The sequence below is a fragment of the Denticeps clupeoides genome, chromosome 16 (assembly GCF_900700375.1).
Source record: "Denticeps clupeoides chromosome 16, fDenClu1.1, whole genome shotgun sequence".
Lineage (NCBI taxonomy): Eukaryota > Metazoa > Chordata > Actinopteri > Clupeiformes > Denticipitidae > Denticeps > Denticeps clupeoides.
Window position 1 is genome coordinate 17861710 of NC_041722.1, and position 143525 is coordinate 18005234.

General features: G+C 47.1%; 1 protein-coding gene across 2 annotated transcripts; it reads left to right on the plus strand.

Moving 5' to 3' along the window:
• Positions 1-6518: 6518 nt before the first annotated feature.
• ntrk3b (neurotrophic tyrosine kinase, receptor, type 3b) lies at positions 6519-92907 on the plus strand. Of its 2 annotated transcripts, none has more exons than XM_028956255.1 (17): positions 6519-7091; positions 18928-19002; positions 20447-20518; positions 33619-33687; positions 38562-38716; positions 38809-38951; positions 39036-39177; positions 44328-44633; positions 44711-44722; positions 45390-45445; positions 45966-46068; positions 70024-70212; positions 79675-79805; positions 82526-82698; positions 85289-85532; positions 91002-91160; positions 91893-92907. In XM_028956255.1, exons 1-17 carry the CDS (start codon positions 6844-6846, stop codon positions 92076-92078), a joined length of 2463 nt encoding a protein of 820 aa, XP_028812088.1. In that variant the 5' UTR covers positions 6519-6843; the 3' UTR covers positions 92079-92907. The 2 variants fall into 2 exon arrangements, with proteins under 2 accessions (XP_028812088.1, XP_028812089.1); XM_028956256.1 differs by lacking the exon at positions 6519-7091 and adding an exon at positions 18676-18698.
• The last annotated feature ends 50618 nt before the right edge of the window (positions 92908-143525 follow it).

Sequence of the window (143525 nt, forward strand, 5' to 3'; positions counted from 1 at the left end):
AGGCTACTACCACCCACATTCGTACCTCCCACCCGTTCAGAGTTCAGGACGGGTTGCAGTTACATTGCAGAACGGTGGTTGACACGGACGGCTTCAAGTTCACATTGAGGTCACGCGCTGGACTTTTTTGTTCTAAATTCTTCGCCATTCAGGCCCACTTGAATCAATTTAGTGTAATCAGTGCACCGTCCCTCCGATTGGTCCCGAGTCTCCACGCAGCAGGATGGATGTTTACTCGTCCTTGTTGTCTGAGCCCAGAGACAAGTTAAATAAAGACAAAGTAAATGCGAACGCCGCATCACCTGCAGCCTGCGAGGGAGCGGCGGAGTGGCATCCGGAGAGATGCGGCCGGCGGCTCGGGATGGTAATGCATCCTCAGCCTCCAGCCTCTGACTCATCTGCGTTACGCAACGCCGGCTCGGCTGTGCGGAGGAGGCAGGTAAGAGTTTACCGGTGCCAGCGACTGCGCTCCCGTCTGATCACAACTACAGAAGGAGGAGATTAACCGCAGCGTCGTCATGAAAAACGCGGCCCAGGATCCCGGCTCTACTGGCGGCCGCTGCCAGGAGAGGTTTTCCTGCTGGCTGGAATCCACACCCGTCCGAGACGGCAGGAAAACAATTAAGCCAGCGAGTGGCACGCCCCAAAATCTAGATGTAAATAAAACCTGATTTCCGAGATCCTCTCTGCCAATCAGGATGGAGTTCTGATTATTACTTGAAATAACCACATCCCGCAATGTAAACTTTTTTTTTGTTCCTCCTTTCATGGACTTGCATTCATATAAGTGAAGTGATTGTCACATGTGATACACAGCAGCACAGCACACAGTGCACACAGTGAAATTTGTCCTCTGCATTTAACCCGTCACGCTGAGTGAGCAGTGGGCAGCCATGACAGGCGCCCGGGGAGCAGTGTGGGGGGACGGTGCTTTGCTCAGTGGCACCTCAGTGGCACCTTGGCAGATCGGGATTCGGGGTAATTAGAAGGTCGCTGGTTCGAATCCCGATCCGCCACTGAGCAAAGCATCGTCCCCACACGCTGCTCCCCGGGCGCCTGTCATGGCTGCCCACTGCTCACCAAGATTGATGGGTTAAATGCGGAGGACGTGCTGTGCTGCAGTGTCTCAAAAAGACAATCACCTCACTTTCACTTTCTTTTTTTTATATTGTCTGAGATCTATTTGTGACATAAAATGAACTTATGCTCTATTAAAGGGATTTCATGGCATGCTCTGTAGTTTGCGTTGCCCATTCGTAGATTCATTCTACCTTTTATGAAAAGAAAAAAAAAATCCCTGTCCACTTTCCCAGAGCCTGAACAAAGCAGGAAGAAGAGCGAAGGAGTCAAGCCCCATCCGGCCTCTCCGGGGGGACTCTGCTCTCCTCTTTGTGAGTCTTCAGGAAGCTCGGAGGGAGAGCAAATTAGGTCCGACTCTTTCAATCCGGAGGGGTCCTGTGGGTGACCTTTTGTCAGCAGTAAATGGAACTGGGTCCTGATCCCGTACCTTCTTCTCCTGCCTCCCCGCGATAGCTTCATTTTTACCTAATAGCTAAACTGTGGCGGCCAGATTATGGCAAACAATCCACTTCCTGTGGTCTCTGCAGACGACCCGTCTTGTTAAAATGATAAATATGGCCTGAGCATGTGGCTATTATTAAAGCGTGTGTCGTGTCATATTTACCAGGGCAATCCAATAAAAGCTACTTAGCTAATAGCCTCTAAACAACACAGACCGGGGCCCATAGCATGACTCCGCAGACCACTAGGTTGGACATAATTTGACTTATTCTGCCTCCTCAGAACAATCCTTCGGCCCCAGTCGAAAGAAACACTGATCATCTAATTTAGCTTCGGTACAGTAAATCGTCCCGTGGCTCATGTCATACCCCGTCTCCCCTCCTCAAGGCTCGGCTCTGCTAACCCCGCTGAGCTACTGCGGGAGCTACACGTGTACTAAATTACGGAGGAGTCCGTTCCTCGACTCCTCCACCTGCCCCGAGATTCTGGACAAAAGGGAAGCAGGTCGTTAATAATCTCGGACGTCCTCGCATTTGTCTGTGTTGCGCTTCATCTGTCGGTTACCAGCAGAGGTCCCGTAGAAGCTCTGGTGCTGAACACTGGTGAGAAGGGCGTTGAAAGACAGTGTAAATTTTTTTACTTTTAGATGCCTTTTACACAGCTGCATTAGCATTGGCGTTATTCAGCTTCGGCTCCAGCCAAAGGTCTGATAAATCCCATTTTAATTAAAGGTCAGAGACGAGGCCTCGGCTTTCCATTAACCCTAAACTGATGAAAAGGACTTCACCCCCCGTCCCACCCTCTCCAGACACAGGGGTGCAGCAGCAGTTGGGGTCAGGCGGAGGGCGGAGAGTTCACCGGAGAGGAGTGAGCTCACTTAAGAAGGAACTTCCCAGAGACTCTACCTCCAAAAAAACGAACCAGTCATGAACAGGCCCCAGCTCCTGAACTATGTATTCATCTATGTTAGCCAGGACAGGTGGTCACATGTGAACCGGTTGTGTGCTGAGCGTTGGTTCAGCCCAGTTGTTGGAGGATATTGGATAGATAAGTGCATCTCGGGGAGGAAATGAGCCATTTCTTGTCATTCATCTCAAGGATTGGCTTGGAAATTGGCTGTCATGCTTGTATTGATTATGTGGGTTTTGAATGCAACATGCTCCTCCAATCAGCCAGAGAAAAAAAACTGTAGACCCCCCCCCCCCCCCCCCCCTTCCCCCACGGGACCCTTTATCCTCCTCCGCCGAGCGATGCCTTTCACGGCAAACGTGCTGTCAGAGGATTCAAAGCGGCTGATGAAAGACTGATGATGTCAAATCAGCGCAGGCCTCCGTGTTGTCTTTCTGCCACATCTGTCAGATTCTCAGGCTCGCCCCTCGCAGCGTGCTCTGAAATTGAAATGTCAATGTGACTAATCACGGCTAAGCCAAGGAATGGTCCGGGTTTGCAATGGCACCGGAGAAAAGAAAAAACTGCATAAGATCCAGTAAATATGAATACTTAGAGACGAGTTAGTGGATGAGCGCCGATGAAGAAGTGAGTCTTGAAACTGAGGGGGAAACAGACCCAGAGACGGGCTTCAGATAAATGATTAAGGGACAAACGAGGAAGAAGGAGACGTGGGACAGTTCTGACTGTTCAGACCAAAAGTGCCCTGGCTTCTTCAAGGCCACCGACGACTGTTCTTCCAAATGGACTGAGATTAGCGCCGAGGCTCGCCTGCTCATTTGAGCTCAGATGGGCACAGACGGAGCTGTGTGATGTGGTTTGATAAATTCATATCAGTTTTCCCATCGGGCCTTTAAAAAAAAAAAAAAAACAGTCTGAGTTTAACTTGAGACTTATCAGGCCATGACCTTACATCTGAGGAGCTGATCCCCGACCGATGCATTTTCTCTGAAAAATTATACAAAAGAATGTCTGCGTTAGAACCGAGGTCCGGGTGCAGAAAAACCAGGAGCATCAGTTTAATAAACTGGCTCAAGCACTCTGGGACAGAAATCCAGGGAATTTGTTAAAGTGCAATATTTTCCCCTTACTTTCGGGACATCTCTACTCAAATTGCCACTGCCATTAAAAAATAAATAAAATAAAACTAGTCCAGTCCAAAATCATTATTCAGTAAAAATGAACAGCGAACAGCACGGAATTCATTCTTTTTTTTTGCAGCTTAGTTTTAAATTAGATATTTTTCTTTTTACGGCTCCTCAACTGTCTTGACAATTGCAATGAAAAGGCAAAATTATTTCTTTAATATCTTAAAACGCACATTCCGATGAAGGTTGTCACAACATTTCCAGGATCAAAGCTGGTCTAATTTATAGTGACATTTAAAAAAAAAAAAAAAAGTAAAAAGGAACAGACTGGGGCTTTAATTTCATTGTAATCTGCCAGTGGTGAAGACGCGTGGCAGAACGTGGCCAGCGGCATTCGTATGCGGTTTATTAACGCCGCTGCGATGAAACTCTAATCGTCGCCCCTCAAATCTAATCTCGACTCCCCATCAGGTGGCTTGTGGTGGACGCTCGCCCCTGTCACCAGTAAATCAGTAAAATCCACGGCACTGTGCAGCGGCGAACGGCGCCCATGGGAGACGTGATGCCGGCCTCTCGGGGCCGAAGGTGGAGCAGGACGTGCTGCGGCCCCTGGACTCTTGCCCGGAGCCGTTCTTTTGTCGTCTTCATCCTCTTCCGCCTCGTTGTCCCTCCTGGAAAAGCGCCATCGACGCTGGGCTCAGCGGATTCCCAGGATTCCCAGTCGCTGAGATGAAGGAACTGCCTGGCGTCCGTGTAGATTCCCCACAGAGAGGAAGAGTGTGAACATCTGAACGCGCCGCGCCGCTGTGGAAATCTGTTGTTCTTTTCAACCCGGCATCAACGTTCTTTGCTGGAAAATTGAAAGTGATTATTTGTCATATGTGACACACAGCACCCATCGCTCGCGGGGACATTACCTTGATCAAGGGGACCACAGTTGGTGGATTCAAACCTTCGGCCTTCAGACCATTAGGCCACCATAGTTTGTGTGGTAGGTGTGGTCCGTGCTGTTGGTTAGAAGCTCAGTCATGTCTTCGTGTCCAGCTGACTTGACAGAACCCAGCTCTGAAATTAATTTCCTCCCGAGCTCTTGATCGGATCGGATATTGATCAATGAAGGCAATGAGATCGCTTATTCAGAAGAAACTGACGACACTGACCTTGAGTTGCCAGATTAAGAGGTTATTTAACCTTTCATAATATATGCCTTTTAGTTGTGGCATGATGACCATCGACACCAGGTTCTTGCTCTCTTTCCTCCCCAAACTGGCAGCATCAGAATGAAAAGAAAATGATTATAATAATCAATAACGGTCAACAGATTGCGATCGTTTTTGTTTGCCATATCGCCCAGTCGCATCTGGAGTCTTACTGTACACACAGAGAAATGAAGGTGCACACGGGGTACAATATTAAACCTCCAGGTACAAAACTGTCCTATTCAGTTCGGTACAGGACAGGTCCCTTGTGATCCCATGCTGTACCTTTATAGGTACATGATTTGTGAAAGTACACAGTTGTACCCATGAACCTGCACCACGTGGAAATGATCCCTATTAACCCCAATGTATCAAATTGCCAGATTTCCGCTGCACAATAGTGACGGAATGGCAAGTGGATCTGACCAATTTTTCAAAAAGAATCTGATGTCCACAGAAAAACACAGCAGCTCAGTGGACTAAGACTCGAGCCACATCTCTGGCTCCTTACGCAAGGCCTTTAACCCCCCCCAATCCTTTGCAGATCGCCTACGTGACACTTATATGCCTGGGCAGTGGTGGCCGGTTCGAATAGGCGCTACCGAGGTGCCACTGAGCAAACTACTGTCCCCGCACACGCCTGTCATGGCTGCCCACTGCTCACCAAGGGTGAAGGTTAACAGCAGAGGACACAATTTGCTGTGTCACCGTGTGCTGTGCTGCTGTGTATCACAATGACAATCACTTCACTTTCGTTTTATATGTAAATAAATGTTTAAATTCCAGTCATAAATGGTACAGGTGACTAAGGTACCTGCGAGGACGGGTACATTATTGTTCTTCAGAAGGTGTACTGCCCCAGCGACAAGCATTTGTACCCATTTAGGTACACAGTATGTGTGCAGTTGCTGTACAGTGCCACCATGGCCTCACCAGCACGGGCGTCAACGTAGACGAGTGTTGAGGGTGAAGTGCGACTCGGTTTTAATCGTTTAGTCGTTCAGCTCATTCAGATTCTGCCTCAGGAGCTGCTGATTTGATGCTTTTTGATTTGAATTTGGGGATTACTGTAAGCTTATTTGCGACGAGATGCTAGAATATTTTCTATTATTGCTGGTTGTGTTACTTAAAAAAGGTTTTATTCGTCTGGTTGGTTTAATGACAGCCATTCAGTCATAAGGGATTACAAATTATTATTATGAATCATGAATTAATACATGTTTTTATTGAACATAAACTTGGTTACAAATAAAACTTTCCCTGTTTCTCAAATCCCGTTCTGTCATGCACAATTTTCTGCTTATAATCCTTTTAATATTGGAATATATTGAAATTGGTTAATTAAGCAGCAGTCCTGTTAGCTTGGGTGCTTTGTGCGCTTCTTTTTATGTGACGCTGTGGCACTTGGTTATATTTAATTGGCGGAGATCGCTCGGTTTGCTGAGGCGCATTAATTGTTAAAAAAAAAAAACGACAGCGGTGTCATTCCGAGTCGTTTACCAAAATGAAGTTGGCGTCACGTGCCGTGGATCGACGCGGGATCGATACCCGCAGCGCGTCCCGTCCGGAATGTCAACGTTGGCCGTCGACGTCATCCTTGGCACGGCGGGCTCGGGCTCCGCGTCCTTGCGTCACGGTCCGCGCGTGTCGCTCCGGAGTCCGTCCGGTAGGTGGGACCTGATGCTCGACGCGCGAACTTGTTCCTCCGGTCTCTCTCTCTCTCTCTCTCTCTCTCTCTCTCTCTCCCTCTCTCTCCGCCGGGCACGCGCGCGCGCGCGCCCCCGTCATCGCGAGTCCGGAGACGCGGGAGCGCAGCTGCGCGCTGGAGACTCCGTGTGCGCGCCGGGAGAACCATGGGCTGCACCGCGCCGGATATTTTCCGTCTGATTTAGGATTCCGCTCGTCTTTCCCGGGAGAAATTGAGGGATTTCAGAAATCTCGCCGACTCCGGACTCATGGTGACGAGCGGGCGCGCTAACGTATAAACGCATCGCGCGCGCACACACACACACACACACACACACACACACACTTTCCACCTCCTTTTCTCTTTTGGAAAACCCGACTCGTTTTCTCCGCGGTCGGCAATGATGGATGTACGGATGCTCGCAGCCCGGATCTGCTGGAGGCTCCTGGTGCTCTCCAGCCTCCTCCTGCAGCGCGCCCGCGGCTCCATGCTCGACTGTCCGCCGACCTGCAGCTGCTCGCCCACCGAGATCCACTGCACGAAGTCCGACAGCGGGAATTTCTTCCCGCTGCTGGCGCTGCAGGACACCGGCAGCAGCGGCAACAGCAGCAACGACATTGAGGAGCTGTTCAAGAACATCTCCACCATGTAAGTGCGCGCGCACTCTGTTCGAATGTCGCTTTGTGCATGTCAGGAAAAACGAAAAAAGGTCATAAAAATAATCAAAAGGAGAATTCCTCCGTCCGCCTGATGCGGCACTCAGACCAACAGGCGAAACTGCGCCGCTTCTCGTCCACGCCACGGAGCAGACACCCACACCCGAGTTGTTCATAAACGACGCGAATAACTCTGTATTTATGACGCGGCGGCTGGAAAGAACTGCTGGAGACGGTGTGTTGATTTTTTATGCCCGTCGTTTCATCGCCGCTGGTCAAAGTGAAGCGAGAAAAATGGCAAAATCCCAAAAAGAAAAAAAAAAAAAAAAAAGTGAAACATGTAATGTATGTACATGTGTGTGTATGTATATGCATACAGGCTGCTATAGATAGATATGCAAATGAAGGCGCCGTGGCTGCGCGGTGGGGGCGGCTGGGCTGGAACACCTGCAGTTCGTCCTGCCTGTCAGCACCCTTGTCCGCTGGACAGCTCCCCGCGGGGCTCTCCCCTCTCCCCTCTTCCCTTTTATTAGCGGAGCCCCCATTCCCATCGATCCGTGCTTAAATAAGGAGGGACGCGTCCCGATTCGCGCCGCAACATTCATCACGCCGCTATCCTTGTTTTTATGGGCCCTAAAGTGAATGGCTCCCTTTTGTGTCCCCGGGTCTGCATTAGTGGCAGCACAATGGAGGAGCGTTTAATCGAGGCTGACTTTCCCTGAAAGGCCGCAGTCCTTATCAGAAGTTAGGAAGTGATGTTAAAAGGTTTTCCACCTGCTTTAAATCCCATCATTTAACACCCCGTCATCGCGCCATCTTCTTTCTTCTCAAACATTTGCAAACAAGCTTCTTTATAAATATTGAATGTCCTCGGGGTATTTTGACCTGATTGATCCTCGAAAGTGGCCCTTGCGGCTGGTGACGAGGGTGATTTACTTTTCCCTATGGCCACACGTAAAAACCATCAAGTTTGCATGAGGCTGTGGTTGTGTTAAGTAGGTCAACGCCACCATCCGAGAATTGGACAGCGCGCGCTCGGATCCTCGGCTTTTCCGAGCTGCATCGGAAATGTGGCCCGCGTGGCTGACCCTTCCTCGCCCACACACCCTCTTCCTCCTCGCAGGCCTATAATATGGGGGAATTTAAAGCAGGCATCTTCCTCTTAACAATCAGAGGACGCATTCACATCCGCCAGGGCTTTCATTTCCTTTTGTAAGAGACCACTACTGTCATCACTACTATTACTTTTGCTACTACTACTGTAATAATAGTAATATTGAACATTTCTAATGTTCATATGATGACATACTTTACATTCTGCTGCTTATAATACATTTTATGATGCCTTAAACATTGTATGATTGACCTTTTTGGTAAAAAAATAGGTTTAATCTGAATATATATACACACATGTACATACACATATACATATATATACACACACACACATATGGAGATTATATATATACACACACATACACATATATATATATATGGTAAAAAAAAGAATGTAATGTAGCAGAATGTAATGTATGTTATCATATGAACATTACAAATGCAGTGAGATTTAATTATTCCTGTATTCCCCGCTGGAATACTACCTTGCGGTTGGCGTATGCACCAGCAACAAGCTGCCAGTCCAGACTCCCGAACCTGACAAAACTTGTAGCATGTACTGTGCCAACCACAGAGAAATGGACCAACAACTGTTCCCTGTGGGACAGTTACCCAGAAAAACCCGAACATTCTGGGATCTTCCAGGCCGATTGGTCACTCAAGACCATTCCGGGTTCCTCTATCCGTCTTTTATCTTCATAATAATAACGGCGTTGCTGTAGTGGCAGTGATTGCATTTCTCATAAGTTTGAACTGTAGTCATCTTCTGGCAATGTTTTGGGAACGGACCGGTTCTTTCATTTCCACATGAGCTCCAATTATGCAAAATATTCTGTCCTGTATCAGCTCATTTTACAACGGTGGAGATTATTTTCATGGCTGCCTCCCTAATCACTTTGGTTTTCTCTTGCCTCGTTCAATTTTGGTTTATTTATTTGTTGCTGTGTGAGTGTGTGTGTGTGAGTGTGTAAGCACCTCATTACTCTCTGCTGACACCCACCCATCAGCGGCTGTGGCAGCTGCGCTATAGATAAAGCAAAGCAGGAGCTATCGCTGCAGTATTTTACAGTAGGCACTTATCTGCGTGGCATCGGGGCTCCTCCATCCGGAGGACGAGGAAGAAGCGGCTCTCGTTTTTTTCCACGGCGTGGCCAGGCCGTCGTGTGACGCTTCGCGTTCAATGCTCCACGCTGACGAGCTGTAACGGTGACGAATGCATGGCGGCGCTGAGCGGGGTGGCACACGCGGGGCCCATCACAGTCAAGGTTAAGGACCCGCAAAAATAGGACTTCGTTTTCATTTGGCTTCTTAGAGGAGGAACGGTGAAGTGAGTCCGCGGAGGGAATAAAGCCAGTCGTGCGCGGCAGCCTTCTCATCCGGTCCCTCCGTCTCCCTCCTCTCATTGTGTGTGCACAGGACTGATCACCCAATTAAAGCAACCTTTGATTAATGAGACGCCGTCCCAGCATGCCTCAGCCCGGCCTTTGCCTGGGTGAGGGGGACGCAGGCAGGTGAGGGCCGCGGAAGACGGCACAGTTGGCATTAATAATGCATCCCGCCCCTAATAACTTTAACCTGGGCCGCCGCTCCCATCGTCGCTGCCATGTCCGAATTATAGATCGGCCTCATGAAAGAGCAGGAAGTGGATTAGGGGAGGTGATGGGGTGTCACGGAATACATTGAAGTCTCGGGCCGCGCGCTCCCCGCGGTAATTAGGCGGCAGCTCCATTTTGTGCGAGGCCCCGCGCGCATTGACCGCGCTGGCGGGTGACTCTGAAATGCGTTTTCCAGTAACGGCGCGGTTGCGTCGGGCCCGAAATCAGATAAACAATTCCGGCTGCGATTAGACAAACGGCCGAGGAGCTTTTTTGTAATGGCGCATTTCTTCCCCCCTTCTCCTCTCAGATGCGATGCTTTATTTCTGAGGCTTGAAAAGATGTTAAAATAATTGTAAACGCCGCTTCCGCACGATCAAAGCAGGCCCTCCATCATCACAGGGCGCAGATCTGTGCCCCCCAGGAGACCCTTTCATTGTCCCCAGCTGCCAACTGCCACCTCCTCTTCGATGGCCTGAGTGATGAGGGGACGGGACCTCGAGTCAAATCTACTCATTACGCAAAATAAATCATGAATAGTCATAAATAACCGCGGGTAAACAGGCATGATCACAGAGGCTGTGTGTGTGTGTGTCTTTGTTACCCTCCCAGACTGGTAAATGTCCATCTATCAAATCATTAGTTACTTCTGAGATTTTCTTTTCCCACTTCCCATTTATCTCTAATGGTTTCTCTTAAATGTGTGCTTTATTTTTAGCCGTGGCATCTGGGACTTGATGTGACACATATATGAGAGACACATTTTTTTTATAAGTGTCCTTCCAACGTTCAGATGCAGCGTAGAGTAATTATGCTTTTTTTCCCCTTCTTTTTCCCGTCCCCTCATTGCTGTTAATGTACGCGTGTCGCCGACGCAGCGACTGGAGTCTCAATTCATTACTTACTTGTGAATTTTAATCTCGTCTCATAACTCGGAAGCCCTCACGCTGCTCACACATCTTGGAATGAACCTCCAGTGTGAATCATGGCCAGTGTGAATATGATGCCATACTGTTATTATTATTATTATGTATCAGAAAGCGCCTATTGTTACACATTTTCAATAAATGCAAGAGTAGAGAACGAGTGAATTCCCTTCCATTGCCTCCAAACCCCTTTCCCACCACAAAGAGTAATAATAGAACATTATAGCCATAGTGATATAATTGGGTAAACTACTTTTACAATCACGGGAAAAAAAAATAAAGTGAAGTGATCGTCACATTTGATACACAGCGGCACAGCACACGGTGCACACAGTGAAATGTGTCCTCTGCATTTAACCCATCACCCTGAGTGAGCAGTGGGCGGCCATGACAGGCGCCCGGGGAGCAGTGTGTGGGGACGGTGCTTTGCTCAGTGGCACCTCGGCAGATCGGGATTTGAACCAGCGACCTTCTGATTACGGGGCCACTTAACCGCTAGGCCATCACTGCCCCTTAGGAAGAACTACCAGCCGTGGCTTTGTCCTGCCTTGGGCGGGGCCGCCGTTTCGTGACGTGGAGCCGCCAGGTAATTGCGGTTTTCCTCGTTTTGCGTGTGGTTGCACAACTGTGAGGCACAGTTAGGGTCCAAAATTGATTTCCAGGCCTGCTGGGCATGAGTGAGTTCCGCAGACGAGCTCATTAACTACGAATTTAACTGCTATTATTACCGCACTATACTACCTTTCCTCCAATTACCTGAAACCGGCGGGCCGAGGTACAAAGGGACCGAAGGGACGCTGTGTCTTATAATGGCCGGCCCTGCTGCTCAGTATTCTGCTGGGAAGGTTATCGCCTATTGGCCTTTGCGGAGAAGATCAGCCTCGCCGTGCTTGTTTTCGTGTTTTATTAATAATGTGCTTAGCTTCGCTCCACAGCCTGCGCTGCTGGCTCGGATCGGTTTGCTCCTCTCTGGTTGGCCGGAGCCAGACCGACCCGCGCTGAGATAAATCACCGTGCGGGTAGCTGCTTGTAGAGTTTGGAGTTTTTACAATTACACCGAAAAAAAAAAAAAAAAAAAAACAGGACAGAGAAAAATGGCGGCGTTTGCGGCGAATGTGGGATTCTACACTATTTCTAGGTCACTAATCAATCACTTGTCAAGTGCAGGCAGAAAAGGGGGCCACACCAAGTCCCAAGAAATTCTGACATTCGTGCGCGATTTTCAGCGCACGAAATCTAACCGCTCGGCTGATATGTAATTTTATTTAGTTTATGGAAATGTAGAAACTTACACCACTCTCCCATGTCGAGGAAGAGTAATAATATGATATTATAATAATATTGGGTTTCGCCTCAGTAAACTTAATAGGAGAAATTCAAACTCAGGGGGCAAAATGTCAACTTCTATTTTTTTCCCCCCTTCTTTTTATGGGATTGAAATGATTGGGTATCAACACGCATTTTGTGTTTCATGATTTTAAAAACAAAAAGCCCATAAGGTTACATAAGGGCACATCGAGGACATAATTCATGTAAAAACGGGCGTCCAAGCAGAACATCACTTATGCTAATTACAATTATGCTAATACACCCATTGTGCAATATTTTAATACAACAGCACACTGAAAGCCACACCAGTCATTTCACCGATTCCAGACATTCGTCCCACCACGACACTGCGTCTGCTGCCACAGCAACCCCCCCAAACCCCCCGCTTTTATACCGTCATAAAATATTGAAGGCTCAGATTCCATATACAAAATTCCTTTGATCTATCTTTTCTAGGTCAGGTAAAAGCTTCTCTGGCACAAATTCCTTACCGCAACACATTTATAATTAGACCCAGATTAATTATTATTTTTAATTTCCAGGCCTAATTTGTGTTTCATTATTCCGAGCCGGTCATGAATTATGTTTAAAAGTTAATAACTCAAAGAGGCTGGCTGTACTATTCGATTCATTAGGCTGTCCATCACGGAGCCCCGAGCACGCCGGAACGTATCCGGCTGTTGGGGAGCATTTTACATGGTCATCAGAACCAGAAAAAGGGGATCTTTTCACTGAAGATGGCGGCCGGGTGCCATCTGTTGGGCTAAATTTACACACACACACACACACACACACACACACACACACACACACACACACACACACACGTAGCATGATACTGAACATTAATAAGGCGAGGAGCGCGGGTGATTAGGGACGCGCTGTCGCCTCGCCATCGTGCCGCCGTTGTGTGTTGCTGTTGTTCGCGGCGCGCCCGCAATGACAGTGCGGCCCTTTTAGCTGAGATGTGGGCGAAGTCTCCCGAGTGGAGGAGAGTGTCCCCTGCACGACGTGAAAGGGATTTCAATTACACTGAGACAAGAAGCAGCCTTTGAAATCACGCCGAGCTCATCCCTCATACTCCTGAAAGAGGGAGGCAGGCGGGCGGGGGGGTTCGGGGGGGGCCTTGTTCGCGCTGATGGAGATGTCAGGTAGAGACGAAGCTCATCTGCGGGCCACATTTCACCTTTTGTCGGCGGCAAACCGCCAGTGTCACATTGTGCGGCGTGCATCGGGGAGGCTAATTTGTTGTTGCGTTTGATCACGGGATGTCATTTCGCTTGTTGCCGCGCTGCTGCAAATCATGTCCTGTATCATTCTGGTTTCCCCCCCCCCCCCCGCCTGTGTTTTTCTGTCCCCGGAGGGTGAAATATGGCGGGTGTCACCGCGCTCAGTGACTGTGCAACGTACAGAAATTCATACGAAGTTGTGTTAAATGTGGCACGCGGACACCAAAAACCAATACCGCCGCGGTGTTACAGCAGCGAGTGTTTTATGTAATTAAGTTAAAAGCATAAGGAATGATCCGGGCCCTTCCTCCCGTCGTCGGCGCGGAAAACGCTGCCTTAATGAAATTGCCGCCGCGTTGCAAATTGCGAGCCGCGATGGTGTTTCACACGAATTGCATTTGAATAACTGGTTTCATGTTAATTGCCTTTATTTGGGGTGTTTTATTTAGCATGGCTTTCCAGTTACCGCATTCTGTATCAGTCAATTAAGGTTTATTGTAATATATATTTTTTTTAAATTTATGTATAATTCAGAATTTTTTTTCTGGTTTTTAATTTGTAGATATTTATAACTGGACCAGTGGAGGTAATTAAGGAGACTGGAGCTGTTGATTGTCTCTGTTGTGTGTTGGGGAGGTTTGAGGCCTGGAGGATCGTGGTGAGCAGGATGCATCCTGGGAAAGCCCACGGGCCACGTGATCGTCTTCCTGAAAGGCCTCCGCCGGCATCCGTTGGCGGGCCGGCAGGCGAACTTGTTTACTCGCGCTTTCCCCCCAGACGCTCCCGGTGGACACCGGCTCCTTTAAACGAGCCTCGTCCCCCCCGGGCCGGGCCGTCTCAGATCTGCATGCGCTCGTGGCGCGCCGCGGCCCCAGAGCGCTGTGATCTCTTATTTCATTAACACTCACAGAGCTGCACGTCTTCGCCATGTGGCAAAGCGTAAAAAAATAGAAAAGCGGCTCGTTTTTTAAACACACCAATCCGGTGCCGGGAGGGCGGCTGGGAGGCCGAAAGAGAAAAATGAAACAAAAACCCCCATCCCCACATGGGCCATGGTGGCAGAGACACTGCATCATATTGTATATCAAGTGGCACGCTTGATCCAAAGGCGTCGTTCATCTGCCAAGCCTCTATATACAACCCCGAAAAAACGCCCAGCGCCCCGCTGCTGCTCGCCAAAAGAACATCAGATCGGCCCGTTCCGTCCCCGATTTGGATCTGAGGCGCACACAGAAATATTGATACGTTCTGAAGAGGGCTTTAATGGCGCTGGGTTGCCCGCCGCGGCAGCGCGCTTCTCGTCTTTGCCCCGCAGAGCCTGCGGCAATTAGGCCGGCGGAACCCACTCAGGTGCTGGAGAACCCGGATAAAACGCATTATTTTTCAGCCTCCCCGGTTCAAATGGTGTTAATGGTTTATTTTGCCAATTAGTGTCTGTTGACTGCCTGCTGGGGGAAAAAAACACAAATCATTTTCAAAAAAGGCACAAATGGTGGCGCATAATATTAGACCATAAACATTTTTTAATTGGGAGGATTTGTCCCCGGACTTGAAAGGGACTCAGACTGTAGTGGGTAGATATGTGCCACCACGGTTGGTGTCTGTATCTGAATTCGAATAAAAGTGTTAATAGGTGTGACAATCGAATTTTTGCTCGTTTTCTTTGTGATTTTGGCACATCAAAAGCCATCTTCTGTTTCTACACATCTTTATATCATATATTATATCTTTATTACATATATTAAATGTATTGTATCGACTGTTTAGGCTGCACTGTTGTCTCCAGTCTCAGTGTTGCCATTTACATTTACAGTATTTACCAGACGCCCTTATCCAGAGTGACTTATAATCAGTAGTTACAGGGACAGTCCCCCCCTGGAGACACTCAGGGTGTCTTGCTCAGGGACACAATGGTAGTAAGTGGGGTTTGAACCTGGGTCTTCTGGTCCATAGGCGAGTGTGTTACCCACTAGGCTACTACCACCCATTTCGGATGGTGATGAATTTTGCAAAAATGTGAATATGTGGTATCAAGGAACCCATTTCTCAAATAAGGATAAAACCATAAGCAGCTGTGGCACTTTAACACATTGGCGTAATTTGGCGATTTTGGTGTTCAAAAATTATTGATCTGCAACAACGCATCTCATTCTCTCACCACGTGCAGGTCATAAAAACGTATCTGAAATGAAGAAATCTATTATTTGTGGATTTGTCTCCACCCCCCCATTTAGCCATCTTAAACACTCAGCCATCTTCTACACTTCGGCGCACAACCACCGCCACCGGGCTTATCACGTAACCTGAGCGAACAGAAGTCATGTAGGGCCCGGCACGGAGTGGCGCTACATTTAAGATGGCTGATTAAAGTGTCATTCACGTTGCCCTGGCAACCGGGCCGTTTGCTCCGCTGCGGATCCGCCGTCTGGCAGTGGTTTTAATAAAGGCCCCTCCCTCCGGCGGCGGCTTGTGATCTCTTGCTTAAAATGCGCGGCGCTGCCCCGGCCCGACGTCGGCACAGCGCCCCCCCCCCCAGTCCTCTGCCTGCTCGGCTGAGTCGCTGTCTAATGGTCTCTGGCTCGTGGGAGCTAATTATACTCATTGTCATTTTGGAGAGTGGGCACGGCTGCCGGTGGGGGCGTGCGGAGAGGAGATATACGGCACGAAAGAACGCCGCGCCGCCGCCCCTGTTCTTAGAAAGGGCAGATTCTGTGCCCCCCCCTCCCTGCGGTCGCATTGGTTGGTCATTTCTGGGAAAGTTTGGATGATTAGACGCATTCTTTGGACGGAAGATCTGCACCGGGGGGGCTGAACCCAATGACGCGTAAGAGATCGGTCCAGATCTTGGGCTCGGTAGGGAAAAAAATGGACGTCTACCACATCCCCCTTGGGCTGAAGGGGTCCTACTGTGCAGCGGACGTCGCATTAACATTGCAAAAACTGGCCGAGGCGCAGAACACAGCACGCCGTTGTGTGGGTGACCATCAAAGGTCCCTGTCATTAGCACGGCCACCCTTTTGTCTGCATGGAGAGGAAGATAATAAAGGGGGGGGACACACTGGTTTTGTCTTTGCTCCTGTTTGAGCGCCAGCCATTACACGCAATTAAAATGACCGATTGATCACAGCGTCCATTAGTCAATAATCAGCGTTCAGGGAGAAATGAGCGTCGTGCGCGGTGGAGGACTCGTCCACGTCCCCGCTCGGCGTGCGGGAGGCGCGGCACGTGGGTGTGGAGTGTTGACAGGAGCGGCAACGTCTCCTGGTTTCTGCACAACACCCAGATTAAAGTTTAGGCCGGAGCCGTCGCTGCTGAGAGCGCTCATTAGCGCTTGTTAACGGTCGCCCTCGAGCCGCCGCCGGTGCGGTTCGGCTTCATTTTGAGCGCTTTATCGTGCTGACAGTCACCGGATGCTGGAGGTGGGTGTGTAAGAGAATGTCCTCAGATTTGTAGATTTATTTAAAGAGCCTAAGGCAACAGCAGAAAAAAAATATATATAAAGACACACCCGGAGAAGCAAAGAGTTAAAGTGGGACCCCACATCCCGTCTAAATCAGCCTGAAAGGCGGCGGGGGCCTCTGCAGGTGTCGGCTTGAAGGGTCGTATTTTTCCCAGCTTCAAAAAAATCATCGTAACACCGGAATGAAAGCACCGGTGATGCATGTGCTGGTGTTGGTAGTGGGCGTGGTCACGTTTGTGGTCACAAGGGGTATAGGGTGTGTAGAGAATAGAGGGAAACGGAGGAGAAAGGGAGGAGACGGACGCTGCCATACACTAGGATGCGTGATATGTTGACAGAAGGGGGTGTCAGTCGTTCAGAATCTGCAACTCAATTTGCACATCTCTGCACATCTCTGTTCTTTTTGCACATTCCTGCACATGTTTGTCTGGTCTTGTGTGTCCTGTTTGAAAGATCCAACATATCCACTTACAAGCATCCTACATGATGTTGTGCAGTTCATTGTACAGAAAAGCTCTACTTTTCTCCTATAGAGATAACCTGTACAGTATTTAATCTTTAGTTTTAGTTAGTATACAGGGTGGGCCATTTATATGGATCCACCTTAATAAAATGGGAATGGTTGGTGACATTAACGTCCTGTTTGTGGCACATTAGTATATGTGAGGGGGCAAACCTTTCAAGATGGGTGGTGACCATAGCGGCTATTTTGAAATCGGTCATCTTGGATCCAACTTTTGTTTTTTCAATAGGAAGAGGGTCATGTGATCAAATTCATTGGTAATTTCAAAAGAGAAACAATGGTTTTAACGTAACTTTATTCTTTCATGAGTTATTTACAAGTTTCTGACCACTTATAAAATGTGTTCAATGTCACCAACCATTCCCATTTTATTAAGGTGTATCCATATAAATGGCCCACCCTGTAGTTTAGTTTAGTGTGTATATACGTATATATTTTTTTCTTTTATGATTGCACTGTCCTCCCTTTTGTAAACTTTGCTAAAATTGTTGGAGAGCGTTTGTGATTCTCAGAAGCATTCAATTTAATATTGGGTATTACAAATATTAAGGGTCCATTTTTTCTGTGTTCACGGCTCCATCTTGATGAGACATGTGGCTGATATCACAGAGCTTCTGCCATAGACGGACATTATAGATGGAGCCATAGACGCTCACTGTTGCAGCTCGCGCCTGACCTCCTGCGTACACACCGACGATGATTTGAAGCCGCCACTGAATTTCACTCCATTCATTTTTTGTCATTGCCCTGTCATTTTGTCATTGCCCTGTTTTTCTACCTGAAGAATGGGCCGTCTGCCTGGACTGTAAGTGTTCATGCACGGACGTCCACTTATTTAGTATTTAATTGGAAGGTTGCTGGGGTAAAAGGGGTGAAAATATTAACTAATGGCCCGTAGCTGCAAAAAAAAAAAAAAAAAAGTTGAAGAAATTGGATTAATTGAGATGATTAATATTGCTTTTAGGCTACAGAGTGACATCGCTCAGTTGCTTCTGAACAAATTGGACAAATGCACGAGTTTAACGTAAATGACTTTTAAATGTGTATTTTCATATGAAAAGTAGACGCCTGAATGCGGCTTCCTGAGGCCCTTGCCGTGAATCACCGTCTCTCCCGGAGAAGAAGGAGGGAGACAACAGCACGAGGCGAAGCATCTGACGGCATGCGTGTGTTTCTCGATCGCCATGGCGACGGCCGTGGAGCCAGTGGCACTTGTTTGCTTTGGCCCGCGGCGGTGGGATGCCTCTCCCATCTGTCCTCCGCCGCTCCGTTGTACCTGGCCGACAGCGGGCCGCTCTGAATAGACAATCAGCCGCGGTTGCGTGGCCATGGCATTTGCAGGGCGTGAATTGCGTCGGGTTAAAGAGCCTGATTTGGACCGAGCGTGTTTTCTGGGGGTTGGCAGTGTTCCGCTCGTGACGGTACGTCGGCACAGAACAATCGGAACGTGCTGTGGCGTTCGAGCGCTCCCCCGGAATTAATCAGTGGCAGGCGTGATGCCGCGAGCTCAGGCACGGACATGAAGCTCTGCAGCCTTGTACCGAGCTGATAGTCACACATTATACACCCCCCATCCCCCCCCAAAAAAAAACATCTCCTCCTCTCCTCACGTGGAACCTTAATGCCTGTTTGCATTCCTGTCTTTTCCAGACACATAGAGAACTGGACGGGGCTGCAGGTCCTGAGGGACGTGGACATGGAGCTGTACACCGGGCTGGAGCGACTGTGAGTATCTCTCATGCAGTCAGTAAATCACTACCGCGCATAATAAAGGCTTCAGTTTGACGCGGTTCTCCGTGCCGAATGACACGGCGTCTAGATCCGCGTGCCTCGTCCGATTATATTTAGTGAAGGCAACAGATTGTGTCACTCCGGGCAAATTTTTCCAAGTCGAGCGTGCCTTCGCGCCCTGCCCAGATATCTGCGGCATGGGGAAAAAGTGGCCGCCCCCCCCCCCCCCCCCCCCCCCCCCACCCCTGCCGCGCTTCTCCCAGCACCCCCAAGACAGAGCTGCCCATTCGCCACTTGATCCCTCATCAGAAAGGCCAAGTCTAATATCCCCGGCTGCTAAATTAGCATTTTTCTCATTACCGTCCCTCTCACCTGGCCGTTTGAGTTGCGGCAGCGCTCCCCACGCCTCCTCGCTGAGCCCTTATCTGCCTGCGAGGCCGCTGAGGGGCGGGGGGCTCTGCACGCGTCCGTAACCCCACTCGGAGGGAAGTCGGCGGGTAACGTTTGATGGAAATACGGCCCTCGCGCGTGGTCTCCGCACTTACAGGCCTCTCTCGCTCGGGAGACGGAGCTTAAAAGCCGAAACGGGGCATTGGTTTTATTAACTATGTCTCTTCCCTCGGCCGCCGCTCGGTGCATAATCACTTTTTTTCTTCCTATCGGTGGCATTCGGTGATGAAAATGCAGATTTTGCTGCCAATTAACACAGCGGCGACGTAAACAATGTCTTCATCAGCTGTAATTGATTCCAGCTGCACCAGGAAATAAACAAGGTGAACCGAGGGCTGTGGATGATATCATTACTCTAATGTCGTCTTCAAAAGACGCCAGCCAGACGGTGACCCCAACACAGCCCTCATCTGCCTTAACAGCAAGTCAACTTTTCTCTCAGCAATCACGATTCAGAGTGATTTAGAGACATTAGCAATGTCATTGTCCATGGGCTCCATCAAACATCTGAAAAGAGTGTTGGAGAAAGGAGGAGGAAAAGACCTGGCAACGTGCAGACCAGGTTGCCAGTACTGGATACCGAGGTGTAGGAAACGCCTCTCAGTTCGCAGTGCTTTCAAATACTAACAATGATTTCCAATGAAATGTTCATACATTTGTAACAAATTTTGAAGCATTAATCTGAATTAAAATGCCTGCAAACCTTCAAATGAGGTTAATGGGTGTTAGTAGCCTGGTGGGTAACACACTCGTCTATGAACCAGATGACCACAAAGCCACAAGTTCAAACCCCACTTACTGCCACTGAAGACTGTCCCTGTAACTACTGATCATAAGGTGCTCTGTATAAGGGTGTCTAATAAATGTAGGAAACTGTGCTTGTGAACTGAACTCTGTAAATGTATATTGTCTTAGAAGTGAGACTTATATCTATATATCGATATGTGTGTAGTTTTATTTTGTACACTTTTATTCTGTTTTTTTCCAGAACCATCATGAACTGTAATCTGCGGGCGATTCAGGCGCGGGCGTTTGCCCAGAACCCCCATCTGCGATACATGTAAGTACCTCTGCAAACAAACACAGACCTTCAATTCCAAGCACCTCCGGCGAGGCCTTTTACGGTGCGCTGAGTGTGTTGCGAAACCGGCAGAGAACCGCGAGAGGTAATATCCGAGCTGAAGGGCGATGGCACACAGCAGTGTGCTATAATCCTCCAATTTGCCCAGTGTAAACACAGGGAGAAGCGCACAATTGCAGACAATTACCAATGAGCGTCCCCTGTCGGCCTATCACCGCAGTCAGGTACAGTTTGGGCCTTATTGTCCCCGGTAACGCCTGCCGTCCGAGCCCCGGGCCCGGAGTCGGTGACAAGAGCCGCCATTATGGGCCAGAAGACAGGCAGGTCTGGAGTGGCTCGCTGTGTTTTAATGAATGGGATGTAGATGTCGTTAAAAGGCTGCCTTCACTTGAGTCACAAATGGAGCAGATGGACATGCTAATTGTGGAGTCATTAAAAACGGGAATGGCTGCTCGGTGACAACAGTGGCGATGATCTTGCTGCTTGTTTTGGACTGAAAGGAAAAATGATTTGCGACTCGCCGGGGTTTAAAAGGTGACCGTTGGGGTCTTAGTGCCAGTGAGCGATGCAGCTTGTTGAAACTCAGGGTCATGGGATTATTTTCAACAGAGTACTGCGCTGAATACTCGGCTTAACCCGTTGGATGGCTTTGCATTTTATGATGTAGTCCATTTTTTAGAATGCAAAAATTGACAAGGAAGTATTTTTTGTTACAAATGCCTATCATTGCCTATCAGAATTAATTTTGAGTAAATGCCAAGTCACTTGCAGTCACTCAAAATATTTAGTGCTAAGACTAAGGTGGTAAAGAGTGGTGCAGGGTGGATCTAATGGTGATGAAACTGCCTCATTCATCCATAAAGAGTTGAGTGAAATGGGGTTTGGGTGAGGAGGCCAACTGCCGAATGAAGTAAAATGCACTGAGCAGAATGGTCAAAATTGAAGGCATTTTGGAATTTCAGAGCATTTCGCAGCGCAGGCCAGGGAGATGGCGCTTTCAGCGTGGCGGCAGCCGGCGATGAGTTCAGGTCTAAATCCTTTGGACACATCTGGAAGCAGCGTTGGGGTGAATGCAGCCCTCAAACCTGGTTGCCAGTAGAGTACGGGAAAGCACAGAGAAAACTCTGACGGAGATTTGAAATCAAGTTTTCATGCAAAGAAATTCATTTGAAATAGAATGCAAGTGCGACCCTGCAAAGTTCAGGAGACGATGTGATTACCAATCACTGTCCTTTAGCAGAGCTCCTGTTCGCCTATTAGCTTATAGTACAATAAAACCAGCAATTTATAAGGCCATACAATTTTACTGCAGCATTTCTGCCCAGGGATAGGCATAAGTGTTCCTTTTAATGGTACATTAAGGCAAAAGAAGGATTTTTCACACTTTCTATACATTTCGACATGTAATACATATAATGCACGCATGCTGGAGACTTCATATAAACTCTGTGGAAATGCTGTCTTTTGTATTTTAGAGTGTGGCGGAGGCGGAAGCCTCCGACGTGTCCCGCTGTGTGTCCCGCTGCGTGTCCCGGGCGTCCTCGTGCCGGGTAAATGAAAGGTTACTGTCTGGTTGGAGAGACAACACGTCTCTTTATTTCAGATTCGACAAGCAGACCCAAATAAATCTCAGGGGCCACTGTCGCAATAGAGTGAGAAAGGTCACTTCCTTCAGGGAGGAGTGGAGGTCGCTCTCATTAAATCCCCTTGCCTACATGATGCTCTGTCTCCAAATGTCAAACCGCACCCTTCAAAAATTCCCCATTCAATTATGTCTCTTTATCCCAAGTTTGTCCTCAACAGCTGTAGCTGCTTTTCACTGTCAGTCACCGAGATTTGCCAGAGATTTTCTTGAAATGAACCAAGAGAATCTCATTTGTTTTCATTATAGTTAAGCTGTCTCAAAATGGCTTAATCTGACATTTCCTTGTTTTCCCACACAGACAGAACTAAATGATTTCAATAAATTATAGAATATATATTAAGTGCATGTGTCACCTTCAGAAGTGAATTTATCTCATGCTCATTTTGGCTCTCAATCAACACACAGTGTGTGTGTGTGTGTGTGTGTGTGTGTGTGTATATCCCATCACAAGTGCATATAAAATCTATGAAGAGCTGAGAGGTGAGTGGAGGAGGGATGGCGGCGTAAGCAGTGGTTTAATGAGTAATGACTTTCTGTGACGGAATAATGAAGATTTAGGAAGGCGGAATGTACATGTAGCAGTTCACTGTAAATTGAATGGGAGCGATTGAGAGGGTGGAGGGATGAAAAAGATGAGTGGAGGATGTTTGTTGGGTATACAGTAGTTTTTGGCAGTCTGTCTTCATTTTAATTTTGGTCTAGTCTTTGCGTCCAGCTGTCATTTTACCTAATTTTGGTCAAGAGTCAGAATTCTCGAAAGACCGATGACATTTCAGAGTACTTTTAGTCCACGAAAACTGTATTTTATTCTCTTTGAGGGCAGTCTGCGAGGCCAGACGTTTTGCTGCACTTGATCCCACTCGAGGAGTTTTCCCCATCTGGCCTTTCCAGGGAAGCCTGTCTCTGTCTGATATGAATTCAAAGTGTTTCTGCTGAGTCGTGGAGAGAGCTGTCCCACCTACGGCACTTGCGCCAGGCAAATCTTGTACAGGGCAAAAGGGATTAAGATTACCAGCAGTTCTGTCTAAGTATTCTAGCCGGTCAGAGTTCTGCCCGCCGGCGTGAGATGACGTGATGGCGTGGGAGCTGCTCCGACTTTGTCCGTTTTGAAGCCAGGCGTAAGCCAATGACCACTGAGACAAAGTCCCGATTAGGAGTTGAGGGACCTGTCGGTGGGAACTGCGTTTTTTCCCACCCACAGAGCCGTATGCTCCCGATGCAGCTTTACTCGCTTCTCTACCGTCTCGGCTCGGCCGGCTAGCTCGAGGGGAATGGGCGGCAGTGAGGCTTTATGGTTTTCAGCACTCGCTGTTAACGGTGCAGTTTTAGCACGATTTAAAGTTTTATGCCCATCCGTCTGCTTTTGTGTCTTTTTAGATCTCTGGTGCTGATCCTTTGTGGTGATGTCCTTCACCGGCACTCAACTAAAATAACGTAATGTTGAACGAAATGCACTGACCCTTTTATAAGAGACACCCACCCTACAGCTCAATCTAGTGTGGAAGTGGTAGTGGGAGGTAGTAGCCTAGTGGGTAACACACTCGCCTATAAACCAGATGAGCCAGGTTCAAACCCGACCTTCTACTGATTTAACGACATCATATTGCACCTAAAATTCATATAGAATAGTATATTAGCAGGACCATTCCATACCAACATGGCCTGCCACTTATCTGGACAGCAATGATCAGAAACTCACCACAAGTGGACAAGTGACAGAACCTTCCTCCCCATATGACTACTTTGTGATGGGATTTTACAATTTTACTTAGAAATTCAAAAACTGGTTGTTCTATGAAGTTCCGGAGTCTGCTATACAGATGTAAAGAAGTTGGCTTCTTGATATCGTTGTTGCAGATCATTTGATGTTGTCTGAGTGTAAATTTCCACTTGTCTGTGAAGCCTAGTACAACGAAAGCCCGAGCAGTCTCTGGAACGAACATGTTTGCTGCACTTTATGGAGGCTGAGAAGACGGGACCTGGACGGTTTACTAATTATGTCCATTCCTGCTGGCCGTGACAGTGCTGCAGTCCACCTGAGAGGTTAATGGCCGGAGCCACCTTGCGAGGTCGACTTCAGAAACCCCTCCCCGGGGAGAGCGTGTCAGACAGCGTGACACCATGCTTGGATCAATAGACCCTTTAAAGAGGAACCACGCCAAGTTGCAGCACCCTCCAGTTGAACCGTGTGCACAGAAGTTGGCCCAGTCGTCCAACTTGCCCTTTCCTGTCATTTTCTTGGACAAAAAAAACCCTCTAAATAGCTCATTCGGTCGGAATGGGAAAACCTGGGGCTATAACTGGTTTCTCCAGTTCCAGAAAAGGCTTGTGGGAAATATTTGTTCTGTTTCTGTCATTGGTTCCAGTTGTAGTCGTATTAAGTCTCAGACATGTGGGTTTGTAGTGGGGAATGTTTCACAGGTCAGATAAAAAAATAACAAAAAACAGTAGTAGGGTTTATAATATGATGCCATCATGATGAATTTGTTTTTATGGATGTCATGATTGGTTTTTTTTGTGGCGTAACAAAGAACTCTGGAGTAACTAAACCCAATTTTACAAACTGTATAGTGTTTAGGTCTGATGAAAATCATCACAGCATTTACTTAGCTCTCACTGAATTAGAAATCGATAACAGATATTTCATGTGGAAATAAACAGAATTGAGGAAACCTATACTATTCCGACCCCAGCGCACTGAACTACTCCCATGAAGGACCATCACAGCATATCAGCCAGTCTGGCTCTCTGTGCAATCGAAGCCCTTCCTGACGCAACCCTCGACATTTACCCGGGCGTGGGGTTGGCACCAAGAAACACACCGTCACCGGCGTCCCCAGTGGCTGGGCATGCAGTCAATCAACAATTTACATCATTTCCTAACACCCAGGAGTCAGAAAGGAACTCTGGCCGCTTTCATTGTTTTCCCCGATTCTCTAATTTAGTGTGCGACTGTGATGCCGCTGTTTGAGCAACGGCATGTAGCGTCTTTGACTGCAAGCAGAGGTACAAAATAAGCATCAGCAGCTCTACAGCGGTGAGTAAAATCAATGAGGTTACCCTTCAATGACCCTGCTCTGCTCTGGTTAGTCTGGACCAGAGAAGTGAAGAAAAACGGAGCCACCACTTTGAATGGGGGTGCCTGTTATACTATACTCCACACAATTTAAATGTAACGGTATGCAGATGATATGACGTTCGGGGGCCAGGCTTCTAGACTAATTCCTTAAACCAGTTCTTCTTCGCTGTAGACTGTCATGCTCAGGCTAATAAAGTCCCTTTTTCGTACAGTTGGAATTGAGTGCAAGTGGTGTGTGCAGAGCGTGAAAATCAATTAACATTAATTCAAAAAATTGGACTCTCCTCTCATCAAGCAGTGAGTACTCATATTTTATTTTCAGTTCACCAGCCATTGGCAGGTAGGCAACAAAAGTTCACTTTAGAATCCCGGTTATGCACATTCACGGACGTCAGCATTGCTTTAATGAAAACTGATTCAACACGAGTGCTGCGTTCTTCATCTAGCCTGAATTAAAAGACGCAGAACCCAGATGCCCCCAAAGTCACTCTTCTTACTGTTCACACAGGCAGCTCCAGGGGGAAAAAAGCGTCAGTAGAACCCGAAGCACCGTTGGTTTCACTTCCTGCTTTCTGAATGCGTGCTGGTGGGAGGGATCGATTCACACGTGTGTTGAACGGGCGACGGAACACGACACGGTGCCTTTTCTTCGCGCCCCTGGCTCATGGCTTTTTTTTTTTTGTGCTCCCACGCACGACCTCGTCTAACAGAAGAACGCGCTCTTTCCGGACCGCTCTTTCAATCTCGCCTGCCAGCGCGCTCACTTTGACAGACAGAAGAGTCGTCGGGCCTTGACACCTCGTGTACACAGAGCGAGAAAAAGTGCTCGTAGCGAGCTGTCGCTCACGCTCTGCTGCACACAGCTAAGAGCCCCCCAAGAAGGAGAGAAACCGAGTGAGATATCGCCTCACCTCTCCTTACCAGGGCGTTCGGGATCGGACGGGGACACGTGACTCACACCTGGAATCTCGCAGCCGCCGCCGGTTCTCCCCGCAGGGCAGACGGCCTTTGATCCGCAGAACAGAGGACGGGCGCTCCGGCTTGGGGGGAGGAGCGGGCGGGGCCGAGCCCGTTTGTAATGCTGTTTGCGCTTTATAAAGCATCCTTTGTTGAGGTGATGGGTGTCTATGGCGGCAGGATTTTGGATGTTGATAGCTACACGAGGTCTGGAGAAATGCTGCACTGGAAAGACTTGGCAGCAGCTCCAGAGAGTTCAATTTCGCATCCATGAGTAATGAGTTATTCCTTCAGAGTCATATTGAAGTTCTGTATTGGTGGAAATGCATCTGTAAGCGCCGGGAGTTTGTTGTCTCTCTGAAGACGGCCTTAATGCGATGTATGTCCTTGGAAAAATGGATTCCTCTGTTGACTATTTGATAGTCGACCAAGATTTCCAGGTGTGGGCCTAATGCATACTGTTCTGCTTGTTCGGCTCACAGTGTTAATTAAATCTGTAGTGCTAATGATCTAATTAAAACTGGAGGAAGTTTTGGGAAAGTGCGCTCTCATTATGTGCTGAAATATCTGGAGAGACGGCAGCGTTGGCTCTAAACGCCACTGGCCTTGGGAAGCCTATGAACACAAGGACTCATTAAGTACTTTATCAGTCAAAATGGTGACACAGATGCCCTGACACCAAAATATGAACCCCATTTTCCCCCGTGGGACCACTCCTCTCACATGAAATTGGAATCCAAACTTTATATTCAGTGTAGGGGCTGCTGGGTTTCAACATTATATTAAGTTGAGATTAAGCATAGCTGTAAAGTGGATGGATTTTTGAATCAATAAAACGAGATCTATAATTTAAAGTAGAAATGGAGTGATACATCGGCCAATATCAGCCAATATATCAGTTGCGCATCAGCATCGGCTAATACCGCTTGGGAAATAAAATGACATTCACAGTGACTGATGGTTCTTTGTTTATGTTCCACCAATTTTCCATCAATTAAATGTTGCCGTGGTCGATAGAGTTCAGAAATGGACAACAGTAGGCAATGTTTTGCCTAGCTGCGGTTTCATAGAACAGCCAAATAGGGCAGTGGTGGCCGAGCGGTTAAGGAAGCGGCCCCGTAATCAGAAGGTTGCCGGTTCGAATCCCGGTCCGCCAAGGTGCCACTGAGGTGCCACTGAGCAAAGCACCGTCCACATCATGGCTGCCCACAGCTCACTAAGGGTGATGGTTAAAAGCAGAGGACACATTTCGTTGTGTCACTGTGTGCTGTGCTGCAGTGTTTCACAATGACAATCACTTTTCGCAAAAGTGCTGAAGGGCTTTAAAACAATTCAGCTACTTTTTAATGAGCAGAAGCATGCAAAAAACGTATATAAACATTAAAAACGTTGGCATTAGTTGGCATAGCCAAACTATTGTTTTAATTATCAGTATTGAACCAGAAGTTGGTCCATACTGAGTTAAAAAGAGTTTAAGTATACACTCACACTTTGTTGTTGGATAATACCAATCTTGATTTCCCATATTTTGCCAATTTGTGTCCCAGAAACATATTTCAACGTAAAGTATTAGAATTTATGAAACCATCATAAACATTTACGAGTTCTCTCGTTCAAAACAGCGTTTCATTCTGCCTTTCTCTTTGGCCTGTCAGCCATAATTGAGATCACAGAACATTAAGATCTCCAGGCACTGGTGAAGAAATGGTGCACCAAAGACATTGGAGACGTGGCCAAGTCGGGCAACCGTGTTTCTCATGGGTCTTTTAGCAGCTTACACCATTTACCCCAGTAACGGCAGTCATTAGTTTTCCTTACTCCCACCTGCCTGGCCCCGGCTCCGCTGGTTTTCGCTTGTGGTTGTCGTCTCCAGCCGGGCGGCAGGTTTTAAGCTCTAGCAGAACCTGGCAGGTCAAGGTGGCCTCCCATCGTTTGAGTTTTGCAGCGCTGCCCAGCTAGGTGCCAATGGCATGACCCGTGCCAGTTAAACATGCCATCTGCCCTCCTCTCGCAGCTCAGGAAATCTCATCAAAACAGCTCAAGATGGCAGACCCAGGTGGCATGGCAAGGCAGCGCGGTGGATGGCGGCCTAGCGGCGCAGCGTGGCGGTGGCGGCGTGCCAGGCGCGGGCAAGACGACAGCTCTACATTCATTAAAACCGTCTCACACCTCAATATTCGGGAAGATCACCAAACTCCCGGAGCAGCACTCTTCTCTCTTTCTCTCCCCGTCCTGCATTGAGGGGGCAGTACTTTCTGGGGGTCTGACTCCGCCCATATTACATAGTAAATGGCCATGGCAGACGTGTGATATTGGGAGGGCAGTTGAGAGCAAATCTGCTAGACAGTTTTATATATATATATATATATATATATATATATATATACACACACACACACACACACACATATATATATACTTTCCTATTTTTTTCCTTATGCCAGGGGTGGCACATTTTTCATGTCTGGAGTGTATTTATCCTCATTTGTCCCGGGGATGCAGCCTCGGTAATTGTGATCTCGCCTGCCTGGGTCGCGTCTCGGAGCATGATGCCCGGCCGGCCGAGTTCATCAGCCGCACTCAGCCTGCAATCACCGCAATCCCGATCCATTACGGCGAGCCCGAGACAGGGATGCAGCTCAACAGAAGCCGGCGCACACCGGCGCGCCGGCTCAAATTGGTACGCGCAGCACGGCGGCCGGCACTCGGCTTTAGGAGGGATGGCTTCTATTTGACAGAGATTGTACAGAATATTGCTGTTTGCTTTAGTGGTGCATCTGCTCGCATGATGACTGAAGAGCGGCAGATCGGTGAAGTCACTATAAATGCGGTTGATTTCATATAAATGCTCTACAATGCAGCGAAATGCTCGTATTTCATTTGATTGTCTCAATATAGATGTATGTTGAAGTACTCCATTACTGATTATTGACTGGATGTCAGCCATTACGTTTCTTCGGATCAATTCTTGTCTTTGTGGGCGGCCATAAGGTAAAAATTGCCATTCTCCCTATGACATAGGAAGCCATTCCATTTGCCACGCATCACTAATGAGGTGGTGATGTTGTACTGTCATCGCCAGCCAGTCACATCTCACTTTCGAAAAAACAAACTATTGTGCAAAAAAAAAAAAAAATTATTAAATAAACCCACAAGCATAAAAATTTGAATATGATACAGCTTTGTACAGCAAAAAATAAATAAAAAATCCAGCTAAAGCCAGTCTGATTTTTAAAATGTCCAAGTGCTTCATTTCCGTCAGAAAATGGAGATTTGACCTTTACTTTAAATAGTTTCTATTTCCTGCTGTAGAAACGTTCAGTGGAACTTTCCTGCACAGGAAATGATGTCCTTGGATTATTAAATGTCGATGAATGTAGTTTTAAATGCAAACAAATAGTACACGCCCACTTCTGGTATTTACAACAATTTACATGCTCCGCTCGGTTTCAGACCTTCTTCTATTGAGCGATTACAAGTTCAGCCCAAGCGGGTCAGGTTTTTATAGAGTGTTTGGACGGGTCAGTGCCTTTCTTGTTGTCCTGCTAGATAATCTGTTTCTCCACTGTCTTTGGGGGAAATGCCTCAGCTGGACTCAGAAAACCTCCCTTCTCCTCCCCACAATGTACGGAACGTTCTAGTACAACAACGGCGTCGCTATGAAAATTGAAAAAGAATCCTTCTTTACCGCAGGTTAGAGCTCTAACTGCTTAGTTAGTGAATGCGCCCGTTTGGCCGCAGCCACTGTGCACTTTAAAAAGCTTTAAAAGGACCTTGAATAATAAGCATGCGGGGCGGCTCAGAGCGGCATCTGCGTAGCCGGACGTTTAAACAGAGTGGGTGGTGCGCTGCGCGCCGCGCCGAGGCTGCTTAAGTGTTGGTAAAAGGTTCCCGGCGGCTGATCTGATTTTACCTGTAGTATTGTGATTCATAAATTCTGATGACCATATAACATCTATATACATATATTTGAGAAGGCAATCTGACAATGTGAGAAAACTGTCTCTCTTTTGAGAGACCCTTGCTATGGTTATGGTTATGATTTGTACTGTTTTATACTGTGCGGTGGAAATGACACCGTAAATTTAATCACATCATATGAAAATGCTTACCATGTATTTTAACTCAACATTGTTGTAAAATCAATGCTATTTCGTTCAAAGTAAAGCCTTGCCAGCAGTCAAAAGGGTTTTCTTGTGGACAAAGGCAGCACAGAAACATACATGCAACATCTGTCACAACGATGAATTAATGTTTGTGCCAGCTTTGCAGCCCTGACATCTGCAACTGTGTGTCGCAGTGGTGAGCTGCAATGTGAAATTGTAACGCAACAGCCGGCTTCACACCGAGTACGCCTGCTCGGTGCTGATTGTGATTATGCATTATTTTTCTAAATAAATATTTGGCTTTTTGCGGAGGCGTTGATTCGCACCGCGCGTTTAATGGCTGACGTAGCTGCTGAAGCCCATGCACTACTGTATCTGAAGTCATCTGGTGTGCATTTATAATGTAAGAGTGCTGGCAGCGTTATCTGTGAATGTCATGTGCATAATTATGTCAGCGATAGGAACGTGGTCAGGGTGTCCCCACCGGGGACGGTGATAATGTAATGAGGGCGGTGCGGGGTGAATCACATGCCATCGGAGAGTTATTTAAAGTTATTTATTTCAGCCCGGCTCTTAAGTAGCCCTCATGCAGAGCCCGGCTGTGGCGGTGGCACTCATTAGCGGCGGGCTGGGCGGCTCGGGACTGCCCACTGACGGGCCTGATTAAGTCCGATGGCCGGGGCTATGCTCTTAACGACCCTGGAGCCACAGCAGCCAATGGCGGCTTGTCTTCTGCAGAAACACAACATTTGACCTTTCACTTGCTGGTTGGTACCATTAATAGGAAGACACATCATTTAATAATAATGCTCAATTATTAAATTCTGAATCAATATATATGTATATATAGATAGATAGAGGTGAAAGTTTGAATGTGACCTTATCAATTTTTTTTTCCTGCAGACTTCAATCTGTCCTTAAATCTTTCTTTATTAGTAAAACTGTTCAGATCAATGACCTTCACTTTTTAATAATGAAGCAGTAATGTAACAAGATCCATATATTCCAGCTAATCTTTTCATCTAAAATCTGAAAATTCACCTTTTACTGTCACACTTTGTCCTTAGGGCCACATCTTCAGCCCCCGTACCATTTTCTGTTAGAAACGGACAGATTTGGCTCATTCTTTGAAATTCTGATATGTGAAGACGTCTGATAGGCGTCACTGTGTAGTCACACCATTTTGGAGCTGTGATCTCTCCTGCTGGCTGTAATTGAACCAGTGCCTTCACGAGCCTCAACGTTTATTCCATTTATTCTTTTCGTTAAGATGTGTAGTTGGGTCTGCGAAAAGATGTCTTTTTAAAGTCTCAGTCATAGTAATAACACATCTTGGCCTCTGTAATAACGCATGAAATAAAAAAGATGAAGGCAGAGTTGCGGCAGCACTAAGAATAGAAGAGAGTGACTAAGGCAGCCCTCATGAGCGGCGGCGTAGGAGCGCTGGTGCTGGAGAGCCAGGAAAGCTCCTCCCACTGCATCGCAGGATGTGAAAGGCTCCCTGTTGCCATGGAAATGGGCCCGAGAAGCAGAAAGCTGTACTTGTTAGATTTATGGCACTTCCTGGGAACCCGGAGGATGAACTGGTCACATAGTCAAATTAGCCGGGGCCGATCACTGGCGTAAAGGCCCCCGGATTGTTGTGCTCGGCTGAATCAATGGCCATTATGGAGCCACCAGGCCCCCAGTCCTTCACAGCTCTCATGCTTAGTCGAGCAAGTAATGCAAAAAAAAAAAAAAAAGAGGAGGAGGAGGAGGGGGTGTTGGGCATCAGAAGGATGCAGGATACACACCTGCAGGCGCTACTGACAACCAGGCGCTGTTTACCCAGCTCACCGACAGCCGCACCAGCACAGCGGCTCCGGACACCGTTCTACCGGAGGAGGATTCAATTTTTCCGTCCGCGGAGAGATTCGCTTTGCATTTTGCTGCATGTGGGCTGCTGGCTTCTTTGTCAGATCCTCATCCAACCATCTGAGTAGTCTGAATGGATCCTCTATTCAACGCCACGACGCTCTATTGAAATTTGATTTGATTTGATATTGAGTTGGATAGAATTATTATTATTTTTTTTACATTAAGTCTTTTCCTATTTAAGTCTTGCAAGTACGGATGTCACAAATTTAGTTTTCAGTACCAATACCAGTAAAGCTGTAACGATCCGTCCGGTGTCCCGTATTAGCTGGGCGCGATTGCCGGTCAAGGCCACGCCCCATTCCCGATTCCCCTCTTTAAAGGAGTGCCTGCACCAGTGTATCGGGTCTTGATGTCTGTCACTGTCACTGTGTGTGCGTGGTATGAGTGAGTGAGTATATGGTGTATGGTCAGTGGGCTGGTGTGGCCGTAGGGCAGACCCCGGGCAGTTCGCGCCAGCGCATTTAAGGGTGTCGGGTCGCTGGGCATGGCGTAGCCGCAGGGCAGGCCCCGGGTGGTCCACGACAGCAGGTCAGGTCCAAGTCGTGACCTGTGTCGGGTGACTCAGGGTCACATGTTGTGTGTGTTGTGCTTTCTGGGGTGTGAGTGAGAAACCAAAATGAAAGACAGGAGGAAAAGTTAGAAAAAAGACAGAACAGCCTGAACCAAGCTTCAGAGACATCACCTGATCCAGGAGAAAAATGGGAGGAGAGAAAAGACTCGAGAACTGGAAGGCCCAGTTCCGATGGAAAAAAAAGCCCCCCGCTACCACACGTGAACATCCTTTACACATTTGACCCACAGGAAGTTGTCACAGACCAATCAGAATTTCTTGTTTCTGTCATCACGCCCTCAGAGTCTCCCGTCTGGGGCGGACAAAGAGAGCAGGCGATCTGAAAAAACATGGCTGGCGCTTCACACCTATTATTTACCAAATGGTCGTAAGAACAAAGAACAGGAGACCGACCTCCACATACCATCACCACCAAATTGTCACGACAAACAAAGACCTGCAGAAAGCCCCATCTTACACCCCAACACCCAAGACGTTTCAACCCCTCCCTTTCTCCTCCGTTTCCCCCACTCTCTACACGGCCGTGACCACGCCTACAACACCAACTTGCAGGTCGTCTGCTATTTATGCAGGAACTAGTGAATGTGATATTATTGATCACTCCCTTTACATTACACCTGCTCTAGCCCTGTGTGCTTTATGGAATTTGTTGGCTCTGAAGTGTTTTTGTTGTCCGAGTCGGGCGTACAGCAGAGACCCCCGGCGGCAGCTGTTGACGCCTTTTCTGTCATTTCATGTTAGTCTTGCCTGCTTTATGTGGCCTCTCTCCAACTCACAGCCCATCTCTGTGTCTGACCCTTGCAGAAACCTGTCCAAGAACCCGCTGACCACCCTGTCCTGGCAGCTGTTCCAGAACCTGCAACTCAGCGAGCTGTAAGTCGCCACGATGAACTCGTTTTGCACGCGTGATTTGTTTCATCGCTGAGTGTTTTTAGCCGCCATATAATGCAATTCTGCATGATTGGGGGAACAGAGGCGGTTTTAGTCAGTGACACCGTGGTACATGTTGTAATATGCACAGCCACAGAGGCTTCCTTTTGGCAGACCACGACCACGGCAGTGTGGCGTTAAGGACATCCAAGTCATTTTCTGGGACTAATTAACACGCCCTGAGAAATGGATTGGTCCTGCCTGCAGGGGATTCAGCCTCTTTTTCTATTTGTCTTGTTTGAAGGTTTGACAGGACCTGAATGTGTGCTTTGACTAATTTCTTGCGTGAAATGGAGTCCTTCGTTGCAGTGTCCTGCATTTTGAGGTGGACTTGTGTGCTGGATGCAGCTTTAAAGCAGTCCAGTTTCCAGCACAACGCCTGAAGCAGAACGATGATAAGAGTTGTGGTCGCCTCTGTACTTCATAAAGGTTCACACGGCTGCACCAGATGATAAAATAAGTCAACCGTTTGCTTCATTTGACTTTGATCTGGCAACTGTTATTTAATTAATTAATTGGGAAATCAAAGCTCTGGATAATTTGATTCGGTCGCAGTTTATTTTGAATGACGCTCTGGATGATGATAATCATTCAACATACTCTTCAGAGATAATCATGAGTGGATGATTGTAAATTGTTCACAGATTATTAAAAATGATTTGCTAAAGCATTTAAACTTTAGAACCCGGATAAAAATAAATAAAAAAAAAAAAAAAAAAACTGTTCCTGTTAAAGGTTTAAAAGGTTTAAAAATAGATCAATAGACATTCATACTTAATAATAACCCGATATTAATTTCTAAATTCAGAAGGAGCACCCAGAAAATGAAGCCCAGACTGCGTTGGCTTCCAAATAAATGTTTTTTCATGTCCAAACAATAAGTAGAAGTTGCCAGATGCGATATTTTAAGTGTTTTAAGTGAGCCGCCAGTGTTATATGATTGTTTCACTTCAAAATAAGAAAAAACATTTGGAAAAACTGGATGGACTAAACTTTCTTATAGTGTTGACTGTACTGTTGACTGACTGTAATATATGGTTAGAACTAAGTGACTGTGGCGCTTACTGAAATGTTCAGATTGCGGCTTCATTTCTGCATTTCTCGCTCACTTGGTAGATTTTCACATATTTGCATAATTGAAACGTTCATTCAGCTGTGTTGCTTAACTTAAATGTGAGTAACCTACAAGATGAATGATATCGATTTAATGATTTCCTTTAAATGATGTTGAAAACAGACACATCAGCTTGACCTTTATGCTGCAACATTTTCCATATAAAAAGAAGATTTGGTGTAAAAAACAACAAAGAGTCACACATTTATTTTTTGGGTGAGAAATTGAAATGTTATTAAATGCATGAAAACAAACCTTTCTGCAGCTTATGAATCGCCCTTTGTTCTTCTTGTTCTCTCGCCTTCATGCTTCTGGTGATCTGAAAGGACGGCTTCCTGAGAGTCCAGCATGCTTTCAGATCCCTCTCCCTTTCACTCTCACTGGCTTTTTTCACTCCGTACTTTCACTTTGTTCTGAGGTCAATTTCGGTTTAAAGAATTCCCATGAAATACATTTGTGCTTTACAGCTTAAATTTTTTAGTTTTTATTCCAGGCGTGACTGATTTTCATGCATTAAAACCAGAAGTCGTTCTGAGGACACATTTCAGTAGAATTAGGGTGGTCGTAGCCATGAGGGTAAGACACTTGACACACAGGGTAAGACAGAAGACCACAAAGTCACAGGTTCAAACCCCAATTACCACCATTGTGTCTATGCCATGTGCTCTGGATAATGACGTCTGATAAACGCCATGAACGTCAATGTAAGGTAAATGAACGAATAAAACGAATCTTCGCATTTTCTGGAACCTCGGGCTCCTGGATCATTCTGTGGAGCTTCTTTAAACTCCACTGGCTCGTATTAGAATGGCATTATGCTTAAAATGTGACAACGGAACGTTCTCTAATGGACCAAGTAATGAATGTATTCTGTGGCTTTACGTGCTCCTCTGGGGTGTGACTCGACTGTAAGTCAATCATGGTGAACCGAGCAATTTCACCTGCCGGTTATTTAGCCTGCAATTATTTGAATAATGTTCCCCGCCGAGCCAGTGATAGAGAGAGTGCCCACCCGTGCTTCAGAACCTTTGTTAATAAGTAGCAATACAAAAAGATCAAAGTAGCAGAAATAATAAGTGCTTGCCGGCGAAGAAGGGGAAGCGCGGACCCTTTGGCGCCCGGCCACCGCTCACCACGAATGCTGACAGCGTCGCCAGCCTGCTGCATGAATGGGATATTTGCAGCGCGCAGTTTGCTGACCTCCACCAGGACGCAGCGGCTCAGAATCTAAAGAGAGGAGAGGAGAGGAGAGGCCGCTACTGCAGAAAACTCAACCCACTCCTTCATGTTTCTTTATTCCTGGCGCGCTTTGCATTTATTTTCCGCCATGGAGTAGTTGGAATGGAATATGCAACTTGATTCTCTCGACCTACACACATGGTGAACAGTGTAATCAGATGGAATGAAGTTTAAACAGATGAAGTGCTGGAGTGATATACGGTGTTAGTAGATGTCGCTCCCAGGAGTTTAAATTGGTATTTAAACCACAAGATTTCAATTTGCATTCTTGAAATGACCCCTGTGAGAAAGTAAATTAGCATGAAGTCTTTGTTCCTTTATGTGAACAGTTGCATTTATCCATTAACAAGTACTTTTGAACAGCAACAATCAAATGAAAATGAAATATTTGGAAATATTTTCTACTGAATGGAATGGAATTCTGAAAAATGAGGTGTAGAAATAAATATTGTACAGGGTGGTATGTCAGCCAGTCTGAATGTTATTCTCAGTTTATCAAAATAACATTTATTGAAAACCAGTGTGATTGTCAGCAGTAATATTACGAGCCATAGTTTTGTGTCCCTAACGTCTGAGGTGGTCGATTGCGAAGCACGGCGCGGCCCTGCCCATATTCTCCAGGTCTTTCAGGTCCGTATTGATCGTGAAATGGATCAGCTGACCCCCTTTTCGAGTCTCCTGGCCCTCCAGTCCAGCGAGGACCGGCTGTCTGGCCCAACTCTGCTCAGCCGTCTCACCAGTCCCATCAGCGTGAAAGATTGCAGATGACATATCTGATGTAGGCGCTAAAAGGGTGATGTGATAAAAGATTATTCCAGGCGGCGGCGGCTGGCGGTGGAGCTCACTCGCAGTTTCTGTCACATCCTCTGCCGGCTCATCCCGCGCTTCTCGCATTCTCCTTCTTTTTAGAAACTGAGCCCAATCTGCCAGGGGCGGTGAGCATCAGCGATCCCATTATTGTGTTGATTTTACTTTAATCCTGGCTTTTCTTATAACTCACGGGGCTGTGGGGTGCGCACATCTCTTCTCATTTTCATCTCAGCCCCCACCCCGCCACCACATACGGGGGGGGGGATCCGAATGAAATGATGTTTCTTTGCTGGCCCGGTCACGGATCGCGGAAACGGCTAGAAACACGAAAGCTCTGGAACACGGGATGAATTAAATAGGCAAATACGTGCAAACAAACACACACGCGCACATCCGAAAAAATCCCCGAGCTCGAGTTCTGCACCCGGCGGAGAGGAGAGAAGAATTAGGAGGACGCAATAATTACTCTGAAAATGCCAAATGGCGGCCCTTTCTGTAAATTTGGCTGGTTAATAGGCACTATTTGCCGTCTATTAGGCATTCAGCACCGGGGTTGAATGCCAGTTCAGAAGAAGGCGTTTTTTGGCCCTAACCTTTAAAAATTTATTTCGAAATTGTGTCTTTTTCCAAAAAGAAAATGTGGAGGTGCTTAAAAGTGAACATTAAATTCGCTTTTGGGGTGCCGTGAGTGGACTGCAGCCTGCCGGGAGGGCTGGGGAAAGGAGAGGTGCAGTAAACAGCGGAGGAGATAAGGCGGCGGCCCCTACAGTAAACATAAAGCAGGAGCAGAAGAGATTTGCAAATTGCGCCGGCTGCACCCCCTCCCACCCCCTCCCACCCCCCACCCCGCCAAACCGAACGCATTCTCTGAGGATGGGACTGAAATCAAAAATGGAGGGAATTCCTGCTGAGATCAAAGCTCGCGAGGAATAATGTACCTGGGATCTCACAATTCGGCAAAGCCACCTGCGCACCCGAGCAGCAGACTGGAGGGAGCCATTCTGGCTGCATGAACAATTTCTTCTTCTTCCTGAAAGAAGAAGACCTCACTTAAGTTCATTTCGCTCAAAAAAACAAAATGTCCACCGCGTCCAGAGAGAGTAATGGTACAACGTAGATAGGCCAGGATCCATTATGGGATATGTGGAGGTTTATGCAGAATCCTGACGACTGTGCACAGTTTGCAGACACCAATACACAGATATCAACGCTTATTCTTCAGCAAACCCTAAACACAGTTTCACAGTCTTAAGTTGGGAAAAAAAGTGAAGCAACAGAACTGGAAACGGAACTGGAACCAGATTTTACGTGAGATATTTATGCTTTATGTGTGTGATCGGATCAGTTCAGTTACGCGTAAACCCATTAATGCCAGATAAGCATTTGCAGTCTCAATTGCAACATATGGTCTGAGCTTATTTAAGACACGTCGCATTTGTTTATTTTTTTATGAAGTGGAAACAGGCTTCCATATTCCCCTCATGATTTATAGATGTGGCTCGTTGGAAACTGGGTCGCTCTTCTTTTTTGGCATTTTTAAAAGCGACGGGCCTGTTGTCATGTCTCTGAAAGAGGCCTGTTAGCCGCATCTTGTTTCATATGTGTGTATATATGGATGTACGCATGACTGATGCCGGCTGGCTTGGTTCCGCAGGCGTCTGGAGGGCATCCTGTTTGAGTGCGGCTGTGAGATCCGCTGGATCCAGCTGTGGCAGCAGAGAACACTGTCCAGCCTGAACAAGCAGAACCTCTACTGCAAGCGTGGCGGGTCCAGGATCCCCCTGCGCTCCATGAACATCCCTCACTGTGGTAGGACGTCCCGCCTGCTCCTCACAGGGTACAGGCCCCGCCCCCAGGTGCTCGTCATTCACGCCCTCCCCGCCTTCTCCCCCTCTGTGTAGACCTGCCCGACATCAGGGTGAGTCACAACACCCTGACCGTGGTCGAGGGGGACAACGTCACAGTCAGCTGCAATGGGTCCGGAGCGCCGCTGCCGGAAGTGGACTGGACCGTCGGCGCCCTGCAGTCCATCAACACCCACCTGGTGAGAATAACGTCCCCGGGAAAAGTCAAGACCTTTACCTTTCAGCAACTCCGGCTAATGTTGTTGTTGTTCTTCTTCTTTCAGTCTAACGTGTACCCACCCAACATCCACTCCATCAACCTCACCCTGGTCAACATCAGCCACGAGGACAACAACTTCACGCTGACCTGCATTTCGGAGAACATGGTGGGGATGACCAACGCGTCCATCCAGCTCTCTGTTCAGTGTAAGTCCTCGGGGGTTAGAAGGTGCGCAGGCGAAATAGGGATCCTGATACGAACCGTGAAGAGTAATGACGTTCCGACACCCTTAAAATGGAACGACGTGGTGAGAGAATGGGGCAGTGGTGGCCTAGCGGGGGGCAGTGGTGGCCTAGCGGTTAAGGAAGCGGCCCCGTAATCAGAAGGTTGCCGGTTCGAATCCCGAGCCGCCAAGGTGCCACTGAGGTGCCACTGAGCAAAGCACCGTCCCCTCACACTGCTCCCCGGGCGCCTGTCATGGCTGCATGCACACTGCTCACTCAGGGTGATGGGTTAAATGCAGAGGACACATTTCACTGTGTGCACCGTGTGCTGTGCTGCTGTGTATCACATGTGACAATCACTTCACTTCACTTTAAGAATGGCAAGCACCAATTAACACGAACGCGGAAGATGCAAATCTGTTTATTTTCTTTTGCCGTTCCGGGACGTTCTGCGGCTCTGCCGCTCTGATTGCTCTTGCCGCGGGTGACCGCGGGACTCTGTAAACGACAGGCGTCCCGCAGCCGTGATGGCAGACAGGGCGGGGCGGTGGGTGGTGTGGCAGCACGCTGGTTTTCGGGGCGAGGGCGTTATCTGTGCACAGCGTTCCCCATCTGCGGGGCCCGTTCATCAGCGCTGCTAAATACAAACGGCTGACGGGGCGGCGCAGCAGACACCCCGTGACGCGCCCTCGCTTTGATGACCAACAAACGCGGGGCACGGCGCCGTCTGGTGTGGAAATTTATACGGGCGGGCGCGTGCAGGGGCGAGATAGGCGCACGCGCCCCTTTGTCGCCCGCGTTTGCATTCGCGGCTTGGCCTGCTTCCTCTGGCGACGTGACTCTGCAGTTAACTGCAAATCCCTGAACAGGCGCCTGGGCTCCTAATGAATCTGACCAAGAGACAGTGCAAGTGGGATTGCTAATCAGACGGGCCGCTCTTTAAATCCTGGCATGTCTTAATGCGAGTTTCGATGGGCGCCGGCCCATTGTGTTCCCTTTGTCTTATGGCCTAAAGGTTGGGATGGTAAAAGCTCCAGAGAAGGTCCCTTTGTCTCCGAAAAAAATTGGTGGCTCAACTGTCCACGCAGGAGAACATGTTCAATCATGAGGAGGCATGTTTCGTGTTGAGGGCAACTGTGAGCCATTTAGGTGACTGATGAAATTATTAACACAATAACACTAGTTGGTAACACGCTGGACTACAAACTAGGAGACAACAAAGTCCCAGGTTCAAACCCCACATACTACCATTGGGTCCCTCCCATTTTTCTCAATATATTATGTGAAAATATGTGTATTCATATATTGTGAATTATACATAGTAATATATGTTGATATATTCTATAATAATAGATTTAAAATGCGAGCAATATGTAAATACAGGGAGTGCAGAATTATTAGGCAAATGAGTATTTTGTCCACATCATCCTCTTCATGCATGTTGTCTTACTCCAAGCTGTATAGGCTCAAAAGCCTACTACCAATTAAGCATATTAGGTGATGTGCATCTCTGTAATGAGAAGAGGTGTGGTCTAATGACATCAACACCCTATATCAGGTGTGCATAATTATTAAGCAACTTCCTTTCCTTTGGCAAATTGGGTCAAAAGAAGGACTTGACAGGCTCAGAAAAGTCAAAAATAGTGAGATATCTTGCGGAGGGATGCAGCACTCTTAAAATTGCAAAGCTTCTGAAGTGTGATCATCGAACAATCAAGCGTTTCATTCAAAATAGTCAACAGGGTCGCAAGAAGCGTGTGGAAAAACCAAGCCACAAAATACCTGCCCATCAACTGAGAAAAGTCAAGCGTGCAGCTGCCAAGATGCCACTTGCCACCAGTTTGGCCATATTTCAGAGATGCAACATCACTGGAGTGGCCAAAAGCACAAGGTGTGTAATACTCAGAGACATGGCCAAGGTAAGAAAAGCTGAAAGACGACCACCACTGAACAAGACACACAAGCTGAAACGTCAAGACTGGGCCAAGAAACCTCAAGACTGATTTTTCTAAGGTTTTATGGACTGATGAAATGAGAGTGAGTCTTGATGGGCCAGATGGATGGACCCGTGGCTGGATTGGTAAAGGGCAGAGAGCTCCAGTCCGACTCAGACGGCAACAAGGTGGAGGTGGAGTACTGGTTTGGGCTGGTATCATCAAAGATGAGCTTGTGGGGCCTTTTCGGGTTGAGGATGGAGTCAAGCTCAACTCCCAGTCCTACTGCCAGTTTCTGGAAGACACCTTCAAGCAGTGGTACAGGAAGAAGTCTGCATCCTTCAAGAAAAACATGATTTTCATGCAGGACAATGCTCCATCACACACGTCCAAGTACTCCACAGCGTGGCTGGCAAGAAAGGGTATAAAAGAAGAAAAACTAATGACATGGCCTCCTTGTTCACCTGATCTGAACCCCATTGAGAACCTGTGGTCCATCATCAAATGTGAGATTTACAAGGAGGGAAAACAGTACACCTCTTTGAACAGTGTCTGGGAGGCTGTGGTTGCTGCTGCACGCAATGTTGATGGTGAACAGATCAAAACACTGACAGAATCCATGGATGGTAGGCTTTTGAGTGTCCTTGCAAAGAAAGGTGGCTATATTGGTCGCTGATTTGTTTTTGTTTTGTTTTTGAATGTCAGAAATGTATATTTGTGAATGTGGAGATGTTATATTGGTTTCACTGGTAAAAATAAATAATTGAAATGGGTATATATTTGTTTTTTGTAAAGTTGCCTAATAATTATGCACAGTAATAGTCACCTGCACACACAGATATCCCCCTAAAATAGCTAAAAAAAAAAAAAAAAAACTACCAAAAACATTCAGCTTTGATATATATGAGTTTTTGGGTTCATTGAGAACATGGTTGTTGTTCAATAATAAAATTATTCCTCAAAAATACAATTTGCCTAATAATTCTGCACTCCCTGTATATTAAATGGGATATATAATAATAAATGACAATACTGCAATTACTGCCATTTTCATATACTGAATAAATACATTGTTATACTTTTTATTATATTATTATATATTCTGAAAAATGTCCCACATTAAATGAGATTATATATTGAAAAAGGCATTGCAAATACATGGGGTAGTTTCTCATATATTGAAATATATTCACCAATGTATTTCAATACAGATTCTGGTACATAGCAATATACGTTTGATTCGTAAGGGCTGACACTAACCCCTGACTGTCTTCAGAGGAACTGTACCTGTCACTACTGATGTAAGTTGCTCTGGCTAAGGGTGTCTGTTATATGCAGTAATGAAAATGTACATTTCTAATTTAGGCCAAAATCATATACGGAATGTCCCAGAGGGCTTTGACAGGCCCTTGCTAATGACCCTTTCGACAGTATTAAGCTACCTCATTTTGATGACCCTGTTTTCCTGAAGTCCACTTGCTGTTCATATTCCAATGGAAAACTTGGAAAATTTGGAAAGTAAAACATGGACTATGATCCGAGTTGTGCTAACTTGGACACAGGACACCGAGCTAGGAATCCGAGTCAAACCAACTTGGACACAGGACACTGAGCTAGGAATCCGAGTCAACCAACTTGGACAGAGGACACTGAGCTAGGAATCCGAGTCACACCAACTTGGACACAGGACTTTGAGATGTGAATCTGAGACACACCAACTGGGACATAGGACAGAATTTGGGAAGGTTGAAGACCAGTTGTGCTGCTGCATTCTGTATTAGAGGTCAGATGGCATTCAGAGGTGACCTGCTAGAAGGGAGTTACAGTAATCCAGTAACTCTAGGTGAACAAATATCTGGAGGGCCTGTGTGAACAGATTTTGTAGACAAGAAATCTACATGAGTGGGAAAGATTGGTGATGTGAGTCGAGAAGGAGAGTTGGTTGTCTAGTTGGGCCAGTGGTGGCCTAGCGGTTAAGGAAGCGCCCCCTTAATCAGAAGGTTTCCGGTTCGAATCCCGATCCGCCAATGTGCCACTGAGGTGCCACTGAGCAAAGCACCGTCCCCACACACTGCTCCCTGGGCGCCTGTCATGGCTGCCCACTGCTCACTCAGGGTGATGGGTTAAATGCAGAGGACAAATTTCACAGTGTGCATCGTGTGCTGTGCTGCTGTGTATCACAGGTGACAATCACTTCACTTTATTATTATATTATTACGATCATTACTCCAAGGTTGCATGCAGTTGTTGAAGGAGAGATTTGCGAGTTGTTCTGGTAGCCGGGGCGAAAATCCTTCATCGTGGTTGGGGGGACAATAGAGTAATTCCAGAGGGGGACATAAAAAAAACATTCTTTCATGTGCTGCTGACACTTTCTTAAATGTCTCATATAATATTAAATATCTTTCTCTCTTAACCCAGCATTAATATAAACACATTCAGCTAACAATATATGTTGTCTATGTGAAACAGGCCAGACTGAACTGTAGCTTTACATGTCCCGTGTTGTGCTTGTTGAACAAGTGTAGTGATCAATAACCAGTTTTAATGCATAAAAAACACAACTGAATGCATTAAAAACTCACCAGACAGCTATATACATGCCGCTCTGCACCTCGCAGCGCCTCCCATCTGAGAAACAGATCGCTGGACTGAACCATTGAGGATTAGGTGGGGGGCAGAGGGTGTAAATCCTTCACTTGTTATAACTCTCAAACATCAAACATGAATATATCCTTCAAATAAAAAATATTTTGTCTTTTATGGGGTTTTTGGGGATTGGTAGATAGCAAGATCCCTATGAGGTGAAGAATCTACTGGGATGAAGATTAGTTCCCTTTTGGTGGGATAAAAGCCAGGAATCCGAGTCACACCAACTTGGACATTGGTGGACACTGACCAGGACCATATACTGTATATTTACGCCCATTCACCCGGGCAACCATGCCAACGTGCGTGACTGGACATACATAAAAAAAAAAAAATGCGCAACCACATGAGACAAGACCAAGAACAATGGCACATGAGGACGTTCTGTAGTGAGGGAGACAGGCGCAAGGGACGAGGAACGGTTTAGTCATCAGCCTAACTGCCCGACAACATATGTGGCATCCCAAAAAAAACAGAACATGGGCTGCGAAGATCTTATCATGAAAGACGGGTTCTGCATTTGAAACTGTGGTGATGTCTTCTCGACAGTCCCCCCCAGCATATGGAAACTGGAGGAACCGGAGCACCGCCACGAGACCTGCATTGAGTTCACCGTGCGCGGGAACCCCCGGCCCACCCTGCGCTGGTTCCACAACGACAAGGAGATCTTCCAGAGCAACTACGTCCGCACCGAGTTGGAGAACTACAAGGACTTTGTGGAGGGCTGTTTGAACTTCAAGAACCCCACGCACTACAACAACGGGAACTACACGCTGGTGGCCAGCAATCCGCTGGGCAGCACCTCGAAGACGGTCTTTGGCCATTTCCTCGAGGCCCCGTTCCCCGAGGATGAAGGTGAGTCTCCGGCCTTCATTTTCACACAGCACAGTGACGCAAATCTCACTCACTTATTGTCTCTTCTCTTTTTGCAGATCAAGAATACGGTGAGACTTTACTTCCACAAAACCCATTACACGGATGCTGGAGAATTTGGTTTTATTTCTAGTGTTATTTGGTTATCGTTAGTGCGCGCGGCAGAAATGGTTTTCGTACACAGCGTTCACTCGGGGGTTGGCAGGGCCCTTTGCCCTTGGCTGGGCGATGCTCCCTCGCCGCCTTTCCGGCATCATTCACCGCTGCCCCGACGAAGACTGCGGCTACCTGGCCGGTGACCTTGGCTACGTCTGCCGTAATGAAGATTTACATCTCCGTCCGAGGTGCCACTCCACTTCCCCTCTGCACACCGGCGGGCCGAGGGAAGAGGGGAGCACGCCCCGCCGCGGTTCGCCCGGGATAACGGAGCATCGTCTGCGGCTGTCGTGACCGTTCCTGGAGGAGGGTGCGGGAAGTTCAGCGGAGGTGCCAAAGTGATTCTAATTATCACTGAGCGTGGCGGAGAGGCGCCTTGTGCTGGGGCGGCCGCGCCGTTCGTTCCACCGCGGGCCAATTAGCCGGTCCGCAATTACTCTCTGATCTCGAGAGCCGTGCCTTCACACTTCATTTTTCCATCAGCCGCCGGCCCGAGCGGGAGATTTCTGGGGGCCGGGGGACGAGAGGTTCGCCGTTTAATGTGATTCACGGCGCTGTTCTGTTCTCTGCCCTGCCTCACAGGCATCCCCACGCCTCCCGATGATGTGGCCAACATCCCGGAGGAGGATTCTTTCGGGGTGAGTGAAATGTTTGCGGGGAGAACCGCTGATTTAGCTGTTCCAAAATCTGACTGGCTGAGCCACATACAGCCATGCGATTAAATAGATTAAATGTATTATAAGCGTGACATTATAACATTGACTGCATATCACTTGAATTTTTTACATCACACCAGGAGGTGCATTTTGGGTTAGCCTTGCTCATATGTTGCCCGGCAACTGTAACATGCTAACAAACCGAATTGATTTGAACAATTGTTCATCATGGTTTTTGTTGTTGCTGGTTCGAATTTGTGCATTTTGTGCATTGAAGGATTTTGCATATGAGAAATCACTTCATCCAGAGCCACAACCACCAGCCAATCAGTATCGAGTATTTAAATGCACAAATCCATATATTAATGCTTAAGTCACTTAATGCTTTATTAATAACTGAAAATAATTCTTTTCTCGTTTGTAGTTTCTGGCATGTTTTAGAACTCTTGATTTAGTTGTTAATGATGACGGTTTCATTTGAAGACTGATGTCCTTGTCCTAGGTGTCCATTGCAGTGGGCTTGGCTGGTTTCGCCTGCGTCCTCCTCATCGTGCTCTTCGTCCTGATTAACAAATATGGCCGCCGCTCCAAGTTTGGCATGAAAGGTAAGCGGACGCTTTGTTCAGCAGGGGGTGGGGGTTGGCAGGCAGCAACATCCTATATGGGCAGCATCGCCATGCGCCATGAGTGCCGTGCATTCATCGTTGGCTGTGAAGATGTCTCGCTTGATAAGTTATGAGAGTGTTTGGCGCTGGTCACACAGAGGCGCTCCGTGTCACTGATATGGATTTGTGTTGTCGCTGGATTTGATCCTGGGCCACGTCCAGACGTTGCTTATCTCAGTGTATTGGCGTATCGCAGCGCCTGCCAGGCCCCATGCCGTCCTCTCTGGTAGGAATGGGAGGCGGACGCCTCGTGGCCAGGCCAGGGCTCGAAGGGGGAGGCGGGGCTGCCAGCAGCTCCGCCCCGCCCCTCTCTGGCACTGCACTGATACTGCTTGTGCCCAAATGGATGCTGTGTTTGCTCAGTGGCAGCTGTTCTGGTCAGACATTGGGGTGGGGGATAAACAATCAGCCCTACGCTCCCCTTCGGGAACCCGAGGATTTTATTTTCAATTCACTCCGTAGTTCTATGCTATTTAGCCGGGAAAATCTCACAGTAAAATATAATTTCTCACAGATTCGGACGTTTAATTAAAACCATGCATCTTCCGCAATGCAAAATGCTCTCGCAGGAGAGCCCCGCAAAACATGAATCTGTGAGTTTGTTACCAAGAGGCTCATTGCATCCGGTTACCATCAAAGGCCAAATGTCCTGATAATGACGTCAAGGCCACGTCTTGCCATGGCGAGGGAGTGCCCCTGCAGTCGGACGCCCCCCGGAACAAGCTATTACCCCTGATGAGGAGTATTGGATTCTTTCTTCACTAAATCACTCCAGCTCCTTTTTTTCGGCTCGCGGTTTCATTGCAGTCTATTCTCCGGCGCCCGATAAAATGATTATATTTTCCTGTTAGGGTCCTTTGGATTCCGATTAAGTCCCCCACCATGAGGTGTCCTGCCACAGTAGATCCAATTGATTTCAGCCGTGCCTTTGTGAGTGTGCGCCACCCGACCGGCCCGCTGCAGGTGATGGATTTTTCCTCCCGCCACCGCTGCAGGATTGATTTCTCTGCTCTGGTGTTTGTAATATTGTTTTTTTTTTTGAAGACAAACAGAATCTTTAATCAGAAATTAGTCTCAACCAGCTTCTCTGGTCACTGAATGTCACAATTTAGCCATAACACTCAATCTGAAGTTCTGAGTCATGATTGCTGCAGCCATTCATAAATAATAGCAGGACTTCCGGTTGTGCCACAATGGTCCAAAATAGGCTCTGAGGCGCTGATTTAATGTCGATTTTGTCCCAATTGTGTATTAGTGCTTAATTTTCTGCAGCTGAAATGGTATCGATAAATAATTTCTTCGCCGCTCCTGATGTATTCTTCTTTACTCTTTAAGAAAGATTTGGCTTCACCGCTGCCAAAGCCCACAGCGTATTTATTTACCCTGAAAGCTGAGCCAGACAGAGAAGTAACCACAGGTCTCCGAACCAGTTGATGAATTTCTGTCGGAAATGCGATGCACTCATTCATATCGAACCCAATTATCTGTCATCTAAATAAAGTTTTTTTTTTTTTTTTTTTTTTTCAATATTACTTTCCCCCTACAAAGACGTACAGGCCCCGAAGCCAAGGCTTCCTGAAACCCGAGTGCTGCAGCGCCCTGATGTTGTAATCTTTATACAATTACCGCCGATGTAATATGATATTCCCCGAAGATGCTTTTCTACTTCTGGCCATTTATTTCCTGCGACTTGTCAGATAAGATGCGGTGCAAGTCATTTTCGGAGGAGGGAGGCCTGGAGCTGCCGCTGTTGTGGCAAGGCAGTTTGTGTTGCCTCACGGCCACGGCTCGCAATGCCTGTTTTCTTAATGCCGCGCCTCTCAGGGCTCTTAGGCGTTCCTCCTCTCGCGCCGTTCGGTGCCCCAGCCGACTTAATCTGGTTTTCTGAGCCCGTTCATTTCGTTGCTGCTGTAGCGAGAGGTTGTTGGTAAAAGTGTTGTCAGCCGCCGGTGACCAGCGGGGATCTGCAGAAATGATGAGCTCTGGCCGGGGCCTGTGTGGAGCATCTCCCCGGCGTCCAGTCCAGTGCTAATAAAAAAAGTCATTGTGACACCCTGCAGCACAGCACACGGTGACACAACGAAATGTGTCCTCTGCTTTTAACCGTCATCCTGAGTGAGCAGTGGGCAGCCATGACAGGCGCCTGGGGAGCAGTGTGTTTGGACGGTGCTTTGCTCGGTGGCACCTTGGCGGCAACCTTCTGATTACGGGGCCGCCTCCATAACCGCTAGGCCACCACTGCCCCAACAATAACCCGGTCCTGCACTGTAAAAATGAATTCTGACGAGGGCCGACTGGACTAATGCACATACAACACAATAATCGAATGAATCAATGCAAGTTGCATCGTGGGAACATGCAGCTGCACACTGCAGTAACGCGCAGGCTTGACATGCATTGTCTCCTTCCCAGCTCGTGCCTGTGATTTATATCTTTTTCCATCCCGTTTTTCTCATCTGCACACTCGCTTTTTTTTTTTTTTTCCGTCCAGTGCTACAAGAGAAGCTGATCCCAAGAACCTTTCTCTTATTCATATTTCATATGCTTTAAAGATACATGAGTTTCTTCTGGATGGCTCTACCGCCTTTTGTTACATCCTAAGAATTAAAGTGAGAGAACAGAGGAAGAAAAAAAAAGCAAAAATGTAAAAAAAAACAGAACAAAGGAAAACACAGAAAACTGACCACCATGAGCGCCGACATGGCGGTTAGCTGCATGTTGCATCAGATCCACATTCCTCTCGACCCCTCACCTCATGGGACGTTCCCACTTTCTGGACTCTTTCCCGTTGAGTAGAAAGCCTCGGCCTGCCTTTCCCTTTAATCGCCACGGCGAAGTCCCAGGACTTCCTGAGTGCAGAAAGTTCCAGATTGTGGCAAGAAACAAGGTCAGGAACGGCCCGCTGTGCCTTGCTCAGACTGGCGCGGCCAAAACACGGATGCATAATGCATGTTTTTATTATTTATTAAACTTCGTGGCCGTGTGATATTTTTCTTCAGCTTGAGTTTGAGGTGGTTTGAGCGTTGCACGCTGGACTGGAGGTGCTGTCTGGACCAGCCACAACTTTTAAACCATGGAAAGGTGAAGGGAAGAACATTTACGATACAGTTGTAGGTGCCGAGATATGGCATATACTAGACAGCAAGCAAGAAAGCAGTTCTTCAAGTTGGACAAATGGACAAGTGTAAGCATATGAAGGACCTTGACAGGGAGTAGATGCTGCGCGACTGGATCAGAGCATCTCCAACACAGCAGGTCCATGTGGTCCATGGAGCGCTGGAACTAATCTGGTCCATGGAAGCCCCACCTCCCGGTTTACGCCTTGGTTTCCAGATTCCATCAGTTTAAATTGGGAGTGGGACACAAACAACGTTTTTAAAATGATGGCGGATTTGGTCTGTTCTGTTGCAGAACTTTTCCTGTTGCAGGAGCTGCAATATGTATTTTTACCGCAATTACGTTCTCGCGCACAGTCCGTCAGCCTGGAAGCCCGTTGTGCGCCAGCAGGTTAGTATTTAGAAAGAGATTAACTCTGCTTTATTGCGTGACGCACGCTCTGCCTCCGTTTGTCATGACAGTTGTTTTGCTCGCCATGAGAACGGGGCAGCAGCTTGAACCCACTTCCTGTGCGGAGGTACGACAGAATTAAAACCGCTGAGCCGACTGAAGTGGGACTCTTGTCCTTCTGGATGGGTCCGGGTCGGTTTGAGGGCGGTTTTTGGGACATTTCCAAACTACAGCACTCAGTGTGATAGGTGGGTGTATTTGTGCATCTCAAAATAATCAGAACATGGTGAAAGGAGTCATCATTCTTCATAATGAAGGTAAAACGTTCACCTTCAACCCCAACCACATGTTGACTGTATAGGACAAATCCTGCAAGTAGATGCTCTTCGGATCGTGGACTTTTGTTTTATTGTCAATCTTATGACATGAAAAAGAACAGAAATGGAATATCATGGTAAAGGTACACTGAGTATTGTTTTTTTCACCATATCTATTATTTTTTATTCATTTACATTTACAGCATTTACCAGACGCCCTTATCCAGAGCGACTTACAATCAGTAGTTACAGGGACAGTCCCCCCCTGGAGACACTCAGGGTTAAGTGTCTTGCTCAGGAACACAATGGTAGTAAGTGGGATTTGAACCTGTGTCTTCTGGTTCATAGGCGAGTGTGTTACCCGCTAGGCTACTACCACCCTACCACCATTCAGATCTATTAAAACGTTGATGCGGTTTTCAAATTTCTGGCTATTGTATGGTTTTTATGCAACGTGGCCTCTGTCACAAAGATAAATGTCTTAATGAATCATCTGAAAATGAACACGTTTTTGTGACAGCAACTGAGACAGTGTGGCCTTGTGTTCTTCATAGAAAGACTTGTCCCTCAATCAGCCTAAATGGCTGTTTGCAATTGGACATCTACGAATGATCATTTGTATGATATTTTGTTTTAATGTTGGAAATTCGCTTAGCATCAGGGCTACAAAAAAATGCCGATGCTTTGGTGAGTGGTTGGTGACGCTGACGCCCCTGACAGCCCAAATCCTCAGGCGGGCAGACGGCGTCTGAAATATGGCGACCTTGGCAGCGCACGAACGCTAACATTGTCTCGTTATCGCAGCGGTAAGTGGAGCTGTGATCTGCCGAAGTTCCACTGGCCTTGATGTACGAGCCGGCGCAGCGAAAGCACCTTGGCGATTTAGGTGAATGTCGGCGCGCTCGCCAAAAGACGCGTATATCAAAAGCGCACGGACGGAGCGCGAGGCGGAAAGACAAGATGGCGCTAAACTGCCTCTTCTCCTCTTGGGCCCACTTATCTGTGAACAGCAGAGCAGCGGTGGATGGGATTCGGTGGGATTCGGTGGGATCCGTGGAATGTTGTGCAGTCTAGCACCGGGCCTGCTACCTCCAAACTGTATAAATATTCAGCCACGACACAACCGGAATGATAAAGAAGCATCATTTGCATACAACTGCAGATGAAGTGGGAGAGAACGTTGAATGAAAAATAGCTTATAAGCGGCTGTATGGGAAAAATGAATTATTTACTAAATGGAATTGCTGTATGTCAACCGGTGACAGACACATTTCACATTAGTGTCTGTTCAGATTCTTCAGCAGTGCATTCTGGATCACCGACAACGTTGCTCTCCAAATGCGAGTAAATCAAGTCAAATTTTGCCTTCTTTCCAGATTGCAAGAATATAACTTTGATTATGTCTATGGACATCCTTACAGACATGAAATTCTATATGTTCATATAATATATTGGAAGTGCACTTTATATGTTGTAGTGCAGGCAGCAGGCAGCATCTATTTATTGCCATAAATAAGGTTATCAGTAATTACAGTAAATACATGTATTAACTGTATTTAAAAAGCACGCCGTGTCAGAAGCACATCTTCTGGCGACTGGCTGCAGAATAGTTACATCCTGGGAAGTGTCTAGGATCACAACCCGGGAAATAAAGGCGTGATCTGGAACATCCGAACATCTGACACGGCTCGCCCCGGCGATCCCTCGCCACCAGTGCAGGGAGCGCAGGAATAAAATGTAAATGCGCCCACTTTACAAGTCAGATGGAGAGCATTAAGGGGGCCGAGGACAGTGAATTAAAAGCGGCCGGATATCATTTCTGCACATGTTGTAAGTACTGTAATGAGTTTTCCCATACGAAACGGTGGTAAATTAATTTCCATATGGATTAATAAAACGTTGGTTTTTAATGGACTCCTCAGCACCCTCTCCTCCTCACCGGGTCACACAATAGCTTCAAACACACTTTGGGCCGGACCTGCGCTTTGGCCATTGTTTCGGCCCACTCTGCTTTCCTATTAAGCTTGTAACCCCTGGAGCTTTAAAAGAGGTGGAATTCGGCAGAAGAAAATCCCTCTTAATGTTTCATGAGTGTCACTTAAAATGAAGCGGGACGAGGAGCCGTTGTTGTGTAATCACGACTGCTTAATTATTCAGCGTTGCGCTTCTGCCCAGAAGGGTGATAGTGATGCGCAAAGATGGCCCTGCTGATTCAGGAAGACATAAATAAAGAATTAAAGACGCCTGCTCCGCCGCTGATCTCTGCTTGCAGGAACGCCGGAACCCCTGGGAGCAGCATATGCGCAGGATCCTCTTCCGTAAGAAGGTTCTGGCTATTAATTATAATTACTTTATAACCAGAGACGTTATAAGGGAGTTGACACACCGCTTAAATAATGAGGACTAGAAATTGATGTCAAGAGCCTGCAAGATACTGTCTGTTTGCACATAAAAGAAAAGCTTCTGCTTTACAGCAAGGTTAACTGAGAACACTTTCTTCAAATAGAGTTCTTGCGCTGTTCGTTTTAGAACTTTTTAAAGCTTATTTCAGGACCCATGTTTTTTATGTCCCCCACTGTCCCCATTCACATTTACCCCAAAATAGCTGGCATTACCAAGATGGCTGCCAGATGGCAAAACCGACTTATTGGGACTTAGTGCTCAATTTGCACTCAGTAGATGAGGACATATTTAACTAATAAGTAAGCACCTGAACGCTGATGTTAGACATCGACATGAAGAATTTGAACTTGATCAGACTGGGAAAAAAATGTAGAATGTAGGATGTAGAATTACAAACCCAAACAAGCTGGTGTGCGGCAACTCACACCGTGGGAACGAGAGTAAAAATGTAAAATTGACCTGTTGATTCATCCCCTGGTGACCTGGTACCGTGGGCTCTATTATCCCAACATGGCTCCAGTGGGAATTGCAGCTACGGGTTGGATTCACAGTTTTATACGTCACACCTGGTGCCTTCAGCTCTGCACTATTTTGCAAAAACTCGTTATTTAGCTTCCGTTCATACGGACGCTAATGCAGAGGTTGAAATTTGGGCATTGAAAGTGCTTCACTGAATGAAAACAGAAACCGGGGAGACATTTTTGAGATGAATGAATGTTAGAAAATGGAACTCATTGTTGTGTTTGTGTTCCAACTATTGGGTGCAAATTGAGCACTAAGTCATACCAAAGTCCTTTTAAAGTCCCTGTCACGGGTAGGCTGGACATGGCATGAAGGAGGACGCATTCGCACAATTTCACAGGACAGGGGTTTAATACAGACTACACACGAGACAAGGGAACATGAACACGCACAATGACCCGACCACGACCACGATAGTTTTATACAATTATATAAATAGACAACAGGTGAACACGATCAGGGAACATTACACAGGACTAACATGAAACTCCGGTCCGGACTCCGGATCCGGAGTAACCCCTGCCGGTCCGGATCATGACAGTACTCCCCCCTCAAAAGGCACTACCACCTGGGAGTGCACAACAAAATGGTCCATGAAAGGGAGGAGAAGTCCATAAGGACGAGTGGCGGCAGTCCTGCACCGGCGGCGTCAGGCCCGGGCCAAAGCACGGCTCGTCCGTGGGGGACCGGCATCCTGTCCGCCGTCCGCAGGCACCATCACTCCGGCACGCCCCGCTGGAAAGTTTGCCGCCTCCCTCGTCTCGGTTAAGGCCGGGAGCACCTGAACTGCGCACGGATTCGTTGGTACTCCCCGCCTCCGGAATCGCCAGGGGGAACATGGACAGTGTGACAGATCCTCTTGACCCCATGGTAGCTTTCGTAGGCCTCAGAGAGTCTGTCACGCTTTTAACCATCACCCTTGGTGAGCAGTGGGCAGCCATGACAGGTGCCCGGGGAGTAGTGTGTGGGGACGGTGCTTTGCTCAATGGATTGGGATTCGAACCGGCAACCTTCTAATGACGGGGCCGCTTCCTTTTATCGGGAACCGATAAAAACCTGACATGGATCATGGCGGGGAACTGGCGATTACCGGAGGTGCGGCGCTGGAATCCGGAGGAGACGGCGGCGTCGGGGGACGTCCATACATGGAATCTTGAACATGGATCTGTGGAGCAGACGTCCTCCCGACCATCCAGGGCTCCCTGGATCTCAGCAGGGCGTAGATCGTCTGCGTCCACTCGGGTTATTCTGCGTGTAGATGTTCCCCTGTCGTGTGTAGTTTGTATTAAACCCCTGTCGCATGAAATCGTCCTCCTTCATCGCCATGTCCAGCCCACCCGTGACAGTCCCATTTGCCAAGGGCAGCGGTGGCCTAGCAGTTAAGGAAGCGGCCCCGTCATTAGAAGGTTGCCGGTTCGAATCCCAATCCATTGAGCAAAGCACCGTCCCCACACACTACTCCCCGGGCACCTGTCATGGCTGCCCACTGCTCACCAAGGGTGATGGTTAAAAGCAGAGGACACATTTCGGTGTGTCACCGTGTGCTGTGCTGCAGTGATTCACAATAACGATCACTTCACTTAACCAGGAATTAATGAAATGAAAGCCTACAGGATCACTGTAAAAGCATGTTCTCATCAGTGTGGTCTCCTCATTCAGATTCAGTCTTCCATCAGATGCCCATAATGGAATCTGGATGTTTTTTCCTGGCACATTAACTTGTCCTGTGGTCATCCTGGAAGAAAGCAAATGTTTTATCATCAGGCGAATGCGATCGCTTAACAACTCACTCTGTATGAATCTGAAGTGACCCAAACCCTCCAACAAAATGTCCCCCGTAATCGAGTTCCTCTTTTCATATGTTCTGCTCCTTCACCTGTCTGGAGGCCACGGTGACAGGTGGATGGCTGCACCAACGCCAGCGTTGGCGCCCGCGTTCTCTTTTGCACACTTGACCTCTCGCGGAGAAGCATGGTTTGAATTAGAGCAACGGCGCGCTTGCACATCATTCGGCCCCCCGCTTTTTTCCCCCGGCTGCGTGAAATGGAAATGGGGCCCGGTGCCGAACAGGGCCGAGGGGTCATCATTGGCCGGTCAAAGGCGCCACGCTAAATCAATTTCATGGCTGAAGCGGCCCAATCCCTCAATCCTCGCCGCAATTTAATGTGATTTAGAGCGGCGTGTCGCCCCCAAAACAACTTCAAATTGGCGGAATTCTTCGGGAGACAAATTTATATTCCTGTCACCCGGAGCGGAGACTTCGTAGCGCCGCCGCCGCCGTCGGCGTCCGTCACTGCGCCGCGGTGTTATGAGCCATCGCTTGTACAGTTTATTAAAAATGGATAGATGAATCAGAACGTCCCTTCTCCCTTACGGCGTCGCATCATTCTCTCTCATCGCCGCCGCGCCGAATTTACGGCTCCGGTTTTCCTTCTCCTGTCTGCACCACATTCGCCGTCACGGATTAATACCTGTTTGTTTTTTGGCGAAAATTCTCATTAGCATTGTGCATCCTGGAGCCCGCTGGGGGATTCCAGACGTGACGTAGGGAATAAAATCCACATGGTTCGCTGATTAACCCCGTTAACCGCTCATTAACCGGCTTCCGCGTTTTATAGGATTATTAAGGTCTCGTCATTGTAAACACTTCTCCAAGTCCTAAAGCGACAAGTACGGATTTTGCACCCATGATCTTCCGTATATGGAACCGGCGGCCCGGCCAAGTGCTCAGGCCGTCCTCTTTTCTTTTTTTAAAACGTTCGTTACGAACACGCTCGTTCTGCACCATCTTGTTGCCATGAGAATCCCATTCGTGCAAGCTGCTCTCCGTATTCCCGCATTCATTGTTTTATTTCGGCTGGATTCGAAGGCCGCATTGCTGATGCACGCGTGGGTGGGCGGGAGCCCCCTGGGGGGCAGGACTGAAGTGAACAAAGCAAACGGGCCGCCTGGCCGTGGATGTGCTGAGCTCAGGACGCGGAGAAGAGCCCACGCTTCCTCTCGGGCCTGACGAAGGCGGCCCTGCTGACCGGAGGATGGAGGATGGCCGGACTTCATCGTAAACCTCAAACACGGGGAAACTTTTAAAAATGGACAGACGTGCCATGCCAGCACCAGATGCATACACATCAGACATAAACATAAAAAGGCACCACAGTCTTAATATTTACGAGGACATGTGCATTGAAATGAGTGGCTCAGATGGGCCAGTGGTGGATGGGCCTAGCAGGTAAGGAAGTGGACCTGTAATTAAACAGGTTGCCAGTTCGAATCCCGGCCCGCCAAGGCGCCTCTGAGGTGCCGCTGATCAAGGTACCGTCTCCACACACTGCTCCCTGGGCGCCTGGGGGCAATTCTGTACCGGGCCGGATTAAAAACATGTGCCGTAGTTTGCCCACCCCTGCGTTAACGGCTTCAAAATACACAGCGACACAGTGAAATTTGTCCTCTGCATTAACCCATCGCCCTTGGTGAGCAGTGGGCAGCCATGACAGGTGCCCGGGGAGCAGTGTGTGGGGACGGTGCTTTGCTCAGTGGCACCTCAGTGGCACCTTGGAGGATCGGGATGTGAACTGGCGACCTTCTGATTACGGGGCCGCTTCCTTAACCGCTAGGCCACCACTGTCCCCAAGCGGGGGGGGGTAGAAAGAGTACACAGGAGGTATGAATGGTAGTAAATGTGAATGCTGTGCACCACAGGCAGCATTGGTTGCAACAGACAATTGGCTCCTTGGTCAAATTTTATTTTCTTTAAAACATAAATAAGTTTGTTTTGGAAAAAATAAGCGAAAATGTATTTATTTCTTTATTTTTGCCTTTTTGAGTCTTGGTGCTAAATGCCCCAGGCATTCAATTTAAAGACCCCCCCCTTACAGGATTTCTTTTTGGTTTTATATTGGTCCCTTAATACTGTATCTGAAGCGTTTTTCTGAAATTCATCCTTGGTTCAGAATTACAGCCACTTTTACCACAATGAGATTCCCCCAGAATGCGCCGTTTCTGTGTCTGTAGTGAGGAGGAGAGAGGCGGGAGGAGGAGAGCAGCCTATAGAAGTTAAGGGGGCATTCACAGAAATCCTTTGGAGTGAAAATTGGGAATTTTCTGGAGTTGCTTTTTTAAGGTGGAAATTCTCTGGGCGGACAAAGCATGAGAAACAAGGGTGGTAGTAGCCTAGTGGGTAACACACTCGCCTATGAACCAGAAGACCCAGGTTCAAATCCCACTTACTACCATCGTGTCCCTGAGCAAGACACTTAACCCTGAGTGTCTCCGGGGGGGCTGTCCCTGTAACTACTGATTGTAAGTCGCTCTGGATAAGGGCGTCTGGTAAATGCCGTAAATGTAAATGTAAATGTAGAAACAGGAGGTAACCAAATTCCAGATCCAGCCATCTGAGCTGCTGCTCTGAATATGGTGAAGCAGAATGGCCAGAACTCTTTACGCATATTGCCATTTCCAGCCACTGCAGGACCATAGACAGGCTCGGGGAACTCGTATTAATGTTAAAAAATCTCACAAATGATAGGGGATCTGAGAGGATCTTAATTTCTCATCATTATTTCTCTGAACTGAAGGGTTTTGATCAGACAGTAGAAAATGATGAATATTTTCCTTTAATTCTGAGTCATTACTGGGATGCTGTTTATTCTGTGTTGCCAAACCATTGGGGTTCAGGAGTAAATTGTAGATTAATGGAGATGATTTGCAGAACCGCGCATAACGTGACAGAACAGCAGCTCAGCCAGTCAAGTCATGCAACAATCTGCCAGTGACAATCGCAAAAAGAGAGGTGGGGGGGGCAGCGCCAGCGTGACTCACTTCATCCCCCTTCCACCCGATTATTCATGTGGAAGGTCTGGCCATGTCCAGTTCCGTAAAGGTCATCACACGCTTCTGGTCTTGTGTGTAGGTGAGATTATATCGGAGCATGCGGTGCAAGTACCAGAAGAAAAGGGAAAATCTTCTCTCTCTCTCTCTCTCTCTCTCTCTCTCTCTCTCTCTCTGTGCGCGGGAGGGAGAGAAATACATCTTTTCCAAACGGGAGGTTAGGTTTAGTGGAACTGTCATCTGTAATAGGCAATTTCTGTGATCGTCATGGTGAGTTGACACGGTTGTCTGTGGAGATGGTGATGGGCTGTGCAGGAACGCCAGTGGGGGCGGAGCTCCCTCATTTCCATGGTGCACAGTGTTGCTCCCGGCCTACAAAGTGTGGCCACACTTGACTTTTAAAGATCACTGAACAAAGATCACTGGACCACATTCAGTCTTCTTTTTAAAAAGTGGATTGCACGGCGGGCACAGCATTCATGCCTTCTGGATTTACGGAAATAAACAGAAATGACTGCTGTTGGAAAGGAGGGGCTAACATACTAACTAGATGAACTTTAATGATGTTATTAGAAACAAAGTTTAAAAAGGGGGGGGAGCCAGTATGCATCCCTGGTGGTCCTGTGGTTAGGATTCGGTGAAGCTCCGGTTCAATTCATGGTCGTGCAAGGGTTGTGAAAGATTCTCATTTATTTTCAGGGGCAGTGGTGGCCGTAATTAAGCGGCCCTGAAATCAGAAGGTTGCTGGTTCGACTCCCAAGTCACTATAGCCACACGCTGCTCCCCAGGCGCCTGTTATGGCCGCCCACTGTTCACCAAGGGTGATGGCTAAAAGCAGAGGACACGTTTTGTTGTGTCACCGTGTGCTGTGCTGCTGTGTATCACAATGACAATCACCTCACTTTCACTTTCGTGATTGACAGCTCTCACACACCCTACTTCCTCATTCTCGACAGTCCTGTCAATATGTCCATCTCCTCCTCCTCCGCTTCCCTCCGTTCTCTACACTCCGCGTACACAAACGTGACCACCAACATGCCGGATATCAGCACTTTAATTCGAGGACGAGTGAATCAGCTGGAGAACGTGCGGCGTGTTACTCTGCCGGCTTCTCCGCGCTCGTCCTGGAGAGCGTCCATATGGGGGACAGCACGGTCCAGTTGCTGGGGTAATAGCGCGCTAATCGCAGGGTGAATTGTGTCGAGCAGCCGTCCTGGCTAATGGGCAGAGTAAAACAGAAGAAGTGTGGCGGGAATCTCGCTGGAGGCAAACATCACCTTGCCACGTAACCTCCCATTCAACTTGCGCTGCTTTTCTGCTCCACTGGGAGCAAATTGGTCCAATTTGACTTGCCGCGCTCGATAATTAGTGACAATTGTAAAAGTAATTTACAAACTCAAGAAAACTGAGCTGTGCAAATGATGCCAATTAACCGAAATGAGCCGAGCGGCGGCGAATTGTGCGCCTCCAAGGGGCATCCGTGCCACTCCCGGTCCCCGTTGACCCCTGCGCGACCCCGTCAATCCGCCGCGAAGTCTCGACCGCGGAACGCTCGCCTCCGAAGGCAGGAAGCGACCGCTGGAGAGGCTCGACATCAGCATCCGCTCCTGTTTACTCGTGACTGGTGGGTGAATGCAAATTAGCGGCCCTGTTTAGCTCGGCAGTTAGCAATTTGCAGGCGTGCGCGGTGCGCGGTGCGTTCTCAGACCTGCCAAAAATAGTCGCTAATCGCTCTTAATCCCAGATGTGGGAGGGGAGTCTCTCTTTTATTGTCTCCCTCCGCACAGATTGTGTCAGTCAGCCCCTCCGTCGCCCCCCCCCCGAGTCGACTCGACTATCACGGCACGCAGGAGGCGAAAGTTTGGCATTTGGCGCGCCGCGGCTGCCGCTTGTTCCCGTTTGATCCGGAGCGCTTGAATAATAACGTGATGAGCGAGGCCAGCCGCGTGGCATTTAGAGGCGGCAGGAACGGAAAAGGAGCGTTTTCCGTTTCCGTTTTCTCTGCAAAAGTGGAATGCAGAGACTTGTCAGGCGAGGGAACCTTTTTCCCCGAATCTGCCGAGTCCTCGGCCCGAGTGGGAGAGCGGAAACGCGAGGGGTTTTTGATTACGCCGACGAAACGGTGCTGTGATTCGACCCCGGCGTGTTTGGTTTGTTCTGTTCTCTCTTCACTCATTTACAAGTGGCGTGAATAACAGGCGTGAGTCATGCGCCGTCTGAAAGAAACGCGCTGTACATCCACGTGGGAGGGAAGGAGAGGTTTTTCTCTCTTTTTTTTTTTATTTTCCTCTAATTCCCTCCCTTCTTCTTCACCCGACACCCACTTCCACGGCTCCCCGAAGCCTGAATTGAGGCGCTGAAGGTCCCTCGTCTGACACTGTAAACGTGTCACCTGCCAGCGGCCTGACCCGGGGCGGCGTGCCAGATGTGCGGCGCGGGAAGCGGTGGCCTAGCAGTTAAGGAAGCGGCCCCGTAATCAGAACGTTGCCGGTTCGAATCCCGATCCGTCAAGGTGCCACTGAGCAAAGCACCGTCCCCACACACTGCTCCCCGGGCGCCTGTCATGGCCGCCCACTGCTCACCAAGGGTGATGGGTTAAATGCAGAGGACACATTTCACTGTGTGCACCGTGTGCTGTGCTGCTGTGTATCACATGTGACGATCACTTCACTTTCTCACTTTCTCTTCTCTACGTGGAAGGCGTTGAAAGGAAGTCCTCGGTTTGTCTTGTTGTGCGCAGCAGCGAGATTACATTTACGGCATTTACCAGACGCCCTTATCCAGAGCGACTTACAATCAGTAGTTACAGGGACAGTCCCCCCCTGGAGACACTCAGGGTTAAGTGTCTTGCTCTGGGACACAATGGTAGTAAGTGGGATTTGAACCTGGGTCTTCTAGGTCCGCTAGACTACAACCACCCGCTCATTTCAATATCGCATGGCCGCATGGCCAATTTGTTCGTCCGCCTCTCCCCGCGTCTGTTGACTTCTGCCGTTTTCAGGAAGGCCCTCCGCTCGCCCGATATCTCGGCTGAGGGTGTGTCAGCGCCGTGAGAGGGCCAATCACTTGCAGAGGTGATTAGTTCGTCCCGAATTCCGAGGGACGCCGGGCGAGGCCTCTGCAGTGGCGCCGGAAGGCAGGTCTGTGGAAGTGAGATATTGAAATGAGCGATGGCCGGATAGTGTTTATTGAAAAATTCACACAGGAACCGTCTGCTTTGCGCAAACACGAGATAAGCCCGCGGCGGCGTTCCGAAGCCAGCCTTCGCGCCCCGTGACTTTCCTTTTTTTATTCCCAGATGGGTATAGAAATGTGCGTGCGCATCCTCTGCAGGCTGCTGAACAGAGGCGCATTGGCATGGAAATTAGCGCGGCGCCGCGGATCCCGGGCCAAAAAGACTCGAGGTCCCTGCCGCCGGGGCGGGAGGGGGGCAGGACCGGGCAAACACTGATTTCATTTAGATCAAAGCCGTGTTTTGTCGATGGCCACGGGTATTGAAATTGTTTGCGGCGTGCAGAAGAAAAGGCGGCGGATATGACCGGTTCTGTGTCAACAAACAGCCAGGCAGGTAGACGCGGTTCCACACTGAAAGTAATCTGTCACACCAAATATTTTTGCGTTGCCGTAATGTGAATCAACCAAACCTGCCGTCAGTTATATTCGGTGTGACAGATGACTTTTTTTTTTTTTTTTAAAGATGGTTGGTGAAGGAGAATCAAAATGGATCGTTTACCGTAGTAAAGCAGTTCATAACAGTGTGGAAAACTAAAGAGGGACTCAAAAGACTCAACATTTAAGTAAAGAATAATAATTGGTTATACACTGGGTAGCGGGTAACACACTCGCCTATGAACCAGTAGACCCAGGTTCAAATCCCACTTACTACCCTTGTGTCCCTGAGCAAGACACTTAACCCTGAGTGTCTCCAGGGGGGGACTGTCCCTGTAACTACTGATTGTAAGTAAGCTTTGGAAAAGGAGGTCTGATAAATGCCGTAAATGTAAATAAATGTGTAAATGTTAATTCATTGCACATTTTAAATACTAGTATTATTGTCCTGCCTAAAAATATCATTATTATGTCCCTATGAGCATTATGATGGGCTATACACCCTCTTTGCCTTAGTTTTAGGGGATTTACGTTCTACTGTCTTTTTAATATTTTTTCTGGTGCATGTTCAAAAATGAGATTATGGTGAAAAAGGTCATTCGTTTTTGGGTTTTAATTGGAAAAGTTCAGCTGCAGCCAAGCATGGAATTAGGATACTTTTCAGAAGTTGAACTGTGAATGCTTTTTTTGATTCATTGTTTGTAATATAGTAATATACTGAAGTATATATCAGACAAATAAATCAACATAGAACAAGACAATATATATCTCTATAAATATATGTAATATAAGATAATTCCAATTTTAAGAAAACACATTTACACAGCTCTCCTCTGCATCTTCCATATGATATGACTGCAAAATATTGAATTTGTATACATTTTTTTCAGATTAATTACAAGTGATTTCTCTCTCACGCATACAAACAGGAAGTGATTTGGTGGTCTAGTGGTTAAGGAAGCAGACCCGTAATCGGAGGGTTGGCGGTTTGAATGGTGCCCACACACTGCTCCCCGGGCATCTGTCATGGCTGCCCACTGCTCACTAAGATGGTTAAAAGAAGAGGACACATTTTGTTGTGTCACAATGTGCTGTGCTGCAGTGTTTCACAATGACAATCACTTCACTTTCATAACATGCCATATCCATAAGTACACAATTCTATTTCCGCTATTTTAATGCAACAATGAAACCTGACATTTAGAGACATTTTTTTGACCCTATTCAAAAGTTGTCACCACAGGATCAAAAAACGCTCCTGAATGTGCAGACTTACACATGCACATTCGAGAGATTTAACACACGGATTTATTCTTGACTGTTGCAAACCAGTGCTGTCCGCCGGTGCTTCACGTTTCATAAGTTTGTTGAGCTGCGATTAGAGTCGCTTTGAAAAGGCGATATTTTTAGATGCCTCCTGCCCACAAATTGGACTCGGAGCTGCACTTTGCCATGGGGGTGTTGAGAGGCGTAATTGGAAGCGCCGGTCGGTGTGGGTCCCTCTTCCACCACCCCCGGGCCGCGAGGGCCTCTGGATTGTGATTTGCGCCTTTTGTCCTCTTTTATATTCGAAATGACGTGGCCCCGGCGCGGCTCTGCGGTGCTCGGCAGGTTCCTCGCTGGGAACGCAGCCTGTTGTCGAGCGCTAGTATCTTTTTCCGTCTTTATTTAGGTCACAACACTTGTTGGAGGATTACCGCCGCATTCGGTGCACCTCAGAACCAAGTGGGAAGCCTGAACCTGACAGTGCGGCATTTTCGACCTCAGTGCAACAATGATTAAAGTGCTTCAACACCATCGTTGCCTCCAGAACATGCTTAGCAGACGAGCTGCTGGATTGGCGTTTACTGTGCGCGCTCGCTTCTGGGGGAATGATGTAAAAAGGCGGAAGTCGGGGGGTCGAGAAGGAAGTGACTCCTGGGGACATTTTCTTCCCAGCCAGAGATTGGAAATTTCCCAATTGGATAGTTCCCAGTCGGTGCTGAACACAACATAAGGTCCTCGTTGGGTCCAAAAGTCTCAGCAAGCAAATTAGTCAACACCTTTTTACAAAAGCACATTAACACATAATCCATCACGTTACTGCAGGTGATGCGGATAGGATTTATTACCCAGTGGGTGGCACACATCAGGCTGCGCTTAAGTCCTCGGTGTTGGAATCAGAAACGACGAGGGTCCGAGTTGTGATGGCTTGACGACTGGATCGTAGCGCCTCCCGAACCGTAGCTCTTGTGGGATGCTCTCAGTCCGCAGTGGTCGGGGCCAACCAAGAGCACGGAAAACCAGTGAACCATTGACTGGGCTGCGATCGGCCAAGGCTCGCCGGTGTACATGGGGAGAACAGGCTGTCTGTGTTGCCGGGGCCAACAAAAGAGCCACTGTAGCTCGAATCGCGGAAAAAGTCCACGCTGGTTCTGATAGGAAGGTGTCGGGACACACGCCGCATCGCTGTTTGTTGCATATGGGGCTGCGTCGGTGCAGACGGTGCCATGTCCAACTGTCCCGTTCCGCCATGTTGCCGGACGCCACGCCCTGCCGCACTGCAGAAATGGCTCGAGAATGGTTTGCGATGTGAATCATTGCCTGGAGGTCCTCAAAATGTTTACATCGGAAACAAAATGCAAATAGGTTTTTAGTTTTTTTTTTACAGCATTTACCAGACGCCCTTATCCAGAGCGACTTACAATCAGTAGTTACAGGGACAGTCCCCACCTGGAGACACTCAGGGTTAAGTGTCTTAACACAATGGTAGTAAGTGGGATTTGAACCTGGGTCTTCTGGCTACTACCACCTAAGTCGCTCTGGATAAGGGCGTCTGCCAAATGCCTTAAATGTAAATGTAAAATGTAAATGGTTGTTCGTAATTATTCGACTTTTTCATTGTCATCCAGTCTGAGGGCTATTTTTGGACGAGTGTGCGGTGCACGCCTCTCAGTCGGTGCGTGTGTGTGCGAGTGTGCTGCTTACGCTGGCCTTTTATGTGTTGCGTTTGTAAAGGGTCTTTAGAAGAGCTCAACATCCTCCAGCTTTTACACACACCGCTGTCCCAGATACCTTCCGTCCTTTTGAAGTATCCTGTTTACGCGCCCCTCGCGCAAGTAAACACCCCGTTCCCGGCTACGCCGAACCAGAACAAACACTTACTGGGGTTTCAAGAAAGAACAGCCGCATTCAGGTTTGTGTCTGCAGGTGTCTCATCCCGTTCAGAACAGCGGGAAGCAAACAGAACAGCTAATGTCTAAACAACCCTCTTCCTTCCACGCAAGGAGATGAATAACTGGATTACGCCGCGCTCCGTGTAAACATCGCATCCCGAAACGTGATCAAAGACGGGATAAGACCCGTAGCTGGGCGGGTGGTGTGTCTGGCGAGGAAAGCGTCGGCCATACAGGAGCCCAGACTGGAACGGGGACTCGTCGGAACGGAATGTTCTTTTTGGACGCCGCTGCCAGACCCTCCTTTAAATATTCCCCCTGCTCCGGTGGCGGGGCCGAGGAGGCGGGCGGGCAGGAAGTCGCCGGTGGGCCTGCGAGGGCCCGTGACTGATTTACTGAGTCGCAAATTAAGGTGCGTGTTCTCGCCGGCCCCCGATAACCTTGAATGTTCTCTGCTCCTGGAGTGTGCTCTGCCAGGCCGCCGCGGCATTATCCGGCCCGCTGAAGGACTATATGAGCTGAGCCAGACTCGGATACACATGCTACGGTGCCAGCTAGCGCCGTCAGCGATTCTGTGCACGCTCACGCTATCGCTACACTCTTTCATCCTTTTCTCCCCGGCGTACCTTTCCAAATGTTTCTCCTGTCCGCTTGCTTTTGGCAGCGTTTCTTTGCCATTATATAAGTCCTATTCACTAATTCACCCATCCGAACGGTGGAATTAAAGCGCTGATTACCTGCACGTTGGTGTTTGTAGTGGGCGTGGTCACCTTCAAATGTAAGGGGCATGAGGAGTGTAGAGACATAGAGGAGATGGACGCTCCGCTACACCTGGACCGCTGAGAGGAGGTGGTTTAAATGTGTGTGAGAGCTGTCAGTCATGTCTACCGGCCCCTCCCCTTTTTAAACTTCATGTATAAAGAAAGTTCATCTTCGGGGTGTCAGAAAAGAGGTGGGTAGTTAGTTCCTCCTCTCCAGCATGCAGCCACTTCTGGTTTGTACCCATAAAATTCCTAAAAAGTCCATAAGCTATAAATACTGATAGTCCTCTACCCCATTTAACCATCACCCTGAGTGAGCAGTGGGCGGCCATGACAGGCGCCCAGGGAGCAGTTTGTGGGGAGGGTGCTTTGCTCAGTGGCACCTCAGTGGCACCTTGGCGGATCGGGATTTGAACCGGCAACCTTCCAATTACGGGGCTGCTTCCTCAACCGCTAGGCCACCACTGCCCACATGATTGATGGACGCCCCATGGTCTACATTTTGATTCAAGTTTTACGCTCCTTATATAGGAATCAGCACCAAAATTCTCCACTGTTTGTGTGGATGATCAAAATACTTTAAACCATCATCAGTATAATCTGATTGGTGAAACTGCATAGTCTTATTTCCTTTTAGGCATCATGAGTTAATTAGACATGCTCTTCAATAAGTAACATGTAATCCATCTATCTGTCCATCTCAGAATTTGAACTTTAATGAGAATTTTTAATGCTACTTGGGATTTGTATGCAGTTCCTTTCTCTCTGTTTGATACGCATGCATGCAAAATATGACATACTTCCGAGGGTATTTCTGATGTAATAAGTAAGAGATGTTTCGGTAGCGCGCGTCAGCTTGTGAAGGTCAGACGTCTGCCGCCCGTCGGACGGTGAGGCGTGTGGTGTGTGTGCGAGTGTGTGTTGAGTGTGGGGGGCGAGCGCCTCGGATCCGTCGGAACAGGTTTGGGCGCTGCGGCGCGGCCCGGAGCATCGCTGCCACTCACCCACAGCAAAGCTGCTACGCGCCTCAGCAGGACCTTCCTCTGTTGCCGCCTGCATCTGTTGTTTCTCGCCGGCTCTCAATCCACAGTGCGGGATCTGGCCTCGTCTGAGGGACGTCGAATGTCCATTATTATTAATGATATCATTTCATTCCTTTACATAAAGATGAGATTGTGTATAAAGATGGATCATTTTTCTTAGTATCGCTTTTAATTTTTCTCTCTCTTGCACACACATACACACACACACACACATACACATTTTTTTTCCCCCCGCTCTCTCAGCGCTGGTAATAAAGGTAAATGTTTAATGGGCTGCGTTCAATAACAGCGCTGGGCCAGTCACCGCAGATGATGCAACATTATCAATTTTTATCTGCCCCCTGTTTTACTGGCCGGGCTGTAATGGATGAGTCCAGCTCCCTCGCTGCAGGAGATGGATACACACACACACACACACACACACACACAGCCAGGCTTGTTAGTATGCAGGAGAAATCAAGCCGGTGCTGCCAGTGAGAGACACAGTGCTGGAGCACAGTCAAAGCGAGCATTTCCACACACACATGCATGCACGCTCGCCATTATGCACGCATGTATGCACGCTCTAATACAGATATTTCAACGCATACAGGAATTCACATGCACATACATACACAGGCACCTGTCAGACTGCAATAATCAATTGAGATCAAAACCTGTCACACACACAAGCATATGCACAGAAACAAGCACATACACTTTAAAAGCACGCACAAAAAGTCAACTGTAATTGACGTGGTGCCTGGGGCAGGTTTGCTTACATCACATCGAAAATGTCCATAGGATTTACAGAAATAAAACCAATTTTTATCTGTATCTTGGAGAGGAGAAACGAACTGTGTGTAATTCTTTCTTTATGTGCAAAAAGGGGAGGAGCCTGTAGGTACGACTGACAGCTCACACACACCCTACTTCCTCATTCTGGACGATTGAAATCCCCTCCTGTCAATGTGTCACACTAGTAGATTATTATTTCAATCCCACAATTGTCAAAAACATAATTTTAGTTTTTATTAGCCTCACTCATGTTTTACTCATGTTCTTCTCGTCGGGTTTCAGTTGACAGAAAGTCTGAGCATTTCAGTTTTATTTTAGTCAGAAGTATCCATGACTATTTTAGCCTAGTTTGAGGCAATAAGAACTGATGACATTTTATCAGCATTTCCTTTTTATGGCGTCATAGATAATGAACATTGATTTTGTCAAAAATGTTGTTGAAGAAAACACAACATGCAATTCATCCCAAACCATCAAACACTGAGTGTGATTGCGGTTAAAATCCTCTCGTGACAACTTCCCACTACCAAACCAAAAGGTTTTTCAGCACTTTTATTAAAGAACTGCATTCCTGAACACATCCGAGTCTTGCATGGCACTTGTGACAATATCCCCACAGACACACAACATACATGCATATACACACACACACACACACACACACACACACACAGGGAACTGTTGCATTGGAATCATCTCTGTGTTGTGTAGTTTGGTGTCAAAAGCAGTCTTTCACGCGCACACACTCACACAAACCCCCTGAGATTTACACATGCGCGCCCTACTTCTGAGTGTGTGTCCTTGACATGAAATGTGACTATTGAGAGCAGTGTGTCAGCGCGAGGGCCTGTGGAGTGTGTGTCGGCCCTCCACCCGAAATGACTGCACTCTCACTCTGCGCACGTCTTCCCACTAATTATTTATGGGGCTCCTGAAAAATGGTGTCCGCGCACATATATATTTTAAAGACACGCGCGTGTTTATTTTTACGGATTATTGATGGCGGTGCTTTCGAGCAGCCGCGCTGTTCCGTGCGGGTCAGGACACACCAAAGACGGGATGATTTCATATCCAGCCAGGGAGGGATTTACCTGCCAGGGAAGTAGATGGGGCAGCGGTGGCCTAGCGGTTAAGGAAGCGCCCCCGTAATCAGAAGGTTGCCGGTTCGAATCCCGACCTGCCAAGGTGCCACTGAGGTGCCACCGAGCAAAGCACCGTCCCCACACACTGCTCCCCGGGCGCCTGTCATGGCTGCCCACTGCTCACTCAGGGTGATGGTTAAATGCAGAGGACAAATTTCACTGTGCGCACCGTGTGCTGTGCTGCTGTGTATCACATGTGACGATCACTTCACTTTATAGATGGAGTCACATGAAGAAAAAAAAAGAATTTTTTTTCAAAAAAAATTTCTAAATTAACAACGCTGTAAACAAAAGGCACTTTGGGTGTGGCCTGCTGTGGCGAAGCTCCATAAATATTGACGAGCGCCTGGGCTCGGCGCGTCTGAGGCGAGACGGGGTGAGCACCCTCCGTCAGGATCGGGCGGAGTCGCCGCCACGCCGAGGCTGTCCTCACGTCAGCCGCTGTCTTTACGCGACTTCTGCTTCCCGTTGCCTGACCTGTTGCTGCCTGTCATGCATCGTGCAATTAAGTGACTTTCTCGGGCAATATTTCACTGGTTATTTATCGCTGCGGAGCTGCTGAAGCAGCCACGCTTGGCCCTGAGTTCCTGACAATGTAAATGATTGAGCAGCGAACCCAGCATCATCTAACATCTAACAGCTCCAGAGGTCACGTGTTCGCATCAAAAGACGGACGCTCTCAGCTGCTTCTTCTGATCTGTTATCACCACAAGTTTAGTTCGCCAGCCATCTGTCAGTCCGAGGAACATGTGTGTCTGTGTGTGTCTGTGTGTGTGTGTGTGTTCGCCGTAAAACTGTCAGCGTTCCGTCTGAAAGCTTCATTTTGAATCATGTACCGGGGTGGCCAGCTCTTACACGCTTGACTCTCGTGCAAGAATTCTCACGTCTAATCTGCTCCCATTAAAATGTACCCGTCCATTCACTCGCATGTGCTTTTGAAAATCGTTTCTAAAGGACAGGAAATGAGCTTCCAAGATATACGGGCTCTTACTAGGCCTACCGCGTCGGCTCGGTTGAGATCTGCCGGGTACGTCGCGACGTTACCAGCTGAAGTCGAGTAGCAGCGCACAAAAATCCTTTAAAACAGTGATAGCGGATGATATTTTTAAGCATTGATTTTCGTTAGGTTTATTCTTCAAAACTCTGCCGCTGTTCTATATGTGTAATTACTTCACAATGTTAATTTCTAATAGGTGATGACTACAAATGTGTAACAAAATAATTACAGAGTAACAAGTAATTACAGACAAATTATGTTCCCAAAATAGTAATGAACGGCATAATTTACGAGTTTGAGATTCGCAATTAGACCAAGGAATTAGCCTTTTTTTTAATGAACTGAGCCACTCTGTTGGCCAGCCGTTAATTTTGGCAATAATGTGATTTGTAATTAGTCTTTATTTCCTACACAAAATTAGAATTTAACGGTTGTCTTCTTATATTCTCAGTAATAAGATTATATTACAGTGATAAAAGGGAGGATAATAAAAAGGTTCACCGGTAAAAAAAGGGATGAAAGTTCAACTTTTAGTTACCACGATTCCGTTTTTCTTTTTAAGATCCCTTTTGGATTATTGTTCTGGCGAACATAAACATTTATATTTACGGCATTTACCAGACGCCCTTATCCAGAGCGACTTACAGTCAGTAGTTACAGGGACAGTCCCCCCCTGGAGACACTCAGGGTTAAGTGTCTTGCTCAGGGACACAATGGTAGTAAGTGGGATTTGAACCTGGGTCTTCTGGTTCATAGGCGAGTGTGTTACCCACTAGGCTACTACCACCCTAAAACCACAACCCCCTGACCACGCCTTTCCCCTCTGCTTCTTCAGGCCCGGTGGCGGTGATCAGCGGAGAGGAAGACTCTGCCAGCCCTCTTCATCACGTCAACCACGGCATCATCACCCCATGCACCCTGGACGCCGGTCCCGACGCCGTGGTCATCGGGATGAGCCGGATCCCCGTCATCGAAAATCCACAGTATTTCAGGCACGGCCACAACTGCAACAAGCCCACCACCTGTGAGTCTCCGCTTTCACTATCATGCGACGAAACTTTTCGGTCCTCGTGCAAAAAACCACGCCGCCTCGGAATTGGATTTTCCGAATCTGAGGTTGTTCAGAGGCGATTGGCTCCTGGCCCGCGCGGCCCCTTTCGCTGGAGAGGCGCGCCCATTGTCACCGCACTCTGCCTGCACTCGGTGAGCCGATTTGGATAAGCCGGGAATGGGCCTCGGCAAATTATCTGACTCCAGGCGTTCGACTGAGCCCCGCGCTGGCAGAGATAACCCCGTCAGTCGTTCTTTTTTTCCCTCTTCCGTCCCCCGGCGGGCCTCGGTGGGCCGCGCCGGCAGGCCGCTGAATTATTAGCTGCTGTTAAAATCCCAGAATGCGAGCACAGGTGTGGAGACTTGGTCCTCGGTCTGACGTGTAACAACCTCGCGGAACTATTGATTAAAAAAACGAATAATAACTTCCGATGTAATACTGCATTATGGCCGCTGTTACGCTGCCGCTTGCGCTGAGGCCAGTTCAGACCACCGTGGGCGGAGACGGGGGTGGGCGGTGGCCGTTTCACTCGCCGTGACACAGACAATAGTCACATCAGACAGGGCTGATCATTTAAGCGCCGGTTGCTCTGTCCCCTGGGAGGGACACTGCAGGTTCGCCGGAGAGAAGCGGCAGATCCAGGCGTTTAGACTCAGAATCTTTTCTGCAAGCAGTAAATCAAAGATAAATTGATGGATGTTGGTTTTTTTTTTTTTTTTTTTTTTTTTCTGCTTCAGCAACAAAAGCAGTGTTCCTGTGATCCCTGTGGGGTCGCCAGGGAGTTGTTTAACTCCGGAAATACAGAGGGTTTACTGGTCAGATCACATGGCCACGCCCGGTCCATTGTATACCATAATTCTGTGGGTTGAACGGTTCCCTTGACATTTTGTCCCTAGAATTAGTATACAAACATAATATCTGTGTTAAAATCAATTTTCTTTTGCTCTAGATGTGACTCAGCACAAGTTACATGGAGTCCGATTGTTTTCAATTGTGATTTGGGCCAATTCAGATGAGATATGAGCAGAAAACCGGTATTTGATGTATGCAGTCAACATCGGGGTTATATGGAGGCCAGTTCTTCGGAAATGAAGCACACTCTGGATCCACCTGACTCCATCTGCACCTTCCAGTTCATTGCTAGACGTTCACAGACAATTATTGCAATATTGCATCATTTTCCATAGTAAATAAATAATCAAGTGTAATATTTCACCTCATTTGTTTACTTTTAGGGCTTGTTTGAAAATTTAATGATGTTTTTGGTCATATTAAGCAGAAATATGCAGTTCTAAGGAGTATGCAAGCTTTCAAGCACCACCGCAAATATGAGGGATCTACACAGAGCTGTACATTACATGTACATTTGTAGCAATTCCCAACATAACCAAATCTGAAAATTTGATGGACCAGATCACCAGCCTAGATTCTTCACACACCCCGATAATTCCTGTTTTTACAGACAGGGTTGGTGTTTACTGTCGGGTTATCTTGTTTCTGTAATGAAAACATCCATCATAGTACCATGATCCGGCTGCACCCTGCCTTAAAAAATATCCCGCCATCATTATTATTTGAGATGTATGAAGAGCCCTTATCTCGACTGTAGTGTGGAACTGTTGCACAGGACTATCACACAGTATCATTATTACAATAATGATTCTGTCTCGACTGCTCTTATAGCATGGAGTGATGAAATATGTTCCTGTTAATTTGTTTTTTTTTAGCCTGACAGGAAGTGGACAATTTTAGGGTGACCAGAGAAGTTTGCATCTTCAGTCATCCACACATTAGCAGACCCAGATATAGGCAAAAGTCTTACGCACATAAACGGAGTGGAAGCCCAGTCTGCTCGACTCATATCAGCATGTGCTGGATGAAAGTTGAACCCGGAGGCCATGCTTCATTCATGAAACGACGTGACCTCACCATGACTCCGCGCCGCATCTGTTACTGCACAGCCAAATATGCCGCGAATCTGACTGTACAAAACGAGCACGATTAAAATGAAATGAAAGGATTTAACACATCGCTGAAGACGACTGTTACTCATTGGCAGTGAAACACACACACAACGACATAATCGACGTACGTCTGTGCGGTCAGGTTGATGTGCCGCTCTTCATTTCCTCCTGGCGTCCCGGTCGGACACGGGCGCGACACCGGCCCGCTCTCCGTCAGGCTGAGGTGTCAGGGAGCCAGGGAGGAATCGCATTTAGCTCTGATGAATAAATCACCAGCACGATTAATTATAGATTCCACCAAACCGCAGCATGACGGATGATGTATGGCGCCCATAGCTGAGCACAGATGATCTGGTGACAGGCTGATCATTAAATGACAGATGCTCAGAAGAACAGAGGGACGTTCTCGCGCACCTCGCCGTGAACGTTTAGAACGTCGTTTCAAAAATCCGAGCCCCCTGCTGCTGATCATTGAGTTACGGACTCGTGTTTAAATTCCCTGTGAAATTAGAGTGGAGGGGAAAAAAAAAAACAGATTAGTTTTTGTTCTAGTTAATTAGTTCCAAGATCAGAATGAATGTCCTGCTGTGTCAAGGTTTCAGCTGCAGGACAAAATGCATCAATTCATTGATCTGACGCGCCACTGAATTTAAAATGTTAGAATCATTTATAATCATTTACAAATAAGTTATATTGCGTCACTCGGGGCACTTCAACCAGAGAAAATGTTGTTGAATGGAGCTCTGTTTTATTAAAAAAAAAAATTGAAAAAAGAAAACATTTAGCTTTGACTACAGCATGTTTCGATGTTTATTTCAGCGCAGTGTTTCATTAATATTTCACTCCGGGTTTTTTATGTTGTGCGTGTGAGATCTGAACCACTGGGTTCTTCAGCACGTCCCGAACGTTGTGGCTCTGGTGGCCTAAATAATGGCTTATTTAACCATGTTTTCTCTGCGCATCCTAGTGGAACTGATGACTGTTTTATGACGTAACAGTAACACATTTCTTTTTTCATTCAGTAGCAAGTAGATTTCTTTTTTGAATTTTGATGAATGAATACTATGCTTCGAAGGTTCTACCAATATGTTGGACAGTTTTTAACACAATTTTAGTGATCTCCTTAGTTGCTTCATAAGTAAAAGCGGGACAGATATTTTGACCCTTTTGGTTGTGTCACCGTGGATTGCACGAGGAGCTGCTAAACGATCAAATTAAATCATACACTCAACACTGGTTAAAGTAATCTGTCACACCTAATATTTTAAGCACTGACGTAACGTAAATAAACAGGTTACAGCAGGTTGGGTTGAAATTTTGTTTACATTACGAATATTAGGTGTGACAGACGACTTCATTTTTTTAGGTTTAGCCAGTGTTCACTTTTTACAGTATGGATGCACAGAAAAAAGTCAACCGTATGCTCATGAGTTAATTTTTTATTTTTTTAAACTTTTTTTTTTTACCACAATGCGAACTGACAGCACGTTTGTTTGGTTTAGTCACATTATGGCAATGCTAAAGAATTAGGTGTGACAGAAACTTTCATAGTGGTGTTGAACTGCTGGGTTGAGACTGCTGTCTAAATGTTGGGACATTTTGTACACTTTTTGTTTTGGCACAAAAATAGCTGTAAGTGCAAAATGTTGTTTCAATATAAAACGAGGCCAGTTTACAGTAATACATACACACAAAATGTATTACTGTATTATCCCGTGCAAGAATAGACTACTGAATGAAACGAAATGACGGCTTCATGCAGCGTTAGGACTTTGGGGCCCAAAGCGTATCGATTTTTTTGGTGAACCTCTGATGGTGACAGTAGCGTGGCGTGCTGCAGCGGCGTGGCGCTTGCTGAGAGCTCGCAGGAATAGAGCGAGGCTCTGGCGCGAGGCTCTGGCTGTGCTATTTCTGTTTGATAAATCACTTCACTTACCCTGCCTGAGGGCAGGCCGCGGGCCCGCGGCCCTGAGATCCGTCCGGTGGCGAGGGACCGCCACGCCGCGCTTCTCCCTCACTCTCCTCGATTGTTACAGACTCCTGACAACACAACATTACGTGGAGTGCAAGCAGTTCCTCAACACACACACACACACACCTTTTATAGTGCCTGAGTGACTGGCTGGGGCTGTAAAATATGGGTTAATTATTGATATTTGGCCATGGATCTATAATGAATTCATTCATTTACTTGAAAGCCTCTTGTTCGGCTTTGGCTCTTTTTCTCGGCTGGGGAGGTTTTACTGCATATTGAAATTAGATACGGCTCCATCTTGTCAAACGGGAGGCTAAGGCGGCTTTAAATAGACATGCATCTCCCAGCTCCACTTCTGTAAGGCCAGTCAAGCTGGATAGCTGCTCACTGCAGGGAAAAGTCGTGCTTGTGGTTCCAAATTTGTGGCCAGAGGGGAACTTTGATGATCAAGACATCGTGCAACAGGAGGACCGCAGTAATAACGCCATTGCTAATGTTATTGGAAATGCGATGTGAAGCAGTTACAATACGTTTCACACCCTGAATCTTACATTTACATTTAAGGCATTTACCAGACGCCCTTATCCAGAGCAACTTACAACGTGTTTTCTTGTTACCATGGATGAAGTGATCAGTTCTGGTTCACTAGGACCCCCAACTATGAATACAATCTTTTTATTCACTCTGTTATAGATGTACACAAGTTTGACAATAAGAAGGTTACAAGTTCATCTAAATATTCTCTAAAGAGGAAGGTCTTGAGCTGCCATTTGAAAGTACTCAGTGACTGAGCTGTTCTGACCTCGAGGGGAATTTCATTCCACCACTGAGGGGCCAAGACAGAGAAGAGTCTAGGTGAGAGTCTTTTTTTTTTTACCTTCAGAGATGGAGGGACCAGGAATCTTCATGTGGTTAAGTTAACAGATACAGCAAGCAAGAACGAAACTCAACCTTGATGCAAAATGATGTTTGCGTGTACCATCATCCATCCTTGCGCTCAGTGCCAGTTTGAAAACAGTGCCCATAAACTTTAGCTATACATTGGTTTAACAAAAGGAATTTGACCAAAGTAATTATGAGATTAGAAAAACCCTCACAGATGTATTTGCTGAGGGCTACGCTGAGGGACGGCTTGCATGCTACCCAGAATGCCGCACAGCCAGCCTCGGCTTCATGTATCATCATATCCTGACAGAGAGGGAACATTGCAGCGTATTGTTCTGAGAGGAAGCAGGTTAATTACCTGCAGAGATACATGGGCGCACTGGACCTCTGCCAGGCTGCGTGGGCGCGGCAGCAGCAGCAGCAGCAGCAGCAGCAGCGATGCTCTCTGATCGACATGCGTGTTGCGGCCGCATCCCCTCCCACTGAAGGACCGCTGGGAGCTGGAAAAGCCCCACAACATCAGCGGCCTTTCAGTCACACGAGTGTGTGTGTGTGTGTGTATGTGTGTGTGTGTGTGTGTTGCGCGATTTGAATTTATAATCAGACATCCGCTGCCTCTCTCCATTCAAGTCACAGTGGACGCCCATCAGTGTACAAAATGTCAAACTGCACGCGGTGCAGCTTCCAAATGGTTTTATTTAAATTCTGAAAGCCGAGGCAGGAGGAGAATAGACCTCTGGCTGGTTGTATTAAAAAGTAGGGGGGTCTCAAGTGTTGGGGGGGAAGGGGAAGGAAATTCATTTGCTCTTTCAATGTGAAATTTGAATGTAGTGCATCGAGACGCAGGAATCGGACGTCGGCAGCATCTGATCTATGGGGAAAAAAATGAAGTGAAATGTGCACGTCGCGGCCCCGACCATGAGAATGTTCTTTAGCACTGCTCTTACATCTTCAACAATAAAAAATATCGGTTTGGTCAGACTGCATAGAACACTATGGCTCAGCTCATCAAATTCTCAATTTTAAAGATATTTTGTGCCATTATTGCCTGACCAAATTAAAAGATAAAATTAGTAGACCTGCTCAATACACGTTTAAGATGAGAAAATTAATTTTTTTCTGCAGTGGTGGCCTAGCAGTTAAGGAAGCAGCCCTGTAATGAGAAGGTTGCCGGTTCAAATCCCAAGCCGCCAAGGTGCCACTGAGCAAAGCACCGTCCCCACACACTGCTCCCCGGACCCCTGTCATGGCTGCCCACTGCTCACCAAGGGTGATGGTTAAAGCAGAGGACACATTTTGTTGTGTCACCATGTGCTGTGCTGCAATATATCACAATGACAATCACTTCACTTTCACTTCACTGAATACTATTTTTGAAGTATGCGCTAAGCATGGTGGCTGGATCAGAAACGCGTATTAAGGATTTATGCTCTTATCTGTATAATTTATCATTATTATCATGAATAATAAACTAACTACCCTTTTTTTTTTTGGTATGTAATTATTTCTGTCACCCATAATGTGGTTATAGAATCTAAAATGGGAGGAGCCTGATAATGGACAGCTCTCATACGTGCTACTTTTTCATTGTGGATGATTTAAACACATGCCCATCAAGTATGATTAACAATCATATACATTTTTATACTATCTTTTTAATAATGCAAATCCTAGCTTAGTGCTAGTTTGAAAACAGTGGCTCATATGTATGGCTCCAGTGTTCCATAAAGTTTTATCTATTTGAATTCTTCCAACCTGATTTGGAAGAATTTTGGAAGAACAATGTTGAACGAAATGTGTCTTCAGCTTTTAACCATCACACTTGGTGAGCAGTGGGCAGTGTGTGGGGACGGTACATAGATCAAGGGGACCACATTGGCACCTTGGTAGATTCGAACTGGCAACCTTCTGATTACGGGTCTATTTCCTTACCCTTTGTTGTAATATAATATACTGGACCTTCTTCTGATATAAAGAGCAAAGTGTCTCTTTTAGTGAACCATTGGCCTAGTTTATAATGCATATGTAGTACAACTTGCCCATTTTTGTTGGTAAGTGGTCGTTTGGGTCGGTACAGTAGCGGCGCACCGGACTGAGTTCCCGCAGGTTTGACGGATTAGCCGACTCTGTGAAATCAGCTCTTTTTCATTAACAGCAAACGGCTAATCTGGGAAAATGACCCGTGTAAGTGTGATAAAGGAGAATGACAAAGGACAATTCCCCAGCCTAATGACAGATCCCTATCTCCCGAACGCCTTTAAGCAGCCGCTTTGTTTTATCCTGCAGTCTGCAACTTCAATTATAGATTTGTCATATCCTGCCAGACTTCATTAGACATAACCTTTTGATTTTTAAGTACATAGTGCTGCCTCTTCACATTAACTGCTGAAGTGATGAAACACGCATGGTCAACATGTACCTTTCTCTGCCTAATTCTTGTCTTTAGTGATTATGCACACAGCACTCTTCAAGGTAATTTTCTGATGAAAGACATGCTCCGGGCAATGAAATTATGTAACGCAACTAAAAAAATGTGCTGTAGATGGGGCACTTTTTGGTGAAATTTTGCCATGTTATTCAGATGAAGTCACTTTTTTGATCTTATATAATTCTAACACTGACCGCAGAGACGCCTGCGTTTGAGGCTTTTATTTTGAAATGGCAGCTTCTTCACAATATGTGCATCATGATACAATACACATCAATACCATGCACATAATTTCTTTTCAACTCGGAACTCACCAGTAACTAGAAAAAATGACAGATTAAGCTCGATAGAGTTCCTCATCAGTGCAGTAGCAGCACCGCATGAAATTGCTATAACAGCATCTTCTACACACGACAGTGGGGAACAACGGAGAACATTAAACATTTTGTTGTCGCTGTTAAATTATTATTTTATTGAAGTGTAAGTGGTATGGCAGTAAATGGTGGGCGATACGTTCCATATGGGCTCATAAGACATAATGTAAAGCCTAATTTCAAGATAATGAAAGCTTGGCTGACCCCATCACAGAGAAAAAAGAAGAGCAGTGTATGTTTTTTGAACCTCTTAAGTTGCATTTTCATGCTGGTTGGACCAGCAAAAACCAGCAGCCATCATGATGTCTTGGCTTGCTTAGAATGTGCAATGTTAGCATGCGATGCACATGCAACGATTCTATATGAGCAATCAGTGGTCTGCATGGATTTCATGTCACGTGGTATAACCTCAGCTCACTTGGACCCTCAGACATGGTTGATTTTTGGATTGGATTGTCCCTTTTTTCCTGAATAGTGAGGAACACAGCATCATCAGATTCATTTTTTGAATGAAAAGCCGATTGATTGATTGATTGATTGATTTATTGATTTATTGATTGATTAGTTGGGGTCTAAGGCACTAGGGATTGGGTAATGCAGGATCTGAGCCAGTCGGAAGCATGTTTTCAGGGAAATCTAATTGAAGAGTGACATATGCCACTGCATATGTCTAGCTGAACAGTTTTTTATGTACACCGATTAACCATTAGCATGCTACCATTCATTTGTTTCATGCTACCATGATCGCCTTTCTATTTTAGATTTTTGTTAGACTCTCATATTAAGGTTTCAGATTAAAAATAGCCCTTCATTACTTATTACTTCCCTGTATGAAATAGGCTCATATTGATATATAAGCAATAATATAGTTACATTGATATCTATATTGCATTTAGCTTGTTTGGGGTTTTTTTTCTCTTCTGGTTGTAGTGTAGCTCTTTACACACTTAGCATTTAACCCGACTGGAATGAAAGGCAGTTTAATGGAGGCGCAGTCGTGCTCCCACTCTCCCCCTCCTGTCAATGACCTGAGCGCATTCAGAGTCTCCACAGTACGTCCTTTCATTTCTCCTGCAGCCGGGAGGGAGGGAGGGGGCCTGCCGCACCAGAGTGAGGGGTAAATGAACGATTGCAGGCCCAGGGATATTGTCTTTTAATCCGCCGGCTTTCCGGCGCGGGGTGTGGGTAAATAGGTTGCTGGGAGCAGGGCCGCGAGTGTGTGGGCAGAGAGATGAAGGTTAAGGTAACACATCCCACACTCGAGCAGTACGTGTGTGTGTGTGTGTGTGTGTGTGTGTGTGAGAGAGAGGGAGAGAGAGAGACAGAGAGAGGAAGGGGACAGACTCTCAGAGCACGTAATGGCGGAATAAGTGAATATAAATGAGGTGCCACACGCGGCCGAGGGACCGGGGACCGCCACGTGACCCACAGCTGATGGAAGCCGTGGCTTCTAGTTCCTGGCGAAAAAGCGACACCTCTGCAGGCGGTGGCGCTGAATGATGATAATAATAACGTTCAGATATTGGATGTTAAAGTCACCGCTAAACTTCCTCCAAGGCTGGGCGCTCTGACATGGCGCCGCTGTAATAGAATACATCCATAAAGCCCTAAACTCTCTGCAGGGGCCAATTAAGCGCCACTAACCTGAAATTAAGGTTACAGGAGGAGGTGCTGCATTAACGCTGCTAAAATTGGCAACTGCGCCTCCTCCTGTTTGGATTTAGAGCACTGGCGCGGTGATGTGATAGCTTCATATTGTGCCACTGAGCGGAGTTAACGCCTGACGACCGACCTCTTTCCTGTCCGCAGACGTGCAGCACATCAAACGGAGGGATATCATCCTGAAGAGGGAGCTGGGGGAGGGGGCCTTCGGGAAGGTGTTCCTGGCCGAGTGCTACAACCTCAGCCCCACCAAGGACAAGACGCTGGTGGCGGTGAAGGTAAGGCGTGACCTTCCAGTCACAGCTCCCACCTGCTGTCGGCCATGTCTGTTTGTGGAGGGGCGCTGGTGACAGGCCAGACACGTCCCTCCACCCCCAACTCCCCCTTCCCGCTCAACGGCTTGTTAACACGGCTCGGTTTCAGCATGACTGCAGGGCGGTGTGGTGATAATCCAGACTCACACCGATCATCTGCGCTCGGATCCTGTCCTGGTTTGGCAGCGTTCGGGGACCGGAGCGTGATTCGTTAAAACGAAGTCAGTGCAATGCCAACCATGAGCAAATATACAAAATACCATTGTGTGTCTAAGCAATATCAGAACAATAGAAGTAGAATCTGTACATATTACACGTACATAAAATAATGGTGAAAATATTACCTTTTACCGATGCTAGCTGGGGCTGTATTTAAATTCCAAATAACAAATGACCTTTTTCATTAGATTTTTTTTTTTTACAAGCACCAGTATTTATTAAATTCAGGGTATGTCGATATTGGAAGTAATCAATGGAGAAACATGCAACGCAAATGAAGTGAATCACACATTTTCCATGCATTGCAGGTGGTGCGGCCCATATGATTTCTCATTAAAGGTACTTGGTGATTGGTCTGTGCATTTCCAATCAGAGAAGCTCCAGGGATGCCGACTTTCTTACAGCAAAATCGTCCGATTAAGTCCATGGACTAGAAAGGGAGAATTACATTTTTTTTTGGCCGAGTGAAAATCTATGAGTTCATTTTGTTTTACATGCTTTTATTCTGAGAAAGAAATAAAGAAATATAAATAATATTTACAAGCAGTTTTTGTCAGTACAAATGCCACATGATTTGAGCACAAAAATTTACTGACACATCGAAGCAGAAATAAAATAAGTTACTTGTGAATGGATAATAAGAAAACAGCCAGATTATAAATTGGTACGCCGACGCCTCGAAAGAAAGCCTCCTTTTTAATAAACGTGAGTGAAAAGTTTGCTCCATATTTGAAAGCTTGCCTTCATTTATCAGCCGCTTTCTTCTCTAATGACAGGAGTCATCATACCGAATGCACGTCTGCTTAATATCTGCATCTCCCCCACGAAAATACACACTCAATTACCTTTTTCCCTGATTGCTTTCAGGCTCAGCAGATCTCATTAGGTGCGCTGAATTAATCTATTTGCATTATTTCCCTCCCACCACTTTGCGCGCCATTAGAAACCCGGGGCCCGTTCGTCAAACCCGAACAATGCTCGTAGCCGGCGTTCGCGGGCCGGACCGTCAGGCGTGTTCTTATTAGCTCGATGTCGGTTCCCGGCACAAAGGCCACGCAGCGAGCGGAATCAATAAGAGTCCCACGGAGTTCCAGCTTTTTCGGTCGAGACGGGCACAACAATCGGCCTCTCACAAATGCACGCTCTCAAGCAGGGCGCGAAAAGACGGAACGAAAACGGAGAAGGGAATTTCAAAGCCCGCAGGCTCCCAGAAGACGTGCGGGAGGCTTCCAGACCAAATGGAGGCAGATTCCGCTGGTTTCTGGAGAGTCCAAATCCCAGCTTTTTGGCCTGGATGCTCAGCGCTATTTTTGGCCCATGCTAACACCATGCATCATCCTAAGAACACCATCCCCCCGAGCGCCGCGGCGGCAGCATGGTGGGACAGGAGTGCTTTGCAGGAATGTTTCTGGTCGAAGCTCTATCCAAACACGATCCCCTGAGCGTTCCTTTTTTTTTGTAATTAATTTCTGCTTTTTTTTTTTTTTTTTTGGTCGGATTTTTGGTGCGCAGTTGAACCCCCTCGAATCCGTGCTGTAAGCGTGTCGGGCGGGAGGCCGCAATGCCCCCGGCTGCTTTTAGCCGCGCCGGCTGCAGGTGCGGGGTGTGATGCATTGTCTTCGCCACCGCACCTGGCACCCTGCCACCCTGGCCTGCGAGGCTCGGGGAGACGAAGGCACGGAAGCTTGAATGTAAACGCCCCTGCGGCGCTCGCTCCCGTCCAGCATCCGTCCTGACCCGGCCAGCGCCCACCGCTGATGATGCAAGCGAGCCGAGGTCCAGCCCGTCCCCATTGCTTGCCAGGCGGTGCAGGTGGACTCGGAGGACGCGGCATTGAGCTGCACCGGGGCAGCAGAGGCGCAGTTAGGGACGGATGCTTCGCCATCTGTGCCGTAGACCCGCCATCCGTCTGAATCTCCCCGAACCTGTGTTACCACGCCGGATTGGGAGCTGTAATTAAAATGAAGCGGCATCCAGTTGCTGATGAGGCTTGATTATTATGTAATGGATGAAGTGGGGTGGATCGTGTAGACATGACTGCGATTGCAATTCTATACTATTTTGCTATAAATTTTGAATAAATAGCGAACAGGAATAGGTGTACAATGTGCCTTAATCTTGGATCAAGATTTTATTCATTACCATTGCGAAGACACCTGTATTAAAATGTGTGTCACATTGAATATAAATATGATCAAATGAGGTGCGTATTCCGTGCAATTTATTGAATGCATTTACATGTTGAGTTTGAGATGACTGGTGGGCTCACGATTTGGCTCCCACATGCCCTTTCTTTCCTGGAAAGGATGTAGAGGAGGGTGACGATGCCAGGGACTAGAGGGTGGGACAGTGGCTTTGGATTTGTGCAGAATGGTGCCTTTTCTCCCGAACTCCATAATCCAGATGAAGTACATGAAATAAATACCCGGTGAAATAAGAACTTGTGACAATCGCTGCTTTTCCAGACGCTGAAAGATCCCACTCTGGCCGCCAGGAAGGACTTTCAGCGGGAGGCGGAGCTGCTCACCAACCTCCAGCACGAGCACATCGTCAAGTTTTACGGCGTGTGCGTGGACGGCGACCCCCTCATCATGGTGTTCGAGTACATGAAGCACGGCGACCTCAACAAGTTCCTCAGGTAGAGCGCTCCGGCTGGGTAGCCGATCGATCGTTCCGGATCTCCTTGCTTGACCCCGGAGTATTTTTCCCGGGAGGGAATGTTATTGTGCTTGTGTCATAAAGGACATGGGAGGCAGGTGTGCCATTAGACAGTTATTTAAGGCTGCGGCCGCAGTCCGGAGCCCGGAGTGGCTGTTTTTGTGGATTAATGGTGCCTGGAGTACTGCGTTGTCTATTCCCCTCTCTAAGTGCAGTAACTTCGCTACGGCGGACGCTATTTCTGTTCCCAGTGCCTGAGATGCTCTGGATAAGGGCTGCGTCCTCTCTTCCGAGGTCGAATTCCACTAAAAAGTGGCTTTTATAAAACTCACTCTTTTATAGCCCATACCACCAATATACTGTACATTTTATGTGTTTTTTTTTTTTCAGCACCGTAATATTTCCCATTTTAAGGGGTCTATTTGAAGACAACCCATTTTTCAAAGCATTTATTTAAAACAATTATGATGGAATAGTTTAATGGAACCTGTCAATTTTGACCAATATATAAAATTGTGTTTGGACCATGTTTCGTGATGCTATACAGCAATACCACATTCACTACTTCACCCATCAGAAGCGCTGATAACCTGCATGGTTGTGCTGGTAGTGGGCGTGGTCGTGTTCGCGTACAAGGCGTGTAGCGTGTAGCGAACGGAGGGAAGTGGCGGAGAAAGGGAGGAGATGGATGCTGCGCTACACCTGGCCACGTATTGACAGGAGGGAGTTTAAATCCTCCAGAATCAGGAAGCAGGCTGTGTGAGAGCTGTCAATAATGCCTACAGGCTCCTCCCCTTTAATTTTTTTTTTCTAAAAACATCAAGTTCATCGTTTGGGTGTCAGAAATAATTACATACCTGGATGGGTAATTGGTTCCCCCTCTAAAAGGTAGAGATAAGGTTTAGGTAAATAGGGAACCCTCCCCATACAGTAGCATCAGTTTTCTTTTCAGCACCAAGTTATGGTTAATAACCACTTCTGTTAGAATCAGCCACACATCATTAAAATACTCTCACATCTGTGTGCATCAGCAGGGGAGGAGTATTTGGCATCGTCTGCCTGCTCAGTGCCACAGTTGCAGGAACCTGACCTGACTGCAGAATAATTGGGCGACCCTGGGCTTAGTGGTAAACCCCCACCCCCAACAAAATAGGAAATTACCTGGTGGAAATAATTATGCGACATGATTATATATTGATTTGCTCTCGCACGCTGGTTGAATTATGAAGGAATTACATGGTTGTGTTATATTAGGCCCTGCCGCACGTAAACAGAAGGCGTCGTGGAGTGGAATCGTCCTCCGCGTCCTCTGCATTATGAATTTTCTGTCATGGCAGCGCTCTGCTGTTTGCTACAGTAGACAACATCCTCCGATTGAGTGTTAAGTGCTCAGCTTCCACTTTTCTTGACTTTTTTTTTCCCCTCAGCCGGTTAAAACATCCTGTATTTTAAAGAAGAAACGTTCTCATAAAAGACCACAGTCAGACGTCGGCACTTCAAAGAGTTTATTTACGATGTTGCTCCTAGATGCAGCTAATCTTTATGCAGATGATGTGTGATTCGAATGGATAAGTCATGGTGTACACAAGACAAGAGGAGATGCACTTTACATGAAAATAGCTTCCCTCGCTCCCTCGCTCGCCCTCGCTGCTTCATTGTTATTGCCGCGCAGGCAGTGCGGAGAAATGGCTTTTCTATTGCTGCTATCAGCGGTGCAGACAGTAAGCTCGGCCTGATCCAGTCATGTTATGCAAACACCACCGCTGTCCTGGAGAAACGGAAATATTCCTGGGAATCACGGCAGGCAATTTGCCACTCGTTCCCGGTGTCTGCTGACAGGTTTCTGAAAAGGAGAATTTTCGCCTCTGAAAAGGTCTTTTGGCTTATTAACTCTGCATTTATTTACATTAGAACAGCTTTACAGAGCAAACCTGTCTCATTCATATCATCCACAAGGAGGAATTCACACCGACACTGTGCAACACAAATAGAAAAAGTATTACGGCTGTCAATCATTTAACTGCACATTTAAGAATTACACAATTAATAGTGACTCATCATGATTAATTATTAGGGCTGAAGCTTGCTATAATGCATATTTAAAGCTATTACAGAGACAAGTGTCTTGAATACATTTTAAATGAATCACTGTGTGCAGTAAGATCTAATAACTAAACATTTTGTTGTAAAGTCTGAAAATGGGGCAGGTTTGCTAATGTCACATCAAAGGCACGTTAAAAGGTGCTTAACAATCTATTAAAAGCAATAATAATAATGAGATATAAATAAAAAGGTTAAATAAAAAAGAATGCAAGAATGGTTCTTTCTTTCAGAAGAATGTAGATACATGTAGATGCATGAATTTTAATGAAATAAATGGAAAAAAAAACACATATTACTGTAGTGATTTGTGTGATGATCATGTTTTTGTAACGAGTGTCGGCCATGTTGCGTGAGGAACAAACGCTTGGGGGGACACTCACTACCTCTCTGTTTTGATCAGGTTATTTTGTTACTTGATGTGACATCAGTGATCGTGACAGTAAATGTTGGTGACATCTGTCGAGCAGAGCCCACGGCCCTGACGCCATGATCCTGGTGGACGGCCAGCCGCTGCAGACCAGTGGGGAGCTGGGCCTGTCTCAGATGCTGCACGTCGCCTCCCAGATCGCCTCGGGGATGGTCTACCTGGCCTTGCAGCACTTCGTGCACCGTGACCTGGCCACACGCAACTGCCTGGTGGGCAACGGCCTGCTGGTGAAGATAGGAGACTTTGGCATGTCCCGCGACATCTACAGCACCGACTACTACCGGGTAAGACTTCCCCCTCGTCGGGCGTTTTGCCGTAGGGAATTCAGCCTGAATGCACGCTGAGGTCCCAGCACATGGTGTCAGGGTGAGTTTCTCCAGCACTTGCTGCACTTTCGATATTTGTGAGAACAGTCAAAGTGTGTTAAAGGTCAGAACTCTCCGTGAATATTCAGCACGTATGAACAAGCCATGATTTACGGTGACTTTCAGCAGCGTCCAGGGATAAAATGCCATGCAGCCGATCCGTCCGTTTCTATCTATTGTAAATGGAATGACCTGATCTGGGAAGCGAGGGGGGGGTTTAATCTCATTCTGAAGCATCTCCTGAATCAGCTATTGCTGTCTAAAGCACAGAGGTAGGTTTGTCCTACAGATGCTGTAACATGGAAAAAAAATTCCAGGAATAGATTCGTTCTGGACATTCTGGATTATTTTGAATTCGTAGCATTTTATCCTGTTGGGTTCATTTTTATTACAAAATGCTCTTCTGTAGGCCCGACCTAAAGTTGATTTCATGATATAATCGGACATGCTGTGGTGTTTCAGAGTGGTTTACATGGTTGGGATGTACAGACGAGGCTGCATGCTGAGCATTACAATGTAACAAAATTTTACCAATTTTCTAGTGTGTCTCCGCAAAATAGAATATGATGAAAAAGGGTAATTTGTTCTTGTAATTTAATTAAAAACAGAAACCTTCCACCTTGTGTAAATGATGAATGGAAGATGGAAGTTTCTTCATTGTTGATCCTTTTTTGATTGATTGATTTAAATTTTATTATTTGAGAAGAAAATACAGCGGGAATTAATATACCTCCTTTCCTGCAGAAAATACATATTTAACACCTACAAACAAGCAGGAATTCTGTCCCTCACAGACCTGTTACTTCTTCAATCTTTCACTGTATTAATATTTGAACATGAAATATTTGAAAGTGATCAACTGTTGGAGCAATTATTAGAAAATGGAATCACTGACAATCTCCCATGACCTGTAGCTCCACGCAAGATCTCACCTTGTGGGGTACACAGTGAGGAAACAGCCAAGAACTTCATGGGAGGAATGACTGGTCAATGACCTGAAGAGACCTGGAACCACATTAACAAAAATTACTATTAGTAACACACTAAGTAATCATGGATTAAAATACTTCAGCGCTCGAAACGTCCCCCTGCTTAAGCCAGCACATGTCCAGGCCCATCTAAAGTTTTCCAGAGACCATCTGGATGATCCAGAGGAAGATTAAGAGAATGTCGTGTGGTCAAATGAGACCAAAATGTATTCGTGTTTGGGGGGGTTTCATCCAGAGAACACCAGACCCACTGTGAAGTATGGGGGTGGAATCATGACATTTGGGGGCTTCTTTTCTGCTAAGGGGAAAGAACGACTGATCCATATTAAGGAGAGGATAAATACGGCCATGTATTGTGAGATTTTGGGCAAAACCTTCTTCTATCAGTGAGAGCATTGAAGATGAAACTCAGCTGGATCTTCCAAATGATACCAAACACACCACCAGGGCAACAAAGGAGTTGCTACATAAACACCAATACAAGGTTCTGGCGTGGCCTAACCAGTCTCCAGAGCTCAATCCAATAGAGAATATATGTCCAGCGACACCCCATAAACATCACAGCTCTTGAGAAGATTGGCCAAAATACCAGCTACAGTGCGCGTGAAATGTGTCCTCTGCTTTTAAACCATCAGTTGGCAGCCATGACAGGCGCCCAGGCAGCAGTGTGTGGGGACGGTACTTTGCTCAGTGGCACCTCAGTGGCACCTTGGCTGTTTGGGTTTCGTACTTATTGCCCCACTGTATGTATGTATGTGTGGGGGACGTGTACACACAAACTCTGCTAATCCTGAGTATTTTCCTTTATTTTCCTTTATCAGACATCCTCCAACCCTTAATAACCACACACAGCCAGTGCTGCATCCCTGGAAGAAAAACTTCTCTCTCCCGACCGCAGTTACAACTCTCAGCAGGTCGCCTCTCTGCTGCCGATAGCATCACTGCCAGGGACACATTCTGCGATATTGACAATTGCTGAGAGATTAGGAGATCATAACTGCATTGGACAAATTCTCCAACCCCCCCACCACCACCACCACCCCTCTGAGTGATTATAAATTGGAGACGGTGCCAAGTACACAATCCACACATCGCTGACTGGTCATATTGACGTTTGGCGTCCTTCGGGGCAGGATTGAGGAGCTGCGTGCGTGTCAGGAAAAAAAAGGTGGTCGGAGGGAGTTTTAACCAGCAGCCCATTCAGTCAAAAAGACAACGTCCCGCGTTCCTTCTTCAGGCTTAAGTCCTTATCTGTTAACAGCTCAGTTGGCCATAAAAGCTTGGGCACGAATGAATAAAGTGCTCGAACGAGAGAACCAATTTTTTTGGTTTGTTTCTGGAGGCAACGTTGAGCCAGTCACGAGTTTTAAAACCTCTTCTTCGGTGCTATTTTTCAGAAATCTGTCGCCCGTTACGGTAAATCATGTACATGGGGGACGACACTAAACTGTTGCTTGGTGTGAACCTGTGATATTCTGCTTGGGAATGGGGGTCTGGGATGAACTATTAGATATAAATTGAGAACAAGCACGTCTGTATGATCCACGTATACGTATACGTACAGTACAGGCCAGGCCAAAGGTTTGGGCACACCTTCTCATTCAGTGCGTTTTCTTTACTTTCATGACCATTTACGTTGGTAGATTCTCACTGAAGGCATCAAAACTATGAATGAACACATGTGGAGTTATGTACTTAACAAAAAGTGGAGACCTGACCTCCACAGTCACCGGACCTGAACCCAGTCCAGATGGTTTGGGGTGAGCTGGACGACAACAAGTGCTAAACACCTCTGGGAACTCCTTCAAGACTGTTGGAAAACCATTTCAGGTGACGACCTCTTGAAGCTCATCGAGAGAATGCCAAGAGTGTGCAAAGCAGGAATCAGAGCAAAGGGCGGCTATTTTGAAGAAACCAGAATATAAAACATATTTTCAGTTATTTCACCTTTTTTTTGTTAAGTACATAACTCCACATGTGTTCATTCATAGTTTTGATGCCTTCGGTGAGAATCTACAAACGTAAATGGTCATGAAAATAAAGAAAACACATTGAATGAGAAGGTGTGTCCAAACTTTTGGCCTGTACTGTATTTTGTTCGTTTTCCTGCTATGAGATTTAATCAACAGGTATTATGTACCAGCAGGGGCATTATTCTTCGCTTAAGGGCCAATGTAAGTGGCCAGAGTCGCGTAAGCTCTCACCAAATTCTCTAAGACAGGGAAAGCACGTAAAGTGTAATCAGGCCCCAAAGTGTCCAATCAGCTTCCACGGTGCCACTTCTAAAACCCGCAAACATTTGACGAATCGTCCCCGGGGGCCCTGTAATCCATTTTCTCCCATGGTGCACTGCTCTGCACACTCCTAATCCCGGGGTTTTGGGCATGGCGGGACTGGCATGTGACAGTAATCCACTTTGCACGCCGAAGAAAAGCGTTTCTGTCCAGACCGCGGCACCCCTAGAAACGCTCGTTACGGCGCGATGTCTTCTTCCCGTTTTATTTTTCCGTGCCGCACTAATTGTCCTGGCCTTGCCGCCGAGCCCAAGGTGATGGTGGGATTGTTTATGAGGCCGCGCGGCCAATTTCCACCTCCACCCCCCCGTTAAAAGCGAAGGGGGTGAATTTGCATGCGTGTGTGGAGGGACGGCGCGTTCCTCAGATAGGTCATTTATACTAAACTGGAACTCAATTAATTTGTTAATCGTTTTTAAACCTTCACAAGGGGAGACATAAATAAACATCCCCTCCGCCCATCTGCGGCTGGGACGCAGATCGCCTTCGATGCCTGCATAGTAATGCGACCGGCCCCGGCCCTGCACGTGCACGTGGTGCCGTCGACAATGTTGGCTTCAAACAATAAAAGAACGACGTGGCAGATCACGTTTGGGAGCTGATTCAATGACGAATCAATTAACTCGATGAAATCCCGGCCTCCCCGTGGTCTGGTGACAGGCTCAGAGTGGCAAAACAGCGGCGGCTCTTCCCGCCGCATTCCCATGCATGTTCACACGAATGAGGAATAGATTTTTGAGACGGAGCGACTTAATGAGATCTGAGTGCTGGCGTGATTAATGCGTGATTGTTTAATCGATTCATATCTGGCTATGGCGGGTTTGGGACGGGAGTCTATTAAAGGGGTCAGATATTTTATCACATCAGGGTCATCAGCTTGTTCCAGAACCTACTCTGGATGTACAGTAATATTTTATAGCATAAAAACACTAAAGGCTGTAACGAGTTCCTTCGTCGTTATCACATTACGGAATTAGGGAGCTGGGACAATCTTGGTCTCCATGGATGGTGTAATCTTGGATTTATACGGAACCCAGCACCTAATCATTCGATCGATGACCTTTTGTCATCTTATTGTTGTGGCCTCATGGGATTAAAACAGTTTTAAGGCAAGTTTTATTACATCTTCTTCTCAACTTGCCTGTAGGCTTATGTCCGGAGAGTTTAATACAAGGTTTTGTATTGAATACAGCTGGAAATGATTTGGCGGATTAAACATCTGGAGTATTTTTAAAAGTTTGATGAAAATACCAAAAACATATGCTGATATGGATGCTAATAGGATTGTTTAAACTGTTGTTTCAGAGGATGTATTTATTTGGATTTTCAAATCTAAATTCTGCCCCCTGTATGTGTAATACCTTTATATTCTGAATACTTGTTACTACTTTTTGTGTATTATGCCCAGATCAAATGTTATTCACCAAAATGATCTATGTGCCCCGGGGTTGTCGTTTGGCAGCTGTTGAAATAGTCCTCCGGCGCTCTTTACAGTACTGGGTCCAGTAGAACTGTACTATTAATAAATACAGGGTGGGCCATTTATATGGATCCACTTTAATAAAATGGGAATGGTTTGTGATATTAACGTCCTGTTTGTGGCACATTAGTATATGTGAGGGGGCAAACTTTTCAAGATGGGTGGTGACCATAGTGGCCATTTTGAAGTCGGTCATCTAGGATCCAACTTTTGTTTTTTCAAGAGGGTCATGTGACACATAAAATTTATTGGTAATTTCACAAGAAAAACAATGGTGTGCTTGGTTTTTAACTTTATTCTTTCATGAGTTTCTGACCATGTATAAAATGTGTTCAATGTCACCAACCATTCCCATTTTATCCATATAAATGTCCCACCCTGTATTTATTAATAGTACAGTTCTACTGGACCCAGTACCGGATGTGTTAACGAGGTTAATGAGGACATCAGTGTCCCGGCTGGTCTTCTCTTTTACGAATTGCTTCATTATTTCATCAGACGTAGTTGTTCTGCTCTGGTCGTTACCTTAGCTCCGATATGCGTTAAGGGTGCTAATGAGCGCTGCGGTAATTGGACGGGCCGCTGCCCTGTGCGCCGTGAGCTAATGTCTGGCTCTGCTTCTCAGGTCGGAGGTCACACGATGCTGCCCATTCGCTGGATGCCCCCCGAGAGTATCATGTACAGGAAGTTCACCACAGAGAGCGACGTCTGGAGCTTCGGGGTCATCATGTGGGAGATCTTCACCTACGGGAAGCAACCATGGTTTCAGCTGGCCAACAACGAGGTGGGGCTTTATAATGCCGCTTTTTACTGCGTTCATAAAAAATCCTCTTTAAAACGTTACTTTAAGGGCTTGCGTCTCAGTTTCGGTTTTTAAAGATCTAAAATGGCTACTCCTGCGGATTATACATTTAGGTCCATGAGTATGTGAAGAGCGGCACCATTTTCATCATTTTGGCTCCTTCCGCCGCCACAATGGATTTCAAATGAAGCAATCAAGGCCCGAGTCAAGTGCCAACTTACAGCTTTTATTCAGCGGGTTCCACACAAAGAATGAAGGAGCCTTTTAGGAATTCCAGCCACTTTTATACTCAGTGACTTCATTTCCAGGGACTCTTAATTATAAATAAGCAACTTATAACCATAAATGATCATTTTTCTTCTAATTGGTTAAAAAAGGTTTAGTCAATCCCATGACATCATATGCCAAATTCTAAAAACTCCTTCATACCCAAAAATATGTCTTTCCTCAGTTTTAATTGATCAGTGTGTGTGTGTGTGTGTGTGTGTGTGTGTGTGTGTGTGTGTGTGTGTGTGTATATATATATATATATATATATATATAAATGTTCAATGTTGGAACATGGATGATACTTTGGTTATAGTCACAGTTTAGTGATGATTTTCATATTTTTAATGTCATGTTCTCATTCTGAACAAACCACTGAACACACAAGGGCAACGGTGGGCAACAATTGACTGGTGTCCTCTGACTGGTGTCCTCCTCCTCTGTCAGGTTATCGAGTGCATCACTCAAGGCCGGGTGCTGGATAGGCCCCGCCTTTGTCCCAAGGAGGTGTACGATGTCATGCTGGGCTGCTGGCAACAGGAGCCACAGCAGCGGCTCAGCATCAAAGAGATCCAGAACATCCTGTTTGCCCTGGGCAAAGCCACGCCCGTCTACCTGGACATCCTGGGCTAGCGCCACCGAGAGACCAACGCAATCCAGGAATAACCAAACAACCTTATAGCTCCGCTGTAAAAACACCGACAAGCTGGGGACGGACTTAAGTGCCTGCTACACTTTTTTCAATACACTGGACAAAACTATTTAAAAATAATAATAATAAAAAAATAATTATGAGGTACTTTTACATTTTGTTTACTCTCATTAAATACACAGTGTACAAAGATATTCTATGAAGATATTTCTTTTTTTTCCCTAAAAATGGAACAAAATTGTACATAAAAAAAACAGGGAGGGGCATCTTGGATGGATTTTGGTTTGGCAACAGCGCGGCCGTGGAACGATTTTCACTATTTCATTTTCTAAAAGACATACACGTATATATAAATATATATATATAAATATATTACCTATATTTTTATTTATATAGTGTATTGAAGGTTTGGGTCTTAGCCATGTTGAACTCAGTTGACGCTGTGTCTGCGATAGATTGGACTTCCTGAAGAAAGCCTTACTGCAATCTGATTGGTTCGGGTTTTCTTTTTCTTTTTTTTTTTTTTAACTCTCAGTCGTATTGTCAGAATGGGACCTTTCAATCAAACACACAAACATATATATTTTACCTGTATGTGACTGTACATATTGTAAATGTACATAAGTGTCAGACTATGTTAACTTATTTTTTTCCTATGTAGGCCTTTTTTGTTTCGTTTGATTCTTTTTGACGATGTAGTAGGTTAATACTATAAAAAAACAACTCTAAACGTGTGCTTTCAGGAGGGTGTAAGTGTCATGTTAATGTTAATTTTATCTCTCGATCTGTATGAGGAAAAAAAAAAAAAAACCATCTCAGGTGACGCGCCGGGAGGCGTTCTGTGGCGCCTCCAGATGTCTCATCCACCTGACGTGTGATACCTGACGTGTTCTCCGTTTCTCATCTCGCCGTCGCACACACAGACGAATATTAAACGCGCTTTCCCCCCCACCCCCGTCGCTTTCTCCCAAAGGGGCACGCCAAACACTTGCCAGAGAGCAGAATCTGCAAAACGCCATTTCTTATGATTCGTCTTGTTGATGCTCGACAATAATTTGCAGGGCTACCCCTCCACCCCCCACCCCACGCTGCAAAATAAAGGTCAGCGTTGTCCTTCAGCATTTTGTCAATACTTCAAACCTTTGTAGGTGTCATTTTATTGACATCTTTATTTGTTTCCCCCCCTTCCCTCCCCCTTTTTTTAAAAAAAAGAAATGAATGAATATTTGGCTACTTACAATTTCAGAAACATTTGCAAAGACAATATACTGTATAAGACATTATAATGTATGTATAGAACATGTGTTCAATAAAAACATCTGGTTTGAACGTGTTGCCATCTGCTCAGTGTTGTCCTCTGGTCCTGTGTGTGTTCGTGTCGGTGGTTCTGCTGCTAAGGACGTTGATGGGCAGTCAAACTGCACAGACTGGAAGAAGCACGGTGTTCAGAACACTGGAAATTCTCCAAACGGAAGGGAATTTTCCCAGGGTCCAAGTCAGATAAATAAATTAACATTATAATGATTTCATGAATGTGGTTATGGTTCTATGTTATCGCCTCATAACAGTGTCAGTGATTTCCATGTCTAAATATTAAAAGTCCTTCATAACCAAATCCATCAGTGTATTATAAAAGTATTAAAAGTATTATAAAAGTTGTGCCAACATCATAAATAAGATCAAAGACGAAACAGCAGGATATCTTCACTCATATTTTGCTTGATGACAGATATTGACCTGACACCCACACAAACTAAAATGAGGAGAAAGATTGTTTTCATATTATTGCATATATTGCAAATATAAAGTTTTAGAGTTATATCCTGCTGAATTTAAAATTATGCTATTATGTATGGATGTATTTTTCAATGAAACTGATGATGCTAAAATGCAATAAAAAAATTCTGATCAGAATGTTTATCCTTACCCGCTGCCACGCCCAGTTGAGGTTAGGGAAAGAGTATTAAATGATGAATTAGACCCTCGTTACTACGCCTACAGCAGCAATTCCCATCCGTCTGTAGGATCCGGAGGCTGAACCCGCCGGGCCTGGCAGGGTGCGGTCTCGGTGGGATGCTGCTAAGTCCTATCTGCGGCGGCCGGCAGAGATTACAGCGATAGCGGCGAGATACGGCTTCTGCCGCCGCCTCCACTCATACCCCGCCAAACGCGTGGGCCACTGATGGCTCATTAGAATGGAAGAAGGGAGATGCTATCGGCACCGCCAGATCAATTTTCAGAAAATAGAATCCTCGCTGTGGCCTTTGTGTTCATTAGTACAAATCTGTTTACTACAAGTTGTGGTCGGCCGGCAAATAGCAGACACATCCTTTACAAAAAAATTTTCACTAACTGCTCACACCCTTCATTTCAACTAAACAACTGAGCGCGCATTCAGTTTACTTCTCAGATGCTACACTTAAACTCTACTTAAGTTTACTTGCATAGACGAGTGTAAAAGTATTTTGGAAAAGTATTTTGGTCTCGCTTACTTTCCATAATCCCATCCTGGGACACTGGGCACAGGCGGAGGGCACAGACACACACACACACACACACTCACATGGACTATTCAATTGCACATACTCACCTGGTGTACATGTGGCCAGATAACGGGAGGAAACCGGAGAACCCTGGGAAACCCGTGCCAACACGGGGAGAACATGCGGCTCCTACAATTGTGCATTTCTGCCTTATATATAAGGTTTATAAGTTATACTGTGGTTACAGTATATGACATTATTTGGTAGTTGTAGAAGTTACGGGCAACAAAATTCTATTCTTTAAATGTGAACATACATAATTAGTAAAGTCTCAGAATAGAAGTTTGTTTGCATGAGGAATTATTGTTAAAAAGTGAGCTATACTCGTGTACAAGCAGTACTAATAAGTTTGGCTATAGAAGAAACTCCTAACGACTCTTTAATGGCTGGATCCCGACTGAACTGCACTCCAGTTGATTCTGAGGTCTGAGCTGAGATGAGGAGGTATCAGTCGAGTTTGGAGCGGAGTAGAACCCAGTCAGGGATGTGGAAATCGGCCACAGCATGAGGACAGGAGTATGTGTGTTTGGTTCTTTTGGGGCTGTCCATCGCCCCCTCTGGTTTATGCAAAACTACTTCTGTACTCAAAGGAATACTTTTATAACAGTATTATAATACAATTTTCTTAAACCAAATGGACAACTTGTTTTTTACAAGCTTACAACACGTTTTTTTTTTTTTTGGGGGGGGGTTCCACACCAAGTTACAAAAATATAGATGTCTGTTCGATTAAGGACAGTATCTTATGGTGTTATAATGAGTTCTAGTGGCTTCTGGGAGAAAGACACAGCTCTGTACCCGCAGGGGGCGGGGCTATAGTGGGTGTATCTGAGGTCTGTCTGCTATCTGAGGGATGTGGGAGATCTGCAGCTGAATCCTTGAGCACACCACGCTTCAGCCCAACGCTTCACCCCAGCTGTCAGGACGGCTGAGGACGGCGAGGGGAGGGGAGGGGACGTCGTGATCACTTCTCTCCAGCACGACAGATCTGGAACACTTCATTTCTTTCTTCCTGTTTTTTCCCCTATTTTCAACACCTCTTCCTATGACATTTCCGCAAAAATCTTTCGACTTTTCCTCAATTGCTCTTCATTCATCTCTCCTGTCATTACACATTGTCCGCTCTTTCAATTCAATAACGCAGGCTGCAGCATCTCAGTAGCTTTAATAATCTGTTTTTTACAGAACAACAGCAAACAAAAAAAATAATCATTACTGTGGCGCCTTTCAGAATTGGCTGAGCGATTTAATCCACACTCGGTGAATCCACAGACCCCCCAGTCTCAGCATGAAATGATGGCAATGGAATCATTCCTCTCGTCCTTAGACCCCCGCACGCTACCCCTCCGCCCCATTCGAAACCTTTTTAAAGGATGAACGGGGTGAAAACGGGTGTTAACGTGTCAGGAGCCATTTACATCTCCAGATAATTAGATATGAAGGAAGGGAGGGTGCTCTGGGCTTGACTCGGGACTTTAATATTAACATTAATTCTGCGTTCGAGTGGGAAACAGCATTTATTCTAAATCTGAGCATTTTTCCTTAATTTAAATGATCAGTAGTCTGGCTCCCTGAGTATTATAATTAATAAATTATTACATTAAAGCAAAAAGTATTTTTGTTTCAGGGCTTATGCTGGTGTCAATGTTTTAGTGTACATTGTAATTGGTTTATGAAAGTTTTTTTTTTTTTTTTTAATGAACTGTTGCTCGGAAGCCCAGGTTTAAAGCGGTGAATTTTGGATGCAAACCCAAATGGGATTGTCTACACGAAAAAAATAAATGCATGTTTAATTACCATAAAACTGTTGCTCTCCCAGCGCTGCTCTGTTTGCCACTTACTTGAGTTGAGCTACCGAGTAAAATACCCTGTTGTCATAGCAACGTGATCCTGAATAATTAAGAGAAGCCTCTTGAACGTAAGATTGCTTACAATATTTCATTTCATGGAACAGGCTGCATGCATAAGCCAAAACCATAAGCGCTCAGACAAAAAAGAAAAACGCTCTCCGGTAGACCGGGGTCAGGGGTCAGCTCAGGCAAGCGTGTGACTGTCTGTGTGGCGGACAGCGGTGGCGAAGGATATGAATTATATATCCCCGGTGTGGAGACGCTCCCCTCCAGCGTTACTTATTAAAGACCTGTTACCTGAGCCTCCATTAACGGTTTACGCGCCGTGCTATTTTCGGCAGGGCGCGATGTTCGCACGTCCCGCGGCGGTGACGGCCGCACCTGAGAGGTGCTGCTCAGTCATGACTCAGACTTCATGTTCTATTCTCCATCTGAGAATAAAAGCCTTCGTCCCCGCTCTCTTTAATAAAACAGCCGGTTGCGTGGCCCAGTTTATTTGGAATCGGCTTTTTCCTCACCCCGAAACTCTAGTCGCCCCTTTTTTGGTTTCCTGTGGAATTCCAACCACCTCTCCGATGTTTTTTTCCTTGTACATTTACATTTAAGGCGTTTGGCAGACGCGCTTATCCAGAGCGACTTACAACGTGCTTTCATGTAACCATCGATGAAGTCGTCAGTTCAGGTTCACTAGGACTCAAACCATGAATACAATCAATACAGTCAGATAATAAGAACGTTATACGTTAGTCTAAGTATTCTCTAAAGAGGAAGGTCATTGTCTCAACAACTGTGTCGTATTCATGCAGGGGACTTGCAAGAAAACCGGCCAGTGCAGGACACACGGAATGTCTGTGTTGTATTTGTGTTTGTGTTTGTGTCACGTTGGCTGGACATGGCGAGGAAGGAGGACGCATACGCACGATGTCACATGACAGGGGTTTTAATACATAATAAACAGGAACCATCACCAAACAATGACCCGACAGCGAACAGACAAGAACAGGGCAGCTTTATAGAATTATACACAGGTGATAACAATCAGGGAACATTACACAGGACAAACATGAAACTCTGGTCCGAACTCCGGATCCGGAGTAACCCCTGCCGGACCCACTCAAAAGGTATAACCTCTGGGAGTGCCCCACAAAACGGTCCATGAAAGGGGGGGAGGAAGTCCATAAGGACAAGTGGCGGCTGTTCTACACCGGCGGCTTCAGGCCCGGGCCAAAGCACGGCTCGTCCGTGGGGGACCGGCATCCTGTCCGCCGTACGCAGACGCCAGGTCACTCCGTCAGTCTCCGGCACGCCCCGCTGGGAAGTCCGGCGTTCTCCTCATCTCGGTTAAGGCCGGGGGCACCTGAACTGCGTGACTGGTCTCCTCGACCCCACGGTACCTTTCGTAGGCCATCAAGGTCCAGCCACACGAATTTGCCAGTACTCCCCGCCTCCGGAATCGCCAGGGGGAACATGGACAGCGTGACAGATCCTCTTGACCCCATGGTAGCTTTTGTAGGCCGCAGAGAGTCTGTCACGCTTGGGGAACCAATAAAAACATGACATGGATCATGGCGGGGAACTGGCAATTACCGGAGGTGCGTCGCTGGAATCCGGACGAGACTGCGTCGTCAGGGGACGTCTATATATGAAACCTTGGACATGGAACTGTGGGGAAGACGTCCTCCCTATGAACCACGGCTCCCTGGATCTCAGTGGGGCGTCATCGGCTGCGTTCAAATATGGTCAGGTCATTCTGTCACGTTGGCTGGACATGGCGAGGAAGGAGGATGCATACGCACGACGTCACAGGACAGGGGTTTTAATACATAATAAACAGGACAGGAGAACCATCACCAAACAATGACCTGACAGCGAACAGACAAGAACAGGGCAGCTTTATAGAATTATACACAGGTGATAACAATCAGGGAACATTACACAGGACAAACATGAAACTCCGGATCTGGAGTAACCCCTGCCGGACCGGATCATGACCGGATCATACGTCGTTCGTTCATCACCTTCATTCCCAGGGGCGACCAGTCCTGTTCCTTATTCTTATAAAGCATCTGGGGTTCGGATGGTATTCGCGTCGTGATATAGCATCATGAGATTGAGGCATCAACCACTGGGAACACCGGATACCATGGACTGGAATTTCACAGCCTGGAATATACGTACGTACGGACAGACAGACACTGTGGAAGACGCCTGGGAGATTTTGGCTGCATTTACAAAGAAGTACATTTTAGATTGAGAACCATTATAAGTCGCAGTTGCTTGGGTGCTTTTTTTTTTTTTTTTTGACTGAAAACAGTGTTTTTTTGGGGGGTTTTTTTTCCTGTCACCGCTTCTACCTTTAATTGCCTTTGGTCACTTTCCGAACAACACAAACAACCGTGGAATCAGACGTTCAAGGCGCCTAATGCACAATCCCCCCATCCACACGCCGCTGTAATTGGTCTGTCTGGCCTGTGTTTAGCCAGCGGCGACTTCTCCAAGGCTCTGGGTGCATTAATAAAGCCGTGACCCCGGCTGGAAAAAAAACATGATTACAGAAACTTTGTTGTTAAAAACACTTCGTGGCGAAGAATTATTTGAAACATTTGCAGTAGTTTAACGCCCGGCTTCTCAGGGTCATGGAACGTGAGAAAGCAATTTTTCTTCACGAATGGAAAGGCTTGCTGGAACACCGTCCAGCACTGGTATCTTCTGAAGGATTAGTTCTTCTCTCTCTCAGCAAGATTCAAATATTTCATTGGCTTTTTTTTTTTTTTTTTTCCCCTGCGCTGGGACCCAGGGATTTCCAGCTTCTAAACTTTGATCTGCATCTCGATCCCCCGGCGTTGTGCGTTTGGAAGCTTCTCCCCGCTTCCCCTGGCAGTGCCGTCTGTGCTCCACTCGTTCCTCTGCCCGGCTCGGCTTCCGCAAGCTTCAGAACTCATCACGAACTTTTTCAGGGCTAACTGTGCGCATCCAGTAAACCCACCACATCTAACAAATCACATACAGCAGCAGTCACGGCGTTTCAACAGCCAGACTCTGGCTGCAATGTGATATAAACCAGAGGAGATCAAAACTGGCCACAAATATGAAGAAATTAACTCCAGATAACAGAAATTCAATCAGATGCACTTTCATATTAATTTTTACAAACTATATATAAAAAAAAAAATGTTATTAAAATTTTATTTTTTTTATTTATATACTTTAATTAACATATTTATTTACATTTAATTGAATTTCTACTAAATGATGCAGTTATTTTTTATTTTCAACCAAGCAATTTAAACACCGAGAAATTTGGATTTTTAGCAATTTGATGTAGCTAGGTGAACATTTTGTCATTGTTTGTGACCATAATTGTGAATCGTTCAGCAGCTGTGATCATACACACACACACACACACCAGCACCCCATCACCCGAGGACACGCCCACTTCAATGCGCCACACCTCCTGATCACCACCCGTGCACCCGTTGCTCAGTTGTTCTTGTTAAGAGCGTTTTTGCGTCGGGCCCTCCACCCCCGTCCCCTCGGCATGACAATAATTCTGCTGCCGTGACTGTGTTTCCTCCACCATCTCTCATCGGAGGGTAAAGACTCCCGAAAATGGTTTGTGCCGTGATTTATTCATTGGATGCGGCTGTTTTTGTGCGTGAAACTGTGGGCTGAGAGCGGCGATGCTGCAGGGTCCTGGAGTTAAAAAAAAAGACGATGAGACGAGTCTCCCTCTCTGTGTCGTTAGCCTTGTCATGTTCCGATCTTTGATGAATCAAATGTTTAATTCGTTTTAACAAGAGCAAATGAAAGCTTCGCCTAAACACAGGGAAGCAGTGTCCTTATTAGATTAGAAACCGATTACTAGACTGCTAAACCAGGACGCAGGGGATTTTGATTGACGCCGCTTTGAAGGTGACGGTCACTGGAGGGGAAAGAAAAACTCTTCAAATACTCTAAAGGATCTAATCCTTTCAAAAGCACTTTTTTTTTTACCTGAGTTCTTTCGATGAATTTTTTAAAGATTTTAAGTTCAGGCCAAGCGGGCTTTAATGTTTCATTAAGAGGGATTTGGATTTTATTTTAATCCACCCATTTGAGGTTAAAGGCATCATCAGTGGAATGAATAAAGCATGTTCCTAAAAGGCCTAGATACATGCTTTTGGCATAACGGATGCATGTGCTATTTATGGGCGGCAAAAACTTTTCACCGGCGCTCTCCCAGGAGCGAGCTGGTGATGCGGCATCCGGTAGCGATGGACGCCCGGAAACGGCAGGAACCGGGTGCACCGCCATCACGCCACGTTCCTCCTGCAAGCACAAGCAGACCATCCTGCTGATTCCGCATTTTAATGTGAGTCACGGTAACGCTAACTTTTTATATAGAGGTTCTGTTTTTGTACGTCTCAGTAAAAGTGTCAATGAAACATAAAGCATCAGAGTTCTCCGCGTGCCGCGTAATAGCCATCGCTCGGGAATGGATGCAACATTTAAAAAAAAGCATGTGGATTTTACATCTCTGTTGTGTTTCTGTCGCACCAGAATACATGCAGTCAGGACTGTTCCAAGGCGCCACGTGATAAATATTCGTTTGTGTTCATTTCGTCCGTTTTGACACCACCTGAGATTAAGAGCGGGTTCATTTAAAATATTCAACACGTTAAATAAACTTTTGCTGTAAACGGACCTGCATTGTCACCCAGCGTTTTAGGGTGGGTGTGTCTGCTATGCAGGGGGCACAGGAGTCGCAAGCAATGTCCCACAATGAACCCGACTGACTGGCAAACGCGATCGTGTTGGGGAAAATTGCATGAAAAGATTTGATTGGCTGACACTTGAAAAGTATGAAAAGAGCAAGGATCCACAACAAACCCGCATGATGTCACCAGAACTCCACCTTTTGCACATATACAGTACAGGCCAAACGTTTGGACACACCTTCTCATTCAATGTGTTTTCTTTGTTTTCAGGACCATTTACGTTGGTAGATTCTCACTGAAGGCATCAAAACTATGAATGAACACATGTGGAGTTATGTACTTAACAAAAAAAAGGTGAAATAAGTGAAAACATGTTTTATATTCTAGTTTCTTTGCTCTGATTACTGCTTTGCACACTCTTGGCATTCTCTGGATGAGCTTCAAGAGGTCGTCACCTGAAATGCTTCTCCAACAGTCTTGAAGGACTTCCCAGAGGTGTTTAGCACTTGTTGGCCCCTTTACCTTCACTCTGCGGTCCAGCTCACCCCAAACCATCTGGATTGTCCACATGTGTTCATTCATAGTTTTGATGCCTTCAGTGAGAATCTACCAACGTAAATGGTCATGAAAATAAAGAAAACACATTGAATGAGAAGGTGTGTCCACCTTGGTCTGAGTCTCTATAGTAGTCTCTGTAATGATTCTAAATATTAAAGCAAGCGTTATTATTTAAATGTGCACATATGCATATTTTTTATGTTAGAAATATGAATATGTAACACTAGATTTTTTTCCAGACAATTAACAAAATCAACACAAACCAGAAAAATCTAAGTAATTATTTCACCATGTACTTAATTTATTTTGATGAATTGCCTCCCAAATATAATTGAGTTTCCCCTCTATTAAAGCTTTGCACAGCTTGTAGAAGTTTTTTTTTTTTTCAGGGACACAGTGGTAGTAAGTGGGATTTGAACCTGGGCTTTCTGGTCCATGGGCAAGTGTGTTACCCACTAGGCTACTAGCACCCCTACCATGAAGGCAGCTATGTGTAACGCTTTAAAGGCAACAAACAAAGAACTCCAACAAACACGTTCCTATTCTGTACTCCCAGCGCTGGTCTAGTGCCCCTGCTGGCCAGCTGCAGTAAAGAACACTTCCACCAGTTCCAGGTCACGCTTCTAGTCTGAACTGTCTTACTGTAGTTTGACATGTTTGACCCCCGGCTGTGGGAGTTTCAGGCCTATTCCTCCAAGGGGGGGGGGGGGGGGGGGGGGGGGGGCATGGGGGGGGGGGTAAAGATTTTCACACCATTAGAAGTTACAGTAAGCTCCCTACACAAAGCTTTGGGAAGTAGGAAATGTAAATGCAGGGCAGGAAATTAATTGCACTCACGTGAAGCGTGAAAAAGCAATACAGTAAGTAATATTTGTACATGCGCTCGGCGAGTGTGAAAAAAGGTAATCATTTATCAGGCTCGTGCAGGTCAATTAGCGGAGTACCTGTGTAGAAAGCATGGCCGCGCGGCCTGACAATTAAAGAAGCCCGGCTTGATTGATTGGGTGGTAATTGCCAGCTGATGTGAGCCTGAGAGGAGGGCGAATAGAAAGGAGATTCCGATGAAATACTAATTAAGGAACGCGGCCATGCGTGCCGGATCCAATGCCCGTGGCATTTCAATGAAGCCGGCGTGTTTGTGTAAACGCAGCCGCCGCCGCCGCAACAGATTAAAGGTATATCACCTGAACAAGAAGTCCCGGTCGCGGGCGCAGCGAGAGGGCGGGCCACTGGCAATGTCAGCGAGCGGACGTGTTTCCGTTTCTGCGGCGTGTTAATGAGAACGGCCGTAATTAACACAGGCGCCCAGTCCGGGCAGCTAAATTCTCTAATAGCCGTGGACACCCTCTAGTTCTCGTGCCCACCTATGCCATCTGCATGTCACATGACCGTAAAGAATTATGCATCGTTTATTTGCTTGATTATCATGGGTAATTAACATGTGCGCTTTATTGCAGAAATATATATATATAAAAAGGGCATAAAAGATACAATCCTGCTGCTGGAAGAGATGATCGGAAAACCGAACTCGGCTGACCTTATTTGCTTCTTCTAAAGCTCGGCCACACAGACGTCCTTGCTCTGGGCCACGGCAACACAGACAAAGTGTTTTAGTCTCAAAACAGTTCAAATTCAGCTCAGTTGTAGTTGAGCTTCATCGTCATGTCAGCTGCATACATACGTGTCAGACGGAACAACGTTTCTCCACAGCCTGCAGCTACATGGAACATTAAGACGAAGCTACACATTGACGTAATGTGCAGGTGTGCGACATCGACACGCCGGGCTGGATGAAGCGCAGACATGTTACACAGACAGCGCAAGGACTGCATTCAAGGCAGAGAAAACAGAAGACAGACCGACCGCACTAAAACCAATGAAATGAGAGCCAAGTACAAAATAGTGCAACTCACTGAACTCAAACATTACAGGACGGATACTGTAAGTGACAGCCACATCACGAGCGGAGAGAGCAGTGAAGAGAGTGAAGCGATTGTGAAACACTGCAGCACAGCACACGGTGACACAACAAAATGTGTCCTCTGCTTTTAACCGTCACCCTGAGTGAGCAGTGGGCGGCCATGACAGGCGCCCGGGGAGCAGTGTGTGGGGACGGTGCTCTGCTCGGCGGCACCTTGGCGGACCGGGATTCGATCCAGCAACCGTCTGATTACGGGGCCGCTTCCTTAACCGCTAGGCCACCGCCGTCCTGCGATGGACCAAGGACCTAATGTGGTTAGTCTGGTTCCTGTGGAGGTCCAGAAGGGGCAGGTCGACTTGCTCGGACTGTTATAGGAGGTTAAAAACCACCCACAACAACTGCTGTCTGAGACAAATCACGATGCACATTCACGTTCCATTTGCACATGAATATTTACCTGCCCACCTCCTGGCGTATGCGTGCGTGTGTAGTCTGAATCCGAAGGTGAATCTGGTGGAACAGCCCAAACGAGGTGGGTGGGTAGGTGGGTGGCATCTCATTACACCCCAGTTGGAGGGAGCGGCCCGTAGATCCAGAAGCAGACGCGGCGGCGGGGCAGAGTGAAGGAACGGCCGCCTTGGGACCGCGCTGCCCTGCGGTCAGGCCGAGCCGGGCTGCACGCCGCGTCTCCAGGCAGGTGCTGCGCCGCCCTCGCCGTGGGCCCTGACAATTTATACATTTCCGCTGGAAACTCTCGCATTTATACCTGAAAAAAATAATTCTGAACAATTACTGAACATTCAAAAGTAATTATCACAAATTGACCAACCCAAACCGTTTCATTCTCTCATTACCAAAGCATGCGATAAAGCATGTAGATAACGTAGACACAGTCAAGTTCATATATGCTGGGACATCAACAACAACAACATTTATTTCTTATATAGCCCAAATCACATACAGTATGTCTCAATGGGCTTTGACAGGCTCTACAGTTGACACCCCCACACTTGACCCTTCTGCACACAAGGAAAATCTCCACACAAAAAAGCTCTAGGAGAGAGTTCCAGGGTAGAGTGAGCCTGCAAATGGTGTCAGTGCAGGGCTGGTGATGATTTGTACAATATAATAATAAGTCCAGAATGTAGTCCAGTGTCATGGTCTAGATTACGTGTCCATAATGATGCTACTGGTCCACTTGAAGATCCCTGAAGCTGTAGTTTTAACAGTGGTGGTGGCTGTGGTGACCCTCTGGTTTGTTTCATGCTATGTCCAACACAATTCTCATCTTTTTTGCTCTATATGGATCTATATGAAATGGACGAAAAAGATGAATTACAATTTACTTTTAATGGACCAAAGGTACAAATGAAGAATTCCTCAAGTCTGCTGTTTCATGTGGTGTATAGAGCCAAAAAGATTTTAATTGTGTCGATGGTATATTAAGGTAAAGTTAAAGTGAAGTGATTGTCACATGTAAAACAGAGCAGCACAGCACATGGTGCATTCAGTGAAATTTGTCCTCTGCATTAAACCCATCACCCTGAGTGAGCAGTGGGCAGCCATGACAGGCGCCCAGGGAGCAGTGTGTGGGGACGGCGCTTTGCTCCTCAGTGGCACCTTGGCGGACCGGGATTCGAACCGGCAACCTTCTGATTACAGGGCCGCTTCCTTAACCGCTAGGCCACCACTGCCCCGTCTTATTACACAAAACCAACGTACTGCAGAACGCAATTGAAAAGGAAAGCGTAGCCGTAAACGTCCAGGCTGAACGGAGAGCCCCAATCATCATCATCATCGTTTTCTCCCAGCAACGCTTCGCTTGCCCTGTCCCCACCACCCAATCTATCCCGTCCCCCCCGGCGTCCTGCTCATCAGACGCGCCAGGTTGGCTCCCTTATCGATGTTTGGACTATCCCGGCGTTCCTCATCCGCATAGGCCGTGTCCCCGGCGAGGCCGGAATGCAGACGACCTCATTTCGGTGTTTAAGTCCAGGCTGTTTGACGATGCACCGTGAAGGGCGCCAGCGTCTTGTACGTTGTGCCCCCCCCCCTCCTCCCGGTAATGAACCTGTTTCAGCAGCGCCCAGTGACCAGCATGGCAATTACCCCGCCTGCATCGCTCGCCAGGAACAACGCACGCCGTCCAGGCGTCCCGCCTCTGAGACAGCTGGCCTTGCTTTCTTTAAGGTGTCACGCAGACGGGTAAAACGGGTAAAAATGCGTCCTTCACCGCGCACAGAGGACGGAGAGTGACAGCAAACAAGCGGCGAGATGGTGAGGAGACGCTGACGCGGCCGGAGCCGCGGGGAACACGGAGCTGTTTATTTCAGCCTCGGGCGCGGCCAACACCGAGTCACGGGACTCCAAATTGTTCTTTCCGGCACATCTGAGGGAATGTTCTCCTTTTTCTTCTGACATGCCCTTGGTGAGCAGTGGGCAGCCATGACAGGCGCCCGGGGAGCAGTGTGTGGGGACTAGAGGTGTGAACCTTCACTGGTCTCACGATTCGATTCGATTACGATTATCAGTGCCTCGATATCGATGCATCGCGATGCATCCATGAAATACGACCTTCGCCTGCCCCCGACTTCAAGAATTGCCTGACCTGGCATTCCCCGCCAGTCTCTCCCTCACCGACCAAAGTCGTCCAGTGTCCTCTCCCGGTACGACGGCTTGTCCCCCTGCCCATAGTATGTCTGCAAGTGCGTCACCGGATTCCCCTTGTGACAAAAACATTTCTAAAAACCCGCATTCCACAAGTCCGAGGACATCTGACCACCCTATTAGAACCCTTATTCAGAGCGACTTACAATCAGTAGTTACAGGGACAGTCCCCCCCTGGAGCAACTTAGGGTTAAGTGTCTTGCTCAGGGACATGATGGTAGTAAGTGGGATTTGAACCTGGGTCTTCTGGTTCATAGGCGAGTGTGTTACCCGCTAGGCTACTACCACCCATTCGAACTAGTCAGTGAATCGGCCGGTTAATTCCTCCACAGCCGAAAACATGCAGGTGAATATGAATCGCCCGGAGCAGTTTAGTGAGTCCCTCAGAGGGAGACATTTTAAACAGTATTCTTTACAGAATTCCAGTTTTTTTTTTTCAAATTCAACTGAATTAAACTAAACATCCCATTTCACACGACTATTATTTACGACTTTTGAGACTGTGTGTACAGTTAAAGCGTGGCGTGTGTTTTCCTAAATGTCATGTCGTAGATCTCTGGACATCTCTGGAGGGTCCGTTTCTCCTCCGTTCCCGCTTCGTGTGTGTGTGTGTGTGTTTCAAAGTGGCAGAAAGAAAACGTGGCCGCTGGGGTTCTGTTTGTCACGCGAGAATCTGTCACGGCCGCCGGCACTACTTTTTTAACGAGAACCTTTATGTCGCTGCCAGAAAATCCCCAAGCAACGTCATTACTGGGGCAGTGGTGGCCTAGCAGTTAAGGAAGCGGCCCCGTAATCAGAAGGTTGCCGGTTCGAATCCCGATCCACCAAGGTGCCACTGAGGTGCCACTGAGCAAAGCACCGTCCCCACACACTGCTCCCCGGGCGCCGGTCATGGCTGCCCACTGCTCACCAAGGGCGATGGGTTAAATGCAGAGGACAAATTTCACTGTGTACACCGTGTGCTGTGCTGTATCACATGTGACAATCACTTCACTTTATTATTTATTATTATTATTATTATTATGATGGGATCGATTATGTTCTGCACTGCATCGATGCAATGTGTGCACCGCGATGCATCGATTATACGATTAATTTCAACACCCCTAGTGGGGACGGTGCTTTGATCAGGGGGACCTTGGCGAATCGGGATTCAAACCGGCAACCTTCTGATTACGAGTCCGTTTCCTTAACTGCTAGGCCACCACATGGAAGTCTTGAAAGTATTCCTTTACATCGTCAGCTTGTCTTATTTAGGAGAAGTGTGGGATGGACCATGGATGCAGCGTTTATTGAGAAAATCAGGTTTTTTTTTTTCTGTCAGTGCCCTTTGCCAAGGTCGCGTACACTCCTGATGGAACCATTCATCAAGACAGCATCTTTACCAGGATGCCCATGCACATTTCAGCAAGATAAGCAAGATCCCCCAACCCGCCCCAATAGAAAACCAGTGGCAAATGAGAAAATGAGACCTTGCTGGAAGAAATTGTGTATCGTTCCTCAGTTCCTAAACTTCTATATAGTGCTGTGGAAAGGACGGTCTTCTAAAATGTTTAAACACGAGATACTTTGGTTTTTACTAGGGGTGTTGAAATCGTTCTCATAGTCGATGCTTTTTTGCCTTCGATTGCCGTTTCACTGCTGTTGGCTTTGATGCACTTTAACGTTTGTTGGGATTTAGGCAGAAATCGATGCCAAGAAAACGTTGCCTGCAACACGATTATCTGAATGCTGGTGCCATGAGCAGAAAAACGACCGCCGTTCAGACGGGACCTTAACTCTCGTCTCACTGGCGCATTTGAAAACGTATATATCAGAAAAACCATGTGGGACGCATCGTGACGCATGGATACGGATCGCATCGTATCGTGAGACCAGCCAAGGTTCACACCTCTGCTTATTACAGCCTGAGTGAGTTCAGTCACGACCGGATTGCGGAATTCATCCTTGGCTAAATTAAGCCCGTGCTTAAGTCTGCAGCTGACAGTCCGCTATAAATTGATATTTGCCGCGCGACGCCGGGAATAAAACTGTTTGGGTGTAATTGGCAGGTCAGACGTGTGCGCATGGGCGTTAGTGATGCGGCGGGAGCTGTCGGGAACAGTGTGGGACGCGCAGCCCGACAGCACCTCGCTTTCTGACCATACGCCCAAGGTGTCATCCTACTGCAACGCAGCGACGAGACCCACAAACTGGAACCTTGGGACCGGCTAATAATCTGCAAATGCATTCGGCGCAGAAAGATCCTGCGGTAAAACTAAAGTGAAGCGGCGGCCGTCTGACCCGCCCTGCATGAGAAGCGGCGGTGTCGACGTTAACGTCCAGGCTGGAGACACTTCTCTTCAGCCGAGCGTTCCATGACAGTTAACTGCGACGAACACCTCACCTACGCGGCCCTGGACATGCGTCCTACCACAGCCGCCCTAATTTAATCCCGACACCGGCCCGTGGTTCACCACAGCCACCCACACGACCGGCGCTGTCAAGATGGACCAGTGGACCATCACACTGTCCTACGCTGCCCTGTCCAGCACCTTCAGACATGGACAACAGCTGTCTTCAATGCACCGTGGTGGCCCGTCGCTCTGACACCTACTGCACGCTCACTCTACCCTAAAAACGGCGTCCTTTTCTGACTCACTCCTTCCCAACGCTCCTTTTTTTTTTCCATGGGACTTTTTATTTTTAAGATGTGTTTGGGGGCTGTCAACTGTAATGGCCTGCCAAGGCCCATTCAGACCTACTCAAAAGATAGATACTGTTGTTGCGGTGTGCAACGACCGATTGATTATGTGTAAATGATATGTGTGCGTGTGCTTAGAAATTGATTTTGAATCTTATTTCATGAAATATTTCAAAAGGGGGTCTGCATAGTAGCAATATTAATCTGGTGGTTTCCATGGCACCGCAAATCCCTCCCCGACCCAGTGGACAATACTTCATGTGAAACACAAATAAAACACAAATAAAGTGTCTTAACACGTTTTTGGTGAAGCTTTAAACTATTTGCTCAAAATAAACTAAAAAAATAAAGGGAACACAAAAATATGACATCCTAAATCTAAATGAATTACATATTCTTATTAAATACTCTGTTCTTTATATAGTTGAATGCAAAATCACACAAAAACTATTGATGTAAATCAAACGGATCAACCCATGAAGGTGTGGATTTGGAGTCATGCTCAAAATTAAAGTGGGGTCACAAGGGGTCTGAGGATCTCATCTTGGTACCTAATGGCACTCAGGCTAACTCTGGCGAGCACATAAGAAATACCACCCCACACCATTACTGATGCACTGATAAACTGGTAATGCTGGAGGCATCAGAACGTTCTCCACGGCGTCTCCAGACACTGCCAATCTTTGTGTTCTCTGGCAAATGCCAAATAGTGCAAATCCCCTGCAAGGCGTTGGGCTATAAGCACGACCCCCACCTGTGGACGTCGGCCCTCGTACCACACCCTCATGGAGGATGTTTCTGGCCCTCATACCAGCCTCGTGGAGGATGTTTCTGGCCTACATTTACGGCATTTATCAGAGCAACTTACAATCAGTAGTTACAGGGACAGTCCCCCTGGAGCAACTTAGGGTTAAGTGTCTTGCTCAGGGACACGATGGTAGTAAGTGGGATTCGAACCCGGGTCTTCATAGGCGAGTGTGTTACCCGCTAGGCTACTACCACCCTGTGCATAGGAGACCTCCGCATCTCCTGATGTACTGGTGTGTGTCCTGGTAGCACCTCCATGGTCTGGACGCTACGCTGACAGACACAGCAACCCTTCTTGCCTCAGCTCGCATTGATGTGCCATCCTGGATGAGCTGCACCACCTGAGCCGCTTGTGTGGGCTGTAGACGCCATCTCATGCCACCACCAGCGTGACCAGTGTGATTTCACACAAGTGTGATTGACTCGGAGTTACGTTGTCATTTCTGTGAGCAGCGTATGAGGTGCTCATTGGGATAGTTGAGTGGCGCCTACAGGGCCGCCCAGGTGCTGATCGGCAGAAAAGCGCGTCCGCGTCGCCACGCCATCTTTTATTCAGGTGTCTGTCGGTTACCGAACACGGAAAAGTACTTACGCCGCAGGCAGAGGCGGCGGCCCGCTGTCTTTCACACCAGACGTGAAGGACAGGTGCAGCCACCCGTGCCGCCCGCACCGCGGGAGCTACACGACGGGCCGCGGGGTGACGTCACGGCCGCCAGCGGCGCGGCGGAGGGATACGGGTCTGTGCGCGGCGGCGGGACGTGCGACGGCTTCCGCGTCGCCGGGACAGGGCACGATCGGCCGCATAATTACCGTGCAAATTTAATTAGGCTGATGGAGGTTCGTCCTAATAGAAATTCCGCCTTTTATTTAACAATTAAACGAGCGCTCGGCAAGAGATAAGATTGCACAATATTACATCAATAGAATATATAGCTGATAAAAAAAAAGAATCTGCAGCATTGCTAAAAGCATACGGATTCAATAAGGACGTTGCAGCAAGGTTGGAAATGCTGTATTGAAGAGGGCTCGCTCAATATTTGTGCATTGAGTGCAGTCGTAAGCAATATATTTCATGCTGATGTGATGTTGCTGCATGCTGGGCACTTTGTAAGCCGTTCATGCAAACAGCCGAGCTTGAGGTGAGAAAGGCTTAAAAATACATATTTAAATCCAGCCTAGAGAAAGTTAAATATGTAACATTTTATAACAGGTGACAGTCCTTCTTAACCTTCCTCAGATGTCTTTCTTCTGTCCACGACTGAAAGTGAAAGTATTGTTATCATTTTTTTAACCATTATTGTTGTTCCTTTATTATTATTTTATTCTGTTCCCTGTAAAATATCTACTTCTTTTAGAATCATGTTGGGTAATACTGTATTTAGACTGTTTTCAGGTATTGGTCTGTCGTTTTTTGCTGTCAATAATGATAAATAGATATATTAATAAATGTATAAGTTACAGTCAATGTCATTTGATGTAAAAGACAAAATACACTATATTAGACATCAGAAACACCTTCCTTTATTAGTGGGGCAGTGGTGGCCTAGCGGTTAAGGAAGCGCCCCCGTAATCAGAAGGTTGCCGGTTTGAATCCCAATCTGCCAAGGTGCCACTGAGGTGCCACTGAGCAAAGCATCGTCCCCACACACTGCTCCCCGGGCGCCGGTCATGGCTGCCCACTGCTCACAGGGTGATGGGTTAAATGATGCGGACAAATTTCACTGTGTGCACTGTGTGCTGTGCTGCTGTGTATCACAAGTGACAATCACTAAACTTTAGTACTTCCTGTGTAGTACAGTTTGTGTTGGACATCTTCTAACCTTTTCTTTTATTAACCAACAGGGGGCGAGCTTGAATCCACTGTCACGTCCACCTAGTGGCGCTTCCTTATTTAATTTATGCAATTAAATACTTTGATCTAAAACAATTTATTTCTGTTTTCCGTAGAGTGATATATCGAGATTATTGGGGGTTAAGCGGCTATGTTGTCGCAGGCAAGAAAGAATGATTTGGTTGCCACACTTGTGCTCCCTGCACAGCAGTCAGGTCGTACAGTAAAATACAGCAGCATGAACCTGTTAGATAAACGCTGTTTTTTTTTTTCACAGCCCCAATCATTTTTCATTTGCAGCGAATGTAATAGTAAAAATGGTAACACGTGTAACCAGCCGTGATTTAAAGGAACAAAAGAGAGAGCTTGTACATTAATACAGAATCTGTGTTCAGAAAGCCGCGGCCTGCTCGTTTTGTACAAAGACCCACATTAAAGGGCCTCCTGTTTGTATTAACAGCTTTGTACATTCGTTTTAATATAAGCAACACATAATAGGCTTATCTAATTAATGGACTTGGGAAAAAATTCCATTGTTTCCGCTTACAGTGGCGTCTCGGCGCAGTGCGGCGTTTATTAAAAATGCACCGATTGGCGCCGAAAGGTGAGCGGGACCGCTGCCCTGGAACTTAATTGCAACAGGAGTTATGGAAATGCACGTCAATCCGCCGTCTGGAGCTCTGAAGGAGGATCCGTCCTCTGCAGCGGGGCTCTTAATTGACAGTCAACATAAAGCCTCGCCCCGCTAATTACATTAGAAAACCGGGCTCCGTCGGGGCCTGGGATGTGACGAGCAGGTTAACAGCTTTCCCGCCTCCCAGGCCTTTCTTCCCCTATTTTCCTCTCCGCCTTCCTGGAGCTGGATACAACTGATAAAACAGAATGAGAGGCACAATTGTCGGAGACTTAATGTGAGGAACGAAAAAGGCCGCCTTCCTCATAATAGGCCGCTCCACAATGCTGGGCGATTTGAGAAGAGGAAGGAAGAAGGGGGTGGGGGGGGGGCTTTAATCAGGCTGAAAAATACTTCCCGGCCGCAGCTAGAGTGCATTTGAATATTGGCCGTTAGCGAAAGTTAAACATTTGCTTGCTGGGCCGCGAGTCGCTGTATTTATGACATTTAATTTGCCGAGCGACGCGGCGTCGTCATCAGCCGACATTGTTGGGCGATGAACGAGAATGCGCGGATTAGGCTGTCAGAATGCACCCAAGAGCTTTCCATTTACAGGCCTGGGAAAATAAATACGCGCCCCTGCCCCCAAACATCCTGAGCGGGAGAAAGAGAACGGAACGGCTTACAGCGACAAGTTATGATGGCACAAATTATTTTGGCAATTAAATTTGACGTCAGAAGTGTTGGGTTTTTTTAGGTCTTCTTGGCAGCAGAAAAAAAGAGAATAATAATTAAACTAACTATTCTAAAAAGATATTCACTCCCGTGGCAGCAGCCTTCGTCCTGTTTGCGGGAGGCGACTGTGAAAGGACACCAATGCGTCTCGCTGACAGATAATGATTACACTGTCGTTCCTAAAAATCAGGTATCAAACAAATTACCGAGTGGGAAAATATGAAAGACTGATGAATGACCCGAGATGCTGCCAACTGGCCCTCATTTCAAATGTGCTAAACAAAAAAAAGTGGCTAAATAACCAGACAGCGTGCCTGGAGAAGCTCATGAAGAGGATCCTGGGTGGATTTAAAGGCATAAGTTCTCAGTTATAAGGTAAAAAAACGCAACCGTCATTGGTGGTGCAGGGAGAGACGTTGCCAGATTGGGCTTTTTTTTTTTTTTAAATCTGTAGCACATTCTACTGCAGGAGGTGAATTCTATCAACATGCAGCTAAAGAGCTGAAATTGAAAACCCATCTCTTGGAAACAGGGACAAAAATGAGAGAGCGATGTTTAGTTTCTGCTCTCAGCATCTGCCTGTTTTCCACGTTCATCACACTGTGGTTAATGAGGACGGGGGGAAATGCCTCATTTCCTCATCAACACTGAAGGGCGAAATAAAAAAATTAAATAAAAGGTTGAAATTAAAGCGGAATTTGAAAAAAGCTGGGGAAAAATTGGACATGGTTTAACACCCACATGTACACACCACGTGGTAAACAGGCCTACATGCACGTGTAACATGTGCAGAGGTGTAGAAGGCCCGGGTCCTCCTCGCGTTCCTGCGACACCTGGCAGAAGACGTGATGGGGAGACGGCAGCGGTGGCAGAGCTGCGGCGCTGGTGGGAGACGATGTTTTAATCAGATGCCTACAGGGAGGCTGCTGCCGAGTGGAAAACTTATTTACAGAGCATTACCCCAGTCTCTCGCGACTGCCACTTTTACTATTAGAATAAAGGAGAGTGCGTCTGCGTTTTAAAAAAAAAAAACACCTAACGCTCTGTTTTCCTCCCCTGAATAGCCTCGCAGGCAACCGGCAATTACCGACTAACTCGTAATGAGTTTACAGAGTGGTGACAGAATAAAGGAATATCAACATAAAGTGCCGCAGTTTACTGTAAGGCCCCACAACAGCTTCAGAACAGAAGATCTGCATTCACAATGGGACTTGACGTAAAGGTACTTTTAAAAAATATTCCCTTGCGAAGAAGTGGCAGATCTATTGTTCACCTGGCTTAGTGTTTCGTTTTCAAACTTAGTGTAATTCAGCATACATTTATTTTTTATGAAAGATGTTTCAATCTCTTTGTGTTCCCATCAGCAGGGCCGTCATTTTTTGGTGGATTTGTGGCCCCGCCTTTGGATAGGATTGCGCTGTAGGGCTAGGGCAGTTGTTCCATCTCTCTCTTTATTCGTTCCCTGTGAATGCCCATCACTCATAAACGTGATGACAGGGACGTGACAGGCATCCTTATTCATATCTGATAAATCCAGTCCATACTAAAAAAAAAAAAAAATCACAGCATATTGATTTGGATGCTTGAACTACAGATCGAAGATTCCACTCCGGCCTTGGTGTAGAAAGCACGTGGACAGAAAACAACCTGGAGAAACTGACTGGTGTAATATGTCAAAATTATGCACCATATAAGGGAACAGGTAAAAATAAAAATCCTTTTGTGATTGCTTCCATGCTGTGATAATTGCATTCTAGGTGTCATAAAGTATTGATCTGTTGTTCGTGGGCTGATTTTTTTCCAATATATTCTGAGACATCAGTGGTATTAAAATTAACTAATATTTAAATTGGGTTTTCAGCATGAGTGGCACCTTGCACCTATCAAGCATCTGCAGCTGCATAAGTCTTTTCACAGCATAATCTGCTTTTATTCTTGTCCAGAAAATGCTGAAATAATCATATTCACTGGGGAAAATCATAGATTCCCTCGCCTTTTGTATTCCCCCTTGAAAATCTATTATTCCCGTTACTGAGAAAGCTTAGTTTAATGGAATTCTTTGGTGATTGGTCGTGAAAATATGTTGATTTACTTCACTTTCATACTCAACCACCCCATGATGCTTATCTTCTGATGAGGGGGCCATCGTCATCCCACTCCATCACAGTCATCGCGTATCGATCCACAGTGGCCCCTTCACTGTAAGGGAACGAGTGGATCCAAAGTGCAAGTTTCTCCTCAGGTTTATTCAGCTGTCCCGGACAGTAAACCAGAGCAGCTTGGCCCGAGTTCGCCGGCTACTGACTGCGTTGCGAACGCGGTCGGGAGAACCCGGACCGGGTATGCGTCACGTAGCACGTTCTGTAAGCAGGTCGGCTCTTCTCACCTTGGTGTAAAGTCAACACATCAGCACAACCATGACTCTGCAGAAATTATTACATGTCTATCATCCTGGCAATTTCGCCTTTGGTGCTGTGATTATCTAATCACTTGGGGGTATGGTCGACTGGGCTTAATATTAAAATAATACAAAAACGAGAGAGAAATGGATTTGGTCCGAGAGGAGAACAAATTAATCCATGGGAATTGGTCATAGCAATTCAATTATTTATAAATTGGATTTAATTAAACTTGCTCAGCACGCACCTCAAAATAAATCCTAAAGCAGCTGAAAGTGGAGCTGAATGGAACGTCCCGAATGGAACGACCGGCTTGTATACGGCCTGCGTCGTAGATCGGGCGGAGACGGGCGGAGACCTGACCCTTGGAGGATTTAATCTGTGGCATCATGCCCGGCGTCTGTACCGCAGCGGGTCTCCAGTTGGCGAAAACAAATGAAGTGCTAATTGGTGAACATTATGAGACTTTTACCAAAAGGAGGAGGAGGCAGGAAGTTGGTTTTGTGCGAGTTTTCCACACTGCTAATCTGTTTATCAGATAATAGACTGATGATTAAAATTTGTTTCACTCCAGCAGTTTGTGTTTTTTTTTTTTTAACAATTCGTCTCTTATCTGAGCATCGACAAACACCACAGTCCAGCTTCGGAGATAACGTATCACCTCCGATAAACATCATCCTTGTCTCGGAGTGAAAAGTCCTGCAGGCTTGGAAAAAGGCTTCGCGGCCCGCGGCCTTTGGCACGTATTAATTCAGGGTTTATGTTTAATCATTATACCAAATGGAAGCATCTGCCAAAGGACATCTGACTAGATTCATGCTGCATTTATATCCATATGGCCGGTTTCCCACATATGTCCTTATGCTCAAACATATGATATTGGCATGGCTCCTATTTTGTGAATGTACAATGCACTACATTCTAAGAGTACATAAAATCCTTAATTCGAGTGCTTCTTTTTCCAGGAATTTTTCCTTTTTTGTGTCACTTTTTCACTGTGCACCATTCAAGTACATGCATGCTTTCAAAATGTAAGTACATAATTATGACTATTTCAGATGCAGAGCAAAATTTCATCGACAGTAGGCCCATCATGTGATTACCTGTAGCTCAGACTACACACATTATGCATTAAATTGACCTTATAAGGCAGGAATGTGAACCTTGGGTTTGACAAATGGGCCCTGCAGTGTAATTGAAGAAAAATGAGCACCTAAAGTAATGTCTAGCATGACTGGAGGGGGTCAAGCTTGTTGCCAGTCCTTCTGAATTTATGGCATTATGATTGCCCTGCCTGACGTGGTGACCCTCGTGAAAGACAATATCAGCATTGGCCCGGTCTAATCCTGGCATTACAGACTGAATGAGATTTATGAGCATGCATTGAAGAATTAGCTGTGGATGGCGTCCATCTTTGCATGTACAGTGAACTAATAACCGCTGCTTTTGGGCCGACTGCACGCTTATTCTGCACCCAACAAAGATAATAACAGTCATTCCTCAATTCCCTTGTCCGTAAATTTGCTCCGGTGGAGGATTATTCTTTTTTTTAAATTCCCTCTCCTGACCTTTTTGCAAGATCAGAGAAACATGCTTTCTGGTAACGCGCCGCGGTTATTTTCATCATTAAGCCTGGAAGCAGCAGCGGTGGCGGTGCGGACTGGATCTCACTCCACTCGCTCTTTCCTGCCAATCCGTGTGACATTTACAGCCCAGAAAGGTTAACTGAGGCTGACATTACAGTAGACAGAACATCCTCAAGCCCTCCTATACGGAGCTCTGCTGCGACATACCTGCAGATTCACGTTTTTTTTGTTCGTTAAACCCCCTTTTTTCACCGGTCCTGCGGACAAGCAGGCCCTGCGGTAACCTGTAATCTCTCATTAATAAGCAGTGGTAGCGCGGTGAACAGACTGTGTTTACCCGCCATGCTGCGCTCCCCTAAATAAGTCCCTGTGAGTCTCGTTAGCATGGCGACGCACCTGGAGACGCCGCTGAGGCGGGTTATCACCAAAAATATAAATATATATTATTAGCGTTTTTCATGTTTTTATTTTCCATGTGTGATTCCGGAAGACCCCTCATCATGTTGCTTTCATTTCTTATTAAGCTGAGATGAATATTGCATGAGTTCATGCTCCGTTATATCAGTAGAAGGATGACCTTCAGCACTGTTTTCTTTGGTTCCTTCTGCTTTTCATTAGCGCCTGAGAGGACGCGGCTTTGCTCATCTCAAATCATGGGAAGGGGCATGGAAGTTCTTTTCAGCCCCACTCATACGGGAACGTCTGGATTTTCATGAGAGGATAGTTCACACAGCCCATATTTCCCCGTCTGCCTTCCTGCAACTGCTGGTGTGTTTACTTCAGTCAGAATGCAAAAATATATAAAAAATAAGCCAATGTGTTTTGCCAAAAATATTCCACCCACTATTAATCTCTTAATTATGGGAGTAAGAGTGATACTCAATTTTACAGGCAAAAAAAGTGTCACTATTTGTCATTATGATTTAATATTTTTTTTATCAAACGTTTGCATGATGATGAAAGGATAAAAACATATTAGTATGGATTTTTTGTTTTTTTGATGAGGCTCTGCAGCCTCTGCTCTGTTGGTTAATGCAAGGATCTCCAGTCACGGTCATTCAGGATTCTTCTCCAATCTTCTCCTTTTTTTTTCATCTTGGGGATGATTTTATTAATGTGCTTGACTGTTCTTTACCCACTTTTAGTCATTTCTGCTTCCTAAAACAATGGAATCTTTTCCACAGCACATGGGAGGAGTGGGAGGTTCTTCACTCCATCAGTTTAGTGTCTTCCATTCTTCCAACAACTCATTCTGAGAACCTGAGCACACTGATCAGCCACCAGTGACCCTCCAACCCAACACGCTATAAATGGAAAGTTGAGTTTGGTTGAGTTCAGGAGGTTGAGAAAGTTGAGTTCTGTCAGTGTCAGGATTGTGTCAGATTTGTGGTACGTTTTTCTGGTCTTTTTAATGATGATTATTTTAACACTTGCACTTGGGTACTGTCAGGATTGACTGCAGCTGGGCTCATCACCGGTGGCCAATCCTGACAGCGCTTAAAAGCCAGACATTTCCGCCCCTTTGGAAGGGACGGCATTTTCGTGAACTCTGTGTACGAACTTGACTTGTTTATGTTTCACGTGTATTTTTGAGTTCTGGCAATCGGCACACGCCTGCGGGTTTGTTTTAGTTGTTCCCCTTTAGTTCCCGTTCTTGGCCACCGTGCCATTGTTTATTTCAGAATAAAACCCCGTTCCCAGCATGTCAGACCTCTGCGCTGCCTTCCCCCGTAAGTCCGTAGTCGTGACAGGTACTTGGTAATTATTCAGTCAAAGATTCTTGCCCACAGCAGTTTAAAATAGTGCAGGACATCCATGAAAATCAAGAAAACCTCAAATGAAGTAAAACCCACTGAAGAGAGCACCGGAATGGGAGTTTCTCTTATTATCCGCCCGTCTCCACCGCCCGTCTCCTGTCTTACAGGCCTGAAAGTCAATCGACTCCAGCTGAGCCCAGCCCAGAAAAGTGGGTTTGTGTGCAGCAGCCTTTTTCTACACCCACAGCTCTATTCTTCTGGTTCCTTCTAACAAGGATGTCAGTGCCAACGGTCAGCAACAGTGCAAAAAAAAAAAAAAAAAAATCAAATATCTGACTCAGGTCTGAGACTGAGCCCAGTTTGGCCTTTGCTAAATTGTGCTGTCAATCCCGGCTTTATTTAAGACTGTTAATTGGAATGAATTTTCAGAGGCAGCAGGTTTCTGGTGGCTTGGATAACCCTGATGATGTCTAAAGACTTAAGCAAGCTCCGGTATTTGCATTTATTATTCTGCTATGGCATGGTAATATTGTGACAGTGTTTAGTCTTTTACACGTCGTCTGCAGTAACCCTGATGCGCTCCCATGTTAAAAAGAGAATCACGCCGCCAGGCTGATTTCGCAGCTAAAGAAAAATGCAAAAAGTAAAAATTCAACATGGCTGCGGCGTGTTTGTGCCGCCAGTGAAGAGTGAAGCAAATGTTTAATGACGTTTCGGTTAAAGAGAATATGAATAAAACACAATAATCTCTTTTTAAAACTTCGGAAACCTCACTTGCTCAGCAGTGGCGACTGAATGGGCGGAGCCTCTCCATGGCAGCCCAATAAACACGACTCTTGGCTGGTAGCTACGCTGGGCTTGGAATGAGCCTCTCACATTCATATTTCCCGCAAGATGTTTGTCCGTTCGGAACAGGTGAGTGTACACGTCTGCCGAATATTTCAAGAGCAGATGCAGCATGTCGAAAAAAGATCAAACTATTACACGTCAAGCAGCAAAATATGACAAATGAATAGAAGCAAATTAATGTACAGGGTGGGCCATTTATATGGATACACCTTAACAAAATGGGAATGGTTGGTGACATTGAACACATTTTATAAGTGGTCAGAAACTTGTAAATAACTCATGAAAGAATAAAGTTACGTTAAAACCAAGCACACCGTTGTTTTTCTTGTGAAATTACCAATAAATTTGATGTGTGACATGACCCTCTTCCTATTTAAAAAAAAAAAGTTGGATCCAAGATGACCGACTTCAAATTGGCCACCATGGTCACCATATACTAATGTGCCACAAACAGGACGTTAATATCACCAGTCATTCCCATTTTATTAAGGTGGATCCATATAAATGGCCCACCCTGTAGAACATATGCAAGGTGCACGTAGAATCCAGCAGAAATGAAGGGCTAGTGCTAATTAATAAAGCTAATGCTAGTTGGGCCTCCCATGGGTGTGTGTCTCATTACCAGAAATGTAATATTCGTTGCCAGAATAGTGGCAGAATTGCACAGGTATTGATTGCTTCTTTTCTTTTTTTTTTCCAAAAAGTCTTCTGCTGGTTTTCGACGCAGCATGCGGCGTCTCCGACTGCGACCTGCTGTCGGCCTAATAGGACCATCTCCGCCGTCGTCTCCGGGGGGGGCGGCGATGATTTCTCCCACGTCTCCCGGCTGGAGAGCTGTGGCACCGCCGCGACGCCCGACGCCAGCCGCCAGCCGCCCTTAATGGTGTCCATTATTCAGAAGCCGTACGTCACGCGGCCTCTCAGCGGGTCAGAATGCCTCATTAATATTGAGCGCCCCCAGGAGAGGCCCGATGGGGTCATTAAGTAACGCCAGCGATTCCACGCGATAGATAAACCCTGAAGAAAAAATACGGCTGGTGGACAGAGGCGCGGGGCACGCGGAAGTCGGGAGGCTGGAGGTGAACAGTGGCGCTTTCGCGAGTTTAACACAACGGACGCCGTCAAGGCCGAGGATCAGGCAGCTTTCCGCCTCTATTGTCCATGGAATGCACAAGCGCCCGCTGGTCTACAGCGCCAGGCTTCCCGCCTTTCATCTCGCGGCATCAGACGCGCTGCCACAACCTTAAGCGCGTTGTTAAAATTTATGAACGGCTGTTGTGACAGTAAAGATGCAACGGTCCCCTCGGCATGAAAACTTCTGATGTGGCTTCTGCAAAGAAAAAGAAAAAAAAAAAAAAAACAGATGTTTGTGCTGTTGCCAGGCAACCTGGTCCAGTCAGGAATGTGGAAGATCCTGATGGGGTTTGTTGTGCATTATCAGCACTACCAGACATTTAATTGCGGCCAACGCTTGTAGTTGGTGACAACGTCGGATTATTAATGATTGACATTAAAAACATCCAACTGCATCCAACTGGGGTGGTAGTGGCCTAGTGGGTAACACACTCGCCTATGAACCAGAAGACCCGGGTTCAAATCCCACTTACTACCATGGTGTCCCTGAGCAAGACACTTAACCCTGAGTGTCCCCAGAGGGGGACTGTCCCTGTAACTACTGATTGTAAGTCGCTCTGGATAAGGGCGTCTGGTAAATGCCGTAAATGTAAAATGTAAAAACGAAGCGAAGGCAGACCACGAGGCCCGTGAAGAGAGTCAGGAGAGAACTGGAGACGAGAGGCGTGGACCAGGACGCATCTCTCCGGCGAAGTTTCCAAATATGTCAGTGAGATGAGAGTTAAGGCCAACGGAGGTCTGAACCAGGCGTTTTTCTGCCGTTCGTGGTGTCAGGTGAGCGCGGACTGAACGGCGACCGTTTTTCCGAAATCGTCCACGTGGACGCTCAACACCAGCGTTCGAGCGGCTGCGTGTTCGGGTGACGTCAAGTAACCTTGCGTTTACCTTGTTTACTGGAAGAGTTCGTGCTCTGAGCTCGCAAGTTCACGTGCTTGACTTCCTTGTGTTGATCACGAGCTTCAAGAGTTTCATTTGGAACATGGAGACATAAGCGAAATAAAAAAAAACATGAAAATTGTGGCATTTTCATTTGTTTTAGCTGCTTAGATGTTTTGCAAAGTCCGGCAGGATTCCTCACAAAAGATCAAATCCCAGTGAAGGATTAACCACACGTCCAGAAGCGCATCCATTATTTAGACAGTTTTTCAAGGATGCTTCGGTGCAGCTTTTAACACTTGCAAAAAACACCCACAATTCCACGCGCTGCGTACAAGGGCGTGACCTTTCTTATGCTGCACATCCTGGACGGCTGCGCTGTGCGAACTCTGAACGCCGGCTCAGCATCTGGCCTTGAATTTGAGCGGCCGCGCTCCTCAACCGTTTCAGTGTTCAAATGTGGTAGTAGACTAGTGGGTGACACACTTGCCTATGAACCAGAAGACCCGGGTTCAAATCCCACTTACTACCATCGTGTCCCTGAGCAAGACACTTAACCCTGAGTGTCCCCAGAGGGGGACTGTCCCTGTAACTACTGATTGTAAGTCGCTCTGGATAAGGGCGTCTGGTAAACGCTGTAAATGTAAATGTAAATGTTTTTGGCAGTGAGACCCACACAGCAGGAGCTCAGTTGTTCTGTCATATCTTATTTATTTATAATCCTATTTGCATAGTGTAACATAAGAATACTCGACCATAACATAACTCCGTTCCTCCGTAGAGTCGCTCCGGCGGCAGCGTTAATTAGTCACGTTACAGAAATCCCGAACTAATCCTCATTGCAGTCCGTGTATGGCCAGCACAACTTGCACATAACCAAACACATCACACACCCTCGCTACGCTCTGAGAGCGGCCGCAGTCACGTTCCGCAGATGAGAATTCCCTGTAAAGTAAAGTAAAGTGAAGTGATTGTCACATGTGATACACAGCAGCACAACACACGGTGCACACAGGGAAATTTGTCCTCTGCATTTAACCCATCACCCTGAGTGAGCAGTGGGCAGCCATGACAGGCGCCTGGGGAGCAGTGTGTGGGGACGGTGCTTTGCCCAGTGGCACCTCACAGTGGCACCGCTAGGCCACCACTGCTGTAAGTTTCGGGCGGGAATCGGCTCAAAAATGAAAATGAATCGGCACTTGGGGGCCTGGCGGCTTTAACCGTCACCCTTGGTGAGCAGTGGGCAGCCATGAAAGAAAATAAAGATTCCGATTCTTTGAACGTTTAAGCGTGTGAATCAGACAGCATAGAATTGATAGTTTTACAGTTTTTTTATTTAGTAGGCGAGCTGAGGAGGGAAATTACAGTGGAGTGAAGGAATTTTCATATTCCGCTGAGTAAACAGTGCAATTGCATCAGTTACACTTATGCATTCAGCAAATGCGAGTAAATGACTTTGGCTCAAATTGGGCAGAAAGTGGAGATTGGACTGTCTGAAGCGACGCCACTGATACGCTTTAAATGTGGAGATCTGAGAACTGTCATTTACATATTTCATCGTAAAACGGGCTCATCTGCGCCATCGGTACGCATGGTCCATTCCTGGCCCGTCCAGTCCCGCGTCTCCCCCCCCCACGCAGGACTTCTGCCGGCGTGAATGAGGTTCTCGGGCCTGGACGCCGGGCCTGGCGGCGTTTCCTTCTGCTCGCTCGACGAGGTGCTGACCAATCGCGTTATTCTTTAAAATCCGCTCGGCGGTCGACTGCGCAGTCGATAACGCGAATCTGGGACCCTCCGCTGTAAATCCTGCGTCGTCACGTCTTTCTCCAACGATGCTTGCATTTAATGTCCCGTGCTCGGTACTCTTCCGGGACGTGAAAATCGGCCGAAAAAGATGCTCCGCGGAAGGCCGGGAAGGTCAACAGAAACCTGTCTTGATTTGGTGTTTTTCTTCGAATCGGACGTCTCGATGATATTCGTTCTGCGAAATGATGAAGTCCGAGCTGTGTGGACGGAGGGTGTACGGGTGAAGGCCCCCGCTTTCAGATTATGTAATTAAAGCGCTGCTGTGGGATATTTGTGTCATCTTAACGGATGGTAATGATGTGTCACCTCCGCCGAGGCCGCGGCGTGGAACTGATTGGCTCCGACACTTTCGCCCAGCGCTTAACCTTCAAGGCTGTCGTCAAGGAAAAAGGCTTCGGTGGCGGCGGGAACGGAGGCCTGCGTGTGGCATGTGAAAGCGAAGGCGACAGACGCTCGGAGTTGAGTGACTAACGGCGCGGTTTTAATTATCAAAGCGCTCTTGATGTCATGCACTCTGTGTTCATTAAACAAATGCTTTACGGAGGATCTGCAAAGTCACATCGCGCTCGTATCCAGAGCAGGTGATTATGGCGCCGCTGAAGTACAGAAACTCTGATTATGAGATATTTGTTCTGTAGGGCTGCAGCGGTGCATCGTCTGGTTGGAAATGAGCATTTGAAGAGGTGGAGTGGAGTGGCGTACTTTTATTGTGCAGCGTAATGTCAGAAGATTATACATTCAGTCAGTTTTTAAAAGGAAAGAAAAGTTATCTAAATGAAGGTGAAAAAAGGGAAAGTGAAGTGATTGTCATTGTGGTACACTGTGACACAGCACACGGTGACACAACGAAACCTGTCCTCTGTATTTAACCATCACCCTAGGCCGACGGTAGCACCTCAGTGACACCTCGGTGATTCGGGATTCGAACCACCAACCTTCTGAGTACGGGTTCGTTTCCTTACCCGCTAGGCCAACCACCGCCCCAATGATATGTTGATATTTTAAGAGTTTTGGAGTGTGAGTGAGGATATTGGGAGAGAAACTGTCACTTTCATGATCCCTCTGAGCCTATCAGAATGCTGGAAGAAGCAGAACTTGTACATTAAATTGTTAGATGCTACATGTAAAAACTATTTGAGATTAATACTCAGTTGGAGTCCAGTTGGTGTTCAAATCTTAAAATATAAACATTTTAAAAGACAATTTTTTTCAGACAGTCAGTACATTTGAGTTAAGATAAATGTCAATGTGCATTAACTCAATTTGAGTTGCATATAACATAGCCACGTCAAATGTGTTAACAAATAAAATGTTAAATAACATTTTCATATTTCAGACTTTGTGCTGCATCAGCCATTATGGTAAGTTTGAGGCACGCCACCATCTTGATTAATATGGCTTCTATCCCTGCGGAACCTTGATCAAACCCCGTACATCGTGTTTGTTTTAGCCACAGGCCGCCGCCGCCTGAAGCCTGTCAGTTCCCGGTCCGCAGGTCTCCACGCCACCCAGCGCCCCCCCCCGAGAATATCCATCAAAGTAAAGGAGACGCCGCCGCCTTTGGCGTGGAAAAATGAAGGTAATGTGCTGTCTGTTGCTTCCTTGGAAACGCGGCGGCGGTGGATTATGGGTGATTTGTCATCGCCGACGGGCCGTTTTACGCGGCCGTCAGTGGACCCCCCCCCCCCCCGAAATGGTGATTTTCAGTCCTTTTTTGCCAATCTAGCCACACCAGAGTCGTTTCAGGGGCGATTTGACCGCGTTTCTGCTGCACAACCGTCCATGCAATGATGCTGGCCGAGCTGCGCCCCCAGGCCAGGCTTTCCGGAGGGCGGAGTTAATGGAAGCGCTCACTTCACTTCCCAATTATCAGCCGTTATCGTTCCCCTTTTTTTCTCCAGAGTCGTGTCACCCTGAGAATCGGGGGCCAGTCAAAGTTGTTAGCTGGCTGGCAGCGAGTCCTGCAGAGGCAACACGCTGAGCTAATTATGGCAGCGCCGCCCCGCCAACAAGCTACACATGCGAACACTCGTGCCAGCCAATTAATTCTTTGGCTAAACAAATCTGTTCGAGACTGGTGGGGTATCAGTGTGCGTAGAGGAGTTGGCCATACGTCCCGCCAATATGCTTCGTTTGCAATGTAAATTTCATCTTAAACGACACCCCTGTAGGGGCAGTGGTGGCCTAGCGGTTAAGGAAGCGGCCCCGTAATCAGAAGGTTGCCGGTTCAATTCCCGATCTGCCAGGGTGCCACTGAGCAAAGCACCGTCCCCACACACTGCTCCCCGGGCGCCTGTCATGGCTGCCCACTGCTCACTCAGGGTGATGGGTTAAATGCAGAGGACAAATTTCACTGTGTGCACCATGTGCTGTGCTGCTGTGAATCACATGTGACAATCACGTCACTTTTAACTGGTGGAAAACTGAAGCGGCCAAAGAGACCAGTTCTGAAAGCGAGTAAACATTTAAAGAGGAAAAATTCATTTTTATTCATTTATTTTATCACAAGCCTCGATGATGACAGTGTTCCGCTTCGGAATTAGCAGTGAGGGGAGAAGAAAGTTCTTTCCAATCGATTGCAAAAAAAAACTCAGCCCCTTCCAAGGCCCTACGTGTAAACAGAGATAAGTCCAAACCAACACGTGGCAGAGCGCTCCAGACAGAGAGGCGTGCCGCCATGTCCCCCCCGGGGGCTACCGAGACGGTCCCATCGGCAGAGACAAACAGACTAACAAGCTTCCGCAGGTCTTCCTGCGGTCAGTAGATATCTCAACCGCCTTCAGTCATCAACAGGGAGAGGAAAGAATTAGAAATGATGTTCTTGTGATGTTCTTGGTTTGTTAGTATTGATCAGGGCCTACATTGTCCTTCCTCGTGGACCAAGAACTGAACCGACTAAATCCATGGCAGCCAGATCATATTTCTGTTGTAACATGTTATTCATTTGCAGCCATATTATGAAGCCCTCTTGTTGTGGTTATGCTTTTTAGATCATCAGCATCTCAGAGAGCATGTCCCAGATTGTCCACGCCTCAGAAGAGAATGTCTCGAAGAATTTAATTGCGACAATGTAGACTTAATTAAATCGCTTATAAAGGACGATTGAAATGTTTTTTAAAAAAACTGAGAAGGATCGGGAGGAACCTGCAGACGACCCCAGGTTCCTGTGTTCCATTTTTTGGAGAGTCTGCGCTCTTATGCCCTGATCAAATATTTTCCAGCCTGCGATCTTCAGCAGCCCTTCTTCTGGGGCACTTTGAAATGTTTTTTCATTTTTTTTCCTGAACGTGTTGCTCTCAAACAGAATCCTCTGGAAGAGAGCTGCAAAACTGTATTTTAATGCGGAGGAGGAGGAGGAGGACTGGAATACGTTTAGGAAATCCGGTTCATTGCAGAGGGTTGTGGTCGCAGGTTCTGATCGCGAGGTCCATTACCTTCAATAGACTTCCAGTTCAGGATGATGTTGTCTGATAATTATATTCATGATGATTTCTGAGCGACCTTATTCCGTAAGATATGGAGCTGAAAAATTTATTCCTCTCTCATTATACAAAAGGAAGTGAACACAGCATTAGCCCAGAGTTTTCTGACCCGGCCGCGGCCCAAGGCATCTAATTGGCCGGCTCTCTTCATGTAACTGCCTCTCCTGCCTTCAGCGGGCCCTTTTCTGAGGGCCTATAAAGTGAGTGGCAGGAAAAGAAGGGGGGTAGTAGCCTAGTGGGTAACACACTCGCCTACGATCCAGAAGTCCCAGGTTCAAACCCCACTTACTACCATCGTGTCCCTGAGCAAGACACTTAACCCTGAGTGTCTCCAGGGGGGGACTGTCCCTGTAACTACTGACTGTAATTCGCTCTGGATACGGGCGTCTGGTAAATGGCGTAAATGTAAATGTAAAAGAGGTTGGGTAAATAATCAGTGTTTCCGCGTTCCGGAGTCGCACTATATTTATGATAAAGAATAATAACGCCTGACGGGCCTTTTCACAGTCGGCCTTGCGGAAAATGCGGAAGAACAGTTTCATTCTGACACGGCCATGACAGACAGGCAGGTACCAGATCCAGGCACACGTCACGGGAAAACCTGAGTAATTCCCACAAATCCCTTTTTAAAGGGCGTCAGCATTCCGAGGGATGCATGTCACCGGGAACAAAAGGGACCTCGACTCTTTGTTCCCGGTTTTCCGCGGTGCACCGCCTGGCTTATGTTGTACGGCTGACTGGGATGCGGAACTGAGGAGTCTCGCGCGTTCTGTCCCCTGCCCTGCAGAACAGGGAAGCGTCTGAGACCGGGAGAACAATTGAAGACCTCCCACTCCAATTATCCTACCAATTACGGCCCTCCTGGGCGTGCCAGATTGGAACAGACCGAGCCGTTAAAGAGCACATCGTTTCAGCCGCACGGTGATGACTCCTACCTCACCTTTCGCCGTGATGCCCCTCTGATGAGTTGGCAGATGCCAGCCTTGTCCTTAACGCACGCATGGTCATAGCTGCATAATCCTGTCCGAAACTCATTGATATGGGTGGGAAAGCCCCGCCCACTGGAAAAGTACGCATTATTTCATTAGATCGCTGTTCCAGGGCGAGGAGTCTGCGCCGCCTCTTGTAGAAGTGGGCATGGTGTGGATCCCTATAAGGGCGATGGGTCACCTGTGCCAAGGCCCCAAGCCGAGGGTGCAGCAGGCGGCCAGTGTCAGCTCAAGGAAATGATGAATAACAGATGTTTCCCGACTGGCTGCCCTATTTGTCACCCACCTGTCTGGCTCAGGCTGGCGAGGGGCTCCACAATATGTCAATGTCGCCTGTAGGACGGCCCCAATGCATCAGACCCGCAGCGCTACAGTCCACTTTTATTTAATAATCCTCTCTTGGACCTGGCGCCCCGTTCCCAGTAGATGTGCATTCGCTCTGTCTAATGGAGGATGCGGAACAAGCGAAGGACGGCGTAACGTTTGCCACTGTCCTGCCGAGGGAAAGCGGCACGCTCTGGCCGCCGGGCCACGTGGCAGAGAACATGAAACATGCATGAAGAGCGCGGTGTGAAGGTTCTCTGCATCGTGTTCTGACCTCTTTTTCCTGGGCAGAGAGACTGCGGGATATCAGTCATATTAATCATTTTAGGCGGAAACTTGACACTAAATGAATCTGTAGACGATGGACGATGGAGTCCAATACTTGATGATGAATTTGATTTCTGTACATAATTTGTTGAACATAATTTGCTTTTTAGGCCGTACCTCAATAAAATATTACGCCATCAGAGGCCATCAGCTATGATGACAGCACAATGAAAGACACAAACATAAAATAAATTCTATAATTATGTTATATACCAACAAGTATGTTAATTTATTTTATACATTTATCACAGACGAACAACAGGAACTGATTTACAGTGATCAGAATTCAGTTTGGAGATTCATGAATCAGTCCTCTCCACATGCAGCGAGTTTTATAAGCCTGAGACTTATGATGATTATTTTTTTTTTTTTTTAATGTATTGCATGATGGTGTTGATTTGTAGGGGTGAAGGTGCAGTGTTCCCCTTTAATATCCTGTCACAGAGCAAGATTTCTGTGTTCGATACGAGCATCTCCACGCACAACACAATTACACTCCCCACGGCAGCGCTATCTACGCCGCAGCCAATTTATCCCAGCCGCGGGTCCCGTACGCACCACCCGCCTTCGCACCGAGGACACCACCACACTGGCTTTGTGTTCCTGTGCTTTTAAATTTTCGTTCATTATTTTCGGGCCCGTATGTAGGTGTCCGGAGGTGTGTGGTGGAGGATTTGCTGAAGATTCAATCAATAAATGTACGCAACAGGAAACCATAGTCGACAATATGTTCCTATATGTTGTTCTTTATCTTATCATAAATCATCAAAACATCAAGACCCAAAAGACTTTGGCAAACCTGTGTGTGTGAGTTTCTGTTATCTATGTTTTTCTGCATGTAAAGTTAATTAAAATGTCCTAGTATCCATATGAGGCCAACTGAGAGTGCCTCAAAGACAGGCCTTGTCTCTTCTATGTGCTTGTGTGTGCTTAGGCATACTGCAACGGTCAATTCATAATGCATTTTAATAACTTCAGTGTACTAATAATAACGCTCAATATGAAACAGGCCTTGCTGGGCCCTGCTGGTCTTATCTCGGTTCTTCCCATACCTCCCGAGCCTTGGTTGGCCTTCGACCTCTACAGTGCTTCCCGCATGTGTGTATGTGTAATGAAGTACATGTGTAACGGTGAACAGGGTCACACACACATCGCATAGGCCACAAAGGCCCACAAACATAAAATGTGGTATAGTATTCCATCTGTTCTCTTCCAGATTCAGAAGGGAGGACATAAACAGGAAGTTTAAACCCTCTGTCTTCCTAAGCTCTGGTTACTGGTCCCCGCAAAGCTCCATCTCGCCATCGCCATTGTCAGAGAACTGAAGAGCAATTCCGGATCGTTGGAATTTGATTCATGTCCTATCATCCCAAAACACGGATTGAGTTGTTCTCCATGCATGTTTACGCTTCTAAAATCAATCCCTCATTTTCCGATTCCTGCCGGCATTCGCATGTCAGTACGACAGGCCGGTGCGCTGTCCCTCATGGTGGAAAAAAAAACGTGCGACTGTTTGCTCGTCGGATGAAAGTGATTGACAAAAGCGCAGAATGTGAATTGTGACATTTGCACGAATCCCGCCGAGATCAGAATCTGATTAATTCAAAGCTTGTTGTGTTTCCGATGTTCCTGAGATGGCATGCTGCCGTGAAACATGACCTGAAAGGGGGAAGAGGGGAATCCGCCGGGAAATTGGGAAGAGCTGAAAGAGGGAAGATTAGAAACGCATTTCCTCTTGTTTGTAAAAATGATGTGTTGCCACCCTGTCTTATTATCATTCAGCTAAACCCTCTGGCTTCTGATCTGGGGTGAAATCCCTCCAGGCCGCCCTCCACATCAGGATCCTTCATCCCAAATTGGGCGCCGGGGGAGCGCTGCGCTTAAATGAAGTGCAGCATGCAGCGTTTCAGGAGGAGAATTAGACCATCTCTCCTGGAGCTGCCTTGGAACCTTCCGGAAGCGCTCTCCGGAACGCTGTTGGTGCCATTTTCCCATTTGGTGAAGGAGAGAGTGCTTTGATCTCGTGAGAACCAGATTGTACGACTCTTCACGTGGATCCTCCATCAGACCTCATTAAAAAAGCCGTGATGAGATCATGAAACAGACTACCTGTGTTCGAGTCCTGACCTGGACTCTTCTCCTTTGAGGTCGTGTTAAGAGACATTTTGGGGGACACATTCCTGCTTTTTCCTGGCCAAGAAGCCTTCGTCTAAAGGTTCCTTCCCAGTCCATCGCATGAAAACCAAATGGAAATTACCGCAGAGGAAAACACTTTAAATTGTGATGTGAAGTGAAAGTGAAGTGATTGTCACACGTGATACACAGCAGCATAGCACACAGTGCACACAGTGCACACAGTGAAATTTGTCCTCTGCATTTAACCCATCACCCTGAGTGAGCAGTGGGCAGCCACGACAGGCGCCCGGGGAGCAGTGTGTGGGGACGGTGCTTTGCTCAGTGGCACCTCAGTGGTACCTTGGCAGATCGGGATTCGAACCAGCAACCTTCTGATTACGGGGCCACTTCCTTAACCACTAGGCCACCACTGCCCCAAATCACGTGCTGCTCCAAGATAACATGAACTAAAAAGGAAATAAAGAAATTGTTTGAAGTGACTGTCATTGGGATACACAGCACAGCACACGGTGACACAACGAAATGTGTCCTCTGTATTTAACCATCACCCTTGGTGAGCAGTGGGCAGCCATGACAGGCGCCGGGGAGCTTTTGCTAAGTGTCACCTTGGCGGATCGGGACTCGAACCGGCAACCTTCTGATTACGGGGCCGCCTTCTTAACCGCTAGGCCACCACTGCCCCATACATATTGAGTTATGCTGTGATAAAATTCAAAAGATTTGAACAAACTGCCTTCTTGTTGCTGTGTATTTTTTCCCATCTTTATTCCTCATTCTGGAGAGCTTTAACCCTCGTGCTATCGAGACATCACATGCGGAAACATATTTAAAGATCCCACTGGTTCTTGTTCTATCAGTTTATATGAATCCTTTGATCTTACACTTTCAGACAAACCCCAATCTTAGCGCGTAGCCATTTGAAAGAACTGCCCATAATCTCTTGCCCGCTTTTGGTCCATGTCAGGTAGCCCATTTCAATCACACATACACTACCAGTCAAAAAATCAGATGCACCTCATCTGTGGCGACTATTTTGAAGAGTCCAATGCAAGAAACATATTTAGTATTTGTTGTATGTAAAGTATGTTTTTTTTTTGTCGCCTCTTTTTACCATCATGGCGGCTTTGTTCATGTAAATGTAAGTGTAAGTGTAAAGGTAAATGTAAGTGGGATTTGAACCTGGGTCTTCTGGTTCATAAGCGAGTGTGTTTTACCCACTAGGCTACTACCACCCCATCACAGCAAAAGCTCCCTGATTTGGAACTATACAAATATTCTGTATATATATGTTCTGAATGTATATTTTTTGTTTGATTTTTAGCTCGCCTGTTATTTCATAGTCTGTTGTCTTCAATTTTGCTCTATTATGTAAAAAAATGCAAGACAGTTTAAAGTCGACAGTCCACCTAGTGTCCCAGAGAGAGGGGGAGAGCACGCAAACACACATGACGCCAACTGCCACACCCCACTGAGTGACCAGTGCCCATAACATCCACAACCCCGAGTCCAATGAAGTTGGGACGGTCTGGAAAACATAAAAACTAAACGGAATACAATGATTCGCAAATCCTTTTTCAAACAATATTCAATTGAATACACTACAAAGACAAGACATCTAATGTTCAAAAGAATAAACTTTATTGTTTGCTGTAAATTATTTCATTATTGTTACTCAGTTTGTTAATCAGCTGGAACATCTTTGTAGGAAATTCAATTGAAAATGGGTTGAAAAGGATTTGCAAATCATTGCATTCTGTTTTTATATCTGTTTTACATCTTTACAACCTCATTTGGAGTTTGTCGCGTCACACATTTTCATGGTTATCAATATCAATGTCTGGGATTTCCAAAATTGTTTCCTTCACTCTTTTAGCTCTTTTAGTTTTGCACTGTCTGCATCGTAGAGCTCATATTACAGTGTGCTGGTGTATGGTGCTGTTAACTTTTTATATATTTTTTATATATTTATATATATATACATTGTTTGTTTAACTTGAAACTGACATCTTGGAGAAATATCCGTAAAAAATGATTTCCGAAAGCCGAATGTGCTTTGAAGGGGGGAATTAAAGTGGCAGATTCTTTCGGTGATAGAGCGCACGCTTGTCACCTTCTGATGGGAAAATGGCTGAGAGCTGCTGCTCCTGTCGCTGCATTGTCATTTAAATAAAACAATAGCGCATTCCTCGAGCCTCATTGATTTCACGCCGGATTTTCCTCCCTGTCGCCGAGACGCCGGATGAAAGGCCCGGGAATCGATGGCTGTGAAATATTAAAGGAAGCGGCCACTTTCGGGGTGTTGCGCAGTGCCGATTGGCGTAATGGCGGCCATTTAGGGCGAGGTGGGCAGCGTCCTTGCTCCCCTGGGCGGAGAAGGGCCGGTTTGAAATGGTAATGCAGCCCTCGGCTCTGCCGGGCGCCATATGCCTGCACTCCCTGCAGGGAGACCTGCGCATCTGCCTCCCGCTGTAACCGCAGGGCAGCTGTCCTGATGCCCCAGTGCACACCCACGCACAGAAACATGCGCAGAGAAAATCAATATCCATACGCAACAGCAAATAAATAATCCTCCAGGTACACTTTCATGCATGAACATCCATCTGCATAAATATGACTATATTATCTCTCTCATGTAAGACCTCATAAATAACCTCAAACACACACTGAGAATGTGAAAAAATAAAAACGCGCACCTGCGCACACACACACACAAGCTGGAATGTATGTTCATACACACACACAAACACGCTCGGAAATGCAGATCCATGCAGATCCAACACACGTTCCAGATGCATGTGCACACTGCAGAACGTAGACACACACACACACACAGAACAAACACAGGCGTCAGGTGAATGTAGGTCAGCCTGGCCCCCCTCAGATCCATCAGGGACCCCCGGCTCTGAGGCCCGTGGCTCCAGACAGACCCGCCATCAGCCGCCTTTCATTTCAGCTCCGAACTCATAACAGCTGGATGGGTGAAGGCAATATGGCAGCAATCTTGTTTAATCCCATCCAATCTTCCCCAGATTGCCGATCGGGAGGGGTATGGAGTGTCGGGGCGTCTGAGGGCCCAGTAAGAGTCAGTCGGGCTTTCTCACCTGTTCTTCTCACGCCGTGGAACTTTTGAAAAACTCCGATCTGGAACGTCAGTCGCCGATGAAATGCGGGCGCACGTCTTCCACTCTCGCGTTAATCCCTGATTAAACCACGACCCTTTTTGTAAATGTTAGTTTGCGGCTCCTGCTGAGCTGGGTGGCGGACGATCATTCATTTTTGCCCCTCTGGCCAATTCGTCTCCGTACTCCGGCCTTCGAAACCGATTTCTGCCCATGCACAGTACGGATGGAGCTTCTATCTGACCATAAAGGCCAGGCCCCGGAACATTCCGCACCCCTCCCACCCCGGGAAAGGGCCTGGAAATCCCTGGCGGAATTCCGGCACAGGTTGATGGCGCGCCGTGATGCGGGGTCTCGTCGCCGCGGCGCTCTCAGCGGAAGATGAGACGGCATCCTCTCTGCGTGGATTACGCAGATCAGACATCAGACCCCGCATTAATTCAGACGTTCAATAATTTCACTGCATAACGGTGCGTTGGAAGCACAAGCGGGCGTGTACACAAAATCTGCTCGGTCGCATCGCCAAAACAGACATTTCCCCGTTTGGGACATCAAAAGGTGCGCTGCACTTTGATATTCAGCAGTGATTGGAATTAATTAGCGTCCCCGCCAGACATGGAGGCGTTGAGAAAACGCAGAGTTCTCCTTTCAGGTTACGAAATGAGAAATGAGCGCGTCCCCCCGCCGCCGTAATTGGCTCCGGTTTCGCTCTGGGGGTTACGGGGGGGACGTGCGCGTGTAATAATCTGCCGTGGTTACGAGCAAACAGACAGAACACGGGTGAGCGTGCGGGTACAAGCGGCGGCACGCGGTGGCCCCTCTCGGAACCTTCCAGAAGTTGACGTCTGGTGACATTTACCCGAGCGGAACCCCCGAAACTCAGCTCGCACGACATCTGTTGCCTTCTGGGTTAAATATGAGCCCCGGAGCCGGCCTTCCCGACCTCCTCTTTTATCAACCTCCACTCAGGTGGCTTGGAGGGCTTTTGTGAACTTGTGCACACATCCCTTCCCTTCGCTATTCATTATTTTGCACAATTTCAGTCTGTTTAATTGATTATTGATTAGGCCTATGAATAAAAAAACTAAATTCTATCTATTGCAATTTATTGCAATCACATCACATGCAATCACATGCATCACGGTAATTACCAACTTTACCCATTTGACCCATTACTTTCCCCATTGCACATGTGTAGATCTCAATTGTACATTTGTAGATATATACATATTTATTTTTTGCTGCTGCTATTTACCTCTGTTTTTGCTGCTATTACTTCTGTTTCTATCCACTTTCTGCCGTAACAAATGCAATTTGCCACGTTAATGCGCTGGCCAGTCGGTCGGGTAAAGCGGCTACGAAACAACAATCGGTTGTCATTCATGTGCTCGCTGCACAGCAGACACGTCCACCCTCAAACACTGTAAGATTACAGTTCTTGACACCCCGATTATTTATGTTTGAATTACATTGATAACATCTGCTTCGTTTTTATTGTGCCGCGGTACAGGGAGCGGAATGTCTTGGTGGCCGTTGCTACCCTCACAGCATCTCCCTGCGGCTGTGGCTGGTTCTGGCGTCACTGTCATTGTCCTCCCGGCAGTCCTTGGGGCGGAACTTTACTTTACTTTACTTTACTTTACTTAGCAGACGCTTTTATCCAAAGCAACAAGAGGAACTCAGGAACTCAGGAACTCAGATGCTTGACGGTAGAGGGCGCTAGTTCAGGTAGGGCGTAACGCTCGGCACCCTGGTCGAACCCGAGCTCCGTTTTCTTCTCCCCCCTCTGCAGTGTGGCTGCCAATCCCACTTCTGACATCAATGTGGTGAGTAGACACGCCTACTGTTCAACCCCACCTGGTCCTGCAATGCTGATCTTTCATTCATTCACCTCTTAATGGGGCTAATCACACATCCCCCATATCTGAACCGGGCTACGGGTTTACATGGGGTTTTCCGATTTCCTCCCTCCACCCAAAGGCAGACCGTTAATGTGAGTATCCAGATTGACTTACAATCGGAAGTTACAGGGACAGTAAGTAGGTCGGTGGTGGCCTAGCCGTTAAGGAAGTGAGCCCGTAATCAGAAGGTTCGATCCTGAATCATGGCTGCCCACTGCTCACCAAGTGTGATGGTTAAAAGCAGAGGTCACATTTCGTTGTGTCACCAGGTGCTGTGCTGCAGGGTATCACAGTCGCTTCACTTTCACTTTCAGTCGCCCAGAGACACCAGGACTCTCAGGTGTCACAGCTTGAGCCTGACGGTCAATCTTTTCAGTCTTCTGTGGCGCACTCATGCCACACGTTATATTTCCCACGCAGAATATGCTGCTGCGCTCAACATTTCTCTGAGCGCGGCACAATTGCGCCTCAGTGTGAAGCAGGTGCGTCTCCGCTGGGCCCAAGAGCTGTCATTTACCAGCCAATCAATAAAAAGTAAAGGGCCTACGCAATAGCCAATCAGAAACTAGCAATATTTTACCTGGGTATGAAAAGGCATTCCGAAAGTTTTGTTGACCCAATCCATAGGAGCTCCCAGCATCACTTCAAGCAGAGAGTAATTCAAACAGTGACAACTTGACTGCTGTTGGAGAACGTTAATTACTCGTCTTCAAAACTTGAGGTCCCTGGGACACTCGTGGCTAAGTGTCTTGCTCGGGGACACGATGGCACCCGTGACTTCGTGGTCTTCAAACCAGAAGGTTACTAACACCCATTTAGCGGATATGGACAGCGAGTGGATGCACTACCCACGCTCCACGACTCTTTTCTTACTGTGTGTGAGGAACAGAAACGATTGGCTTTGTAGAATTCGCTTGGGTTCAGTTATTTGTTCTTCACCATCAACAAAGGTAGAAAAATTGGGTTGGAAACATCATATAGATCTGCCCTTTTTCTCCATTTTGTGTGTCTAAATGCAGTTAAAGTTTCATCAAAGCCTGTGCCGAGCATAATTATGGGACCCTTGCGAGCCGTCACTCATGTTTTTAATAATGACATTACAGCAAGGACACTTGGATGGATTCATTTATTAGTGCGCAGAATGTCTTCCCTGCCAGCAGTTGCTCTTAAGGGTGATATTTTACTTAAACGAAACAAATGCTGGTGCTCCAGTGTGTGGAAGCCAGAAGTGAGAAATTAATTGAATGTGTAATTTCAATCATTTATCCCTTTCTGGCAACCTAATGGTAAAAAAAAACAACGACGGCTGTGTTTGTCATCGTGAAAAACAAATCACAGCTGTTGTGAAGGTCAGCGGTGTCCCCGGGAAACAAATAACTCTGGGCCTGTCACCACACAGCATATGAAGTCATCACACACACAAACACACAACGCGTGTTAGCTGTTTATACCGTTTGTGTTTGATCTAGGGCTATTTTAAAGACTAATCCAGAAAGTCACGTCATTTCTTTTTTTAACCATTATTAGCCATAGGTTTTTTTCTTTTTGTATTCAGCCAAACATGAAATTTGCAGGCTTTTATATATATATATACAGTACAAGCCAAAAGTCTTTTTTCTTTATTTTCATGACCATTTAGATTGGTATATTCTCACTGAAGGCAACAAAACTATGAATGAACACATGTGGAGTTATGTACTTAACAAAAAAAGGTGAAATAAGTGAAAACATGTTTTATATTCTAGTTTCTTTGCTCTGATTACTGCTTTGCACACTCTTGGCATTCTCTCGATGAGCTTCAAGAGGTCGTCACCTGAAATGCTTCTCCAACAGTCTTGAAGGAGTTCCCAGAGGTGTTTAGCACTTGTTGGTCCAGCTCACCCCAAACCATCTTGATTGGGTTCAGGTCCGGTGACTGTGGAGGCCAGGTCTCCACTTTTTGATAAGTACAGAACTCCACACGTGTTCATTCATAGTTTTGATGCCTTCAGTGAGAATCTACCGACGTAAATGGTCATGAAAATAAAGAAAATACATTGAAAGTGAAGGTGTGTCCAACTTTTGACCTGTACTGTACATGTTCATGAGTTTGCTGTTTTTTAATGCTGCACTCACTTGCCAAAGCTGACAGGGGAGGTGACAAATCCAACGAGTTGCAGCCATACTCCACTGGTTTTGTGCCCCAGGTGACCGTCCCCAGTAGGATCCCAGGAGTCAGGTGAGCCATTTCATCGAATAAAATATTCAATGTTCTTGTTTCAATATGGCAATATGGCAAATCCAAACAAGATAAGAGCAGGTAGTTAATCAATAACTATAATAACTGTTACTTAAACTATTTAATCATTGTAACTTTATTGACCTCATTTATTTTATGCACATAAACAGGTTTCATATTGATGAGAAAAACCTGATATTTTTTTAATTTTATGAAAGGGTTTTCATTAAGCCTCACATTTCTGTAGTTTTTGTGTTTTTGGCTTGCACACATGCCTGGGGTCAAGCGAAAGACTTCATTCAATGGGACAGCAGTAAACACTTTATCTGAGCCTCTTATTTCTATAACCCATATTTACAGCTGTTCTGCTACCAAGTCCAGAAACGTCAGCACAAGCGGCATAAAGCACCGTATTGTGCAGTTTTTTTACACGTATGGAATATACATCACCGGCGTTCTTTCGGCGTGGAGAGAGGAGCTTCGGACTGTGGACATCTGTGTTTTTATCGGCTTTCATTTTTTCCTGCCCCACACGTTCCTGTAAGTGATTTATGGATTATAATTTGTGAAGAAGTGCAGCCATTAAGCCGCAGCGTGCGCAGGCGGTTTCTGGGTAATCTGCCTGTACACGAGTGCGCTTAGGCCGGCGAGCGCGGCGCTTCCACATCCGTTACTCGCCGCTCACTCAATTACAGGCTCCCCGGAAGCCGGCCGACTTTTTTACTAATTTCTCATAAATTACAGGACGAGATTTTGCAGCCCTGAGCAATATGTTCCGACTACGTTCCCGACGTCCTCACCGCAAATTACCGAAGTTTAAGGTGACAGGCTGTCAAGCAGAAAGGCGGTCGACTCTGCACTTTTCTCCGCCCCCCGCAGAACGAGAGCGAATGGATTATGGCAAAATGCCTCAAAACAGAACACGTTTCTCGTTGTTAAGACCCTTATTCGGTTAACGTGTCGGTAATTGTTCTTGGTGATGAGCAGCTTTCCTTGAAAAATGACCGTGTGATTTCCTCGAGTCCGTGAGGCGGTCTCCGGCGGTTTCACCGCCTCGACTCAGCACGCCGACCCCAGACGCAGGAAGTGGGGAGACGTGGACGGCCGTCAGTCCGTCCCCTGACAGGCGCTCTGCTTTCTGGGGAGGATGGAGGCGCTTTGAGAGGTTGTTACAGGGCACGGCAGGCCGCCTTCCGCCTGTTGTCTTACAGCCAGACACCCACTGGTTTAACAAACATGCTGTGTGTGTGTGTGTGTGTGTGTGTGTGTGTGTGTGTGTGTGTGTGTGTGTGTGACCTCCCTCGCCTGTCTAGCTCAGTAGGCTTCGGATGTCAGATGACCATGGATGTCAAACGCTGGTAGATGAATCTGATCTGAATTCAGAGCCACCTCCTCTCCATGGAGATGAGCTCATCACACACACGCACACACACACACACACACACACACAGAGAGACCAGTCGCCTTCACCTCCTACAGCGGGCCATCAGCAGATCATGGAGAGGAGACAAACAGCCGAACATTAAGTAGAAGAAGAACAGACGTGTTTATGCTGGATGGCGAAAAGTCTGCGGAAATGACAGATGTCAGACGGGTTGCCACGGTAACCAAGACCTTTTTTTGTTTTTTTTTTTGTTCAGTGATTGATTCGCCGCAGTCACAACACAGACGTTATGAATTAGTCATAAAAGAGAAAAATGCACCGCTGGCATTTATTAATGCTTCTGTCGGCTCCTCCGCATGGCAGTAGGAGTTTACGATAAAGATGAAGCCCCCCTCACACGTCCGCCATCGCTCTCGCCGCTCCGGCCGTCTTGTAAAAGAGGAAGCGGCGTGGCGATGCGTCCACGCCCCCCTCCCCACCCTCGCCGGGCCGTGACCCCGGCTTTTTTTAATGTCACGTGACCGCTGAACAAGAAATGGGGTGCGTTCTCCCCCGTGACACCCGCCACTGAGCCGACACCCCGGCACAACCCCAGCGGACCCCAGCCCTTTACACCCAAGCTTTATTTTAGTCTTCAAGTGGCCCCGCACCCAGTTAGGCCCTTTGTCCTCCCAGCACGACCCCCGTGGCCCGATTCCGGAACGTTCTATTCACTGTGGAGGGGCACGATCGGCCGCGGCGTCGTGTCGGGGGGGCTCGCGGGCTTCCGGGCTGCTGAATAGTGCGTCAGCTGCCCGGCACGGCTGCCACGGATACGGGCCGGCAGGAAACGAGCGGCGGCGGTGGCCCGCTGCGGCCGCTCTCGTGCCGTGGCCGAACGCCACGGGCTTTTAATTGGGGGGGGGGGGGGGGGGGGGGGGGGGGTTGTATCGCGTTGCGGATGGGGACTTGTAATCGATCGATGTGCCGTGTGTTTCGCCGCGTCGCGAGTGCCGAACTGGAGCGGATGCGGCGTTCCCGGCCGGAGGGGAAACTGGAGAGGCCGCGGTGCCAGTCGATAGCGCATCATTTAAGACGAGTATGAATTCACCGGCCAATCACTGTCACTATTCATTAGGAGCGTTCGCGGACACGAAAGCACTGCCTGTCTCCCCGGATTAGGCCGCCTAACGGAGACCAAACTCAATTTGGCCATTTTGGAGAACCACAGCAGACGTCTAAAGGAAAGAATCCGGCCTTTTATGGAACGTTTTAGGCTATTTCAGGATTTTCAACAAGTAATCAAACGGAATCTTGTTAAACCCGAGTGGTCGTGGAAAAGGGGTCAGTGTGGCTCACCAATCCTGCTGCGGTGTGACGAGAATCAAATAAAATGAACAGCAAGTTCTCTCTTTCGGGACTTTGCCACAAAGTTGTCATCGAAATGGCCCAATTCTGCGTTAGAAGCAGGACCCGGCGGCCATTCCCGTCAGGCCTTCTTGCACCAGATGGAGACCCTGCCACCGACTCACCGTATTTGCTCGGCTTCGGCTCCGTCAGACCCCGGCATGATCTCCCGCCCGGTCCTGCGGCCTCCGGAATATCTCCTGGTAAACCTCGGGCGGCTTTTCTCAGATTAGCCGGGTGCCGAGGATTCTTCTGCTTCGTGCGCAGAAGAGTTGAACTTTCTTTGAGGGACGCCATCGGACTCGGGACTACGTTGTCCGGTGGAGCGTTCGAGTGGCAGTGCCGCCTTTTTCCGGTTTGGAAATAATTGAAATGGCAGCTACTGGTTTAGCTGAAGCAGGTTGGGGCCTGAGAAGTAATGAATTACAGACCGAAGACACGGGACTCCGTAACCACACGCCTGACGTTATGTAATGACCCCAAAACACATCACACAAGGCAGAAAGTTGAAGATTTCCGGGGAGCTCTTGCTGTGATGGCAGCATTTCACACTCTCCACCACCTCCAGTTGGACAACGGGGACGGTCTCCAACAGTCCTGAACACATTCGCTCATGTTAGTGAGCATCTCACCAAGCGGCGCTGATGATGACGATAGTGAACAGGGCAGCCACGGAGTTCATAATTGCTCCATCTTAGTCTCCATAACCACCACAGAGTAGGGGCGTCCAGACGTTTGAGCTTTTGCTGGCGGTCAGCGTGGTTGCCAGCTGCTTAATTTCCTCCCCTTTAAACTCTCTAATCTTCCCTTCCTGGTTTTGGCGGCCAGTGGATAAAATAGCGACGGGGACAGATTTATTGTCACATTATGCCACCATAAGGATCTTGGTGGGCATTAAGGTCCGGCTATTTTGACCCATCCGACCAGCTGATTCAGTGTGACTGCCTTAACCAGACCTATTATCCCCCGCCGTCTCTGGGATTGCGGCCCCGCTGGTAAGCTGCATTAAAGCCAATAGCGCCGCCCGAAACAAATTATGTATTTAAGCGACGTCTCATTAAGACAAATGTGCAGAGGGGACGAAAACGATCCGCCGACTGAACTCCCCGGCACTGCGGTGACTCAACAGGTCCGGCCCCGTCACCAGGCACAAAGTCACATCGCCACCTGCTGGCCGCTGGGGGGGCAGCTCAGGGCCGCGGCTGCATGCGCGCTGCAAATGGCGCCCGACCGCTCAGGCCGACTGGCTCCATGCTCGGTTCCACGCGTTTTGTTCGGAACCCGGGGGGGTGGTGGTGGCCGCCTGTGAACCAGAAGACCCGGGTTCAGACCCCACCTACCGCCATTGTGTCCCTGGGCGAGACACTCAACCCCGAGTACTGGTTGTAAGCGCTCTGGATAAGGGCGTAGGTGTAAATGAACCGGGGGGGGGTGGCGGTGCGCGGTTGTTACGGCGCCTTTAGTTAACACTGTCGACTGCTGTGATTAGAAGAGGAAATTTGGTCCCGGAGCAAAACGGAAATCGAGTCAATTCATCAATAGCGATTAGCATGAAACTCATTTGGCTGCAGGTGTTAACAGACTCCCCTCGTCCCCCTCGTGTCGGGCTTTAATCGCCCCCCGAGCCTCACGGCCTCCCGTATTTACCGATTCCGCCGCCACGTTATTAATAGCACGGGGGCCTAATGAATATGTAGAGTTAAGGAGCGCCGTGGCCCTTCGCGCGCCCTGACCCGGGCTCTTAGCCCCCTGAACGGCCCCCATCTGTGCGGAATTAACCTTCTGTCTTCGCCCAGGAGACAGCGTCTCTCCGCGCGCCGCGCACCCCTGCGGTCTTCTTTGGGGGGGGGTAATGAATATTCCGCAGCCCGACCCACTTCTCCTGGCGGTTCGTCCAGGGCCACAGTCTTCTTGCAGATTGCACGCTTCGCTCTGTCGTGGCCGGGTGCCTCCTGAGGCTAAAAGCCTCAATTTTCACCCCCCCGTCCCTCCCATTTGTTTGTCCTGCTCCCGCATGCGTCCCGCAATTCCCGCAATCTCCGGAGAAGGCCGGGACGCTGAAGAGGGGCTCGGCTTCGTAAACTGCATACTAGATCCGGCCTCGGCGGTGGAAAGGCATGAATCGGCGTCAGGGGAGGAGAGGAGTGGGAGGTGCGTTCGCCTCTGGCCAGAAACGATGGTGATTAAGCGTGTGGGGGCACGGATCGCTCGCCACCCCCCCACCGGCGTCTGGATCCTCACCTCCAGGAAACCTGACGTCCAGCATCTCCCAGCAACAAGGCGTTGGGATTATTAGATCCTTTATTAATAATCGCCTCCTGCTTTTCCGCTTCCATTCAGCTGCTTCTACGCTCGACTCTGACAACGTAAATGTCATTTTTTTTTTTTTTTTGGGGGGGGGTTATTTTGTTGTTGTTTTTTTCACCTCCATCTCGGAAATAACAGAGACGGTGCCATAAAGCTGGGCTGATGTACTGAGTTGGCACCGAGAGTTAAATAAAGGGGGTAATTGTCCCCCGACGCCGTCCCCGGCCTGCCAGGGTCTGCGGGTAATGAGGCCGAGGAACGGCGGCAGTGAGAGGCCCGAAGAACGTGCGGCGGCGAAACGGCGACGCCCGTCATCCCACCGGAGCTTGTTAGCCCTGCCTGAACCGCGGAGGCTTTGAAGCCGGAGCCGCTTTGGCCTGGAGAGCGAGCGAGCGAGCGAGAGAGAGAGAGAGTGATCTTGTATTTAAATTCCTCAAGGTGTCATTACGTCACCATGGACACAAGACGCTGTCAGTCGCAGGTCCCGCGCCGACTCAGCAACGTCAGTAATGCAGCGAAATAATACCGGTCACCGCCTGACCC

Bases quoted from the DNA above. Each gene is read 5' to 3' on its own strand.
- ntrk3b (XM_028956255.1), top strand. From the start codon at position 6,844: ATGATGGATGTACGGATGCTCGCAGCCCGGATCTGCTGGAGGCTCCTG. The intron at 7,092-18,927 runs GTAAGTGCGCGC...TGTCTTTTCCAG, and splicing joins TTCAAGAACATCTCCACCAT to ACACATAGAGAACTGGACGG. The intron at 38,952-39,035 runs GTGAGAATAACG...TTCTTCTTTCAG, and splicing joins AGTCCATCAACACCCACCTG to TCTAACGTGTACCCACCCAA.